This window comes from Corvus hawaiiensis, chromosome 12, assembly GCF_020740725.1.
Source record: "Corvus hawaiiensis isolate bCorHaw1 chromosome 12, bCorHaw1.pri.cur, whole genome shotgun sequence".
Classification (NCBI taxonomy): domain Eukaryota; kingdom Metazoa; phylum Chordata; class Aves; order Passeriformes; family Corvidae; genus Corvus; species Corvus hawaiiensis.
The window spans coordinates 13,703,468-13,847,646 of NC_063224.1; the positions used below are offsets into that span (position 1 = coordinate 13,703,468).

The 144,179-nt window shown below is 39.2% G+C and overlaps 3 protein-coding genes across 6 annotated transcripts in view; 2 read left to right on the forward strand and 1 right to left on the reverse strand.

Moving 5' to 3' along the window:
- Positions 1-2,028, forward strand: part of N4BP1 (NEDD4 binding protein 1) — a 23,816-nt gene extending 21,788 nt beyond the window's left edge. For both annotated transcript variants that reach the window (XM_048316603.1, XM_048316602.1), the window contains one exon: positions 1-2,028. This exon is cut by the window's left edge and continues 7,126 nt beyond it. The gene's annotated coding sequence lies outside the window, so the exon portion shown is untranslated.
- A 41,420-nt stretch (positions 2,029-43,448) lies between these two features.
- On the forward strand, positions 43,449-64,937 carry SIAH1 (siah E3 ubiquitin protein ligase 1). Of its 3 annotated transcripts, none has more exons than XM_048316280.1 (2): positions 43,449-43,544; positions 61,268-64,937. In XM_048316280.1, the coding sequence occupies exon 2, from the start codon at positions 61,270-61,272 to the stop codon at positions 62,116-62,118; it is 849 nt and encodes a 282-aa protein (XP_048172237.1). In that variant the 5' UTR covers positions 43,449-43,544; positions 61,268-61,269; the 3' UTR covers positions 62,119-64,937. The 3 variants fall into 3 exon arrangements, with proteins under 3 accessions (XP_048172237.1, XP_048172239.1, XP_048172238.1); XM_048316282.1 differs by lacking the exon at positions 43,449-43,544 and adding an exon at positions 43,751-43,940; XM_048316281.1 differs by lacking the exon at positions 43,449-43,544 and adding an exon at positions 57,942-58,205.
- A 953-nt stretch (positions 64,938-65,890) lies between these two features.
- LONP2 (lon peptidase 2, peroxisomal) lies at positions 65,891-104,320 on the reverse strand. Its single transcript, XM_048316278.1, has 15 exons — positions 104,017-104,320; positions 102,906-103,140; positions 102,093-102,224; positions 100,697-100,819; positions 99,721-99,881; positions 99,417-99,511; positions 97,888-98,146; positions 92,078-92,219; positions 86,100-86,250; positions 85,295-85,421; positions 84,105-84,238; positions 75,501-75,643; positions 70,435-70,642; positions 69,118-69,308; positions 65,891-67,360 (listed from the first exon to the last, which is right to left on the reverse strand). The coding sequence occupies exons 1-15, from the start codon at positions 104,247-104,249 to the stop codon at positions 67,139-67,141; spliced, it is 2,556 nt and encodes an 851-aa protein (XP_048172235.1). The 5' UTR covers positions 104,250-104,320; the 3' UTR covers positions 65,891-67,138.
- Between the last annotated feature and the right edge of the window lie 39,859 nt (positions 104,321-144,179).

Below are 144,179 nucleotides of genomic sequence, written 5' to 3' on the forward strand. Positions count from 1 at the left end.
GCAAATCCAGAGTGAAAGAGAGTCATGTTTTGGGCTTTTTTCTTGGTTTAACAGGGCAGGTTTTGTTCAAGAAGATACTCAGAGCTTTACAAGGCACTTAGGGGCCTAAAGATACAGAAAGGAGCTCTGTGGCATTTTCAGAAATGCATAGGTACATAAATACTTCTGAAAGACCACAGTGCTTCAGGTAAAGTGTGGCTTCAGCACTTAAGCACTTACATTTTTGAAAAGCCCATATTTTGTCTTCATAGAATATCACTAAAATGTGATACCGCCAGAAAGGAAATCAGATGTAGATTTGCAGTGGGAGGTAAAGGTATTTTAGGTCCCATGCCATTAGCACCATCTGGAGCAGTGTGTCATATGCCACAGGAAATGCACAACTGCAGCCACGTGCTGTGCAGCATTTCCACGTAAACTGCCCCAAAGGTGGCTACAGTTTGTTCCAAGATCTATGGAACTCTGAGAGTGGAGAAAACCGTGAAACTGTGGACTTGCTAAGCTGGGTGCAGTTCCAGTTCTGATCACTGTTAAACTGCTTCCATGAAGATGGAAAAGGTCTCAGGAGAGAAGCTCAAAGCTGGAGGTATAAACATGAAGCTGTTGCACTGAAGCAGCTGCATGGGAACGAGCACTCAGAATTTTGGAGTATGTGGGGAAGGCTGCACTGGTCTCATTACAATTGTTGGTGCGGGCAGAGATTGTGTTTAGAGGGTTCATCATGTGTTTGGTGCTTAAATAAATGAGCCCCTAAGAAAGTTGTGAGTCCTGAGATACCGAGCATCAGGACCAGTAGTTGTCACTTGCTGGCATTAAAGGTGGTGGGTTCAGGATCTTGTTACAGAGGCCGACCTTGAAATGCTTTCATAGGAACTTCAGTGTGCATCTAAGTGTCTGTTTTTGTCCAAACCTGGCACAGGATGATACTTTTCCAAAGCAGAAAGAGCATTTCCATCTGAAGTATGCCAGAGCCATTCCGAATGTCTTTGGCACATTAAATGTATTGATGCTTTGATCACACATTAATGTGAAGTCAGAATCCTCTTGGCCTGAAAGGGAGCTCATCAAGAAGCTCTATCTCCCTCTCCCTCATGAGCTTTTCTTTTGCTGGTGGTTTCCAGGCTCATAGTTCATCCTCCACCATAACTCTTGCACCTGCTGTTCAATACAAAAGTTAGCATAATAAATGTTTATGTTGCTTACTTGAAACATTTGTATGCAAGCAGGTTTTTTGGTGAGGGGTTTTGTTGTTGGGGGTTTTTTTGATGAGGCTTTTTTTTTTTTTTTTTTTTGGTTTTTTTTTGTAAATATATCATAGAAGGGTTAGGGTTGGAAGGGCCACAAAGATCATCCACCTCCAGCCCCCTGCCATGGATGGGAACTCCTTCCACTAGAATAAGCCGTTGTGGGTTTAAAATACAGAAGTAGCAAGCAACAGAATGCTTGCATAAAAGTGAGGGAACAGTCATGGTGATTTGGTGTGACTGACAGTGCTGTTAATCTGCTTGGCCTGTCAATTGGGAGGTAAGCTCCTTTCAAGTGTTTGTCTCCTTAGGAATTCCCCTCTGCTTAACCAGTGATAAAGAGATGATGGTCCATTTAACCATAAAGGCTTCTCTACCAGCTGCCTCTATATTTATTAGCACAGATTCTATAACATGAGAATAATTTATAGTACAATGCCATATCTGATTACAGAAGTGTTTTGTGATATTTTCTGTTTCTTGTGAGTTGTTTAATATGAGGTAGCCATACAGAAATGTTTGGGTGTGTGAAGTTAGTGAGGCATTTAATTAAAGTTGCAAGAGCCAATGCACTCACAAATGGAATATTGAACATACCACTTATTTCATTCATGGAACAAAATTGCTTGTGGATCTGAAGATGAAAAGACTTGCAGATGGGCATCATAACTGGTTTCTTGAGGCATCATAACTGGTCTACAGTTTGGGTTTAATTTGTAAATGTCCTAATCTGGGGGTCTATGTTTTAGCTAGTCTAATAAAGCAAATCCTTCTAGAAAATCCACTCTTGACTCTGCTTCACCTGGACAAAAAAAAAAGTAAATGTCTTACCTTCTCTTTGCAATGAAAGTATGTTATACTTTAAAAAAAAATAAAAGTTTTGTGTGAGGTTACTTTTTGGGTAGGTATGTCTTATTTTTTGGTGGCAGGTGCATTTTGGAGCGGGTAGGTTTGGGGGTTTTGGGGGGGGGTTTTTTGTTATCATGGGGGGTTTTTTTCTTTGAGAGAGAAGGGGACTCTTTGTTATTCCTATTGCCTACAAAGGTGCCATGTGTGGGGTTTGAATTCCCACAAACTGGGTTAATCTGGGACTGTCATAAAGGGCATATGGTCTTGCAAGGAGCATATGGTCTGGAAGAAGTCATTCATTGTAGTGCCCCAGAACCTTCCCAGGTGCTTTGTCTATGGGGTAAAGTGAAGGGTTCATTGGGGAAAACTGCACGTTACCTGGGGAGTTAGTATCAAATTTCATTATTTGAGCCATGATGCTCAGTTCCCATTGCATTCTATTTACTGGAACTGTTTTCCCTCAAAAAATAGCTCAGGAATTAAAGAAAAATGCTGGCACAAAGAAAGTCTTTGGAAATAATACATATGACCGTGAAATTGCTGTTTAGGAAGCTTATAGACTTATGAATTTCATTAACAATGTCTATTAAATACTCTAAAATTATACTTGAATAACATAGACCATCTTTCCAGTTCCACAGATGTTATTCAGCTGACCTTAATAGGAGTACATGTTTGTTTGGTTTTTTAAAGTTGGGAGAAAATTGTCTCTATGGCTGAACTTTTTCCACTAAATGTATTATTGAAGAGGCTGATGATGTTTGCTGTGATTCTGTACATTAGTTCTGTTTGTCTCACTGTTTGCCTACTCAATGGCAAATATAAGGTTTTGAATTAGAAAATAGAATAGAATTTCATTTGTAGAACCAAGGCAGCTATCTAAAGATCCATGGGTTTGCAGTGCTTGTAAAGTTCTAAGCATAAAAGAAAAATTACTCAGATATTTCTTGTCCCCATCTACTGTAACTTACATTTCTTAACTTCAAATGCTTATGCAGAGTCCTTGAATAGTGATGTATCTATGTAAATAAAATGCAGCGTGGCCTTAGAGATCCTTCTATATTGGTAGATTTTGTAGCTGTAGATGTGAAAATTAAGATTCAGGATTCCCCATAGACACAGTAACTGTGAAAATCTACTGTTATTGAAGCAAAAATAGGACTCCAAGCTTGTCTTGCAACCCCAAGATAATTTTCCAGAATATTCTTTTGATAAGAGGGATAGGAGAAAAGTAATTCCTCATGTATAGACACAAGAATTCTGATATGAAAATTCTTGTTTCCATGAGTATCATAGTATCATGTCTAAATGCTCCTCTTTTCAAAGTAGCAAAGTCAGCACCTACTATGCTCATTCCTCCTTTAAAAAAAAAAAAAGAAATATTCGTGGGGGTTTTTTTCATTTGCTTTGGCTTTATCAGTACTCGTGTTCCTTACATGCTCTGTAGCAAATCCTTTTGTGAATTCTAAGCATGTTTAATGAAAGATCTTAAATTTCTTTTATTGTCCCTGCTGTTGCATTTGGTTAACAATTAGTGCAAGATAGGGCCCAATTTTGCTTACTAAGGCAATATAATCCCAGATTAATTTGAGTCAGAAAGTACCTCAAGACATCACCTAGTCCAGGCTCTTATTGAAAGCAGGGTCAGCTAAGTGATGAGCCTGCTCAGAGCCTTACCCTGCCAGCTCTTGAAAACCTCCAAGAACTGAGATGAGGTCCCTTGTTCCACTGCCTGGCTGTGCTCATGACCCAAAGATTTCTGTCCTTGAATCAATCTGCCTCTCTCTTGATTCAATTTGTCTTTTATCTCTCATCCTTGCGCCACACATTGCTGTGAGGAGCCTGTTCCTGTCTCCTCAATAAGCTCCCTGTATGTGCTGGGGAATTGCTACTCAGTCTTCCCAAAGGCCTTGCTTCTCCCACCTGTGTCAGGGCTCTTTCCTCTGGTTTAATTAGTGCCAGGTTCAGGGAGGACAATCCCCTCCCCAGATCTACAGGCCTGTTCCTGTCAGCACAGCTAAGGGTGCTGGGGCCATCCTGGCTGCTGGAGCACACTGTGGGTTTGTGTTTGGCTTGTTGGGGACCAGGATCCAGCTCCTTCCCAGCACAGCTGCTCACAGCTCCTCACTTTGTGTTCTTCCACAGGGTTGTTCCATCCCACATGCAGGACCCTGCTCTCGTCCTTGTTGAATTTCAGAAGTTTCCTGCTGACTCAAGCCACCAGCCTGTCTTAAGTCCCTCTGGATGAATGTAAGTCTCTTGACTGGTTACCCCCAGTTTAGACACACAACTAAGCTGCAAATGTGGGGGGGGGGGGGAAGTCAAGTTAAAATCTTTAAGCTAAGCTTCTAATAAATTTGAAAATACTGAAGAGCTTTCTCATTATGATTTTAGTCTATGGAACTGCATGTTTGGATGTGATCGTGGAAATGCTTTCTGAAACTCTTTAAGGAAGTTAAAGTTAGTGGAGCAAAACTTGGGTTGAGAAGTGTGACATGTTTCTGTGAAGGAACAATTAAACCACAGCAGGTTTTGGTAGGATCGTCTTTGCATGTTGTTTTTCTGTGGGTACATTAGTTGGTACACACAGTTGCAGACACAAAGCGTCTCTCAAACATTTTGTGGAAAGGAAATAATCTTCCTCTGCAGCATTTCAATTTCATTTGGCATTTTCAGAACAGCCAGGATGTGTAAAACGGGGAGATCACACACACAGAAAACCTGAGTGTCAGTGTAAAAGCCTCAGCATTCCAGTCTTTTGGCAACAGAAAATCCTGCCAAGGAAAACTAGCTAGATACCTAAGCAGAACAAGTCAACAGGAAATAGCCCATGAAAAGGCTTCCAACAGAAAGCCATTGGGGTTTTTTAGCACAGTGAGTATAAATTTCACAGATTATAGGCTTGTTTAGTCATCAAGGTAAATCTGGGGAAGACAAGATCTGCTTAACACTAACAGAATTAGCAAATGGTGTGGAATTGATCAATGTTCCATGTATTACCATTTTGCTTTTAACTCTGACTTTTTTAGACATTCTTTGCCTGTCGAAGTGCACTACATTTGTTAATTAACTCCATCTGCTGAAAGTCTGGTCTGGCAGTTTAATAATATAATGAGTTGCTTTATTAAAAAATTGTGCTTGAATGTGCTACTGTTGGTCTAAACAAAGAGAATTTAAGACAAATACATCTTGGAAATATCCTTATTTTGCAGGTGATGTCAACAAATCTTAACCTATTATATCTATAGTTCTCCACATTTGGGATTTATAGGAAATGGTATGCCATGCATTTCCTTATGCAAAATATTAAATTTAACAGATCAATCTTGATCACACTAGCCTTTCTATGTAGATCATGTTAAGAAATGTAAATAAACCCACTGAAAGCATGAATGGGCTTGAATTTTGCAGCTTTGAAACTGCAAGTGAAACAAGAACTGCAAATAAGTAGTTTCATAACTTCTTGGTGAATTCTGTCTGAACCTGGTAGAGATATTGGTATTCATTTATTAGACCTTATTCAGTGTGTATTCTTTACCATTAAATACAGAAGATTTTCTTGGCAAAGTCATGGACATAGTACTACATGCCTAATGAATATGGAGAAGGAAAGGATGTAATATTTATATTCATTGGGTCCATATGTTGTAAGTTGGTTTAGGGTGTATATTGCTATTGTGTGTATAAGTACTATTATTTCATATATATCCTGAGGCAAAATAATGCCTTGATATAACAAGTTAATTGTTATTACTGAATACCAAGCAAATTTCTGACTTCTTTTTTTGACTCTGGCTTCTTCATTATGTGCACTTAATTGTAAATAAGTAATACCTTTTTAAATACTTAATGTTTGCTATTCAAGGAACCTCTGCGTCTGCTTCTGCAGAAGCCACGAGCATTCTGCTGTGTTCATAATTAGTCTCATGCTGTTGTGTAGTGAATAAATAGAATTATATTGCACTTTCATAGAGCTTATAGCCAAGCAGCCAGTAGATCGTACAGCCTGACATGTGGATGGCAGGCAATTGTAGTTCACCTAATGATGTGGTTGGTTGTCCTGGGGTTCAGCTTTTTGCGTGATGGGAGATTAAATGCTACAGATAGAGAATTAGGAGAGAGAATGCCATGATGACCCATCTAATGATGAGTAAGTGGCTAGGTGAGGGACCCTTCTGCCACCATGCTGATAAAAATGTTATCAAAACCAGTGGAACCTCACTGGCAGGAAATACTGATTTCTTCTTGCATCTGTTTCTGTTTTTCAGCAGAACTGAAAAGCACTTTTTCTAATGTGTAAATACCTATGCCTAGAAATTGTCACCTATCAACATTTTATTTGACGAAACTGAGGTTTGTTAACCTTCTTCCTGCCGTGTCACTGTTGTGCCGTAAGCTTTCCAAAATATTTTTGTAGTTGAGAGTAGCTGTCTTTCCAAACATTTGCAGATATCGAGTGTTATGTTTCTACTTGATATTCTTGTTTACAAATATGCAAAAATCCATTGTAAAGAACTGCTGAAGTAATAAAATTATTAATGTGGGTACTGCAGACCCTTTGTATTACAAGGCTGCACAAAGAGCTGAACTGTGTTAATTGCAATGACCCTCAGGTCTTCCTGTGAATTGCTGCTTTTCAGGATGGCTTCCATTTTAACCGTACATTTTTGTGTCCTTCCTTCTTCTTTCCTATATATCTTGTAATGCAGTCAGTGTTATGAATATTCAATATGATCATGGAACCTTGTGTTTAACATCATTATTGTAACTTGCCATCCCACGAAGTCACTGACAGTACAGATTTTGCACAACCGTTTTGATTGCCTACACAAGTATAAATGGCATGATCCAAGAATGGATCACCTGGTAACCTGCAGGTGTTGGGAGTTATGTTTAAAAATCTATTGTTGGCCTGCTTTCAGTCCTTTTATTAGTATTTAACAGTAGTGCCCTTATTCCAAACAGAGTATGTTATATATATAGACTGTATATATGACATATGTATTTGTATATATAATAAATGAAATGCTCTTGTACACGTGGGGTAAAATACAGTTGCCTTAACCACTGCTATTGTCCCCTATAAATTACACAAACTTATTTCTCATGGTCTAATCTTTATACCTGAATGGAAAACTGACACTGTCAGGGTTTTGTGAAGACTAGCAGCACTGGCATCAAAATAAGTAGTAGCTGGTGACAAGCACACAATGTTCTCTCACAAATTTTCCCTGCTATCTACTCTTAGGAGCTTGTAACTATGATTAATCTATCTAATTCAAACAGCTCCTTAATCACTGCCAGAGTTCATTAAAAACATATTTAAGCTTAAAAAAACCCTATATTTGCAATCATTCATTAATATCTATTTAATAATAAATAACTAAATCTTGAGGAGTTGACTTGGGCTGTAACCATTAAGCAAATCCTGTCTGTAAGTAGATGCAGCTGTAACTTATTTTGTTTCACTGGAAGTTCCTGGATGGAAAATAAACTCATCTGATGTAGTTGAGCTTGTGGAGATAATTCGGTTGAAAGTCATATCTCAGATTAAAAATAAGATCCACAGGTTCCTTATTTATGGTGTAGCCTGACTGTGCTCTATCTGTATATATATGTGCCCTGATGTCTTCTTTTTCCTGGGAATACAATGTTTTTTATCAAAAACATGAGTAATTTATATGTTACACTAAGACAATCTCTACTGACTTTTAAAAAAGTCATACAGAGAATACATCTGGGTATCCTTTGCTTCAGAAGATGCATGTCTCTTCCTAAAAGTGTAATCCACAGCATTAGCTACTACAGTGGATTGTAAATATGCAATTTATCCAGACCACTCAAGTTCATTGAAAATTCTGGCTATAAATACATTTCTGGTAACTGAATATTCAGATACATACCTAATGGAATTTTCAGAAGTGCCTAATTGGCTCCTTCCTATTGATGTCAAAGGAAAACAAGTGCTTGTGGACCACCACCCCTCTGCCAGAAGTTTTTGTTATTAATTGAAAACAGTTCATGTTGTATATTATGAGCACATTTCAGTGTGGTTACCCAAAGTGTCTCCATAATGTCAAGGCAGTATTTATTTGGCTTGAGAGAGTTAAAAGGGATTGCACAACTTGACTAATTTACTGCTTTAACGGATGCTTAGCTAAGGGTGTGTTGTTTGGCACAGGTTCAAACAGTCACTAATTAGAAAACAATGTGAGGGCCAAGGTGATGGCTAAATTGGCCTTACTTTGCTAAGGTCCACCATGCATTACTTAATTTTGTCAGTGTTTAAATAGGCTTTGTGAATGCTATTGGAACATGTATGGTCAAAATGGTCTTTCAGGGGGAATTTTAACATCTCAAAACAAAGCACCTGGATTTTAAGCAACTGGGAAGAAATGAGAAATTTCCAGATTTAACAAAATTGCGAAGTAAAGGGAGGTCTGTGTGTGCCCAAGGTAAGATCATGATGCTCTGACTAATGTTTATTAATTTAATAGGAAAATTAATTGTGAAGGGGAAAAAGTTCTGAGTTTATTTGCATTGTAGATACTCAGACATGACAGTTCTTGTAGTTGGCTTGTGCCTTGTGTACCACGTGTAATACTGCTTCTTTTAATTCATCATTAATCTCATATTTTTTATCTTTGTATTTGGTTATCTTGTTGTTTATAATAAAGTATACATTGACCCATGACCAGCGTAATTGAAGGAATCTTAAAGGTGTCTAGGACAGGTTGCTCGATAATTTGTGTTGTGCAATCCGATTGAAGGGAGAAAGGGGAATTTGTGCTGATTGTGAACTTCATCAGTTTTAATGTTATGAATATAGGGAATCCTAGAAACCAAAAACATAAAGGCCCTTTTTTGAGCTTTTCCTGTTAGAGCAAAGGTCTTTGATTTCTGAGTTCTATACTACAAACTGCAACATTGCTTTGCATTTCGCAGTTAATTGCTTACAGAGACTTGGAAGTATTTGGGTAGGGTCTTTTGCATGGTGGCTGATTTTGTCATGTCAAATGTGACACGTAATGGTGTGAGAATGGTGAGTAAATCTTTCTTTTGGATGACTGCAGCTGCTTTCTTCAGACATGGGTATGAGTTTTCCTATACCTTAGTGTTTTTGTAAAGGAAGTGTAACTCGTGTCTTTTTTCAGGTGTTTCAGCTCTGCTGAATGATTTGCAGGAAAATTATTGACAAAACTGTATTTCTTAAGAATAACCACAGCCTGAGGTCTGAGTGAAACCTCCAGTCATCCTTCCAAGCTGAATGATACTAAAAGGACAAATGAAAAAGAAATAAGGAAGAAGGGGAAGTGTTTAGAAACTACAATATTCATACGTGTCCTTTGTGTGGTTTTGGCTATGGGAAATGTAATCCCTTGACCAGACTTGCCCAATGGGCTCTCAAGACTTAGACTTTGGATCTTTCTTTCTCCTTTTGCCTTTTACTATAAGGAAAAGCAACAGTGAAGCATCCTGCATGTTAAAGCAGTGCACAGACCAGTAAAGATGAGAACAGTACATGTGCAGAAGGCTCTGGGAGTGCAGTACTGACAAATGAGGAAGAAAAATAAAATACCCAAGACAGAGCAGGTTTATGCAGGAAATGGAAGTTGTGCTGTTTTTTCAGCTCTATTACTCTGTATAAACCTGGCAAAAGTATGGCATGCCTGCTAACAGGGCTGAGAGCTACAATCTAAGGAGAATACCATAGTACAGCAGAAACATGGTAACTGAATGTGTGAGGTGTCCCTTGATCTGTAGGGGAGCACGACATTTTTTCATGTCTACATAGATCAGCCCCAGTGGGGGTTTTTTTGTAGTGGCTTCAGTTGCTAAGAGTGAGATCAGTTGGTTTTGTCCCACATTTGAGGAATTTAAATATTGGTTGGAATATTTGGTTTTCTTTAGTGCATTCCATTGCAGAGCATCTTGTTTTGCTTTTGCCTCTCCCACTTCCTTTCAGAATTGTACCAGCAGCCTACAGGCTTGTTCAGCATTTCAAAGGGGCAATATGATTCCCAGATCAGAATGGTGTCAACAGGAGACAGTCTGCCCAGTGTCAGGTTTTTTGTGAGTTGTTTCTTTGTTTACGCTGTGAAATGAGAAGGGGGAAAAAAATCAAATTGTGCACAACTGGTTCCAGTAAATGCCAAGAGACAGTAAATGCCTTGTTTATTGCCTGTGGAAGGCTGGTAACTTGCTGAATTTCCATCGAAGCTCCTCCGTAAAGATCTCCCTTGGAGCTGGTTATGCAATTAATGGGGCAGGGTTTTGGCTTCTGGAGCAGCAGGCTTGCATAACATGGCTTGTAATCCAGCACTCCCTTCCCAGCCTGAAAAGACTTTTTTTATAAGGCATTTTCTACAACAAAAAACTGCTTCCAGATTTCTACACAACTGCTGAAATAATGGTACCCTGACTCTTAAAAAAAAAAAACAAAAAAAAACAAAAAAAACCCCAACATTCTACAAGAGATTTTTTTGGACCTGACCTTTCTGTATATAGGCACTCTGAGAAAAATAATGAATCACTTATAAGTTCCCTTTTTTTAATACCATGAAGGCTACTTTGTATTTTATTAGCAGAATTCTTGTTGATACAACACTGAAGAAATTTAATTATGCCAACTAAGCATTTCTTGGAGGTCTGAACACAAATAGGCTGGTTTCTGAGAGCTTCATTTTTCTTACATGACCTCTATATGAAATCATAGGTGACCAAACCTGCAGCTAGAAGGTTTAGCCTGTGTAGCTGGGAGAGGGAGGTCTGCGTAGCATGACATTAATGCCACAAAGATGTTGTCTGTGGAGATGGCTGCAGTGGTTACTTAAGGACAATGGGAATTGGGATGTCTTGTCCTTTATTGCAGCCTAGGGGCACACATTCTTCTTGCTCTAACAAGAAACTTCCATCTATTATTCTTCTCCTCCCTTCATTACATATGCTACCCGTATCCAGATGCTTGATTGCTGTGTGCATGTTTCTGTCCTCACAGAAATGTATGGATCTCCCTGTTAGCCTGGTGAGAATTCCGGGGCAGCTGATGGGTGGTATTTGTGTGTTGCAATCCAGGTCCTCCCCTGCTTTGTGGCCTGTCTGGGGAAATTTATATGTAGGGTCCTCAGGGTCAGGATGAGGACTCATGCAGCATAAGCTGACATAAATGTCTATATTACTACCTTATCTTGCAGTTTCTAGGACAAAAATCAGAAATTTAGGAAAAAAATGTGTAAATGAAGTCTTTGGGAACTGGAAGTGGGCAATCTAATACTCTTTCCCTCCTGTCACTGAAGTGCCCCACTGAATCCTCATGCCCAGCAAGAAAAATGTTCTCAGCTTGTTACAAACGTGGAGGTTCTCTGGGTACTCATCAGTTATGAACTGGTGACTTGGAAAGAGCTGAAGTTACATATGCATCTCACATCATTGTCAGTTGTAATTGCAGATGATTGGTCTTTCTGAAAATAACTTTGGGGATGAAGATGTGATACTACTATTTCAGACAACAGCAATCAGAATGACTTAGGTAAAATCACATGAAATCTGCTACTAAGACGTCTGTAGCAGTCATTACTTGCTTTCCTTCTAAGAAATCAGATATGAAAGGTAAAACTAAGAAAGGTGTTTATTTAAATACTGCTAGTTTAAGTTTTTGGAGTAAATTACTAAGAATTCTAAATCTGATTGCTGAAGTTCATTCACAAAAGGAGCAGTATGGACAGCAGAACTGAAAGCTTCGTAACTGTTTCACAAATATGAGCTGCCATATATTTATGCATTTTTAACCCACTGTCCTCAGGAACTGGACTCTGCCAGCAATATTAACAGGGAGAGGCTTTTATTGGAAAGTGTTCATGGCAGGAAAACTCTTTTTCAAGTCTTATTCTCTCCATTGTTTCTCTGCTGCCACTACCGTTGTCACAATTATTCTGCTGTTTTATTACACAAACCATGGAACATTTTTTTACTCCTTTCCCAATATCTGGATTGTGCCCAATGAGGTGGTAATCAGACAGGCTGCTGTTTTTGCCTAGTGGATTCTCTGACACCCAAAGAGATGATTATTGGATCAATCACAGTACTAGAATATTTTAATTTACGTCTCTTGGATTCACTAAGTATGTTCAGTTTGGATGTGAATGGCAGGAAAACTATCTTTCAGAATCCACTTCTCTCAACTCCCTAAGGGGCTGACAAAAATAACATTAAACCTCCAGCAGGAATTGTTCACGTTCATATTTTGAAAGTCAGTTTCATTGTAGCAAAAAAACCCCTGAGATGTGGGATAGGCAAATTGAAGTAAATTCTCAGATTATTTTTAATTTTGTTATTGAAATGCATTCATAATATCAGCTGAATATAAATCAGGAAGTATGTTTCGAGATTATTAATAACAATTAAATGTTTTATGAGGAACTGCACATTTATAATTTGGGGCCACCTAAAAGGCAAAATATGAGTCTCTGCACACAATCTGGCTGGTCTCCACTAAGCAGCCCTGGAGTTTCATCTGTGAGAAACTGGAACCAATCAAACATTCTGTTTATGCAATCTATGTTATTTAATGAACTACTAACTCTGGAGTTATTTGATCTTTGACAGTTTAGGGGTGGGGATGGGAGGTAAAGTTGCATTCTCACTGGCAAAATCCACATTAATTTCAGAGTTTTTAACTGAGAGAAGTGTGGGGTCAAGTCTGTTGTATAGCAACACATTCACTAAATTGTGTATGATTGCTAGTCCAGTTCTTATAGTAAAAATAAGTAAAGTTATATGAATTCAATTTTAAATTCAGCCTTTCATGTTCTGAAAGACTCTGGAAAGGCTAATGATGAAACCAAAACCTATATTTGAAATTGTGAAATGTCAAATAAGTTTCCATGGACAAGACTTACTGAACAAGAGAACTTTCAGTTTTACTCCTTTAAAAGCCTTCATTTCTGTTTGTCTGGCTCTTTAAGCATAAACCAAAAAAATTTCCGTTCATCTCTCCATGAAACTGTTCCATTGAGCTCAGGAGCAAGGCCAGAAGGGAACAGAATGTGTGTAGCTCTAGAATTATCTTACAGCTGTGAATTAAGCTAGAAACACATTATTTATATTAGAATATTTATATGCTGTACTAGCATTTTTTTATGGACACCGATATTGATGACTACGAAATTGGAATTTTTTTTTCCTTAGCTATGGGGTAAAAGTCTTTCTGTAGACTGAGTAAATATATCTGTAAAAGTAATATTAATCTAGAACAGCTACAGCCGTACAATGAGCTCGCATGAACATGTCCCTGAGCGTTCAGCTGCCCAGCTGCCAGCATGCCCTGGCTGTAGATTTGTGTTAGTGCAGCCCCCTGCACATACACACCTACTCCTTTGATACCTAAGATGTATTACTGCTGTATAAATCAGTCAAAAGTATAAAGTATGTTTATTAAAAAATCACTTTACATTCATCGTGGTATGTATTGGATGCTTTGAATGAAGATTATGTGAAACAAACAAAATTTGTCTGATCAGGTTATCTACTTATGTAGCAATCTGGGATAATTCATTGCAAGCAGAAAAGCAACATAATGGGGAAAATTTTCTGTTTATTGGAAAAAAATCAAATTAGCAGCTTCAGAAATAGCCCTGAGTCAGACAGCTAGCTCTATTATTATGTTACTTAGAAGCTAATGTATTATGAACAAGTGCCAAATATTTCTGTGTAATGCAGAGGAGATTAAATGGAAGCTTCTATTTTTGAGATCCACTTTGTAGCGTACATGTAATCAACAGAAAGTCCTAGATAACAAGTAGTACACAGATAGCCCTGCTAATTATGAATAATTATGTAAATGGTTATAATCTGAGAACAGTATTTATCTGAGGGATTAATACATACAAATCAACAGAAAAGTTTTGAAAACCAGTTTACCAGAAGTCAGTTATAAGTTTATTTTTAAATGGTGATGCGGGAGCACAACTCAGCTATGTAGTTTTGTTTAAAGTCACATTCCTAGCCTGAGGAAGGAGAAAACTCCCTGAGAGGGCTGGACTGCACAAGTCCACTAGGTTTTGAATCTGCTCAGCTAACTTGCACAGTACTTGGTTGTCAGAGATGACAAAAGCTGTGAGTTTCTGAAAACACTTCTGTGCAATTCTTGGCCAGCTCAGTCTGGTTTTATACTTTCTGTATTATTTCTTTGCTGGAAAGGTCAGTGTGTAGGGTTGCAGAGTTGGATATGGTAAGAGTAGTTTCTCCAGTTAATACATTGCAGTGGCAGCTCCAAAATGATTGTTCGTGCAAATATTCTCATTTCTGAGACAAATGCCAAAAGTGATTTCAAAGATCTCTCTGTTCTAGGAAAGTTCAGATCTAGTTAACACTGTGCACAGCATTGTCAGTACAGGGCTGATCTGATTTATTTTGAAACAGGATTTGGTATGCAGTTCTTACTGCTTAGAAATGTTAGGACTTAACAGAAGTGTCTAGAGTAAGTTGCACAGGAGTGGGCTTATTTAAAAAATTTTCATCCAGCGCAAGTAGATGGCCTAGTTTTGAGTGAGAAAAAGCTGCGTTGACTCACTCAAAACTGACCTCCGGTCTTTCTAATTCTGGGCTTGTGGAGCCAGGGCAGAGAAGACATCAGGGAATTTACAGTTCTAGCATGGATTTACAGCCTTTGTGTTCTCTGAATAGTTACTCATAGTTTAGCTTTGGATGTGTAAAACCGTTGCTGAATTTACAGGTGATTAAGCTTTTGTGGGCAGCAGCAGTCGCTATCTCGCCGTTTCAAGCGCCCACTGTAGGCTCCAAAGACCTCTCCCAACACAGTGTTGGCACTTCAGCTGCACAGGGCACTGTGTGTGGAAGAGGATCCCACCCTGTAACGCTCTCTAATGGAAATCAGAATGGGCTGTGGCCACCAGAGGAAGCAATAATTAAGGGCCTGGAAGAAGGAAGGATACACTTCACAGCTTCCCAGCAGAGCAGCAAGCGTGTTAGCATATTGCTGATTTGAAGAGAACCCCGAAGGCAATTACTGCTGCCTCATTAAAAGGATTAAAAACACCTTCTCTAAGACTTAGAACCTTTTCTATGTGGGCTCTGCAGGCTTTCTGAAAGTGGTTGAACAAGAAATCAAGTTGTGTTTTGGTTTGCTTTTGTAAGAGTACTATTTTAAAAGGCGCTACTTCTAAATCAGAAACAAAACTGTCTTTTCAATAGGTATTGTTGCTGATGCTGAAGAAGTAAAATGTACAGAGACACCTTGTTCCTATTGGCTTTCAAATGTTTGCATGCCATTAAAAAAAAAATACTTGTGAGCCAAAGCAAATTCAATTAGGAAGCCTTCGAAAGAATTTTTCCAAAATGTATTAAATTTACTGGGAATTTTTTTCCCCTTATGCTACCAAGCAAGTAAGTCTTCACAGAATTTTCATACATAAAGATGATTCTTCGTGGGTTAAATTCTAAAACTTTGACTTGGGTAAATTCAGTTTTGGTTTTAATGCTTCAGTTTAGCTCTAAATTTTGAAAATCAAAATACAACATATTAAATGATGTGGTAGTAGGAAATACAAGATGTTAATTATGGTATTTCTAAATATTTTGATTTTGATAGATGAAAGTTCTGGAGATTTTCTTTCTACCACACAATCTTGGTATTAGAAACTACTTTTCCCTCAATATGCGTTTACACCATTTCCTCATTTGAGTAATCACTACCTCATTAGAATGAAACTTTAAAATTGCATAATTCCGTCTCCATGAAATTCTGTAAAAGCCAATATTCATTTGAATTTTACTCTCAGATTCTTATCAAATGGTTGGATAAAGTTTATAACAGTCTGTTCATGTTTAGGAAATCCTCATGTGATCACTATGGGAATCAGATTTTGGGGTGTTTCAGGAGTGTGCCAACGTTTATCCATAGCAGCCTACTGGGAGCTAAACAGTGTATGATAGGAACAGCACATGCCTTAAAGGAGCCTGTGAGTTAACACAAAATCAATGCTGTGAGAAGTGGTAACAGGCAGAAGAGGAGGTTTTGAGCAAAGTCAGAGGTCTTTCCTCACTAAAAAATGATGCATAGAAACTTTTAATAGCCATTTCAAGTGCTTAGCTTAGGGAAATAGTGTGTAAATTATTGGCCTGAGTTTAGGGGGATTTTTTGCTTCCTCTCTGAACGGAGTGGATGTAGAGTGTATTTTCCTTGAGCTATTCTCACACTGAATGAGTCTCTGTTTCTGTTCATGAGGCTTTATATAAAGGACCACTAATAAATATGCATATTCTGAAAATTCTTTTTCTATAACTACCTGCTTCTCCTTTGTTTGGGGTTCTGGGAGGACTTCCATTTCCTGTGTCTCCCAGGAAGCCCCTACGCCCATCCCAGCACATCTGTAAGAGGGTGCGCTGGCCCCTTTTGTACACTGATAGTATCTGACGTTTAACTGGCTCACGGAAATCCTGCAGGGAATTCCCAACCGGTGACATGCTCCCTTAGCTGCCCAGTTATCTTAACACAGTGACTGAGCCTTATCGCTCCTGTCACTGAGGCAGCTACTGGGCTGCCAAGCCCATCTCCCATCTGGGAGAACTTTGAAGATAAGTTCCAGTGATTTGATTAGAGACTTGTAGGGACCTTAAAGCAGTGTTCTTTGTTAAGGCCGTGAAGCACTCACTGAGTAGGGGTATTTGCATCTGAACTTGTTTCCTCTTCTTTTTAACACACTTTGTTATTTTAAATTCAAACTGACTGTGACATTGATTCCTCCCTTGTGGCATCTCTGCTCTTTACCAACAGGAAGTTTGCCTCTTGTGTGGTTGTTATTCACCAGCATGAGTTCCTTCTCAAGAGGACTGTACACACTAAACATATTCTCTAGATGTGTTTTCTGTCATCAGTCCTGTGCTTGAATTGTTCTTTATCGTGTCTTATATAACTGATGGGGTTGCTCGGATTGTTTCTGAGCCAAGTTCAGAACTCCATATATTGTGGCAGCCACACTTAGTGAAATATGGATTTCTCCAGTGGTAATGCTTGGCTAAATAGTGTTGCTCTTACATGGATTAAATTTACATAACATACTGTCTTCCAAGGTTTTTTCATTAATTTGGTGACAAGGCACAGTAGTTAATAGATCAAACCACAGCTACACTGAGGATGGAATTTCAGTCTCTGAAATGCTAAGACAACAGCTGCAATCCCATGGGACAATGTAGATCACAAAGTCCTGGATAAAATGTTTTCATTTAACTGGTTCTGGCTTAGAAACATGCTTCCAGGGCAGATTAAACCCAGGCACTGAACATCTTTGGGAACTTCTGCAAATTATCTTCATGGAAAAACTCCTCTTACTGTTGTAATTACATCTGGATACCAGCTTCAGCCCAAGAAAACCCAGACAGCACCAAATAATTATTTGGAGGGGGAAAAAAATTATATTTTTAAAGTAAAGGTGTCTCAAACATTTGGTTTCTCAAGACAGAGACATGGCAAAGATTTGTATGGGATAGGCTTTGGTCTTTACTAATTCTAACATAGAAAAGATTCAGACACTTTCATGGTAGATAAACGCAGAGCAAATATGCTCAGAGGTCCTAAGAAAATCACAGCTGTTCGGCTGTTTCAGGATCTGACCCTGCAAAGATTGCAAACCATTCTGGAAATCAGAACTTTGGGTTTTACAGCCAAATCAATCTGATATTCTTAAATTTTATCTAAGCCTAAGGGTCCTAGTGGTAAAGCTGATTTTCTGGTGGTATCAGCATTTTCATATTTAATTTGCATGCGAGTGTGTGCCCAAATCTGCAATCTTCATTTTTTTTTTTTAATAAATTCTTTGCTTTTTCTCCCTAGTTTCAGTGTGGTAATGATAACACTGCTAGCTGGTCTAACCTCTAGATATTTTTTCCTTAGTGACAGCTGGAAAATATGCTCTCCAAGAAGTACTAGGCATAACAATAACCCCAAAAGAGCTCCAGCTAAAAGGAATGCAGAAGTTTACAGCTACAAGAATGTTTTCAAGTAAAATCTAAGGAGGAGGCTACCAACTGTTGCTTTTTTTGTGAAGTAAATTTCCATGGCAGGAAGAGGATGTCTGAGCTGACTGAAAATGTCCTAAAATATGTAAAAGAAAATATAGGCTATAGGGGGAAAGAAAATAGACTGGGTTTTGGTCCATCCAAGCAAACTAAGGCAGACCAGGCCACAGATTCAGGGACTGGCCCTTGGTCATCCTTGCTGGTTAATTGTTGTGGCCTGAGCCCACAGTGAAGGGATGGCTGGGAATTCCTCTTTTCCTACTTGGACAGACCAAGAACCTCTGAAGTTATCAGGAATTTTGTTTAATGTCTGTTCCTTAAAGATTACTTTTAAATTATTGGATCATTTACTGTTCTTGTTTTGTTTACAGGCTGCAAGTGCTTATCTATACTGAAAAGCTAAATTAAGCTCTCTTTTCTTGTCTCCCTCAGGATTAAAGGTATCAAGAATTAATGGTCAGGATAAGATATTTTGGTCTAAAAAGATTAAGCTCTTTTTCCTACTAAAGCACCTGCATAGATATAGACAAATCCAGAATAAACAGAAAATATAAGTGTTATATGATGTGAATCAGCAAAAGCACAGATGTCAGATCGTAGGTGAATACTTTAATTCCAACTACTTTTTGTCTGTCATATAGAGGAATGTCATTACTAGCAAAGTCAGAAGTTGTCTGCTTTTCCCTTTTTACAATTTATTACATATTTTCAGTTCAGTTGTGAGTAGCTGTAAAAATTTTTCACGTGTAGAAGTGCAGGTATGTGTGTGCTACAATCCTGTTACTTTTATTCTGTAGCACTTGCAGACCCTAAGTATAGTCAGTACCTTATTCCTTTGCAACTGTCCATTATCTAAGTCCCAAAGTGAAACACTTCAAAGATGCTATAAACTAGTCTCTGGAACTAAATATGAATGAAAATTAATTAAACACCAAGGTTTGGCATGGATGCCTCATGCTTTAAGCACCCTTCCTGTGATTGCTTCACAATGTGAAACTATTGGGGAAAAAAATGATAGGACAGTTACTTTATTTAAAAGATATGGCATTTGAAACCAGATTAGATAATTTGGAAGCAAGCAATAGCTGCAATTTAAAAGGAGTGGTACTATCTCTCTCTGACTACAGTTTTGCAACAGGTCTAAAATAACTAGAAGCTTCCATGGAAATACATTGGGAACCTGAGTGCATAACCCCCTTAAACTAATGGGCTAGGATCCTCAAGGGAGGTGAGGGGCCTGGAAGGAGTGAACTGTAATCCAGTTTTTATAGATTTGTGTACTGCAGGTCTCTCTGTAGTGCCAGAATACCTTCCTGCTGCTTTTCCGTCAGCCAGTAAGAGTCACAAGTCTGGCTTCAAAATAAAATGTAGGCCTACATCTTGTCTCCAAATGGTATAAACGTGGAATACTTTGGGTGACACCACCCGTCAGCGTAGAGGAGGGAAGAATCCTCTCTGCGACATCTCTTCCATATGTTAGTATAACACTGGACATTTTTGTGTTGACATGCTCAGTATCTCATTTCAGTAACTGATATGAAATTCAAGTTAGAAGAGGAGGGAGCACAGCCATGTGTGTGTCTGTGGGCCAGCAGGTTTGTCAGCCTCTTACCCTGGGAGGGTTCTGAGGGAAGTCCTTGCTAGCAAACCCAAAAGTGAGACTAGAAAGTCTGCCTCTTTCATCATTGTCTGTTTTAGTGTGCTTAAATGCTGTTGCAGAGGAGATCGGGGAATTTGGATTCCTCACGTACTTTTAGGTTGCAAAATTAATTTGATACCTTCTCCTGCCTTTGACACCAGATAGGGTCTGAAAAGGGCTTCACCATCTGTGTTTGTGTTGGCTTGCTCGTCGCATGTCTGGTGGGTTAGTCTCACAAGTATTTCTCTCTAGATAGTTTTTAAGAGCCTTAGCTGGGGCATTTTTGTATGTTCCATTGTCTCTTCACATAACAACTGCACTGAAAGCCTTTAACAAGTCCCAGATATTTCCATCTCTTGTTTTAGGGAAGTATAAAACAGGATGGTAAAACTCTCCAGTCTATCTGATGTCATTGAGCATTCTTTGAACATAGCTCCTCACAGCATTTTTGGACAAAGATGCTCCAGAAATGTCTGTGCCTTACGTAGAATTTCAGCTTTTCTATCTATATGTTGCATTTTAACAGACATGTAATGTAAACAGTTTTCCTGGTTACAAAACTACTTTCTCTTGAAGTCTCTGGGATATGCTTCTACTCTAAGATAAAGCCACATTTCATCACTTTTATGTGGTAAATATGCCTGGTAAACTGGGAGGCAGGAGATTCCTTGCATGCAAAATGGTTGCAAAGGCTGAGACGGAGAAGGGGGATGAGCTTTGTCAGAAAGAAGTTTTGAGGAAGAAAGAAATTCGTGCATAGAATCTTAGTAATAAAGGAGTTTTCCTGACTAAACACCCAGTGGCACTTCAGGATAGACTTCTGCATAGGAGAGGAATGGGCATTCTCAGCCTTCAAGGACAGGAACCTGGCCTGTATTTGGACCAGGGTAGATACAAGTTGGTAAGTGCATTTAAGAAATGGAAATACAAATAAAACCTGTAAGAATATTTAACATACATTTTTAATCATCAAAATACTTTCTAGTACCAAAATGAACGATAAGTTTACTTCCTGCATGCTGCAAGTTCCTAAGAAAGTAAATCAAGAAGGAAGCTGAAATCCAAGTGGGAATCTCACACTACATTGCTGTATGTTTGAATATATTGAAAATTAATATTAGTTTCTTGACCCGCTGTTGAGTTCTCACAGGTGAACTTCACACTGACTTCTATGAAATCTAGAATTTAGATTTGTATGTGTATGAGCTGCAGACACAAGCAAACTCTGTTTAGACAGTGTCAAGTAATTTTCCCAAGAAATGTAAAGATGAAATGTCTTTCCAGGAATTTCCTGTTAAATAGTAGCCTCTCTATGAATTTAAACTTCAAGAGCTGATACCCTGTTGAATAGGGCTATATTGTTATGGGAACAAAATGGTGGGCAACTGAAGCTGTTTTAAAATGTAAACACAGCTTTTCTTTTATGTCTAGATCTCTCTCTCAAAGATATCAGATTTATGTGTTGCAAAAGTAAAACTACAACAACCAAGTTACGTTTATGGGGAGAAAGGAAAAACAAAATTGGAACCATACGTTTAGAACTAAATTATTACTGCTTTCACAAATGGTTTGTTGTACAGCTTTCTCAGAATTATCCCAGATAAGTATTTTGTTGATGACAAGTTGGAATTAAATTAGGGTAATACACCCTGCATTATTTTAAAAAAATTTTAAAAAAATTTTAAAAAAGTAAAATAAACAAAAGTATCTTTCTGGCTAAAGGTTAGTTGTCACCTTAAAGAATTTTTGGTTTAGGTTATTAAAGCACTCAATAATGATTGGCTGCCCCTGGGAGACATTTGTAATATTTTATTCCACGTAAACATATGGATTCAATTTAGTCAAAGAACCCTGTGAGTGAAAGCTGGCCTCTCTCCAATGCACTGCAATAGGTGTCTGGAGGTTTGAATACTTCGTTTGCATTACTCTTATGAGATAAAAATTACCATCAATCCAACTAATTGAGACCCAGTAAGTGCCCTTTAATGCTAAGAATCATAAAAAAAAATCGAAAATTAAATTCAAGTTCACGTGCAGAATGCTGCTGCAGTGTAATAATCATAGGATTTGCAAGAGAGGTGTACAAAACCTTTTCAGGAATCACTTTGCAAAGATATGGCAGTAAAATAATTTCTAATTCAGAGTAGTGGAAGTTTTCACTCTGAATTGATTTTTGGGTTTTGCCATTTGATATAATAACAGAAATATGTTAAGCTGCTTTGCTAGCCTTTCAAAAATGTCTGATTTATTTTCTTCAAGAGTAAATTAATTTGGACCTTTACAACCAAACCAAAGAAGTACCAAGCATCTCCTTTTGAGGTACCAAATTCTACATCAAACAGCAACACAGTCATGAATCCATGAAAAAAAAAAATCCCTTGATAATTAAAATATTTATGGTTCTGTCTATAAGCATTAGTAACCCTGAAGGACATCAATATTGTTGATAAGTTAGTGAACAAATTTAATTCCTGAGATATAGGTGTAACTTCAAAGTGATGGGCCTTCTTGATTGAATTTAAGTTACATGGTCAAGTCAGATTTATTTTGCAATTTATAAACAACATGGGAAACTGTTCCCATGTGTAATAAAAGCCTTTGGGGGAGCAAGGAGGTGGGTGGGGAGAGCTCTAACTGAGCACATGCACTCCAGCCTGCATTCACCTTCTCTGGCTTTGAGCATAAATTTTCTATCCTGATTCCTTGCAATTTTGCATTTCAATTTGTAAAATTACCACATGCCAATATCTTACAGGTTATAAAGATTAACTCTGTAAATTTTCCAGTTGCAGAAAGGGTTACTGCAGGTTTGATTAAGCACAGTTACATCCTTGGAAGGTGCGCAGTTCGTACAGTGCAGCTGCTTAGGCTTGGGGCTCAAATCCTGCATGCTCTCACCTACTTCCCCTGGGGTTTGGAACTGCATGTTTGGCATTAGTCAGTTGTCAAAACATAAATGCCCGTTGTCATTGTGATGATTTAAGATATTTCACTTCTACTCTGGCTTCCCATTCATCAGGAACAGATACTCCGTGTTCTCTGTTAAATCTACATAAAATTTATAATAATCTGAAGCAGTATATGTTTCAAAATCTTTCTAAATACTAAATGCTATAGGTGTGGTCCTAAGACCCTATGCCTGAACTATCTCAGAAGGCAAGAGGGATCCTTCAGAGCCAGCTGGTAGATCAGGCCAACCTCTAACACTCTTGCTCAGGTGTGCTGTCTCACTTTCACTTCAAAAGTTCCAGCATTAGGGGGAATTGGAGAACATTTTCTAACTGGCAAGAAAGAGAAAATATAAAAATGCTCAGAAATCAAACACTAAATATTAATCCAAAGAGCTTCATATTGGGTTTTTTTACAATATCTTTAAAGATTTTATGGTACAGCAATATGGGTGTGCAGAACATGGATACGATACCCATTCCATGTGCACCAACTGTATGAATGTCCCTTGCCATGGATCTTATGAGGGGTTTTCCTTGAGATTTTGTTTACAAAAATAATCAGTCCAGATTTTTGAAGCATAGAAATACATTCACTTTTTGACTTTTCCTCTGCAATTTTCCATGGCTTGATAGAAAAAACAGCTATCAAAGCAAGCAAGAAAGGTTGTTCTTGGCCTCCTTCCCAGTTTGTAGTAGGTGAAGGTCCATGAAACTTTGGTATCCCGGTCCTGGGGGGGCATGTGGGTGCATACATGCCCTATATAAACCATAATAAATCACTTATTTTAAACATAGTTGGTCCTTTTTCTTGGCATCTAAATGACTGAGATTGTGCTGTATTTATTTTGTCTCTTCCTAAATGTTGTATTGAAAAGGAACAGATTCTTCCCTGCCCATTTCCTCCTATGAATTCATTTCAATATTTTTACTTCTAAGCCTTTTTCAGGTTATTCAGAGGTATAATGGGCTAAGTTTCCAAAGTAGTGTACCCCTTTTTTCACTAATTTTTCCATTATATGGTATAGAAGCTCCACCAATCATATTGATCAGCATAGCAAAAGTCTGGAATACTACATATGCTACTAACATATTATTTCCCAAAAGTTAAGGGTAGAAAAAGAAAATGCAAACAAGAACTAAATATAAGCTAAAAAAACCAACACCAACTGCTACAATAGTGAGATTTGAATGTGACAGCTGCCTGGCAATACCATGGCAGAAAACTCTACAACATTATTGGTAACAAAGAAAATCAGGAGAGCTGGTTGTTTTTGAACCACTGCACAAAATGGTGTAAATTACAGCCTTTCTGATTGTTTCCTTAAGTACAAATGGAAAAAGAACCAACGGCCAGAGATTCTTTGCAAGTCAAGTCATTTCCAGCTATAGTCTTGCTTCCCTGTATTTTGCAAAGGTACTTGAATTCCTCAGTTCAGGGGATTGCCCGAGTCATGCAAGTACTTGTTATGGAAAGACAACACTTCTGTTTACATTGCTTTGACTTTCAACAAAGGTCAGATGCTTCTACCCAAGCTGTAGCTTTTTCATACAAGGAGTTTGCTGGAGTTCTGTGAGTCTTGTCACTGTAAACTTGTAGCCTTGGTGCTCTGCCAGGGGCTGGGAATCTTACATGTGAGCTCAAACTCTGAGCAGAATCTTGCAAAAAACCAAACATAAAGAATTTTGTTGCCCATAGACAAACTGAGGAGCTCACTGGATTAGTTCTCGCTTCCTTCTCACTACACAAGCCACTGTCATTTTCAGGTCTTATGGAACTTCCTGATTCCAGCACTCCCTCCCTGACAGTGAATAAAACAGTATTTAGTACATGATGTCTGAGTAGCTCAGTGTCTAATTTTAAATACGTTTTTCACTGCCATTTTTGTGTCTCTGCTTTTTCAGTAGCTTAAATGAGGTCAAAGACTGTGTGGCTTGTGTACAATGCAGGCTAATACATCTGAGGAATCTAGTCATCAATTTGATAAGGGATTTAGGAGAGGTCTTCAGTCCCCAAGTTGCCTCCAGGTATCCATTGGTTTTAAAAAAACCAAAACAAAGAAACCCACAAAACTGTTTGAAAGCTCTATTTCTGGCTGAGTGCACATTTTAGCAGACTCCTGATTTACTTACTGTGTGTGACCTGGCTGGCTGCTGGAGCTATGGAGATACTCTGAGTGCTGCAGGAAATCAGCTGGAGAAAATGTCAGGCCTTCTGCTAGTTTCAGGCAGATGCAGGACTACACAGGGATCTGTGCAGTGTTTTCTTGGGATGAAGCAGTGTTTGCTCCAGCCACTGGCTCACGTGAGGCTGGTGAAGCCTCTCTCCCTCTGTTGGCAGGTGCCCCTTTGGAATTGTGCTTTGCCAGGTTTGCTGGGAGCAGGAGAAAGTTTGTTCATTTGGCTTTTGTCAATATTAACCCAGAGAAGGCCGATCTTTGCACCAACTTTCTTTTTGAAGCACAGAATCCTTGATTATCCTCTATCCTCTTAAGAATTTTTGAGGTGATGTAATCCCTAATGCTGTTGTTTTTCTATATAAGAGCAGCACTTTGAAAAAAATCGTTTCTAAAAGTGGGTTAAGGTATCACTTTAAGATCTTTGCAAGATCTCGCTGTTTGGAGGTTTAAATTTAGAAACCTGTGCTGTCATTAAAAAAAAAAAAAAAAGTTGCTTTTCATCTGCTTTCCCTCTGGCTCCTAGGAGTCAGTCTCGATGTAGCAGACACTGCATTGCTATTTCCTTTTCAAATCTAGGACAGTGAAGCTGTGACACTCTTCAAAGTCCCAATGTCCTTGTTAACATTTCTTTGTGCTCCGAGTGAAGGTAAAGCTTACGCAGGAAGTGTCCTAGTTTCCAATTCCTAATTCCAGCAGAAAAACTTTAGAAAACAGAAGTTTGACAGCTTCTGGTATTGATATATATTAAATCATGTATATTGTAGTGTGTAAAAGCTTTGTGCAGTATGGAGGAGATGAAATGCAAAAGAATGACAGTTTATGATCCACTTGTAAAACATTTTATGGTTACTTTTGAAAGAGTTTCAAACCTTTACAATCGTTTAACTGAGATGCATCTGTCTGGTACATGAGCAATTCTTAGTGGCTCTCTAGCACCAGAAAGACATTTTCATATTGGAGTTAATTCAGCAAAAGACCACTAAGATAACCAGGGGATTGAAGTACACAGTACACAAGGAGAGGCTGAGAGAACTTGGTTATTTGAGCCTGGGGAAGGGGAAGCCTTATTGCTCTCTTCATCTGTTTAATAGGAAAGTATAGTTACATAGGAAATGTTTTCACTGCGAGGGTGCTCAAACACTGGAACAGATTACTTGAGAAGTCATGGGGTCTTTGTCCTTGGAGAACTGGACCGGGTAAAGACCAGTTCCACCAGATCAAACTGAGCAGGGGATTGGACCCAAGTTCTTCTGTTCCTGTGACTCAGCAAAGCTGCTGCATTTGGTGCTGGTTTTATCACAGGAATAAGGCAGCATGTCTTTCATACAAAAGCTTAAATATTTTTAGAGTTTCTGTGAAAATGGGGGGCTCCAGATGCACCAGCTCTGGTCACACTTCCTTGTCCTCTCCCTTCTCTGTACTCATGCAGCATTAACAGAAATTGGACAAATAATACAGGAACAATTGACAGACTAATACCATAATGCTTTTGCAAAGGGTTTGACCTGGCCAGCAGAGCGTGTTAAAACCCTATTTGTGTGTGACTTTTGGTCCATGGTGAGGAACAGTGGGGTCATCAGTGACAGTGTTTTGAATTCAGCAGAGGAAAGCCCCAATGAGATTTGGGTTTTTAACCACCAATGATAGGAATGTGTGCCTCACACAGAAATTCCCACTTTCAGCTGTTTTATATTACCCCATGAAAATTGCTCAGAAATATAAATATGCACATACACACTTCTCTTCCTAAATTTAATCTCAACCAAGTTTTTAACTGTTGCTGCAGCAGAGACTTAATTCAAAAAATTCAAGTGAATGCAGAGGAAATTAAATTCTACATTCTGATCCTCGTGCTCTTAGTTTTATCACTCACCAGTCAAAATCAGTTATTTCCTCTATTGCTGTGACAGCAAAGCTGGGATACTGATGGTCCTTCCCCACTGACTGCTTTATGTTTACAATTCATGCTAGTGGGGAAAAATTTTTGCAAGTCTATACCATTATATCTTTTGCTTTCTGAAATGAAACATTAATGGCTCCTCCTTCCTTCCTATAAAGCACTCCTTTTAATTCTTCTCTGATATAAGAATTTTCTTTACCTTTTCTACCACTTGGCAGTAGGGAAAGTTTTGTACAGTACCTGTAAGTCTTCTGGAGAACCAGTAAATCCTACTAAAGTTTATTTGAAGAAAGCTGAGTGGCTCTTGGAAGAATGTTTGATTATGCATCGTGGGGACATTTCTGCTATGGGACAAATGCTGTTTTCCTACATGTTCACTGACTTTGGCAGGTCTGCAAGTGTGCTACTGAATTCCTCAGGAGATGATATTACTGAATATTGATGTTATCCATTAGTGCGGTATATATAAAAGGCTAGATTGTAACACCTGTACTGTAATTGTATTCTGTCCTTATCTATGTAACTTAGGAAGTCAGTTTGAGGTAAAATCAGGAGGAGGAGGAAAGGGTTATCATTTCAGAGTAAAGCAGGTATTTAGAAGATGGCAGTAGTATTACAAATGAGAGTTTAAGAAACATATCCCTTTGAAGGGGTAGTATCTACATGACATGCTGCATGTTTTTGTTTTTAAATCTAACATCTCTCAGAGTACTGGCAGTGGGGGAAAAAGACATGGAACTAATCAGACAGTCTTTGGGGTGTTGTCTTTCTTCAATCCACTTTCAAAATAGAGATTAAAACATCACTGAGTTCCATAAACCAAATACCCTTCTACGCAATCCCAGTAAATCAGCAGAACTGCATCATGATCTAGTTACCTCTGCAATTTGGACTACATGACATTGAGTTCAAGGTGCTCATATATCAGGGGAATAGATATGTCACCCTTGGAAGATACTGTCATGTCAACTGGTTTGCTTCAGGGTCATAAGTTGACATGGAACACTATTTGAAAGGCCTTCTTTTGGGAAACTCCCTCCTGAGTATGTGAGTTCAAAAGGAAATATTAATAAATGCATATACTAGAGAGGGCAGGACCTATTCTGCAGTTCTTCAAAATGAGAAATAAAGGGAGATCTATCAGTTCCTGAGAAGGAATGTATTGGGAAGAACCCTAATGTTATATACCATTTATTAGGCACCATATAAATAACCCTTCTTTTAAGCAAACAGTACTGATGTTCCCTGGACCAAATGCCGAGGAGAAGGAATGTGGCTGAAATAAATTTTAAACTTCTGAAGGTAAAATGTATAGAGTAGGATGTACATATAGAGTAGGATCTACTCAGACAAGATGGTGAGTGGGATGGACAGAGCTTTGCTGTGATTTGGGATGGAATTTAGCTTAAAGCAAAATGCAGCATGGTGTGTGTGGCCATGCTGACAGGTGATCCCAATGCCCAGGTTGTCTCTGTTCCTACACCATGTTGCTCTTGAAAGCAAAGTGGAGGAAGAAAGTAGGTGTGGTTCTACCATCTTTTAACCAATCTATCCCTTAGGGTCAACCAAACCAATGGTAGGGACTTCTGCTGTGTGTGACCTTTCCCTGATACATAAACTGGAATTGCAACTTCCTGTGCAAACTCCCATCCCTGTGCACCTGCATAACATTTCTGTCTGTGTCAGTGGGCTTTGACCCACCCATACTCTGCATACTGACCTTTTACACAAGCTGAGCATAAAGAAATTAAAGTAGCCTGTGTATTCAGCTTTTCTGGCCCATGCCATGGGTCAAAATAAGTTTAATGGCTGCAGCATGCTAAGCTCAGGTTCTCTGAGGGGAGTGCAATGCCAGCAGGGGAAGAATGGTGGAAACCATAACGCAGCAACGGACGCACAGTTGGCATACATATTTCAAGAGAAATTAAAGGTGCTCTGGCAACATCTGGAAATCCTAAAATCTCTGAAAAATAAATCTAATTAAACTCTAGGTTTTAAGCTTCCTCTGCAGTAGCCTGTAGAAGCAGAGGGTGTTAAAGATAGCAGGCATTCTCATCGTTCTCATTTTTATCCTGTGTGTATCCCATTATACAGCTGTCTGCAGTTGGTGATACAAGCAGAATGTATTGAATATATTTACTTATGAAGCATTTTATGTTAACATGTTCAATCTCATCAACTTTTAGCTTCTATTGTTTTCATACTTGCTAGAAAGTATTTAATATCCAGGTTGATAAATATCATTGCTCTTCTTAAATCCTGATTCACAATACACTATCTTGATGGTGTAATAACCTACATTAGGACTTGGTATTTACTCTGCTTCTCTTTCCAGTTAAATGAGTTTTATAAGATTCTGCCCTCTTTCACCTGCTGCTCAAGTTGTCAGCTTTCTCACACTGTCCAGTTTCTAGTGAAGTGGTGAAGGTAGGATTTTTTCTTATTGTATTTGTGACAGTAAGTGATCAGATGGCACAAATGCTTAAATTCCAATCCAGTCCAGAGGCTGGACTTGATTGGTTTCATTGCTCATAGAGTGCATGTTTGTTGGTAATCAATTTTCTTGTCATACCACTGAAATATCCAATCTTATTTGTACTAAGTGTAGAAGTATAGCTAATATAACTTGCAAGTTACTACACAGTGTAACAGCTCAGCCCTTCTTTCTTAATGGACCTAGCCTTTCCAGGGCTAAATCTTCACTAATGATGTAATCTTTGCTAATGAGGCTTCAAAAATACCTAGCTGAATAGTGCAAGATCTTACAAAAATAATAGCGAATAATCCAAGGTAGCTAGTAGTTCATTATGGTGTGGCAGGAGCTTGATGGAGTGCTGACAAATGCGTTGCAAAAATGACAGACAATGTTTCCAGAAAATGTGAAGTGGTGACATTGTTTTCCATTGTGGATTTGACTCAGAAGATTGGAACTTGACTTCTGACCTTCATATCCAATACTTGTTGGCAGCGTATCGCTGTGTAAATAAACCTATTTAGTTCTTTTATTATGGTTAATTTCCCAGATCGTGTCAAAGTACATGAAATACATTTTAAAATTCAATTACCTTTTACCTTGAACATTTTTATTGTTATTATTTTGATATTCTTCAGTCTAACATGTAAAGCATAGAAAAAAGCTTCTGATATTTTAATATTTGGGTTAAACAAACACTTTTACTTTCTGTGGGAAACAATGGGAAAGGTTATCTGTATCGTAACACAGCTGAATATTTCTGCTTTGTACGATGATGTGAGATTAGGTGTTCCTGCATGGCAGACTTGGATCTATCCTGGCTTACAGTTTGAACCCTTGACACTCCCTGCCCCTTGAGAAAAGAATGCTGGAAAAATACAGGAGACGTACAAGTTGTATTTTGGGGGAAAATCAGAACTATGAGAAGTGATTCAGAGATTTTGATGAGAAGTGGGCAGAGCAAGTTGACTTGTAGGCATTTTTTGTACTCTGGATTGTAATAAAAACGTTGGCAATCTTACAAATTTCTACTATAGAGTGATATATTAATCACAGGATATGAGATGTTCACATATCACTTGACTACTGAGAGAGAGAGAAGGATGTTGATTATAACAAATCGATGCGGACAAAAAGGATAGCAAGGAATATAATGCTCACAAAGTCTTTGTCAGGATAGATGCTGCCCCCATGCTCCCTTGAAGGCTTAAGAGAGGATGTCTTTTGTTCCTGTATGGGAAATCTCTGACTTATATTTGAAGATTTATGTTATGGCTGTAGTGTACAGGACGAATTTGTTGGTATGACAGACATGTTCTTTGAAACATCACTGAGTTGTTATCCAAGAAGTTACTCATTTGTATTGTGAGCTGTCCCATTGTTCCACAGTGGAATCAGAAAGCCCTGGATCAGTTAAAATGGAGAATCTGTTCACTAGAGTGGGAAGTGATTACATTTACCATAATCTCATCTTCCTGTGTGAGCTATATAAAACATTCCCTCCGTCCCCCATGATTAATTTGCAGATGTGCAATGTAATTTACGTCTCTAATAATGACATTATTTCAGATCTTATTGTGGATGAAATTAGATTGGGGTCACTGGAAAGGAGACCACATTCAGGTTATATGAAGTCCAAAACCTTATTATTTAATCATTTGTAAGTTCTTCAATTGTGTTTTTAAAGGTATTACTTTCCCATTTAAGTTATGCTCTAGGCAAGAGGTGCAGATGCTCTCACTGCTCTCCGTTCCTCAAGAGATGAACCTAATGCAGATTTGCATCACCTTGAACAGAGGTCTTAGACCAGGCACTCTCTCCATTCTGTCCTGTAGCATGTCCTGCTTCAGTTTAGAAAGTCCCTTCTGACTGTGTAGATTCTCATTCACAAGTCTCCAAACTGGAACTTGCCATATAAGATTAGTCAGGTAAAGTGAATGCCTGGATGTTCTTGATGATGTTCAGTTCCTGTTGTGATATCCAGCTATATGTGTCAATTGTCCTTTCTATTTCTTCACAAGTTCTCCTTGTTTCACTTTTATTTAGTCAGGCTCGTCAGTAAAATGCTGAGGAAGAGAAGAAAAATATGATGGATTATGCAGTAACTGAGCAAATTAATTCATAGCCACTTAAATGTATGGCTTTAAATTATATTATTCCATTTCTTATCATTTATTTCATTCCTGTAGAGAATTAAGGGTATGTGCACAGTTAATCAATTAAATTACAGGTAGCAATCTCTTTCCAGTTGAGAAATTCAAAGGCTTGAGCAATTAGTCTGCCAGTTAGGCTCAAATCACTAAAGCTATGGAGATTCTAACACAGGCTTTGTTAGAAATTTTTCAGAAAATGGAAAAGGTTTGAAGCAGTCACCTTGCCCATGTTTCACTAAAGGAATATAATACAATACAGTTTTTCCTGAGAACTGTCAACAAGTACCAGGGGAGTTCCTTGAAGATCTGATGCCTGACAAATTGCACCTGTGTTGATGGAGGACAAACAGGGTCAATGCCCAAAACTACTGAGAAAAATTGTAAAATAGCTTAACACTTTCAGCCCTCCTCTACCAACTATTGAAACCTATGGGAGATTTTTCATGAATTATAGCTCAGAATGCTGGAAGATACGTACAAAAGAATTATGGCAATAGTTTCCACTCCCTCCATGAAATTGTAAATTCATGCAGAGTATCCATGCAGCTTTTTCTCTACCAAGGCACTCCTATCAGAGAGACATAACCATTAATTTTAAATGCATTGAATGAATTAGCCTGGGAGATCCAGCTGGCTATAGCTCAGCTCTTCATGTTCAATCCCCAAATCTTTCTGCTTGTCTGGTGTGTAGACAGTAAAGGGCTGTCTTGTGCTCCCACAGCACAAACAGTGCAAATCTTTCCTGCCATTCACATAATTCTAATAGCATGGGAATTTGGGGGCCTATTACAAGTTTTACAAGCTTTTATAAGTTACATACATTCTTCGTGTATGTAATTCTGTTTATACAGAAGCATGAGGCATATGAAGGTCTGCTTCCTGAAAGACAAAACTCGGGCTAAGACTTTCAGGAAATGGGCAAGGTCTCACAGTTTCTTCATGAGGCCAGAGATACACCAGAAGAAATATCCTAATCTTTTCCCAAAACAGAGAGAGATCTTCCTGCTAAAATGGGTCTCTCTTAAGGAAGGTCTTTCATGCACCAAGCATGAAATTTACTCCTTCCAGCCAGCCCAGGAATGCAATGAAGGCAGCAGATATTCTTCTGTGTCTCTGAATAGAAAGTAACGAAGAGGAAATGGTAGAACCCAGAGGAAACAGAAGCCTTATCTTAGTGAAAAACAGTGGAGAAGACCCAGTAAGGTTTCTCTGTAACTGATGTTATGTGGCTGATGTGGGTACCTCATGAAAAATGGAGAGTGTGTAAGCCAGTGGTGATGCCAGGGGATTCCTCTGTTTGAACTTGTAGCTGTCAAATGTGAAATGTTTTCCAAAACTGCACTGAGGATTGATTCTTAGTACTGTAATTCAGGACTTCTCAACAAATACAGTAGGTCAGGAAGAAAAAAAACCCGCTGTATTTCTAAGATTCTATATCTGTGCTTCATAGTAAATTAACATGAATGAACATAGTAAATGTTTATATATGAACATTCTGATACTTCTCTCTGCTGACGCCTGTCTTGCTAAAGTTGGGATTTTCTTCCCAGACAGTGACTTTGAGAACATAGTCCCTTTCTGAGATCATATGCTTCTGTTCTGCATATTGCACCAAGCAAACAAACCATGCTCCTTCTTAGATCCATTCACAGCCCCTCCGTTAATGTCTGTCAACTCTCAGTGGTACTGAATGGTTAAATCCTTTTTCCAATAACCTCAACACAGTAGGATCGATGCCTTTTTAGTTACTCAATTCAAATGTTTATGTTTTTCTTATGCACCTCCTCATGCTTCGAATGAGGGTTTGTAGACCTGCAAAACTGTTGGTTTCATTCAAATCCCAGCAAACCTTTTGTCCTTTTTTGTTTGGTTTGGTTTTTTTTTTGTCATGCCTAGAAAACAAAAGATAAATATCAGGATGTCATATACTGTACCACTTCCTATATTGCTTGCTTTTTTGGTCCTGCCACTTTCTTCTGTATTCTCTTTTCACTCTCCCATCTTATATGAAAGTATATGTAGGACATGAAGCGTCCTCCTAACTTTATATTCATTGAACAACTGGCACACTGAAGCCTGGGCACATGATTAGGATCCATAGGCGTGGTGCATTTAATAAACAAAGCATTGCCTATCTAATTTAGGCTGGTGCAAAACTGGAATTGATACAGTTAATGCTACCTAAAGGTGTCTATGATCAAAGGCATCTGAAAATCCAACCACATATTTTTACCTAACACATTTTAGGGTTTTGTAATTTGAAGAAGTATCCAGTAGCAGTCTGTATAGTAGAAAGAACTAAATTCAGTCTTCCATCACAAAAGCTGAGGGCTGTGTGGGCTGAGTATGTACATCTTAGTCAGGGGGGTTTTTTGTAGGTAACTTCTGTGACATCAGAAGGATAAGTGTCCATCAATATTCTAATGTCCCGGCTGTTCAGAAGGGTTATTCCATGAATTATGGCCATGAAGAGTTAGATTTTTCATAGTCCTTTTGTAGGTACTGCAAGGAGAGCAAATCAAACATATCAGTCTTTATTTTAACACACACACGGAGACAAAAATTACAATTGGGAACTGCAGTGGCTATTCCAACTTCCTCCAGGCCACACAGAATCTGCTAATGGAAATAGAGACATAGGATCTCAGGCCCTATTTTGCTTTTCTTGTTAATTGTCTGAATTTGGGGTATCCTAGAATATGGAAGACAGGTAATGTTTTATTAAATATGTGCAAAAGGAGGTGTATCAGAGCATTCCCAGGTTACACTTGTCTAGTTGAAACTTGGTAGACTGCTAAAAGAGTGTAATGCATACATAACTCATAGTTTGCTGTAGATAACATAATCTTTTTGATCTAGGAAATAACATGTCAGATCTCCAAAACAGCAAATGATATTTTTTTTAGATTAGCCTTGTAACTTGTCTATACGAGTAATAATATGTATTACAGCACTTGGTCTAAGCTAGTGTCTGCGGGTGAACCAAAAAAACCCCATCATACAGCAACTAATTTGAAAGACAGAGAAACCAGAATTTCTTTGCCTACTGGCTGAAATTAGTTAGTTGCTTAGTGTTTTAAGTGTGTTAAGTCAGATCACATCTTTACATCTTGACATCACTGCAACTGCAGTTCAAAACTCAAAGTAAAAATGTGAAAAATTGGGAATGGCTTAGAAAAGGGTCTCACACCAAGAATTGGTTGCTTTTTCCTCCATCAGCACAAGAGATGTGATTGATAACCTCCCTGCTTAATTTGTATTGGTAATGTGTAGAGATTTATCTCCTTCCTAGGATACAGTCCTGTCACCACCCTCTTTGGGGTAAGTGGGTTTTGGGGACAGTATTTTAAACATGGTTATGGGCTTGACAGATACAAGCTTAGGCTGCTGGGACCATGTATTTAGTGGTACTGACATAAACAGGTACCTCCCCACCACCCTGTTCCTACTTGTCTTGGTTTTAGTTTATACTCTAATAAAATCATGTTGAAAGAGGTTTTGCATAGTAAGAAGGGTTATGGTTTCATTAAGCACCACGTTATAACAAAGTTATAGAACTAGAAAGCTCCAAAGATAAATGAAATTTAAAATAGTTCGTGAGGATTTATGATAAGCATATACACAGTTCAGAGGGCCTCTGGCACTAATAAGCCCCAGTGTCTATCCTCTAACCAGATTAAATTCATTTCCATTAGAATTCAGCAGATGCAGCAGCCAGGGGTTGTTTTTCATTCCCAGGGGGTACCTTCTCCTTGATGGAAACTCCAGACACCCTTTTGCTTTTCAATGTCTAATTGGTAGACAGCAATCAGGAAGGTGACAATAAAACTGAGAGCTTATGGTAAACACCGGTTAAAAAAGGAGAAAAAAGGTGAAGAGTGGACATGGCTTAAAGTAGTTTCTTAATGGACTTCACAACTAAAAAGAAAAAGGAAGATTTGCAACTGTGAAAAGCACAATGCCCAATTCAAAAATCTGAACCTGAATAGTGGAATAAAACAGTTGAAAAGAGAGCAGCCATTGTTGTCAAAATGAAATTGGAAAGGAGGAGAGGTGGCAGATTTAGTAATAGGAATCAAGAAGTTAATTCCTGTTTTCCAGGAATATGCTAAAATTTATCTCTGCCTCAAAAAAAAACCCTCCACAACAAAACCCCAAAATTTTGGATGCAGCCCTGTAGGAACTGTACAGTCAACAATGAGGAGAAAATTGATAGGGTCATAGTTGTATTTTCTGAATTAGCTCTAATTCCTTGCTAAAAGCAGTTTTACAGCTGCTTCGATGTGCAGCTGGGGAAGATTCTGCTTTGGTTAGTTACCAGGATAGTCACATTCCAGACCTCCCCATTGTAATACTCTTCTAAGGACCATTTATTGGAAGCTCATGGATGAAATTTATTGATTGTGAAAATTATTATCTATGATGTGATGACTAAAGGGACGTGTTTGTTGAAACTATTGGAGTCACTTTGTTTGAGAATTGTCCCTGAATAGTGTAGTTTAGAATACATACAGAGAGGATTGATTTTATTGCCATGGCAGTAGATTTCCCTGCCACCCATTCAAACTTTCTGAATGTGTAAGATGGCCAACAGCAAGAATAGCTCTGCAGCAAGAAATTCCCATGTCCTGGAGCTTAAGCTCTTCTAAACAAACCAGGGATTTTTGCATTAGCACTCTTTTCAGAATTTTTAAGGAAGCATGTGTTAAAACAATATATTAAGAAATAGGAAGATTGAGACTGCAGATCTCCACTTGATATGATAGCTTCAGTGGCACATTAGTCAAAGAAAGAAGATGGCATTACTGCAGGTTTCCCTGGCACTGTATATAAGGCCAAACAGGCAGACAGGGCTGTAGTATTTTATCATGTCTTAAAGTGCCTCCCTGGGGTGTGCCTGTTGGAATCCAATCCTGTCTGCAGGATCCCTGCGGTAACAAATGCACTGTGCAGTGCTTCACCTTATCCCTGCTGGGCCAGCCAGGACAGAATCTGCTCCATAATTATGAAAAAGGATGTGTGTTTCACTGTGCAGATGTTCAAATGATGTACTTGCTTTCTTCCATTTAGAGAGAAATAAACTTTTTAGCAGTATCACAGTGAACACAGGCACAGCTTGCAAAGGATTTCTGTTTAATATCTTATTGAATGTTGTTACCATGTCACCCAAAAATACTTTGGAAGATGATATCTTTATGCAGCTGACAAGCTATAAATTTTCTCTCAGGCAGCTCTGCAAATGTGTGATCTTCCCAAGAGCTTTTCATTTTAAGCAAATGTGCAAAATAATCAAAAGAAGTATGGATTTATTTATAACTACCTCAGAGATTTTACATTCAGTTTTGGGCTTACTTTGGTGTAAATGACTAATCTTTAATGAATCAAGTCTAATAATGTTACAAAAGCCTTTCACCTTGGCCAGGGAGCTGTCCTCTCCAGACAACTGAGAGAAAAAAAACCCATCCCTAAAACCCAAACCAACAAGAAATAACAGGAGTTAAAACCCCAGTATTTTCAGTAGGGAAAACTATGGTGACATTATTGATGGTTAGTGTCACCATTCTAATTAGGACGGTGAACCTTTTCTTGTCATATTACATTTTTTTAAATCATGCTGTTGCAAACCAGACTGTTTTAATTAATTTTTCCCTTTTTCTTACAACACTGTTAAAACATCCTTACTGAATAAAAAGAAGCCTGTACCTCAAAAGCTTTCCTGTGTAGCACCAGCAATCTATAGGGAGGCTGGAAACAGAGGTGCCACAATGGTAGATGATATGACAGTAGGAAGGAAAAAATATGCGTGCAGAATGAATTAGGCATTTATATCAAAGAACATTATAATGCCTCGAGCTTTCTCTGTACTCAGGTGTGAAAACCAGAATGTTATCTCTTGTAATTTTCCCCCTTCTCTGGTAAATCAGAAGTGTCAGGGATAATGCATGTAATCAGATTTCTTTGAGGCTGACAGCTTCTTCAGTGCTTCACCCACTCTGATTTTATAATCCTCATTATGCTCTGTGGTGTCTGCTGGGACTATCTCCCAGTAAAATTAACAGGAATGTTGAATGGCAAAGGATACCTGACAATAAATATCCTTATTTTGCACTGTTCCCAAAACACCTAATGTAAGGTGTTATATTTATCCAGTACATAATTTGCTGATATATTTCTGGTGACAAGTCTTTGACATTGATAATGCTTTTAAGACCTATTTTAAACAGAAATAGGAATGGGAATAAAGTTGACCCTTACTGTACTGTATGATCTTGCTGCATTTGTATCTTGGTGACCATGAGAACTTTGCTGAAAAATTACTAACAGGAAAATTCAAAACTCTCCAATCACCCTTCAATGAAAGCTGAATGCAAACCTTTCTTCTTTGTCCAGGCCTCCCCATGGTAGTGCTCCCATTCTTACTGATTCATGCAGAAAATGAAAACCAGGAGACTTTTTGTCCCTGTTTGTAGGGAGAGAGGAAGAAAAGAGGAGAAAGAGTGGAAGCATGACCATTTTCTTTGGAGGTGTTCTCAAAATGCTCCTTTTCTGGCAAATGTTTGTGCCTGTGCTCAGTCACGGGCCTGAGTACAGTCAGTAAGTAAAGGCTGAACAGGAGAACAATGAAACATTTATGTGTACTGAGAGAACTAGAACCAGTAGGAGCTGGTAGACGTGGCAGGATCTGAGCAAGGTGTTAATCATGTGCCTTGGGAGATTCGTTGCAAGTACAGAAAAGGGGGATTAGTGCATGTTTTCTCATCAGAAAACTTGAAGAGGAGCCATTGGCCTCTGTCAGAGGTATTTCACAAAAGCAAAAATGGGATTTGTAAGCAAGGAAAGCCATGACACTTCCTTTTTCTCTCCAGTATGTTCATGGCATATTTCATAAATAGGCTTATGACAAAGACATACCTAAATCCTATATGGGTCTCTCATTTTAGGAAGGCTCAAAATGTTGGCTCTTTGCCTGAACAATGAGTAACAGTATAATGAAACAACGTGTAAGAATTTAGAAAAAAACTACCTTTAATGTGCTTGGTATAGGACTATACCTCAGCAAACTAACTTATTTGTGCCAGCTACAGGTGTTTCCATACAGTTTGCTGTTTGTTTCTGTATTAAATGAAAGATGTACTGAGTCTGGTACAGGACTTTTTATATAATGTTTAGGCTTTAGCTGGCACCTGATTATTTGTATATAGAGATCATCTGTCAAAGTAATTCACATCTGATAACAGTCCCAGACTTAAAACAACAACAAAAAAAATCCACCAAAAAACCAACCTGTTTAATGGATGACTTACTACTTTCTATTGTTTCTAATTACATATGACTTGCCAGTATTGTTCTTCATGGCATGGTGCAAGACTAATTTCTTCCACCCAGCCATGACCTCCCAAGAAGCTTACCAAAAGAAAATCCTCAAAAACCCTTGTTCAACCTTACAGACATTAAAATTTCAAAACTGGGAAAGTTATTATACATGTTTCACACTATTTTAAAATCAGTTTTCCATCCCGTAGTTGGCTTAATGAATTGACATGTAGTTATGAACCAATTTCTACACATTATCATGTGCTACGTGACCACAGAATTTCTCCAACGCTATATAATGCTATGTAATTACACATCTCATTTTTCACTCAGAAGAATTTACATGAAGACTGAATATTTACATAGTAAGACCCAGATGATTTGGGAGATTTCAATTGGTTTTAAAGGCTTTTAAATTTAGTTATCTGGAATCTAAAAAATAGATCAGGGCTGATTGAAATTTTATTTTGTCTAGTGACTAGTTATAGATTTTTTGCAAAATAACTTGATGGTCCTAAGCCTCTCCTTGGATTCATACTGATCCTCAGGAGGACAATACTGTGGCTGGCTCTTTCTGTGGCTAAGAGCGTACTCCTGCTGCCTTGAAAAATCAGAGCGTGTTTTAAAACAGAATTTATATTAATTATGTCACCCATACTGGCACACAGTCACTTGCTTCCCTCCTAAAACTCCAAGGTAATAATTGCCTAGAAATAAGTTGATCACAAATATTTCGGTGGAGCTCAATAACCTCAGCTGATACATCAGGACCATCAAACCCAACCAGTCTAACAAAACATGAGCTTCAAAATGAAACATTTATTATTTAAAATACTAAGACTGGGATTCTATTTGCCTTCTGAAACTTTAGCTCTTACCTTTGAAAGTTTTGCTTGTTCACTGATTTTAGTGGAAACCAAATTTGAGGGAATTGCTTGAATACTGCAGATGTTAGAGGCAGCATTGCAGGAAAAAATCCTCAAGACTTTTGTCACGTGAAGTATTTATCAATAAAATCAATGGAGACAACAATCCTGTGAGAGTGGGATATCGCACATGTTTCATAGAAGTTCATTACATTACCTTCTTACAAACTAGGTTTAGTTCAACAGTTTATACAAGAATGTATTCAGAATATCCAAAATTGCTTTTTTGTGGAGTTCTTGTTAGCTCAGAATTTTATTACTATGCAAAATATGCAGTTCAAGCACACATATGAAAGAGCTATCAATGTTTTTCTGAAAAAATAAGTTTCTTTTTTAATGAATTCCTTTAGGTAGTCATGCTATTCTTTCACTTTCTTGCTGTCAGAAGGTCCCTAAATAAACTGTTTGGGAATAGTGATGCTTTGCAGCCAGGGCAGTGAATAATATAAATTAAAAACCCCAAAGTCATCCCACTGCAGAATGAAGAGATCAGTAGAGATCTTAGATGTCCTTTTGTAATATGTGTAATAACTAATTTTTAATTAGTGTACTGTTACCTTTGGGTACTTCAATTAGGCAAGTCTCAAAAATAAGTGTGTTTTGTTGGATACACTGTACTCAGTTTTCTTAATGGCTTCAATGTTCTCATTTTGATATATAATAAAAAAGTAGTTAGAATAGGATACTGGGTAAAAATGAGTTCATTACTCTAAGAGACTTTGAAAAGCTGTAGTAGAAAAATCACTTAAGCATGTGTATTTTTCCTCACTTCAGTGTTACAGACAAGCTTAGAAATGAGTTTGTTTGGGTGCTTTGCTTAGGGCATAGGCATTTAGCTCCCAGGATTGAGTGTTACTCTGACTGATCAGAAGCAGTGTTTCTGTCTAAGAAATCAAATCCAGATACAAAATTTGAGCAGCCAATTTATTCACTGATAATCATTTTTCATCTCAAGAGAATGCTGCTATGTGTTGCTCATACTTTCTTCATTCATGAAACAAAAATGGGTTTTACAGAAGCATAAAATAATCACCAATGACTTTTCACATAAAAATTAATGTATACTATAATAATGTATGAACTTAGTAAAATGCTACAGTAACTTGTATAAGTAGTGTGAACCAGTTTATCCCTTTTACTAAATGAATGTGAAATAATAGGACTTTTAAGAATGAGGATACTGTCTAAAATTTAAAGGAGAAAAATAGAATTTTATTACATAAAATGAAACTAAAGGCTTACAGATGTTATTGTCAAGCAAGGAAACATACCATTAAACTAAAGGCCTTCATACCCATATAACTTCAAGGACAGGAGGTATCATACATTTCCACACTGACAGTAGGTACTTTTTCTAGTAAAAAATGCATACAAAAGTAATGTCAATTAATAAATAATTAGTAAAACTTGATGTTAAAACTACTGAATTCCGTTTGAAATTATTATATTAACAGATACTGCTAAATTAATGGTTTTCCATAGAATCCGCCTTTATTACTCAACATTTAAAAGGGCCTCAGATGGAGTGTTGTGCCCAGTTGCCAGAGCTATAGTCAAAAACAATGAAAGAAGCAGTTACAGAGTATGCAGACAGCAAAACCAAGAATAATCAGAGGCCTTGCAGTGTTGATCTATAGATGGAAAGGAATTTACGCAATGTACTGAAGAGGAAAGCATTCAAAACCAGGAGAGTGAAAAAAAAATATTTCAGTGTTCACAGAAGTGTTTTAAGAATGAGCTGGAATTATAATGGGAGATTTAGATTAAATAAATATCATGTGGAGAACCAATGTAATGGTAAGGACAGGCAAACATCAAAAGAGGTTTAAACATTTCTGCCGTAGGAGGACTTTTATGAGCTGTTTAAACAAACATCTGGTAGGAACAACAAAGGCATAGCTGATCCTACCTTGGAGCAGGAGCATGGAGTAGATGATGCATCTTTGAGCCCTTTTAGCCCTCATTTCCTACAGTGATGAAGCCTGTGCCACACTGCCATGGGGTCTGTTCTAGCCAGCCCTCACTACTAACTCTTCACCCTGTGGGCTAGTGACACCCCAGTTTGAGGGAGGAACAAGACTCAAAGACTCTGAAGTTCCTGTGACTCCTTGCAAATTATACTGATGAACAGTGGAGGAAAACTGAGCTAAGTGGTGGTGCTGATGGTGACTGGCGTGTTGGAAGAGCAGGAAGGTGGGAGCTGCGTGAGGGAGCAGTGGTATAAGCACAGCAGCTGCGTGGGATGTTCCACCTGGAGCACCTCCAGTCACAGGCATGAGTGAGCTGTGATGCCACTGGGGTTAAGGCAGGTGGGCAAGCTGGAGGCATTGCAGGGGGTAGCAGGACCATGGGAATGAATTGGGAGGTTCCTGTGCCAAGGTCAGAGAAGAAAAGCCCGTAGGTTAATTACTTTCACTACTCAAAAAACTAGTTTCACTCAGGGAAAAGCAAGGGCTTGTTTACACTCAGTTGTTTGATACTGACCACCCAGCAATGCATCGATCTGGTACAGGACTGTGAGACTGTCAACTTGCCTTTTTTTAGCAAAAGCGTGTGTTTCCAGGATCAAAGTGTTAACCACAGAGATACTTTGTACAAAACCACACAGATTACCGGAACTGATAAGCACTGCGGTTCTCATCTCTAAAAATACTAACTGCTACTATTACAGCTGCTTTTTTCCTTGTTCTCTATAGGATAGCACCTTTTTCGGAAGTTACCACTGCTGAATAGACCTCCACGTGTTTAAAAATACATCAAATGATTAGCCCTACTCTGAACTAAAATCGAAGGTAGGGAAAAAAATGTATTATTGGAAATATGTTGTTTCAGGATCGTGTCATTTCTATCCAGGATAAAAATAATACTTTATCATATCTCTTTAAGTATGCAGTAAGTCAGCCCAACTATGAGTTGGCAGTCGCTGCCATGTGTATCACTCCTCATGAATACTTAAAGCAAAAGGCTTAATAACCACTGCATAGCTACACGGTGCAGGGAGAAATTATGTGCAAAGAAGTTAAACTCCTGTAGCTGGTCATCCTTTGACAACAAATAATTGATATTATCTATACTTGGGAGGATTCTTAAAGAGTGCATTTTGTACATATTGCACTGCATCACTACAGTGATGTATTTCTGAGAATCTGCCTTAAAATTAATCACAAAGTTCTCTGAATAGGAGCAGACTTGGCAGATTCAACATAGGAATGTTATACAAAAAGAAGCGCTTTACTGGTCATCAAAAAGAATGAGGAGGATATTGAGAACCATCTGGATAATCAATTAAACTGGCCAAGAAAATGCTTTAGTCATTCAAAAAATGGAAATAAGATCACAAATACATATTTTTAAATATTTTACTGAAAATAAAATAAACAGTATCTCTCCTCTGGCAAACCTCTGAATAACTTCAGTAGATGAGCATGGTCCTAATCCAACAAAGCATATGTAAGCACAATGGTAATTACATTTATTTCATCCAGTTTATGTGCTGAAAGTTACATTTGTATTTAGGGCATTGCTGGATGGGGACCTAACCTGAATTATGCAAAGTCTTTGAGCAGAGACTGGAGGAGGGGTTTGTTTTTAGCAGTCCATTAAAACCACCAGAATGCCCCCGTGCTGGACGTTCCCGGCCTCTCTGCGAGAGGCCACTTTGCAGGCTCTTTCATTTTTTAAAACACAATTCCGAGCCCTTGTGACAGCCCCCGCGTGGCCCCGCCGGCGCGGAGCCTGCGGATGCCGCGGTGCCCGATCCTCGCTGCCAGCGCAGGGGCGCTCCCGCCGCCCGGGCACGGAGGGGCCGCCACGACCGCGGGGCCGCGGCAGCGCCCGGGGCTCTCCAGCTCAGAGGGGCCCGTGCGGCCCTGCGGCGGCTCAGGTGAGAGGCGGCTCTGCCGGGCCGGGGCACGGGAGCGGGGCCGGGGCACGGGAGCGATCCCGGGGGAGCCGCGGAAGGGAAGCGCGGCCTTTGTTCCCGGCCGGGCGCGGGGCAGAGCGCGGCCCGCGGGTGCGCGTGCGCGGGAGGGGGGCGCTGGCGGGAGCGCGCCCGTGGAGCGCGCGCGCGCGGAGGCGGCGGCAGGATCGCTCGGGAGCAGCCGGCGCGTGCCCGCGGCTCAGGGAGCGAGCGAGCGAGCGAGGGAGGGAGCGCGCGGTGGGCTCGGGCCGCGCACGGAGCGTCTCGGCCGGAGCGGTGCAGCGCAGTCGGCCCGCACGGAGCCGCCATCGGGGGAGCCAAGGCCGCCTCAGCGGGTCCCGCCCTGCCCGGCGCCCACAGGTGAGCGCCGTGGGGAGCGCGAAGGGCAGCGGGAGCGGCTCGTCCGGCGCGGCCCTCAGCCCCCGCCCGGGCCCCGCCGCCGCCCGCGGGAGGCCCCGGCGCGGCCGCGGGGCGGCCTCGGGACAAGGCCCCGGCGCGGCCGCGGGGCGGCCTCGGGACAAGGCCTCGGCGCGGCCTAAGCGCGGCCCGGGCAGGCGGTGTTGTGTGGCGGCCGCGGCTCGGGGGAGCGGGGCGCGGCGGGGCCTGCGGGGAGCGGCGGCCCCGAGCCCTTCCGCCGGGCTATTGTGTGCAGGCGGAGGCGGTGGCCCGGCCCGGGTCTGCGCCGCCCGGCCCGGGGCTGCCCCTTTGTGGGCTCGGCCTCGGCCCCGCCGCGCTTTGTGCTCGGGGAGCGCCGCGGGCTCGGCGCGGCCCGAGGAGGCGGCCTGGCCCCTGCGAGATCCCGGTGGGCCCGGCCGCTGCAGGAACGGGCTGCCGGGGTAAATGGGCCGCTGGGTGCCCCTCGCTGACGTTCCCGGGAGGGCTGCTGTCTCTTACCTAATCCCGTGAGAGCAAAGAGGGAGGGAGATTCTTGCTCCTGCTACGGCTTCCCCGTAAAAATTGAAAGGCTGAAGACCATCATGCTTTCCCCTTCTCCACGGTTTAAAAGGACGGGAGACAACAGCGTTTGTAGTGAAAGGCAAAGCATCCTAAGTATTTCTTCAGGAGAAGAACCAAGTTTCTTTTCCGGTGGCGAGCTGGTGGCACTTTTATGCTCATATTATGCTCATATTAATACAATATTTCTCCAATATTCTCTTTGCACCCTCTTTTTCAACCAGCGTGGGTGAATATTGCCTTGTCTCTGTAATGAGCAGTCTACTCATAGTGCAAATAAATAGATAAAGTGATTTAATTTGTTTAACGTGGCAGACGAGTGTCTTTTAGGAAGCTCATAGCTAATTGGACTAGGTCATGAAGGACGTGGGATATTCCACGCTCGGGACATAGTTTCAGTTGTCTGTTTATCTCCCTTCTAAACTGAGACTAGCACGGTGCATTCCAGAGGGGGAGGGAAAATGGAAGGGACTCTTCTCAACCCTCGTTTAATCAAGCTGGTCTGCATGATGACTTGAGGTATTGGAGTATAGGTACACTAATACAGAGGGTTTTAGGATAAAGCATGGCTCTCTGGACTAGTAATTAGTTGCAGAAAATAACTTTGGGGAGTATACCTAAAGTAAAAATTGAGTGCTAAAAATTATGGTAATTTCGGTGGAAACTGATGTTCTTAAATAGCCTTAGCCCTTTTCACTGCAGTGAAAAATCATAGAGAAAAGCACAATGATAAGACCTCTCCATCAGTGATACAGTTTTAGAAATCTGTTGTGACCCAAGAATTCTGAACCTGATGGAACAAAGGGCATTTTTGACCTGAAAATGCATGTCCAGATGAAGTAGCTTAACTGTTACTATGTCATTTCTATTGATAAGGTTTTAATGCTGTAGTATAATTAGACTGTAGTAGAGGAGCTAGCTCAGAAATTCAGTGGCTCCAGCTAAGTAGGTGTGAACTAAGGAAAGTAAATACTTTAAATAACATGAGTACTTTTCATAGTTAGGTTTGAGTAGAGTTGCTGCTCTTTGCTTAGTGTGAATTGAGAAAGAAATCCTACTTAAGTGTCAGACACCTGCCTCTAATGTGAAAAAGGGGAGCATGAGCATGTTCATGTGAAAAGCAACTCTTTGGTCTGAAAATTCAAAGAAATCAAGTAGGACAGGTTTATGAACGATGGTCTTCAGAGGAAACGTTCTGGAAGACTATGTGTGCAAGTGCTATTAGAAATATGATGTTCTTAACTTTAAGTTAGAATCACTTTGCTTTATTTTTCTTCTGTAATAGTGCTTGTAGTCTTGCAATTGTCATCTTTAAAAGCTGGACTGAGTTTTGCCAAATGGATTATTAGTGTCTTTTTTGCTTTAGCGATTATCTTATTTTTAGGAGCTAAACTAAAGCAGAGTAGTCAAGGTAAATCAATTATATTTTGAACTCTTGACGTATCAAGAACTCAGTTCTGCAGTTGTAGCGCATGTAGCCAGTCTGCAGAAAGCCAAAGTGTGCACTGTGTTTGCAGCTGCTGACTGGTTACCTGAAGTCCTGGTCAGTGCTGTTGGTGCTACCTACTGCAGAAAGCAGCAGCAGTGAAATGAGGATGCTGCCAGGCTCTAGTTCATCTCCACCATCACGTGGTGTCTGAAGCTTAGGATCTCAGCTCCAAAGTTTACAGTCTTAAACGTCATGAACATTGTAGATGCAGATTTTTTTTTTCTGGATTTTTTTGCTTTTCTGTTGCTTTGATTTTTGAAGGGAAATCAGCTTTAAGAGTGAAAACTAATTGTGATTGAAAAAATAGTAAGAGGTTTTTGTTTGGTTGGTTTTTTTTTTACTTTGACAAAATACACAACAGAGACGTATTGTTGCCTTAATAAAATGTTTTCAGTAACAAGAACGTTTCATTAATAAGAAAAATTTGTTGTAAGTGGATTACTCTTTTTCAAAGTGTACGTACTGTTCCCTTCCTAAACGTTCCATGTCATGATAAAAATGCAATTTTGATGTGTGTTTTCTGTGTACAGTATCACATTGTGGACTAGAAATTGGGAGATACACGTAGATACTGTGTTGTTACCATGAGCTGTTACTTCAGGTTTACCTGAGATTTCGCTGTTAGCACTTAAATGCATGTAAGCAAAGATCTTCCTAAGTTAGTGACTTGGGGTTGTTTGATATCATGCCAGGGTATGTTCAGCTGTTAATTGTACAAGGGAGTAAAGGAAGACAAACCCCAGCATTAATGCCCCATTTAATAGTCTTTAAGTTTTATGGCACTAGAGAGAGAGATTCTAATTCTGATCCAAACTGCATTCCATGTTTCTGTAATGCCCAGGACAACTATTAAAAATATATGCCTGAGTGACTGTATAAAATGGTGATTCTTTGTGTTATCATAGGAATAATGAGAGATTTGGTTACTAATTCCACAGTACTTTAATCAGATAAAGTGCTAGATAATTACAGCTAACCAAATGGTCCATTTCTGATTTTGACTTGTTTTTCTTTATAGAAGCTGAATATGAAAAGTGAGGTTGGCTGTGTTTTCAGGAGGGAAGTAAAATGTTACCTAAATGATAAAATCTGTATTTGTTCTCTTGCACCTGGAAACGAATTATAAAATTACAATGGATATATTCTAGGGCAGTTGATATAAGAAGAGCAGTAAATTGCTCTACAGACAGTTGCTGACCTTTTCCTTTTTGGTTTGCCTTATCCAGAAACACATTTTGATCTTTTTTTGTAACAATTGATGACTTTGCTGGACATGAAGAAAAACAAGGAGAGCGTAATGATAACTTTGGCTGCTTAAAAAATTACTCATCCACTCCTTAAAAGTGAAAGAGAAGTTCTTTGAAGTGTGGTTTGTGTGGCTGGGGCTGTTTAAGCCCAGCTGGCAGCTCAGTACCATGCAGCATCTCTCTCACTTCCCCACCTGCGGGATCAAGGATAGAATTGCAAGAGTAAAAGTGAAAAAAACTTGTGGATTGAGATAAAGACAGTGTAATAGGTAAACGAAGAGCTGGACGCACAAGCAAAGCAAACCAAGGAATTCTTTCACCACTTCCCATGGGTGTTCAGCCATCCCCAGCAAAGCAGGCCTCCATCCTGCTTGGTGGTTACTTGGGGAGACAAATGCCATCACTCCAAACATCCCCCCAGCTTTACATGCTGAGCATGATGCCAGATGGTTTAGAATATCCCTTTGGTCAGCTGGGGGCACCTGTCCCGGCTGTGTCCCCTCCCAGTGTGTTATTTACCCCCAGCCTCCCCACTGCTGGCGTGGTGTGAGAAGCAGGAAAGGCCATGACTCTGTGCAAGTGCTGCTCAGCAATAGCAAAACCATCTGTATTTATCAACACTGCTTCCAGCACAAGCCCAAAACACAGCCCTGTCCCAGCCACTGCAAAGAAAATGAACTCTACCCAAAGCAAAACCAGCACAGTGGCATGAAGTCTTTAAGTATTTTAAGGTTCTTTTCTAGAATTCTTGCACAGGGTACTGAACAGAGCAAAAAGTAATTTAGTCTTTAAAGAAAGACCACGGTCACTTTTCAAGGTTTTTTTTTTTAGTCAAGGAGGAGCATTTAAAATGCCACACTTTTAAGAGTTACTTTCAAATACATGTTCAGATGAAGTATGTCAAAGTAAAATTGTTTGTTAAAGTTGGCTGATATGTGGATTGTCCAAAGGTTTTAACTGGAGTAGGAGTATTTTAAAACAATTTGGTGTTAAACAGCAGGAAGGAAAGCTTGAAAATAAATTGCTTAAAAATGTCTAGACGTGGTGTCTAGCTTAGAAATGTACATGAGTTGAAAGGTTTATCCTTGTTGTTTCTGTTTGCTCTGTGTTACAGATCTTTCATAAGGGAAAGTTACATGTCTTCTATATTTTACAAGGGGGGGACAACTGCAATACAAGGTTCCTAAGTTGTTTTGTAAATCTTAGTACAAGTTGCTTCATGCTGAAATGTGATGTAGGTATTAATTTGAAGTGGGGTTTAAAAGTTATTTTTTTCCTATGATTCTTTTAAAAGTCAGCGTTATTCTGAAAATATGTGGTTAGTTGTTGTTAACACGTCAGTGTTAGGAAAGGAGAAATAATAGAAGATGTAGCACTGCACAGGCTGTGGCACATCCAAGGTACAGTGTCTGTTGGGCTGCCAGTGTTGCAGTGTTGTTGCCACCAGCGTGAATGTGAAACGGAGCAGTTTCAGTCCCACGTTCAGTTGAAAACTCCCCACCTGTGAGGAGAGGGTAACTTCCCCGGTTCCCTTCCCAGGGCGGCTTGCAGCATGGAACCGGGAGGTTCAGCACTGCTGCAGGAGGTGTCACCTCCATCACTGTGGGTGATGTTAGGGCAGGCTTAGAGCTAAAAAAGGATGGCCAAGGCCCTCCATTGCCTCTTGGGTTTGGTGGCTTCCTGGGGTGCCAGGGGAAGTGCTAGGTACTTGTGCAAGACTGGTCTTGTTGAATACATTACCTGAAAGAGAAAGAAAACCAGTGGGTAAAAAGCAGACAGCACAACCACTCATTTTGGTGGCAGCCTGCTTTTATTTGTTGCAGAAATGGTGGAATCACACTCCAGCATCCTCTGTGTGTGTGCCTGGTGTCATGGAGCCTGTATCTGGTGGGTCATTCTTCGTGCTATAGATAAACCATTTTCTTGTAGTGGTATGTGAAAGCTCTTAAGAAATACTGTAACTGAGCAGTTTTCTTAGAAATGCTATTAAAATATTTAAGAACCTTTAAAACACGGCATGTTAGTATTTTTAAAGGTAATGACCTTAACTCGTTTCTGTAAAAATGGACTCTTGATTTTTTTTTTTTTTTGAAACCTCATTACCTTCTGTCTTTTTTTTTTTTTTTTAAATCAACATGGGTCTGCTACAGTTTTATATTTTAATCTTCCTAAATTACCTAATGTTGTTTTGGGAATCATGTGTTAAACATGCTTTGATATGCATTTTTGTGTTGATACGTATATGACTCCACTTTAAGGTATAAAACAGAAACTTCTCGTGTTTAACTAAAGCTAGTTTATAAATTCCTCTAAAGTGGATCTTGGCCTATATTTGAGCCTTAAGTGTTGCTCCTTTCTGTTTCACAAGGTGCATGTGCAGTTGTCTTGTAAAAGTTGTGAAAATGCTCTGCTCAACGAATATTTTTGTTTCTGAATGTTTATTTTTAAATGTATATGCACATGTATTTATATAAAAGTCTTTAGAGTCACAAAATGACTTTCATTCACAGGAATTTTCCCCCTTTTTGTCATGGAGGCATCAACACAGTTGGGAGTTAGTGTAGGGTTCATCTCTCTGTGGCTGATATCTGTGTGATTGCACAAGTGCATTAAGGATGTAATTTGGAGACTAGTTGCACAGGTGTGACTGGGGAATCATTTGGCTGGCAGATGTTGATGGTGTACTGTGGAATTTTAGTGTGGCTTTGTGCGGGGTCACGTCTAATTATTAGAAAGGAAATTTTACAGATAAAAAATAAGCATTCCATAATAGAAGCTGAGATGGACATTCTTCCAAAACAGCACCTGTAAAGCAGTAATTTTAAGAGCGCTTTTGTGTCTATTAAAACCAGCTGCTAACCTATAACAGTTTTGTTTTAAAATAAGGTGTTCTGTTTAAGCAAAAGTTGTTCTTCCTTCTACAATAATAATTCTTCCATGGACGTACACGTGCTCATCTACTAATGGAGTTGAGTGTAGGGAAAAAGATGATGTCATTGGAGGCTGTTCTTTAATGTGCATATGAAGAAGTAGGCTTAAGGTTGCCTATGAAACATTAAATTTTTTATTTCCTGTTTTTTGAATGCTTGATTCTCCAACCTATTCTATTTTTGTAATACTCATGTAAAAGAAAAAGGTTAAAAAGTACTGAATTTTACAACTGTGCTTTAGACAGTGATTCATGGCTAAGATTTGATGTTTGAGATTCAGCACTGCAAGAGACTCAAGTTTTGATTTTGAATACATAACAGAAGAGAGGACAATATTTTGCAGAGAAAGTGATAGGTCTTGAATTTAGAAAGTGCGGATAAAGAGACCATGAAGTAGCAGAAAGATATGTCTACTCCTGTCATTTCCAAACCATTTATAGTATCTTGTGTTTTAATTTCTGCTGCAGACTCAGGTCTGTCTTCAGAGTGATTATGATAGAATTTTAATTTTGTATGCCATGAAGCAATTCCCAAGCAATACAAATAAGTGAAATAGTGCGTGCATTTTACTTGGCATTTGAGATGTACCTGATCAGAATTTAATGGCAATAAAAGAACATGTAGTCCTCTTGCCCAAGAGCTTTCTTTTTCTGCTGAACTTAAATCACTTGCTTGAAAAGCTGGGTACTTGGAGCTTCACAAAGAAGGCTGAGGGATTTTTTTTTGGTAATACAAGGATCCCTCTAAAGAAAGGTGACTTGACTTTTCATAAAGTTGGGAGGACCTTCAGATTAGATACAATAGAAGTAGTGAGAAGGTTGTTGCCAATGTCTCCATAATTTGTCTCCTGTGTACAAAATACTGGGACGAGTAAAGGGCAGTTATCCATATGTGAGCAGGAGTTTTAATGTAAACAGTGATTGAAGTCTGATGATTGCTGACTATAAAAACTGAGATGTTAAATAATTTAACAGTGTCTTTTAGTGTTTAATGATACTTAGTTATTACTAACCTGAAGTAAATTTGAATAGGGCCTAACAGGGTTAACTTCGTATCCTTATCAAGTCATTTCATTCCATTTTGCATTAATGTGTGAGACTCACAGCTACTTGTGGTAGTTTAAAACCTGTAAAAGGCAGGGAAGTACTTGCCTTTTATGACTCAGAAGCTCATGACAAAACAGGAACTAACCCCAGGTCTCCCCTGCCCCAGACTTTTGCTCTAGCACCACTAATCGTGGGTTTGGGTGGCTTTTTTTTTTTTTTAAGGTTTCAAGGAATGCTCAGTCTTTTCATGCAACATGGTGGTCTGTGATGTCAGCAGCTCCACCCATTTCTGGTGTCTGCTCAGGTTGAACACTTTCTTGGAGACTGCTCTTGTTTGTGAGCTAAAGCTACATTTTAAACCTGAGGGTTTGATGAGAAGCTGTGGAACTGTTGCTCTCTGCAGCAGTGTAACCAGGCTTGGCTGCAGAGTTTTCAGTAGCCGCATTTGAGAATTTGATTAACATTTTAATAATGATTTAAAAATATTTATTATTGTGGCAATTGAATCCTCATGCAACAGTATTACAGAAGTAGTTGATTCAGAATTGATGAGTGGAGAAAAGTTAAGTCACTGAAATAAAACAGAATAGGTTTTAATGAAGGCACACGGGCTTCAAAGAATAGGTTCTAGAAACAAAAGGTATGCAGAAAATGTGAGTTTAAAGAATTGAAGTACTGAAAAGTGTGAAACCATCAGAAATGCAAATCCCATTGTAATTTTGTACTTCTTTTACTAAGGTCTTACACTGCTTAGAGTCTAAGTTTAGTGCTTTCTGATTTCTATCTGTGGTATATCAACAAAATACAAAAACCTGTGGCCCACCTTAGATTTCCACAGCTTTCCTTTTGAATTAGTATGCATAGTAGGAAAAATTTACTTCCAAAATGCAGAAATTTCCATTTTAAAAATGCAGACTCGATCTTTTACTTTTAAATGTTGTGTGTTTTATTCTCCTTGTGGTGTGTGTCTGTGATAAAGACATTCTCTTTACCAGACATTCTTCTAAATGTTCTTGTTTTCGAAGATTAAAATAATTTTTAAAAAACCTCCGGATTTGTAAAAACTCACTCAGATTGATTAGAGATTCTGTGTAGTTTAGTACTAGAAGTTCTGAAAAATTAATAATTTCTGAGGAGTTAAGAGTTAGGCTTCCAGTGCCACTAACATGTGTTATGTGATGCTGGAGGTATTTATGTGTAGGATCTATACCTGACATACCTTGTGGCACCAAGGTCTGTACTCTGGAATAAGTATCTTGATTCTCCAAGCCCTCCCCTACATATTTGCTCTCCTGAGTTTAGATTGCCATACTTTACAGAGGCTCTACTGTCATCAAGACTGCGTACAGGAATACAGAACAAATGAAGAATCCCAAGAACAAATGATTATTTAAAATGGAAATACATATGAACCTAAGCAATGAACAAGATGCAAATATCTTTATAAAAGTAGTCAATGGATGTCATCCTGTCCTGACTTCCTACAGAGGGGCTTTCTGTGTCCCAGTCGTCTCCTGTAGGGCAGTCTTTATTTGTAGGTCTCCTTGATTAGGTCTGGTTATTTTGATGGTCTGCTCCCTACTACTGTTAAGTTATGCAGGAAAATATTTAACATAAAATAGGTCTTGAATTTGAATTGGAATAGGTATCACAGAAAGAGTTTGTAAGTGAAGACACAGCAAAGTACAGGTACTTCTTTTGGTTAAGCCTGACTGAATTAAGGTAGGTGCTTCCATGCCACACCCTCCTCCCCGTGTCTGCCACAGACACAGGAATGGTGATGCAATATTGCGTGGCAATTACAGCATGCACTGAAGAGTATAGGGTTTGCAAAATCAGACTGAGGAAAGACACAGCCCCCAAATTGTCTCACGTGGTAGGATTTGCTGTTAATGTTTACAGAGGGGGTTGGTTATTTTTTTTCCTTTTTCCTTTTTTTTTTAAATACTAATGGAGTGTAACTGTATACAGAGCCCATCTATGATGCCTTGCAGAACAATTGAGTGTTTCCTGTTTAGATACTTCTGAATGGCAGTATGTGTTAGAACATGAAAAATAACTTGCTTTTCTCTTTGCTGCTGCTGCTGTTACTAATTCACTCTGTAGCTGATCCTTCTGTATGCCTGCTTTACTTTTTGTTGCAGCTTTGTATGTCTAGAACTTTAAAAAACGTAGTTGTCTCCCTGTGTCTGTAGATATTACTGGGTTGAATTGTTGGAGGATGATTCTGATGCAGCTCAGTTCAGTGTGCACTGTGCGCAGTGTACAGAAACTAGCTATTTCTAAAAATAAAAATATTTTCCCTGTTACTTAGTTTGCATAGAGTTATCTGTATTTTCATATGAAGGTTTTTTTTATTTTCTTAGATTCTGTGGTTTCTGCCATTGTAATTTCGAGACCTGTGCCCAGACCACAGCAGGCTGCAGACAGGCACGCTCCATTTGGTACCTCAGAAGGCTCCTGGGGTATAGGTGCTGGTTTGGGTCCATCCCATGGTTTATGGTGCTGCAGGGTCAGGGCAGGTCTGGGTGTCCTGTGGTAAGGAGGGCTCTGGCAATTGGCTGCCTGCTGATCCTGCCACTGGGGATACAGAGCTGGGGAACGAAGGGAAGAGAAGGCTCTTGTCAGACAGCACCACCAGGTGCAGTGCAGGAGTGTGAAGGATACAACCTGGAGCAGTGTTTCTCTGTCACCATCTTCACACCTTTCTGCTAGGTGGGATTTGGCAGTGTCACAGCAAGATAAGTTACTTGCTTGTTTTTAAAAAGGAAAAAAATGGTCACGTCCAATTTGGAAGTGGTCCATGATCTTTTTAATGCAAGTGTTTGGTTTTGATTTGTATTTAAAGAGTGATTTTTCTCTGTATTTTTGTTTAGCTGTGTATAGTTTCACTAGCTAGTTTGTGGCTTTATTCCCTTTTATTACATTAGATTACCAAATACCAATAATTTTTATTTTGTTGCTTATACCAATTTATTTAATGTATTACTACATTTTCTTTTTTCACAGTGGCATTTGATTAGTTGGTTTTAATATAGCTTACATTTTCAGGAATTTCCTTGATAGTTCCTGTAGCTTTTGCTTTCTGTCCTCCTTCCTTTTCCTTCCAAGCTCAAAAGACAGGGAGAGATAAATGTCCTGTTTTGGTTTATAATTTGTATGTGGTCTAAATTTACAAGGAAACCTGCTTTCTAATTTAATTCTGCATATAAGATGTGAAAGCTGGCATGTTCTCCAACTGTAGAGTACAGAGTAAGTGGTCCAAACTCATGTTTTGGCTATTGATCAGACATTTTTAGTTTTCCTTTGGAACAGAATTTGGGGGTTTATCAGGTATTTTCTTAGAGCTTTGCTCCTCAGTGTGTCTTTCTTCGCAAGGTTGGCGTACCGTAGCACATGGTCTCCAGTATTCTGTGCAAAGCTGGATGTTGAATCACTGACTGGAGTACAGGTTATTCACTTGTTGGAATTGATGAAGTTCTTTGTTGCATTTAAAATTGAACGCTTCAGTCACAGTAGTTGGTTACTAATGTGATTTTGATGTGGTCATTGTATGTCTTCTATAGGACACTGTTCCTTCTTAATTTTACATCATAAAGTTGTTGGAAAGAAAATCTTGAATAGCTAGGAAACAAACCTCTCCTGGGTTGATGTTGAGTATTCCAGCATATCTTGACAGGAGAAATGGTGAGTGGTAGTGATGAGGCAGAAGTCAAACAGCACTGGCCAGACTCAAGGTTTTGCGATCAGTTAGAAATAGGTCACTCTAGTTTGGTGGGTGTAACAGTATTGATGGTGTTTACATGGTTGTGTTTGTGCGTGCATGTGCCACACATTGTGTGCTGAACTCGGAGAAGGTCTGGATGGGCACTGCCATGGCTCCATTGGTGATTGTGTGGGGTATGAGGGAACCACATGTGAGACGCATCAGAAACATGGGGCATCAAGGACTGGGGTCTCACTGCAGTGGTGGCCACAAAGACAATTCTATGGTTATATAAGTACATTGAGATTTCACTCATGATTGGGAAGTGGGGTCGGTAGGGAATGTCTTGAGGTGCAAGAAAAAAGTTACCTGCAGTTTCAGGAAGAGTGGGTCACTGCAAGGTAGTGGGAAATGCTCTAATTGTGTATGAAAAAGAGATGAACTGGACAGATCACATTTTGGCAAAGGAAATCATCATGTGTCTTGCCTCAATTTTGTGTATTTATTTTGGTCTCATAATATTTTATTACATTGGATTGATCTAGCTTTTGCTGGTTATGCAGGAAAAGAGAAGCCTTGAGGTGTCTGAAATAACATAGCATAGTTAAGGGCACCAAAGAAAACAGTGTCTGGAAGGGTTGGAAAAAATCGTAATTCATTAGTCAAAAACAGAGTGTATAGAGACTAAGTTGTATTATATAGTTGATTAATAATTTATGTCATGAACTGTCTTCTAAAACTTCTGAAGTAGGCCAACAGGTCCAGAGGCTGTGTCTGAGCAGGGGTGCTCATGTCTGTCCAGGCCTGCATTTGATCCTAACCATGCCAGGCCCTTGGGATGCAACATCTCCCAAGAACTGGGAAAGAGGAACTGAAAGACTGCAAAAGGCAAAACCTTGGGCCCTAAAATGCCTTTTAAATGAAATAGAAATAAAAAATACTAGTTTCTTTAAAAATATGGGTAATTTTTTCTGATATATTTTATGTTTAATGAGTATTTTCAACCTTTCATTTAGCTTTTGGGTTTTGACATTCTTTGGCTTGCATCACATCTTGAAAAAAGTTAACTTGTCAGTGTTTTTCACAACTTCATCCTGTTCTCATTTCCAGTGTTCTCTAACAGTCCTGTGTGTAAAAAAGCCTTATTCTCAAATACGATTGTACAGTTGAAAAAAATTGAAAGATTTTCTATTCTTTGTTGGTGTCTGTTATACATCAAGAGTGCATTTTGAATGGAAGTCCCTGAACTCAGTTAGTTTTGAAATGTTATAGAAAAAACACTTTATTGCATCACATACAGACAATGGGGATAAATAAATTTTTTTCTGTCCTTTTCTTGCTCTCTTATGAGACTTTTTCCCTTCCAGCCATTAAGATGACTGTACGGAACTTTTATGTGGGTTTTTTCCCCCAAACTAATATTCAGTTACCCTTTCAAAAGCTAACTAAAATGTTAAACTCAAGTCTAATCTATTTGATATAGGTGAAGATGTGAGAGAAGATGTGATATTTGATACGAGAAAAGTGGATGGTGCTAGGTTGAATTTGTCAAAGGTGCCCTGTATTCCAGTGAAGCGCAAATGTGATTTCTAGAATGTGTCTGGAGCTAACACCTCGGTAAGGTGAGAAGCTGAAACAGTATCAGTCTAGTCCTACTTACTGTTGTTAATTCTCTGGCACATGAGGTACACCATCTTTTTCAACTTCTGGAAACTGCTTTCCATATGCCTGTGCCTCAGCAGAGCTTTTTAAACAGTGGATTGGTTGTGCCTTCCCATTCTCACAGTATTTTGGTTCTGTGTCCGGGTCCCAAAGGCTTTGTCCCTGAGGTCTCCTCAGCGCAGCAAAGCACACGTGCAGTAGTAGCGGTAACCTGTCCATGGGCCCGTGGGTGTGCTTTGGGGACACTGCCACGGGAGGGGCAGCCTAGGGCATGTTTCACACACCTCAGAACACACTCTTAGTTTCTCAGAAGCTGTTTCTGTGCAGTTTTTCTTCAGCTTTTCTGTTCTGCTTGAAAGTTTTCTTGACTCTTACCTGGTGGGATGCTGTATATTTGCACGTTTGGGGGTGAGACTGAAGGAAGCCTTGCATTGAATGGGCAGTTTTTGTTCATAGTGATCGGGCATTATTTGCACGTGTTACAGTGCTGATACAAGTCTTCCTTGAAAAGGACTTGGGTTTCAAATAGTAGGAAAGCATTTTTTTTAAATAATTTTCTTTACAGATGCTGTGGCCTTACTTTTTATGTTACCACAACAGTTTATCTCAGTGTGTTGTTCTTTTGCCTCCACTGAAACTTGTACTTACTTCCATGATCGTCATTACATCAGCGTTCCTTAATGTCTAAGCTTTTCTGAGCTAAATGTGTTGACTTGGTTTCCAACTGCTTTATCTTTTAACTGTCCTAATTCTTTTTTAATAGTCCAAGTAGGTAATCAAATATGCCACATTGTTCTAGTTCTGTTGTTCATTTCTTTTCCTTGAGATTATGCTTTTGCTTAATTGAATAATGTTTATACAAATGGAGAAAATTCCCGTTGAATAGGACTTTATAGATCCACAGTGAAAAATGCTCATCTGAGGAATATCCTTGAAATAGGAGGAAGTGATTTTCATGTATCAGGAGAGTTTTGAATGGAATCTATAGCTTTTTAAAAGCAGTTATTTCGGGGGAAGCGGGGCGCTTTCCCCGTGCGCACGTGTGAGGCACGGCCGGCTGCTCCTCCGGATTGCGGGCATGCGGCGGGAGCTGCGTGTGCGGGGGCCGGCCGTGCCGGGCCGGGGCGCTGCCGGGCGGGAGGGGCCGGATCCCGGTTCCATGGTGGGGCGGGGCCGCATCCCGGTTCCGCGGGAAGGGCAGGGCCGGTTCCCGGTTCCACGGGCGGGGCCGGGCCGGCCCCTCCCCCGGAGGCGGGCGGGGCGGGGCCGTCCCGGACCGGCAGTGGCGGGGGAAGCTCGGGGAACCATTTTGGGGCGCGGGGCCGGAGCGCGGCCGCAGATGGGGGCGGTGGGCCCCGCCCGAGGCGGTGACATCCGGGCGCGGCGCGGGGCCCGCCGTGGGTCGCGGGGGCTTCCAGCGCGGTCACTGCCCGGCCTGCGCCCCTCGCACCCAGAGCCCGTCTGTGCTGCGCGGACACGCCATGAGCTCCTCCGCGCCCCATGACGGGCAGATCTGCCTCCAGCGGGCCGTATTCCTGGAAGGGCGTCTGGTCTGCGTGCTTGCCGGGGAGTAAAACCTGCAAGGGGAAAGGTAGCGCCGTTTAAATTGCTTTATGCACAGTAGTTAAAGCTGGGCTTGTAGGAGCTGTTAAGTCGTGTCCCGCGAGAGGTCTCGGTAGCCTGTGCGTGTCACCTTCCCCAGAACAGTGTCGAGAATGCTTTTAGCAACAGGTCGCTGCGTTCTGATGTTACCAAGAACAGTTTTCCTTGATTTAGAACTAGGAAGTCTTAAGATGCGTTTTCCTCTTTTCACTGTTCCTGTTGGTTAAATTTTTTCAAGTACGTAGTCTTTTTGATAATTGGAGTTAAAGGAACTTGAAAATGACACCTTACTGTTCCTTAGTTTGTCGCTGTTGCTTAGAGACTTGTTCCTAGTGTGTGCAAATAAAGACAATGTAATAGCAAATATTGCATATAGGGGGTTTTACCTGTAGTAAGGGGTTTGTAACTAAAAATATCTTTAAACTTTATTTCCAGTTCTGTAGTTGGTTTTCCTTGGTTTGTAATTGTATAGTTTTTATAGTTTGGTGGTTTACATGTATTCCACTGTTAAAACCTTTACTTGTGATTAACTTGTAACTTTTGTGATAGCCACGAAAGATGTATTATTCATCTTTGTGTTAACAAGAGTGATGAAAATGTAGGCTTTGGGCAAGTTTAGGCTTGGTAAATTACAGTTTGTAGCCTTATCCAGTTTCTTTCTTGCATGCTGATCTCAGTGGTCTGGTTCAGAGATTCCTGCTCGTTTTCATTCCCTGCTCCTGTGAGTGTTGTGGAAGGTGTGTGTGAAGGCTGCTCACACAGGAGTGCTGGTAACACAGTTCTGTTCTCCAGTGCTTCCATAGCTTAGAAAGCTCAAGTGGGAAGTGGCATCTGTGTGCAAGGTCTTTCACAGAGTTTGTAGGTTGCTTCATTTAACTGTTGCACGGGCTCAGTGAGGTGTAATTAAAGACAGCAGAGCTCACCCAGCTCGTCAGGCTGCCCAGGGAACTGGTCTGACGCAGTGGTTTTCACCAGCGTTATCTGCAGGTTACAGGGGATCCCTGGATCAGGATGCATAGGGTCAGGCAAGAGGAAGCACACACAGACTTTTTTGAAACGTGTGTGTTTGCAATATTTAAAGGGAAACACTTTCAGAATTTTACATATGAATATACTTGTGATTGCCAAGCTTTTCCCAAGTGAACAGTGTGATCAGCATTGGTTCTCCTGTCCGATGGTTTGTTCTGGAGCACAGAACTGGAGGGTGCCCCCCCATGTGCAGGTGCTGGGGACACAGAGCAGTGCAGTTGGCAGAGGCCTTGCTGCTCGAATCCCCTCAGTGGTGCAGCATCACTTCCCCAGGACACATGCTTGATTTGTCACAGACACCCTAAACTTCTCATCTAAGCTGGAATGCCTCACAGTGGGAAGATGCAGCCAAAAGACACACACATTCTTGTCATATCTCTACGGTATCAGTTATGGCCCAGCACTGAAAACCACTGCGTGGGGCTTTTTCCCAAGGATGGGAATTGGGTATTTCTAGACCACCAAGCCTGTGATGGAGTAAGACCGTTTGGTGGGCTGAGAAAATGCTGTCAGTGGGCTTGTGAGATTCATAAAATCAGTGACTGAATATCGAATCTTAGACACTCATGCTTTTCTAGCTCTGGGGAGAGGTACTTCTGTAGAGGAATTTGGACGTGTCTGTCATTACTTTTTGAATGTCAAGGACTAAGTAATTTTGGAAGTTGGAATCTCGTAGTTCCTCTGCTTTGTGCCCTGAACAGTGCATGTCTTGCAAAAGCATGCACAGTATGCTGCTCTGAGCTGTCTGGTCCAAGTATGAGTAAGTTTGTGGGTGAAATGATGCTAAATATGGGAAGCTTGCCTATTGCCTAATATTCCCATGTCAAATAGCAAGGAGATTAAAGATGAGGTTTATTTTGAGAGCTTTATACGTACGTGACAGTTCCAGAGCTGGTTGTACTTGCAGAGAGGCACTTAGGGTGGCTGAGAATTGTACTGTGTAACAGAAGCCAATTTTGGATAGCATTTTAGTTAACTGCCCTTTACCTACAAAGGTATGGTTTATTTTTTCAAAACTGTGTTTATTTTTTCAGATAGTGCTCGTAATTCCTTCTGCACAAGAAGGAGGACAGTTAGGAGTGCAGGAAAACATAACATGTTAAGAAATATGGTACTTGTTCCACATCTGTGGAATGCTTTGAGTAAGCTGTTTGGTCGGACAGCTGTCACCTTTGTCTGGGGACATTGGAAAGGACAGAACTTCAGTGGGAGCTCCACTGAACATAGAACTTCATCAAGAGAGCCTTTCCAAGAGACTGTAAATGCCTCAGTATTTCCGTGGTAAAATGAATTCTCAAATTCAACAAGTGAAGTTTGAATTTTTAGTCTTATTTGGGAAATTAAATAAAATAATTGCTTTGGGGTTTTTTTCTGGTAACCTCACAAACGGTTTTGGTTCAGAAAGCTGAAGTAGTGGATGTGCTTTACAAGCTGTGGGCCTCAGTAGCAGAGTAATGAAAATGAAGAGTCACTGTCCTATCCTGGGAAAAAAGCAGGGTATAGTAATTGTCTGTGTTTTTCAGCTTTTAAAAAAAAAAAATTATACTGTAAACATGATTACTGAGAAGGTCATTATCCAGAAGATAGTTTTTTTCATCAAAAATGCCTCGTTTCTCATACACAGCAGCTTAGAATTGTTCTATACACAGAGTTGATACACAGAAGTGATCTGCATGAAGCATTTCACAACTGCAATTTCAAAAAAACAAACCAGCAATAAAAAACTTACTATTTTTAGTCTTTCTTTACTCCTCTCCCTTGCAGCTTCCAGTAGGTAAATTCCACTTCAGAACAATGAGTAGAACTTCTTTACTTGTTCAGTTTCCATGTCGTGCAAGTGTACCATATGCATACAGCTGATCTACTCATAAGATATATGCAGTTTGTATTACATGGGGGGTTTTTTTGCTTTCATTTGTATCTTATTTTCTCTTGAAGCTTCTTTGTAAGTCAAGAAATCCTGCGTGCAGAGGCAATGAAACATGGTTAGATCTGAATTGTTTTTCCTCTGTTCTGTTGCAGAAATGAGCCGTCAGACCGCTACAGCACTACCCACGGGTACTTCCAAGTGCACGCCATCACAGAGGGTGCCTGCGCTGACGGGCACCACAGCTTCCAACAATGACTTGGCCAGTCTCTTTGAGTGTCCTGTGTGCTTTGACTATGTGCTGCCACCGATTCTGCAATGTCAGAGTGGCCATCTGGTCTGTAGCAACTGTCGCCCCAAACTCACGTGCTGCCCCACTTGCCGAGGCCCGCTGGGCTCCATCCGTAACCTGGCTATGGAGAAAGTTGCCAATTCCGTACTCTTCCCATGTAAATATGCCTCTTCTGGCTGCGAGATAACTTTGCCACACACAGAAAAAGCAGACCATGAGGAGCTGTGTGAGTTTAGGCCTTACTCCTGTCCCTGTCCCGGTGCTTCATGTAAATGGCAAGGCTCTCTGGATGCTGTAATGCCACACCTGATGCATCAGCATAAGTCAATTACAACGCTGCAGGGAGAAGATATAGTGTTCCTGGCCACGGACATTAATCTTCCTGGTGCTGTTGACTGGGTTATGATGCAGTCTTGTTTTGGCTTTCATTTCATGCTAGTGTTGGAGAAACAGGAAAAATATGATGGTCACCAGCAGTTCTTTGCAATTGTACAGCTGATAGGAACACGCAAGCAAGCAGAAAACTTTGCTTATCGACTCGAGCTAAATGGGCATAGGCGGCGATTGACTTGGGAAGCAACTCCTCGATCCATTCATGAGGGAATTGCAACAGCCATTATGAATAGTGACTGTCTAGTCTTTGACACCAGCATTGCACAGCTCTTTGCAGAAAATGGCAATTTAGGCATCAACGTAACTATATCCATGTGTTGAAATGGCAATCAAACCTCTTCAGGCCAGTGTTTAAAACCGTTGCATTTAATTTAGCAGAAATAGGGTAACCATCTTTGACTGTCAGACAAATTATTTGGTAGATGGAGGGTAGACATAAATGAAGGTAAATAAAAGGAAAGGCTGTTAAATTACAGGAAGCAGTTGCATGTAGTAACTAATATATTTAAAATAAGTCAACAGTAAACCACTGAATATATATATACACCCAAAATGGGCATCTTTTGTATTAAGAATTGATTCTACAGGAAATGTTGTAAAATAATTCTAAAAACTTGTTTGTAGATTGATTGTACTGTTGAAAAGGATACTGTTTCGTGTTTTTGTTTGTGTTTTTTTCCTCCCCTTTTGACTGACAAGCCATGTTGAGCGGTCTGGTCTCTGGCCGCTGCTTCCCTTCCTCCTCCCCACCCCCCCTTTGTAAGTCACTACATAGTATTGCTGCTGTTTGTGTATATTTTTTGTGTATTTGCTAATTTTTATTAACTTCTAGTTTTTCATTAAATAAATATGACTTTCTTTTCTGTAATTCAGGTTTTTCTCTTTTTTGTATCTTTTTAAAATTAATTACAGGTGTCATCTTTTGATATGCATAATTGCTATGGTAAAACTTATATTTCTGTATGTTTGGTAAATTTTGTCTCTTTCCAGTAGTCAATTCATTGGTGATACTGTTCTTAATTGAGCTATTTGTGAATGTACTGAACTCGAAAGGAGTGCTTATGTTCAAAGATGTCAGGAAAGACAGCTCCTTTAAAAACAGGTCTAGATGTTGTTGTACTTTGAGTTATCTTCTAACAAAAGTGAACAATTATTAAGAACTTTCCGAATTAAAAAAAAAATTCACATTTCAAATTTAGAGATGCTTAGAAATTTGATTGCATCCTTGTATTTGTTGGTTTGCAGTACAAAGAAAGTCTTGTATTACACAGTATTTGTAATTATAAAAGCAGACCATTTGTTTAAAAAAAAAAAGGCAGTCAGAGTGAGATGTTTTCAGTCTTTTTATATTTGTCATTAAAAGATTACCTGGCAAATGAAAAAAAACAGCCAACTTCTGCTTTTTGCTTTAGCTCAAAGTTTGACACATTGATGCTCTTGCTCAGTTTCTTGTCTTCATGTCTTTTGGTTGTTACTAAAGTAACTGTCTGGAACTGACTTTTGTATATCATTTTGGTGACATGATCCACATGACAATGCAGATAAATAAATCTCTTCCAGGTGTGACTGACCAGCCCTAAAGGCTTTGGAAGGATACTGGGCTGTATGTGCAAACCTGAACCACGAATGTAAACGGGATTTGTGTTACAAAACAGACACAGACGAGCAGGGGCAAAGCTGTTCCATCTTGAGCTGTTGGAAGGAAATCTTTGTCAAACTGAGTGGTAGCGGATGTGTTGGGGAGTTGGTCTGGCTATTAACTACTTTTGTAACACATTAAAATACAGTTTATTTCCTGTGCACTGTCTTAACCTTCTTATCAGAAGTTGATCTGTTAAGACAACTCTAGTTCTTATTTTTGATGCATGATGAGGTAAGTAGTTCTACAGGTAAGGAACATAAAATCCATTGGGCTGGATTATTATACTACAGAAATAGCTTCATGTAATAAAAGTTTCACTCTTAAAATTTGATACTTAGGCTGTTTGAACTGTGCACAGATGTAATTTAAAAGATGTACTGGTACCTTGTGGCAGTAGATAAATGCTTCCGAAACTCGTTGCAATCTAGCATTTTCTTCCTTTTGAATATACAGCCAACTGTTTGCAGTTTTCTAAATTCAGTAATTATTCTCACCTAATTAAGCTTGTCTGCATTTACCTCTAGTTTGTCTTTAACAGAAAGTTGGCTAAATACCCTTTTTAGAGGAGCCCACATCTCCCTTGCTCGCTGGTGCCTGGCTGGCTGGGCTATTCCAGCTCTGGTTTTGTTTAGGGAACATAGTGGAGAAGCTGTGTGGAGCCTCTGACCCTGCCCTGAGAGGCTGGGGCTGTGTGGGGCTGGTCACTGCTGCTGCTTCTGTTTGGGAGGGTTCAGCTTGGGCCATGTCCCCAGGAGCACTGTCTCCCTTGAACCCTTGTGCTGAGCCGCAGTGATTCGATTGAGGTACAGTGGGCTGAAGGTCAGGGCTGTGCTCTGGAAGGGGCCTTCAGGAAGGGCCTTTGCAGTGAGCTGTAGAAAGCTGCCTGGTGTGCTCAGACAGGTTGGTTCATGTTTCACAGAGGACAAGATCTGTAGCATAACTACTGTATGCTGACTTACTGTAATGTAAATTAGTATTGCTCCATTTGGTGTTAAATAACTGTATAAAACCTTTGCTATCCATCATCAGATGGAATGATGAAATTACCCTTCGGCCCAGATCCTCAAAAGTATTAGAAGCCTAATTCAGTGGATCTCCTCTAAAGAGTGTGAGGATCTGGTAAGTCAACTACACTGTTATATGTGAAAAAAGAAACCATGCTAGAAATCTGTACAGTTTACTACCTTACCTAAAATAAACGCTGTATTAAAGCCTGGTATTGTCTTAACATTAGCTATTTATTTTAGAAAGTGTTGTTTTACTTTGCTGTATTGGGAAAGGAGTATTCAATTTGTCTCGAAAAGATGAAAAGCAGTAGATTTTGCATTTGTCTGCTAGCACTACCTCTGTGGTTTTTCATTGCCCTTTAAAAAAAAAAAAAAAAGCCTTAAAATGTTTGACAAACGTGGATGTAAATATTTTGGTTCTGTTGTGACAGTTCCTGCTAGCTCTTGTTTGCAGTAGTGCTTTAAAATTAAAGCAGGTGAATGGTTTTGTATTGCTGCCTGTCCTGTTGTTTTATCCAGTCTTTTCCAAGCTGCTGTGATTAAAGCAGGAATTGCACACGTGGGATAGTTACTCTCTGTAGCAGTTTAGAGTGTTGATGGAAAGGAGCTACCACTGCTTTACCTTTGATAAGCTTTGGCTATCTTGGGGTATTTTTCTGAGGGACACAGTTTAACCTCAGGTCCATGTAACTGTTCGAATGTTCCTAAGCAGATGATCCCCAGTGTATTGCCATCCCTTCAGAAGTTCTGTACTGCTCTGGCTCACTGCTGCACAGGATTAGTCTGCTCAGTGAAAGCAAAACAAAAGGCACCAACATGTGGCTGTAGTGTCTGCTGTAATGGATAATGCTTATGTTTTCTTCAAAAAAAATCTCAACACAGTAACAGAACATCTTCAGCTCTGGCAGCAGGGACAGGAAAGGCTGGCAGTAAATGCCTCGTATTATCTTCAGAATGGCATTACACCCCCTCACTTTCAGGTGGAGACCATGGAGACAAGGCTTAGGAATTGGAGTGATGTGTCAGACAGAAAGTCATCCTTTAACTTTTCTGGGGAGCAGCTCCCTCTTTTGCTGTGGTGGAAACTTTTTTTTAGTTGTCTTCATTCTCTTTAAAAAAAACGCAGATTTGTTTTGTCCATGTGTAAACAGCCGGTGCTGGAATTCTGAGCATATCAGTGCTCTCACAGTGCAGGGCAGTGCAGGATTGTTTCTCCAGCTGTTTGGAAAACAATTTTTCCCTCCTGGTTTGATCAAAAGCAAAGCAGCAGCACAGAGTTACCAGGCTGGGGTTTTACCCAGGGGGAAGTTTCTTTGCACTTCTTCCCTGCATGTTTCTCGTGAAGCAGAACATGTTTGGAGACTGGGGGTGTTGTCCATAGTCTCAGAACTTGGCTTGTGAGTGACTAAGAGTAGAGCTCTTACAATACTGACACAGAGGCGAGTTTTATTTTTATCATTTTATTAGATTAAGTCTTTTGTCAAAGTTGTAAAATCTTTCATAAAACAGGTGTTGAAATTCCCACTGAATTGATTACCAGCAGTGCTGTTATGTTCCAGGTAAATCAGCGTTGTTATCAATGGAAACGAAAGCAAAGCAAACTCTTACTTTGATTTATAGGCAGCTTCTAGAACAGGCTGTTGTCACTGGTACAGTTTGTTTTTCATAAGCACTTTGGAAATGTTGAACAAGAGAAGGATGTAACAACAACCCTAGAATAAACAATGCCAAAAGCCCAGATCACACACTGAAGTGCAGTTCCCACTGAGGTTCAAGGGGAGATAAGAGACAAGGCTATCAAAGGACAGGGAGGCTGCCAGACTTCCTGAACCTTATTCACAGCGAATAATGATTCAGAAGTTTCTTGGCATTGTTTAAATGGATTTAATTTCCATAGGTGAACCTCCAAGCATAGGCATCCAAGCATAGGAATCAAGTCAGTTTGTAGTGGGTAAGAATGAAGGACATGTACTCTGTCCCTCCAAATATTACTGGGTTTTTTCATTAAGGCTTCAACCATGCTCCATCCCCCCCTGCTGCTGCAGGGACAGCTGTGCAGGTGTGAACTGATGTGTTCTTGCCCTTCATACACAACACTTCTTACATTTCAGTTCTTCTGGCATTGCTTCCTGGGTTTGAAAAATGGTGCCTGCAGTGGCCTTGCTACAAACTAGAACCAAGTGCTGAAAGAACTTAGTAACTTCATTTAGACCACAGTGCTTCTCTTCAGATCCCTTAAGAGTATTTTTTTAGATTTCAAAAACCTTATTTTCCCTGATACTGCTGTTCCTTAGCACATTGTTATTATTATTACAGATATTTTGTAAATAAGTAAACTTGCACTAAATCAATTTGCTTTTTATAACAACCCCACCTATGAGCCTCTACTGCTGCATGTTATTCCCTCTTTAAGGCTGTGACCAGCTGCTGCCATGTACATACATTGATAACAGGCTAAGGAATTCTTTCTCATGCTTGACTTGAGATTCAAGATTCTTTACTGATAAAAAGCAGCAAAGGCCCGTAAAATGCAGTTTCAGGTTGGTAACTGCTGCAGCAACACCTTCCTTTTGATGGCACTAACACCCCATTTAACAATCCTATTTAGCTCATAGTGGTACCTGATACCTAACTGTAGCTGAAAGAGATCAAGAACTACAGGATTTGAGAGAGGTAACCTTGGCCTGTCTGCCTAAAGTTTGCTATTCAGATGCTCAAGCCTGGCCTTAACTGCAAAGCCGCCGTCGAAGGCTGCATTCAGCACCTCTTCCAGGCACCCGGCCAGCACGAAGGTCAGGTCCTGCCGCACGTGCACTGCAATCTCTTCAAGATCTTTCTCATTTCTTTGAGGAATGATAATTCTCTTCAGTCCAGCTCGGTGTGCTGCCAGCACTTTGTCTTTAATTCCCCCAACCTAAGAAGGAGAAGAAATACTTATATAAAAACAATGAACTAATTGAATAAAGTAATTATTGTAACATCACATCAGGAGTTAAATTCTGATGAAAGGTTCTGCCTCCCTCAGTCATTTAGGAAAGCAATTAAAAATGCAGTCAGCTGTAGCTCATTATGTGCTGAATGAGGGAAATATGTTCATATACTACAGTATTCTTTCTGTAACAGCTAATAAGAGAAAAATAAATCTAGGAGTGCAGGTACAAGAGAATCAATAGTGGAAAAGTCATTGCTTTTCCGGAATTTTTTTAACAAAAGTGGCCTTCACTGCATTTTTTTTTATATGATGTGCTGAAATCCTGCACCTGCACTAGAACAGAAGATTTTTCAGATAAAGGCAGTGTTAGATTTTGGGGGAGAAGAGTCCTAAGGAAGCAATGTCCCATAAAAACTTGAGCTGTACTACAGAAAATGTACAGCAAAGCAAACCTGTGTTCCAGCAGTGGAGAGATGCTTTGTGCTACACCAGCCACTGCTCCACTGAGCCTCCTGGTGGAGTTGCTAATGAGATGTAAACAGGGGGGTTAAGTTTTTCTTACAGCTGTAGCTTCTTCCCCCAAACTCCTTTCTATTCCTAAGGACTATCTCAGAGCAGAAACTTTTAATTTTACACTGCTTTAGAGGAGAGGAAGGCCCTGTATTACAGCACAAAGGGCAAACCTCAGGCTGCTGTGACACACGGCAGGAGTGCACTTTGATCCTCAGGGTGACCCCATGGGTCTGGGCAGTGCTGTGCACTCAGCTGCAGGGCCAGCCCCTGGCATGCTCCTGGGAATTCAGTGACTGGTAACAGCACGATTCCAGACTACCTTGGGGAAGGAGGAGAATGTGGTTTAATATTTATAGGTACCTTATCTCTGCATGCACCTTCAGCAGCAGGCACAGTGTGGTCACTGCCTGGGGCAGTAAGGACAGCCTAGCTGCAGGGCTAAGCTGGCTTGCACCAGAGTTACTGCAGGGTGCTCTACAACCCTGGACAATGGCCTGTCGTGTCAGGCTCACTGGCCCCAGAGCCTCTTAGGCCACTCCTTACCATGGCACCTCTGGTTCTGTCTCCTCTGCAGGAAACAAAATCCTGTCCCTGATTTCCATCTTCATCTTCCTTCTGTCATCGTTTGGTATGAGATGGTAACTCCCATATCAGCTTCAGCACCTGGGCCAGGCTCCACTGACACTTTAAATTAAACTGCTTGAAAACCTTCTTTGCCCTCATGCTTTGACAAAGCTTTATGGAAACCCCATTTGGCTGAGCTATATACAAAGAACATTTAAGAGAAACCTAACAGTAGATCCATGGATTCAGGAATAACCTGTGTGCAGTTACTGGAGAGCTTTAACACACAACTTTTCAAAGACACCAGAGGGTAGTTCTGTACCAACAGTCTGAGGAAACACATTTAGAAATTGCAGTACAGACTTTAGAGCCATCTTGCATTTTAAGACTTTGAGCTTTCCTTTCCAACTAGACATTTTCATGTATTTTCCCAAAAAGCCACATCAAGGCTGGCTTTAGCTTGAAAACCAAAGCAGAGCAGTGGGGCAGTCCTGCAGCAGCCTGGCCTCCACTGGCCTCTTCCAACTGCAGCAGCAGCAGACTGCATTCCTACTAAGGAATGATCCAGCAAGACTCTGGTTTTCTAAGTGGCTATTAACAGATATTATATCCAAAATAGGGAGAATTAATACAATTTAGCTTTCTTCTCAAACGATGCTTACTGGAAGAACAAGGCCTCTTAGTGTAATTTCTCCTGTCATGGCTACATCTGAGCACACCAGCCGCCCACTGAAGAGTGAAGCAAGACAGGTTACTATGGTAACACCAGCAGATGGTCCATCTTTTGTGACAGCTCCAGCTGGGAAGTGCAGATGGATGTCAGTGTTGTCAAGGAGATCAAAACTTCCAGAAGCTTAAGGAAAAAAAAGAATGGTTTGAATGTTAAAAATCTAAACCCATTTTGTTCCCTGTCTTTATTCTAAAAGCCCACCAAGAACTAAAAGCCTTGGCACTATTTATTAACAGTAGACTGAAAAAAACAACACAATATTCCAGAGGCCCAAGGAAAAAACAACAAAAAACACCCAACGAGCTTTCCTACATATATATTCCTAGAAAAAAATGGTAACATGATAACCAATAAGCTTGGCATTTGCATGTGTTGGGAAATTCAGAGCAGGGATTAATGTAGAAACCAAGGAATTTCTACATAGAATTTTTATATCCCAAACCACCAGTGTCAATGCTCAGAGAACACTCCACAGAAACCCACAATTATAATAAAATGAAACTTCCATTTATGTCCTTTCACCTGTAATGGAGTACATGGAGTGTAAACCGGAGAGGTAAAGATGCACACAGGTAATGCCTGCAGCATTTCATACATTAATTCCATTGTGGTTTTAAACCTATCTAAACTTCCAGAAACAGTGACAGATACTGGTCAGTTGTTCGCCTGATCAGCAGATGATCAATCTAGAAAGCACATTTCCTCAAGTCCTGGGAGGTTCAAACAAAAGAGTTAAAATGTTCTTGTCCAGAGTCCTATTGCACTGCAGTTCCACAGCTGCCATACAAACCCAACATCCTCAAAATACTAAGCATTATTACAAAAACCTTTTAACAGAACCTGTTAGGAAAAACTACAGACTTCCCTATCTGTCTCCATCACAAAAGTACTGCTGGAAAGCTTGAGTGTAACAATGAGTCAGAGGCAGTGTCTGCCACAACCAAGGAGAAGCACCTTGGCACTGAAGCTGTCCACAACCTTCCAGGCTACGGCAGGGAGACACAACTCGTGTTCTGCCAGGCCACAACCACCTTGGCTTGGCATCAACTGGGAAAGAACTACACAAAGGCACTCTGGAGCTGATCTCATCCTCACTGTAGCACTGATGGCTGAAACCCTTTCTCTGTTAATGCGATACTTAATTCCACAGCGAGTAACTCACAGCGTTACTCAGCAGTGTTACAATGTGCTGAACTGCTCCCACCCTGCTGCAGGGCTGTAGCTGCCCTGCAGCGGCCCTACTGCCCACCGTTGGTGAGCTGGTATCTCTTGGCATTGCTGCGCAGCCAGCTGATGGCCAGGTGAGCCGACTCCTTCATGACGTCCCCCAGCTGCCCCGTCAGGGTGAGCTGGCCCTCCCCGTCCATCCGGCTCGCTTCCACAAACATGATCTCGCCTCCCAGGGGGGTCCAGGCCAGGCCTATGGCCACTCCTGGCTGATTGAGGCGCTCAGACACCTGAAGGGAAACAGGACTCAGTTTAGGAAACCGCCATAAAAAAGACATCGCAAAAACAATTCAATAGTTGGCTTTAAAACAACTGTACCCATTAAAACACCACAAAAGTTAAGCCAAGTGTCTAATCTCTTATTTTTTAATTTATTATTTAACGCAGCAGTAGTTCTGGATATGTGTAAACACTAATTACACAACAGGAGCTGTCTGTGGCAGCTTAGCTTAAGGCCATGGCAAACACCTGGGCATGTCATTCTTGAAATCTTCCCTGCCCCCAAACGCACTGTAAGAATCTTTTTCCTCAAAGGACCAAGTATTCACTCATTTCTGACTGAATGTTTATGTGACTTAACCCATCTGCTGCAGTGTGTTTGCCCTGACCATAGCTCTGGTGACAAAGCCAGTTCTGCTCCCCAGTGTTCCCTAAAAGCCTTTTTAAAGGTGGTGGCACTGCCTGAGCTGTGGCCAGACAAGCCCCCAATGTTGTTCCCTGCAGACATTTACAAACACTTTGGAATAGCAGAAACACAAATGTGTTCCCAGGCCAGGCAGAGGGGATACTGGCAGCTGAAGCCAAGGCAGCCACACAGCCCTTTCTCCTGGTTCTCTTGGGGCTCTCCCTTACCTGTGCACTGGCATCAACATCCTGCCATTTGCTTTCATTAGCAGGATTTAACAAAAAAGGCTCTTTCTTTCTCTAGCATTTAAGAAAATTGCACAGAATAGTGTGTTTCACTTTTAAGGTATCAAAATACTTCATCAAGCATTTTCAGTTTTGCTAACATCAGTTTCTATATTCATTCCCTGTGTGTTATTAGTTACAGTGATTTACTCTGATTATTTTAGTAACTGCTTAGTGACTCAGGTCAACAAAGTCAGCTCATCCTGGTCACACTGAAATCCAACAACACTAGAACATTCCCCTTTGCACTGGAGACAATGGTGTTTTGGCAAACCACCATGGTTTCAAACACTTCAGGTATAATGAACAAAATTAACTGCCCACACCCTCTCTCAGCCCTAAGCAGCCATCAACAAGGTTTGTTGGTTTGGGGGTTTTGTTTCAGTTTTTGTGGACTGGACTCTGAATCAGTTGAAAACAGTTTAGAGACTGTTTGAGAGCTCACGGGCAGAAAACAGCAAATGGGACAACAAATCAAAACCCAAATGGTTCTAAAGACACATCACTTAGCACAAGCTCCCTCCTCTATGCTCAGACTAAGCAGGTACCTCCTCCTCCCTTCACAAGTCAGTTGAGACCTGGTAAGAGAACCTGGATGTGCAGTAGATGTTGATCACCTTTGGACCATTGTTCCCTGCATTAACTGGTACCTCCAAAGCCAAGCAACCTCTCCTGCTGTCCTGGAGAGAGACTGGATCACCCCTGCTGCAACCTCCTCAGCTGAGCCTGTACTGAGGCCTGGTGACAGTCAAACATGGCAAATGCCCTGGCAGCTTTGAGATCTGGCTACAGAAAATCCCCTTGAAAATCCCTAAACACACCCAGAGCCACACAACCCCCAACACTCAGAGGAAAGCACATTGTATTACATTTTGGACACCCACAAAGTGTTACAGGGAACTCCACAAGACTGAATCGCTCCTGACACCTCTGAATAATTTCTTCTAACCAAAACTCTGATGAATTTAAATTAGAAAAAAATCCTTTCTTGCATTTTCTAAACAACTTCAATTAAAAATGACCATTCGAATCAGGTGATGACTGGTCATGTCTGTTAGATGATGAAGGTGTCACTGACCTACATGGTGTCTTGGGGTTTGAAAATTTTTGTAGATGAGACCGACCCAGCTGGGATTTAGCTGTACCCTGAGTACATGAACATCCTGTCAGATGCATTTTAGCTGTCTGGACGCTGCAAAATTGAAGTCTTTACATTCAGCACAGTCACTTATTTTAAAATATTTCAGGTTATCATCTGCAGTTTTGGAGCTACACTAAACCAGTGTGATGGACAAAGAGCTGTTAAGTCCCTGGTTGACAATGGGAAGATGAGAACCAGTTCAATCACTTGCTGGCCTTTAGCATGCTTGTTTTCCTTCCACAGGTACTCCCAGCCTGACTGTACAAACCTTTTTTTCTACTCTTCTGATTCATTCCCTGGCAAATCACTGCTGACAAAGCACACTAACAGTGGCTTCCCTCTGAGGGCGGAGGATTTCCCAGAAATATCACCACAAGACTGACAGTTCTTAGATAAAAATGCCAATCTAAACCTGTGCTTTGGAAAGGTTTTGCTTCCAAAAGACACCCTAATTTTTTCCCCTAATTAGACTTGTGCATGTCCCATGAAACAGAGCCATTCTTTTATGGCATCTGCACTTTTATTTCCTAGAATAGGCAATTTCACTGACCTACAGCTTCTGTCCCTTCAACTTCACTCAAGCTATGAGGATATAAACTAATCCTGATGGGCCTTCTTGTGGTGCCAATAATGTTTTGTTACTTGAGCAGAACTAAGGGTTGACAGAAAAAAAAAAGCTAAAAACCCCCCAAAACCCAAACTAAAATACAAATAGTTCATTATAAACCCACCGGATATGATAGAAACCCTTTTCCCTAAAAGTGTGCTGGGCTGAAATATTTCATTAAATCTTTTACACTTTAAACTGTCGAGATTATTCTTTCAAAGCCTCACTATGTGATTTATTCCAACATGTTCTGTAGGGAGACACATAAGATTATTTATTTGTGATAAATGAATTAATCCAGCAAGTAGGAGCTGATTATTCTGTCATGTCTTCCTGCTGGGAGACCTGTGGAGACAATAGCCAAGCAATGCACTGGAAAGGTGAAAGACGAATCCCTGTGTAAGGAATTCCCTGAAGGACAACAGATCAATTAAGTCATGTCATGTTTTCAGTTCCATTTGCTCAGCCTCATGCAGGTACTGACACAGTGGCTGCCTCTTCTGTGTCTTTTTTTCAGCTGCTGATAAATGGCAAAATGCAGGCCCAGGCTGAAGCTCTCAGGCCAGACACAGAGAGGAGACACATCCTGTGACTACGGACCAGCAACCCACAGCAGCCAGGCTCAGACACCTGCCAGGCACAGGAACTGTACTGCTTGAAAGAATCTTGGGGGGACTTGAGAAAATTCTAAGGAATAACAAGTTAGTTGGGAAAATTCCTTAAAACAGGAGTTATGTTGTTATCTGAGCAATTTGCATGGAAAAAAACAAAGTGTGTACTGAAAAATATTCACTTATTAATAGTAATAATATAGTACAAGAAATAGTACATGAAGTAGTACATGAAAATAGTACATGAAAATAAATCCTGGGCTGCTTGGGGAATTGATCTGTGTGGATTCATCTCTACTTCTATTTATGCACTAAATTTGCCTTCTAAACACAGAAATGTTAAGAAAACCTTTTGATGCAGAAGTCACAAGCTTCAATCAGTCTTACTGCTGTTTACACAGGCCAGCAGATCCAGGAAATGCTTACCTGCAAATTTATGGCATCTATTGTGGACCCCACAAATGAAAATCCCCACCCCAGCACTCCTGTATTTTTATACTTGAAATTAAGAATCACACTTTAAAAATCTGACTTGTACTACTTAATCTGTAGAAAAAAGACAAAATAGCAGAAATTATTTTCCAACGCAGCCACATTACCAAATTTAAATGAATAATCAACTCCAGAAACAAAATCGAAACCAGGCAGAACACCTAAGAAAAGTCCCATATTAGCACTGAACTTTTAAATTTGTGTGATCTTACTGTTGGGTATAGTGGCTTCTAAGAGCTGGAAAAAGTTGCTGACAATTAAGTCATTTGCCTAAAGAGAAAACTCTTCGAACTTCTGAAAGTAAAAAGAAATAAATCACCAAAGAACCCATGTGAATAAATTCAGCCCAGTCACCAGGCACTGGCCTGTTGGTCATTTATCTTCCTTGCTTCCCATTCCCCCACCCACTGTTCCCATCACCATCCTCTGTCACAATCAATGACACTGTCTCCTTTCAGTTTGTTTCCTCATTTCTGTCTCTTCTTTAAGAATCTCTTCCATGATAAAATCTTCATATCCAAATGCCTCAGTTCAGGTCTAGAAACTGACTCATTCCTTAACAATCATCCATTTTCTCCTGCTTCCCCCATACATCTTGTCCCCTTTTTGTTCTCCAAATCCCACTGGAAGGCTGGTCCTCTGATTTAGGAGAAAAGAACTGTAAGAGGAAAGTTCTCAGAAACAGAGCACAGCTGCAATGTCACTGGTGAAATGAGAATCCCAAACTAACAAACTACTTTAACTGATGGCATTTCCATAGAATGGAGCAAAATACAGATGGGGGAAAGCAAAAAATCTGAAATATGCCTACTTGAGGAACAGAGCTGGAGGTGCCTGACTGATCATAAAGCATTTTAATAGCTAAGAGTCACATTAACCTAAAGAATGTCTGAGAACTTCTGGTGCAAACTGAAGTGATTTTAATACCCAAAAATGCTGCCTGGCTTTAAGGAGGTATGTGGGACAGTCCCTAGCACAGCTGCTGCAGAAACAGGATTCCTGGGTTCTACTTTTGGCTACTTTCCCAAGACCACCAAACATCCCCCAAACAAAAGCAAAGTTGTTTCAAACTGAAAAACCACCACATTCTTAAGCACTGCTGCAGGAACCTTTCCTAACAGAAAAGTCAGGGCACTTTGTTATTTATGTACCCTGAATTAAAAGGAAATAAAAACTTCTTTAGGTGAAAACACACTTTGTGGAACACGAAGGAACACAGTGCTGTTATTAATATTTTTTAAAGTTGTTAACATAGTACAGACTCAGTCAATAGCAATAATCATGGCAGCCAGAAACAGCGGTCAAGCAGAAACAAATGAGGGTGTTACCTCCATGTCATACATGGGTGGCCCCAGGATGTCTTTCAGAGCATGGAAATCAATTAAAATCGGCATTTCAGGTGGCAGAGCCAGGTCAGCTGTGTCACTGATGGATTCTGGTTTGGCATCTTCTGTGACGTGTTCTTTGCAATCTAAGGGAAGAAAATCTAATTTAGGATTTGTAACAGTCTTTCCTAGACAGAGGAATTTTTAAAAAATCGTGACAGAGAAAAATAAAATATGCAAAGAAATGCTCAGAAAGTTCAGGAAAATGTGCTCAAACCATCTTTCACAAAAATCTTGTCAAATTAAAGATAATATGGCATGAAATTTAATTATTAAGCCTAAATATGTTCTAACTGTTCATCAAAGATAAAATTAAATCTAGAGCACTGACAGAGATGCAACTTATCAGCTTAAGTGCATTTTAAACTAATTCAAATAGCAAAACACATTAGGCTCATTTAAGACTTTGCATTTTTCACCAGATTTGTGCAGAAAACCAGTATTTCATAGAATCAGAATGGTTTGAGCTGTAAAGGACCTTAAAACTGATCTTGCTTCAAGGTCTTGCAGGGACACCTTCCCAGGTTGCTCCAGGCCCCATCCAACCTGGTCTTGAACACTCTTAAGGGACGGGGCAGCTTCTCTGGGAACCTGTGCCAGGGCCTCCCCATCCTCACAGGGAAAGATTTATTCCTGCAGGAGGAATCCTGTGCAATGTAGTGTTAATAGAGAACGTGGAGCTGAACAGAGCAATTCTGACAGTGCAGTAACTCCTGTTCTTTTTATGTGTGTTTACAACTGTGCCCCAGCACAGAGACCACCTCCAGTGCAGGCCCTGCAGCACAGACTCTGATGTGACACTTTTCATGTTGCTTTTTGTCTCCTATGACTTTTATGGCTTTACTCAGTCATAGAAGGGTTTGGACTGCAAGGGACCCTTAAAAATCATCTAGTCCAACCCCCATCACAGGCAGGGACACCTTCCACCTGCTCAGGCTGCTTAACTCACAAAACTGACATCTCCTGTCTGTCGAACAGCAGCTCAGAACACAACACCTACAGGCCTTGTTCAGTGGAAAAACCTCAAACAATTTCAGTGTAACGATCTGTGGCTTTTGTCTTTAAATACCACACACACACAGAGGGCTCTGTTCTTTGTTGAGTGAGATATTGCTAAGGTGTCACACTCAATAGCCAGTAGCAGAAAAAATTCCTCCAAGGTCCAATTATCAGGCATTTTCAGAGATACCTACAGGCATGATACTCTCTTCAGGAAGGGCTATAAACCCCCAGCAGCCTGACACTTTTGAATGCAATATACTCAAGCGTCACCTAGGAGGGACCACACAATTAAAGCAATAGTTATGGGTTCAGAAGTGGGCTCTTCCCTTCCTTCACTTACAGCATGATTGGATTTTTTACCTGTTCAATGGCTTCCTTAGCAGAATTGCCTTCAAATTTCTGTTTTCTCTTTCTGTACAAAACTGAACTATAATGGGAATCGTGTCAATGTCGAACTCTCAAACCCAGCCTGCTGTTTGCATGACTGAGCTCAAGAACCTGCACATCACTTGCAGGGGCCAAAACCGTGCCTTTACCAAGGGACTGGGATCAGAGGGACAATTCAAACAGGGAATCATTTCCCCACAGAATGTGACCCAGGTGCAAGAGGCTTATTAGCATTTCTCAAGAGCGCTAAGCAGTGTTTCAGCGAAACATGTATCAGAAATGAAGACTACTTCGACAAGCCAGCTGTTTCTACGGCTCTGTGGCAGTTTCAGGGCAGTGCCTCCTTGCCCTGGGGCTGCCCCTCAGGCACACACAGAGTGAAGACATTTCTTCCCACCCCAAACAGCAGCCTAACACACATCTGAAGTCTGTATTATACAGGAATGTACACTGAGCTTCAAGACTCCTGCACTGTGCTTTGGACTCAAATATGGGTTGCTTACTTTCCTTGAATTCTTTCCAACTGCAGTTTACAAAGAAACTTCTGGATCTTCCTTTGCACATCAATGCATGCACAGTAACTGAAAATCCAAGAGTTTAAACAGAAAAACACAAATCACTGATCTAATCTATTTACTATAATGTGAAGAGGTGGTCAGTGGTGCAATAGCAATTCTCAGAATGGATGAATGAGGAAGTCTCCTATTATTAATAGGAGGAACTATCCTATTATTAATCCTGATACATAAAGGCCTTTTTACAGATGATTTTGTGACAGTGCAATTCTCACTAATGCCTTAATAGAGTACCAAGGAAAACATTCTACATCACTATTAAAATGACAACAGCAACTCAGCTTTTATTCAGGACTCCAGTCTAACAGTTCTTATCCAACAGCCACTAATCTTTCCATTGTACAACTCACTGCTCCATGGCTAAATCCCATTCCCTTACTGTAAACACTGCCTTAGTCAGATGCCTCCTGTTGTTCCAGCATGTCCCTCTGTTTTTGTTAAACTACTATTTTTGTACATAATAAATTCAAAGACATAAACACTGGCAAGTCTAGGAAACATAAGGCTGCAATGCATGCTATTCTTGCAATTCAGACTGCAATTTCAACACTACTTGATAATCTGAGATACAATTCATATTTCAAAACAATATTGAGTTTAAAACCAGTTGCTTTTGTTCTATTACAAGATTTTACTGCCTAACAAACACAAACATATTTATTTTACCTAACTGTATACAGCTGAAGAGACAAACTCCTCATATACAAATCCGGGAATTTGTGGACACCTGCCCTATTAAAAAAATCAGAAACTCTTGAGTTTATCTAAGCTAATGAGTAGATGCCATTTTATAATCTGTAACAGTAACAAACTCCAGACTTTTTCTAAAAATGTTAACCTAAATTCTGGCATTATCTAATTTTCTATAAAAGCATAAAGTGATGTCCCAAAATGCAATTACAAACACTAACTTTTCCTTTGAAGGAAAAAGCCATCTTTGTTTATCATCTTTAAACAAGTGCTGACCATGAAGAATCTATAAAGATTCATAAGTAATTAAGATTTCCACTAACAATGACAAATGCATGTTCTCTACCCAGACTAATAGCCATAAACCACAGTTCAAGCTAAATGACACATTTATCTAAAACAAGACAGGTAAATTCAAGTTTCCAGAAACAGAACTTCTGGTTAGGACAGCAGCTTAAGCAGTTTGAGATAAGTTGGCAAAATAAACTAAAAGGTCAAAAAGTGCCCTTAGCAGAGCTCCAAACAGCCCTCGAGGAACCACCTGCTGCTCCTCTATCACACGTCTGCTGACACAAAAGCAGCACGGTATTGAGTTGTTTTAACATTTAAAAATTGTAATACTAAAAATAAACGACAACACATAGCCCTCCCCAAGTAACCAAAAATAAGTTCAAAAAACAACCAACCAAAAAAAGATTATGTTTGTAAAATTTTCCAAGCAGAATCTGCAGCTACTCAAAGATCTCAATGTTCCTCAGGAATCTGCCTTTGCAAGTTCCCAAAATAAAACAAAGTCTCACATGTAAATACTGGATTTTTAAGAAAATTGACTCCTAAGTAAACATACCGACAATGAACTATTAAATATCATTAAAGATTTAATCTTAATAGACATTCCATGGCACAAAGATTTAAAAAATTAAGAGTGCTACTTTCTTCTAGAGATGTAATGGAAATGAGAGAATACAAAAGCCTAAAACTTCCTCAACATGTAGCAATTTCTCATCTCCTCATAAAACAGATTTAAATTAACCACTAGCAACACAAGTCTTAAACCCAAAGATTTCTAGCCATACTTACTGACCAAGACAGAAAAATAAAAGCCTAACATTTTAAAGCAGTTTTTAACATAACACATTGTTATTTGCTGAATTGCTATGAAGAAGTATGAAAAAGGGCATCACAGCATGACAGGAAAGGTTTCAGGTTTGTGGGCAATTAAAGGGAAAAGAACATGTCCTTTCTTTCTCATCTGACTTAGCAGCAGATCCTTCAGCAGGCAACAGACTCTGAATTCTTTTAGCCGCTCCAAACTAAAAAACCTCCCAAAACTGCATTTAGATAGAAAAGGATGGGATTGCTCTTGCTGACAACAGTTCACATTCAAAGCCAGTCATAACATGAAACTGCACCCTAAAAACAACATTCCACTGTCAAATCTTATGCACCAAATTTTTAGGAAGTGTTACTTCCACAAGATTTTCTTTAGGAAGGAAACAATTTCCTGGGACCCTAATCCTGTTAACGCTTACTTATATGCTTAAATTTAATGCTCTGTGCATTTCTCCCCACAGCATCAGAAGGTTCTCTTTCCACTAAATTATTACATTCCATCATGTAAACAAAAACAATGTGTACTTGAAGCACTTGAATTTGAGGTGTTCTTGCAGGAATATTTAGATAAATTAACATGGAAAAAAAAATAACACTTTAAAATTAATTTGTATATTAACCCAACCTCTCTGAACATTTATGCCTTTTTGACCTCCTACAGAGAAGTCATTCCAAGCAATTTTCAGACAGAGCCCACACTGCAGCCTGGAGAGCTGGGAAGCTCTCTAAGGTCAGCAGAGCTGAGCTCAGAGCTGAGTACCTGCAGTCACACCACCCTGAGACTGATGGTCATCACATTTCATGTGTCAGCTCACATTGACAACTGCAGTCAAACTTGCATTTCATTTAAAACCAAGTGTTTCTTCCACAATTCATGCACTGTGTTGCTGGGTATGGAAATATTTAAGTATGTTCAAAGCCTTGGTTTCAACATAAATCCAATCCTCATTTCATCACTTTTAGTTATGAAATATTACCTGTCCTAAATCTTCCTTCGGGCCTGAGTTAGAGAAACTGTTTTTCACTCTGGGTTTCAACTGTTGTACCATGATACGATGCCTTAGTGCACAGTTGTTGCATTGTATTCTCAAGGCAGTTGCACTAAAATAGGAAGGAGAGTTTCACATATTTTTGTGACTCCTAGAATTTCTTCTAATTGTCAAAAGACTTGAGGAGTGTCTCATAAATCTTAGATAGTGTTTCAGTGAAATATCAGATAGCATTACTGTACACAAGGATGACTCCCCAGAGAGCTCTGAAAAATGACTGCATTTGCTTCTGCTGAAGGTCCCTGTGCGAAGTGAAAAACTGACACAAACTAACACTCCTGCACTCACCAACTTCTCCAGAAAGCTCAGGAGGCAGAGGAGCAAGGAAGGCACCACAAAGCTGCCAGTGCATTTCAGTGGTGCATTTCTGGGAAGTGCTAAACCCAGGCTGAGAGAGAATCTCCAGCTCTGCTAAGGCAGTACCCTCCCTTCCTAGAGCCCACTGCCAAACAGTGTCAGAAGCCTGATCTTTACAAAGCCTTGAAAACAGGTGCTCGCCTTGGAGTTAATAATCTGATTTAATCAATGTAATGGTGGAAATTCTGTGATTCTACCACCTAGCGTCCTTAAATTTTACTACAACCCACCAGCCAGAAAGCATTCAGCTGAATAAACACAACAGACACCAAGGTACTGTTTGGCTATACTATGAATCAGGTATAAATTGTGTTTTAGCAAGCAAGGCAAGCCTGCAGTCTGCCCCCTCCTACACAACACAAGGCATACCAATGCACTAACTGTAGAGTCTCAACCTCACATCAGCACCACAAATGTAGAAAGCAAAAATGAATTCCAGGTATTTTTGATAGATAAAGAAAAATAAATTCAAGAAATAATACTAAGTGAAACTATTAAGGGATGACAACTTGATTAACTAATCTTCCAGAGTCATTCATTATATGAAATAAAAATTCATCATCATGATGCACAACTGCACAAACATCCACTAATGAACAGGAAGAAAAAATGCCGAAGAAATCAATTTAGGCTACAAATCCCATTATTTGCATCAACTTGCAAGTGTCTGGAGATACTTATAAGCTTTGTTTTGAACACTTAGTTGTTTTCAACAGACAGAATGAAAATAAAAATGTCTTTTAAAAGGCTCCGACTTCTCATACACTCCCAGCAAATGACACACTCTGCTAAAAACACACCAGGGTGCAAGCACAGTATTAGTACAAAATAAAACATACTTTGCAGACTGCACCATTCTGTACCAAGTCTTCATAACAGCAAAATTTAACTGTAGAGACACCTGTCCCTCAGACTCCCTTTTATTAATACAGCTTTTTCTTATGGACAGTTTTCACTCCAGAAGTACAAAGGCAACTCTTTACAGCACGTCTTTCTTACTGCAAACAGGTTAATGCCAGCATTTTCCCCCTTTTGAAGCACTTGGCTATTTTCACTTAGCTTTGGTAAGTTGCAAGTCCAGTACTAATTTTAACAGTGTATAATTTTAACAGCGTAAATACCTAAGTTGCAAGCACAGCGCTAATTTTAACATGGTAAATAACTCTCTCAGTGGACTGAGATGTCTAATACAGTTCCTTTTTGTTACTTGCCTTAATAATAGTGTTTCTTCTTACAGTGCCATGAGTTGTGCTCTGAACCCACCTCTCGTTTGTCAATGCTTGAAGAGCAGAATGACATCTCTTTTTATTCAGCAATTGCATTAGACATCTTAAACATTTTAGACACAGCTACCTACTTTGAAAATATGACTTGTCAAAATTACTAGCCAAAAGGTGCAGTAGCCAGGACACCCGATACTGCCTGGTGCTGGTGAGCTGGGCCAGCACAGCCCAAAGGCTCAGCGGTTGCATTCACAAAGAGACCACAGAAGCATCAACAAGTCAGTGTTTGACTTCACAAAGTCCATCAGAGCAGAGAAGGTAGAGAACACACACATGATGTAAAAGGAAAGCATTGGTAAATAAATCTTAAAACCTCTGCCTTTTAATGTAAATGGGATGATTTAAATTGCAGGACCGTTCACGGATTCAGTCACTGCTACTGTGAGAGCTCACTGCCTTTACGCCAAACATTCAGAGAAAACCAAGCTGAGCCTGCTTAAGCAAACACAGCCAAATTCAACCTTCTGATATTGCAGTTTCCACAGACATTATGGTGATCTTAGAAAACTCAACAAGGTAAAAGAAGATTTAATTTTCAGAAAGGAAATACTGAGCTAGGGAAAAAAGGCAAGGTAAAGCTGAAAGACTGTCAAGAAACAGATTCTCAGAGACAAATTATGTAAGCTTTTACTGTGAGTAAAACTCTTCTTCAAACACCCTTCTAATCATTGCCACTACTTGTAAAAATATCCCTTATATTTCCTCCCCTGGGATTTACTCTCTGAAAGGGGCAGGCACTGTTCAGACCTGTTTGCTGCCTTGTTTTAAAGGAACAGATAATGAGTCTCCTCATTTGTCCTCCTCCAATCCAGACCAGACCTATTCCAGATGTACAGATGTTAGAACCTAAAGGATTTTTCCACATCAACTCAATTGGGGAATATTTCAGAACATCAAACCAACAGGGCCCTGTTCAGTATTTTAAGTCTGCGAGTATCCTGCAGCAAAAGCAAGCAGCCATTCTGCAGTTTTCAGTTTCCAGGATCCTCTGACACCCAGTTGTTCTCTGACAGACTGACAGAATTTCTTGTTACCTGAACTCATTTCAGTCTTTAAAAAACAAACTAATGAAACACCCAACACCCTGCTTTCTAGATTTTATTAGATTAAGGGCTATCTACATTCCAGAAGTTCAACCTGAGGTTTGGGGTTTGTCCTTTCACATTTCTAACCTACCTTACACTGAGGGCTCCTGCAGACATCCAGTGCTGCAATGAGCACTGTGGAGCTCCAACAGGAAATTGCTGTGTACAGGAACAACCTCCATCAGCATCTGGCTGGAACAAAAGCACAGCCATCTACACCCTCCATCATATCTTTCAGCAAACACAGTGGGGATGTTCATTTTTATTAGAGAGAACACTCATGGGGGGATGAAAAAGGGAGCAGTCACCTGCTGTATGATGCACATGACCTGGATATAGGCCTGACTTCATCCTTCCCTCTTCTATTTCAAGACTAGAAAGAGACCTACCTTACTGGTGAAGCAGTTACCTGAGTAGTTTTGCTGTTTGAGAATTTTGTGTTTAGCTTTCTTTCAGTCTGTTGGATGACTGGGAATGATAAAATATTGTCTGTGCACATGGTAAACAAGACCGGACTGAGGCTGAGAAGTCACCAAAGCTCTGAGAGACTTTGAATAAGTATAGTCTTAAAAGGCACATAAAAATAATTCTAATTTCAGAGCTCTTCAAGCAGACAATTTTTTAGTGTACAACAAAATAACCAGATTGCGTTCTGAGCTCACAGGAACTACAGCCATGCTTAGTTTTTTATTAAAGACAAGAAGTGAAAGATTTGCATTAAATAGCCTAGGAAGACATACACAAATCATAACTGCATCCCTAAGATATGAAACAGATGCACTGAACGTCTCAATAACCAAGTCAGCAGGCTGAAACTACTCAACTTATGTCCTAAGTCATAATTCAGCACTAAAACTGCACATAAGAATAATGTCACGCTATCTGCCATGCTTTTGAAAACAGAGCCCTTAATGAAGAATAAAACAGGAGAAAAAGTTGCTAAATTAGCTTCCTAGTGACTACATTAGAAGTTCCCTTTTTAACAAAACATGCCAAAGATACACACCTTCTCCTTCCCCCACTTCAGCACGATCTGGCTTTGCTTCTTTGTGCTGCCCTTCTGCCACTTTCACAGCCACTGCTCTGCAAATGGCTCCCAGCTTCCGATCCAGGGCACGGACTCCTGCCTCCCTCGTGTACCTGTGAGAGACAATGGCTATGCTGGGCTGTCCTTTTCAACAGGGAGTTCTTTTCAACAGAAACACACTTTCCTACTAAACACACAGCCAAATAAAATGGGATGGGAAAGGCATTGAAACCTTGGACTACTCTAATAAATAGGAATACAATAATTTGTTTTCATCAAAATAATTGTGGTTGCTGATAAAATTGTAGACAGACTACTGAGTGGGAAGACATGACTAACACCTGGTGCCAAACTTTCATGAAATGCTAAACAATGTCCAATAGCTCTGAGCTCTTCTTGGATGCATAAAAATTAGAAGGAAGAACTATTTTAAAACTTAAAATATATAGTTCACCGGAAGTTGAGGAACTGTCTGTAAAAGAATTTTTTGTTTTAGTCTATGAACTAAAAAGAAGCACCAGGCAGTTAACACTATACAAAATAGCCAAAACACTGGTCATAAAATACTTCAATTCATTGAATCACAATATACTTTTTCCACTGGAAATGAGCTAGTTTAAAGTTCAAATGATGTTCTGATCAATATTTTTGCTGTCATGTTGAACAAAAACCCTAGTTCTAATGAAGAGAAGCTATTAAAAAACCCCATATTTTAATTTTTTAAACCTAATTCCAAATTTTAGACAAATGCACCCATCAAGTCACAAAAAAAAAAAAAGGAAAGGTAATTTCCATTTTTTGTATGAAAATGATTGAAATATAACTCGGTTCTTTAAACTAAATGTTGTCTGCTGCCAAGGCCACGGCTTCACACACTGCAGCCACAGGAGCCTCAGGTGTTCCTGTTTATTCACAGGGCCTTGGCAATTGTGTCAGCACAACTGAGTAGGAGCCACACCTGGAGTGCAGGAGCAAGGAATTCTCTACAGAAAGGATATTCTGTAGAGAAGACAAGAGCTAAGGAAAGAGCAATTCTATAAACTACCAATGGTTGAACTGCTGAAGCTATTAAGGACAATACTAAGACATGTTTGTGCTATCACATTATAAACTGATTTACTAGTTGCAAAAAAGAAGTTATTTAAACTGAAAGCACTGAACAGATTTACCTGGTAATTATGCCCAAAGTGGTTACTTGGGGAATCTGTATTTGCTGTGGAGTCAGACCATGTTGTTCAAGCTGTTTGGGAATCAAGTGTCTATGTGCAATTTCAATTTTTTCTTCTTGTGTGTATCCTTCCAAAAAAAAAAAAAAAAAACACCAAACATGTATTTATTAACAATCTTTTTGCTTTGACACTACAATATAATCAGATTTCTTACCTTTTACAATTCTACCTGATTGAATTTAACAAAAACCCTCCCCCAGCTATAATTTACAAGGCTGTTGGTATGATCCTTTGTGATTATTCACAACTTCACGCAAACAAGAACAGAATTTTAGTGTTTCAAAGATCCCTTTCTCCATTGAAATCTTAAAAGGATGCATCAGCCAACAGACAGTTAGAATACAAAAAAATCAGTGAAGGAAAATATCATTACAGAATGTATCCACGTATCACCACAGACCTGAAACTAAATTTTCCTGAGAGCAAGGCTAAATATACGGAATATTTAAATATTATTATATAATTTATTATACTATTCAAATATTATATAATTTATTATTCTTATATAATTTATAATATTCTATATATAATTAAATATAAATATTTAATATTTACATATATAAATACTATTCACGACAGAGGCACAACAGAGGCGTCCTGCCTTGTCCCTTTTAATGATTCTGGCCACGCACTCCAGATTCCTGGCAGGCTTTCCTTAAGGAGCTGCCTTTCATTTCAGCAAAAACACCCCAAACTTGTTTAAGGACCAGCAACAGCCACTGTAATGAAAGTACTGCAGTGTTACCTGGCACCTGGATAACTTCCATTCTGTCCAGCAGAGCGGGTGGGATTGTAGCTGTAGTGTTGGCTGTAGCTATGAAAAGCACTTGGGACAGGTCAAAGGCTACGTTTAGGTAGTGATCGGTGAAACTGTGATTTTGTTCTGGATCCAACACCTTAACAAAAGTAAACACAAAAGTCATGCAGTTGTTCAACCACAAGTAAGTAAAATATGCACATCTTTATTATATTCCATTTGGATCTGTCAAATCCAACTTTACAGTGATAAAATACATTAAGGATATCACTAAATCCTGGCCTTGGCTGGATGATTCTGTGACTACATTTCACACCACATGTACAGTTCAAAAAGTCATTTCCCCATGAGCTGTTCCTGACCTTTTCTAGAGGTGGCTGCAGCATTTCTCCAGCCATCAAGTACCTCCCCTAAGCTGTATCCCCATGACCTTTTACAGATGCTAGAATGACCCTTCAAGGACTCAGAGCAACCTTGGAAAAGCAGCCCATGTGGTCCCATGGAACAAGGAGAATTCTCCCAAGTAATCCCTGACTCCAATCCTCACCTGTTGCTGGCCACTCTTCTTACTCTAAGCTTACTTCTTACTCTCACAACAACATGTGAGATCTCTCTGTGAGACCAAGGGGAAGAACACAATCCCAGCCTTATCTGCTGTCACTAAATCACATGCTCCACTTACTCTGCTTTGTCCAGCTGTTACTACTGATGAAGGAGTAAAAGTTCTTATTGCCCATGACACCCCAGGCAAGCTCCGACCCTTGGTGAGCCCTGGCTTTCCCAACACAATCATTTTTTTTTTTGTCCCAAAACAACAGAGATGAAATTGAACAAGCACTGTAGAACAAAAACACACAGTCTGACCAACCTCAAAAATGTACTGAACAAGTAGAACTAGGGCTTAAATATTTGTGTTGTCTTCCTAATGCTTTTAGTACTACTTATGTGTGCTAATGCAACACTTGTCTGTATTTAAGATAAGGTGATAAATATTCAATATACATGTGGAACATGAGGGTATTGAGATACTGTCTTGTAGATTTTTTAACACTGCCACAAATGGGAAGTTCATGGTCTATAGCAATGTACTCTTGGCTTCCATATCACCTGTGAACCACCTCTGCTTCACATCCCATTAAAGTAACGCCACACTTTTCCCTCCCAAATGATGAATGATCAATGCTACACCAACATGAATAATTCTCATGTCACAAATAATGGGACCCACGCATCTCCTGAGAAACAGCGCACCACTGTCAAAATAATTTATCTGCCTACACCCAAATGAATGCACACAACCTGAACTATAGCCAAGAACAGTGTTGATAAATAAAAAAAAAAGGAATTTGAGAACTTCTTAGAAAGTTATAAAAGAAACAATTTTGAATTTTCATTACTCTTAAATTCTCTTCAGGCTTTGAAAAGTGAAAAAATCTTTAGGACAAAATTATGATCAGAACAAACTAGGAAAATTTTTTTTTTTTTTACAGAATGCCAGAAACACAGCAGATTTCCCCAAAAACCAGAATAAATTCTAATTTTATTTTGAAGTACTGCACAGATTTAAGAGCAATATTTAGAAATGTATTGCAGCTGCAATAAAATACCAGTTACACATTCCCCTTAACAGTGAAACCTTAAAACATACTGAAGCATATGCTTCAATTCTGAACCTAGACCTGGAACTCCGTGAATGCCATTGTGCACTGGCTCTAAGCTATTCAAAAGCTTTCTTACCCTTTTCAGCAAGCAGCTGCTGTCATTTACTCCCTTCCTTACCAATGAAGGCAAAGGCCTTGAAGTACCCTGACAAGCCAAGTCCACAGATGAATAATTCAAACAGTTAGAGATGTGCCTTACCTCAGCCAGCCCCACAGTCTAGCCCTAAACTATAGGGAGACACAACAACAGTCAGGGAAAGCAAGCACAGCATCTACAAACTGTCTTCAAAACAAGTAGGTTTATACCAAATATTAGTCTCCCATTCAAGGCCTACTCTGGTAAATTTTTCAAAAGTTATTTAAACAGCTAATCCTAATTCAACTTACTCCCCCCCCCCCTTTTTTTATACTGATAACAATATTTCCACAGAATTCCAGTCTATAAGCTGAAGTGTTTGCAACTAATTCCAAAGCTGCTGAAAAACAATGTATTCTGATAGACCAAATTGGCATTTTGTCACATTTATTTACATGCATGTTTCTTTCTCCTTCTAGTCTGCAACTAGAAATCCTTCTGAATCCTACTCAGTGCCAAGCTGGTGATTAGAATATGATTTACAAAGGTACACAAAATATTGATGCTGTACTCATATGCAAAAAATATTAGCCAATAAAGATAATGGAAACTGTAAGCCAAACCAACTCAGATTATATCTAAATGTGAATTATCTGAGATTTTTTACAAGGGCTGGAGTTCCTCCGGACTTAAAATTCTTTGTCACGGTAACTATTTTTTAGAGTAAGGTACAAACCAGTGTCCTGCCTATGTATTTCAAATAGACTTTCCAAAGCAAATAGAACTGTTCTTCAGTTAGGTATCTGTGCTGAAGTTCAAGTTCAAAAGTTTTCCAAGATATTCAACTAACATAAAAATATGAAGTACAAAAAGAACATTCAGTGCACAAAGTATCTTGGCTAATTTATGACAGATAGCTCACATGCATACAAAGGCTTCTCTGTAACAGCTTTTTATTACCACAAAATCCAGAATAAAGTCCATGAACATTTCATTGCCTGGCTATGCTCCTGGTCTAATTTCCCTGCATACAAATAGTCACTATCAGGCACTTGGATCCATTTCTGTTTTCTTCTGGTTTTAACAGAGGTCATCTAAATTTAGACTAAAATATTCCTTTGTTAATGAACAGTAACTGGAAATAGGAAGACATTCTGTCTTGCTGAAGCAACAGCTCTGCAGAAGCATTAGAACTAAACACGTATCCAGCAATTATAAAGCACCAAGCTTTGCTCCCAAGCTCACAGGGATGGCCATTTTCTTCCTGAATATGCCCTGCTGTAGACAGCAAGAATTTAACACACCTACACATTAAGGAAAAAAAGGATGTGCCTTTCATACTTAATGATGGCACCTACCAGACAAGCAGCAGTGTGAACAGCAAATGTACCAGTTAGGTGACCACTGACTATTGTTTGCTCTCCAACATAACAGCCACTTTTGCTCATTCCAGATGGACTTTCCAACAATGTAAACCACGAGAAGCAGATGAAAATTAAGGTATTATGTCCAGACATGAGCTGTCCATTAGAAGAGGTAAAGCACCTGCTTCAGGATGTTTAGCCAGCAGTAAAGGGATATAGAGATCTCGCAGGGGAGCAGCCCAGCCATGGTTAATAGAGCAATTACTTCTCCAGATGCAACTAATGGTCAATTAGCAGGGCTTACATAAAGCCTGCAGCCCAGGCAGGCAGTGGGAAGTGAACCTTATGAGCCTCAGCTGGAAAAATCCATGGCAGGAGCAGAGCTGAGTATCACTGAGAATGTGGCTTTAAAAGACGGAAAACAGAAACATCTCAAAGCAGCAACAAAGTATCCAGAATTCAAACACAACTAATTAAACAAGTATTAATTAAATTTGTTTGCCCTTGCAAACTTGATGTGATAGAAGAATACTGTTGTTCTGTACTGCAGGACAGTATACAAAAAAATTATAAAAACCAGCAAAGGTTGAATAACATTACCAGTATTAATATATAGATCTAGATTCATGATCAGAACGCTCTTTCCAAGAAATGCGAAATCATTGACTCTGCGTAGCAAACAACAGACAGCTAAGTAGAAAATTTTGATTTTCAGGTATTTTTACCCATGCATTGACTAGAATTAGAACAGCTTAATTCAAATATCTAAAAGACAAATGACAGGAGAGGTATCAGAAAACTCAGAAACAGAGCATTACATTTTCACCAAAGTGTAATTAAAACCCCACAGGTGAATAGTACAAGGAAAATGCTTGTATTTATTACACACCCTGCTTGTTTTCTTTACACTTTGAGGCTTTTCATGCACTCTAGAAAAGTGTCCTATACACTTGAGAAATGCACAGGTAGAGGACCATAACTGTCACTTTTAAAAGCTAAAGAAGTGAAGCCATGCTATTTTCTAGCACATTTAAATTACTACTAGTTCATGTTAACATGCAAAGATCAAAACAGAGCTCTCAAACCACAGCCTGTTCATACAGTGATTTTAAAAGAACTCGTTGCCCTTGTCAAAACAGTAATTTTCCACTATCTAGCAGGAAGAAAATAATGACGTTTGTAGAAAGTCAATTGATGCTTTATTTGCAGAATGTCATACAGCATCCAGATGAGCTCATGACACCTTAATTTAAGTAGCATTTTTCATATTTAAATCACTGCATTAAGCACTGTCAGTCAAGAGAGTCATTAGAATGACTCTGTATGCAAATACTATCAGAACCACTTTCACCCCCACCTATCAAAGTTACCAGACCTCAAGTCTGATAACTGCGATGCTTCCAGGATTATGCCCTAAGTCACTTCTGTGACAGTGAGCCAGGCTAGCTCAAAAAATGTGAGTATTTTTTACTAATGCCCCTTCTTTTGACTGGAACAGGTACAGAACCATGACAGAAGAAGTGCAGCTTCAACAGCGGGAGCATGGCAGTCCCTACTGCCAGATACAACACAAAAGAGAAGGCAGAGTGTAAAACTACAGCTTTACAAGGAATACTAAAACCATTAAGTGCATTAGCGCTATATCTGCCCTGGCCGCCTCAACACTTCAGCCTGGCCCAGCCGTGCCAGCACCTCCCTCATTCTCTCCTTTGCCATCTGTGCTGGCACAGGAAGATGGACACAGCCTTCTACCCAGGGCAGGGCAATGCTCTGTCTCTTCCCCACACCTCAGGAGGTGCTCCTTCCTCTCTCCACGAAACTGCTAGAATAAAAGCACTGAATATGCACAAGCCAGTGGAAGAAGGAATTGTTCTGGGATATCATGTCACACTCCAGAAAACAGAAGCGGGGAAGAAGGTTCTGACAACTCATCACTGCTGTCTTCTACATGATACAAAGAAGCTTGCAAGGCCCAGGTCATCTTCTTCATGATCACTTCAGTTTTAGCCTCCTAAAAGCCCAACTAGCCTAGTTAATAACATCTCAACACCTCCTGAGATTTATAAAATACTCCAAGAGTATCTCATTCACCAGTCCTCAATTGTATCTCCTGAATTTTACTTGTGTCTTTAAGCAAATCAACTTTGACAACTCTAAAACCTTTGTGATAAAGTAACTGTAATATGTGTTTCAAAATTAGATTCATTTATATCTTAGTCTGAGTGCCAGAATTTCAGAAAAAAAGCACTCATGGAAAACCTGACTCTCATGGAAAGCTAACACTCATCACACCATAATCAGCCAAACACTCATCATACCATAATCAGTCAAGGAGTGGGGATCTGTGACTTACATGAAAAATCTAAGTTCAGAAAGTTACTTGCAACACTAATTAAAGAAATGCTCCTAAAAGAACATGCAGCTAGTCCATATTATGCACTAGGTAAAAGGCTTAGCTCCAATGCAAGTTGGTACCATCAAGAGCTTCAAAAATACACTAAAGTTGTTCCAAGAAAAAAAGGGAAAACTTGAAGAAGTCGAGTTACTGTTTAGATCCTCTACAGTTCTTTCTTAGCTAACAACATATGATCATTAAAAATCAACGTCTTGAAGTCCCCCAAATAAGTTACGTTTAGGGCTTGAACAGTATTTAAATACAGAAAACAGCCCAAAATCTATCCTTGTGTTCAAATACAGCTCCCTGAGACTTATATGTTATTTAGCACAATATGTGACAGCATCTGCATTGTGCCCAAGCAATTGACAGAAACCCACCCAAAGCCAGCACTGTCAGGTTTTCTTTTGTCCAGTGAATCTTCCGAGTCCAGTTTAATTATTTTAAAATACAAATGAAACACCTCTTACCTCAAGCAAGGCTGCTGCAGGATCCCCCTGCAAGCTCTTTGCCAGTTTATCCACCTCATCCAAGAGGAAAACGGGATTGTTCACCCCGACAGTCTTAAGCCCATTGATGATCCTGCCAGGCATGCTGCCCACGTAAGTACGCCTGGAAAGGAATGGGTACGGGGAAAGAGGGTGGTGACTCGGTGAACAGGGAGAGGAACATCCAAAATATCACAAATAAAACTCCAGGCAAAACACAAGAACAAGGAGCATTGCAACAGTCCTTGCTTTTTTTACAAAAATTTGTGGAACTAGCTGATAGAAATATGGAATATACAGCTGAGCTAATACAAGCAATTATAGCAGCAGATGAAAATTTGAGTTCCATGGTGAACTAGTTGGTCGTCAAAGATAAGAATTTGCATTAAAGTGTATCCAAACGTTACAGCTTGTGGACGTCTTACATGTGCCAGTACCAGCATCTTTGTACTGTATGAACAAGCAGAAGCAGATTTGGGAACCTCATTAATAAAAACATTTTCATAATTACAATGCTGGGATTTTGTCATCACAACAGAGTTCACACAGCATGTTACAAAAGAGACCAAAATTCCAATTATGCTGAACTGTCAATGTCCCCAGGACAGCATGCTTTAATAAACACCCACCAAAAATAATTGTATTTACTATGTCGTTTCAACATAAAATGAAAAATTGAACACTGCAACAAAAGAAAAAATGACGAGTTTGAATTTATCCAGGAAAATCAGTAAAATCTTTTTTCCACAACACACACAGAGCACAACTACATTTCACAGGTGTATATAACCCTTGTTTACTGCATTTATCACAGTCTTTTCTGCTTGTGCCATAAGAGCATGAAATTCCAAGAAGAAAGAGATACATTAAGTGCTGAATTACAGTACCTAGCTCATGACCCTTACAAAGCAGATAAGCAGAACAGGCCTGCTTTGCCATATGATCTGGTTTCCTACTGTCCAAAATAAACAGGATGACATTTACAAAGATGCAACCAAAAATACCACGGGACTAATTTCCAAAGATACTAGAGATGACTTTAAATATATTTAAAAAACCCAGAAAACAACAAAAGCAGAACCCGAACCACACAGCAGTGATGTCAGTTCCATGTAACATTTAACCACTGAGGAAACAAATTGCAGTAACTGTATTTAATTCTAGATCTGAGAAAAACTAAAAGGTTTTAAGATCTTCTAAACAGCCAACAATGCAAGAGAAATTCAGTTTGCCTGTTACCACCTTCCTCAGGCAGCTGCTAAAGACTGAAGCAGCCAGCAGGCAATAGTTTCTCACTTCACTGCTTTTGTATAGTCTTAATCTGCAGCAAGGGAGCGGATTGCCCTCACTGAGGGCTGTGCTGTGTAACATTCATTACAGATCAGGACTCTGCATGGCGAGGTATTACACAGCCAGCTTGCCTCCTCCTTCTCCATCTGCACACCCACGGCCTTGCCAAGAGAGGCAAAGCATTCTATAAAATGCAATCAGAGAATTAGGAGACTGAATCAGAGATGAAGTTCACAGAAGTGAATAATTTACCAGTGCAACCAAATTTATCAGTGTAGCAACTTGGGCATTTCTTTGTTTTTTGGGGCGATTTGGGCTTTTTTCAGGTATGGGTTTGGGTTTTTTTCTTTTTGTGGTTTTGGGTTTTGTTTTATGGTGGTAGTTTTGTTCTCCTCTGGGTTGTTTTTACCACAAGGTGCCCACTGCACTAGAGAATAAGTTTATATGCGTCAGAGACAATGCAGCCCAACTGTTTCAATATTCAGTTTATGCCAGTAATAGGATAACATAATTAGGTAAACATTAAACATTCTTTGTTCTTGCTTGGCACATTATTCTCAAGTGCATGCTTAAAGACATTATACTTTTTAAATGCCTGTTTGTGTTTTTAGATACACAAAGTTTTACTTGATCCTTTCAAATCCTATAAAAATTTGAGCTATCCACATTCCATCTAGTTTTAAGAAAGAGGCTGGTTTATAAACTAAATGAAGGCAAACAGATGCAACAGTCTAAATCCGTGATACCTCTTCATTTATTACAGATGGACCAATACCTATTTTATTATACTATTAATCAAATACTCGAGATCTCCAAAGTTATTACAGATCACATCTCAACAAAAGAATCCTTGGTAAGACAGGCCCTGCAGGTATTTAAATATAAAACCAACTAGAATATATTAAAATTACAAGCAGATATGGCCATTTATCTGTCTGGCTGTTAATCTTTGCCTTGTAACTAGTGAAACTAAATACTACTGTTTGAGAACACTATCACTGAATGTGATGTTTATTTCATTATTTTTGCTAGAGTTGAAAGGAGGTAAAACAATATCCCACATTGCTTTGTTCATTTTCTGATGCAGTTTCTTTCCCTGCATTAAAACCAGAGGACAGACAGCTGTTCCCCACTCAAAACAGGAAGTACAGAGCAAGTTTCCTGGTTATCTCACTTGTGTAGCAACACTTAAAAAACCCTAAACCCTTGAGAGCACCAGAGAGAGAAGGTCTGCAACTTAGTAATCTTTGTATCTAGTTTTAGATCAGTAAAAAAGTACCTTTAAACAAAACGCTAGAGTTGTACAGTATGTCATCAGGCACTATGTATCCTCGAAAATGCAAGAAAACCAGCTGGGAAATCTAACCTTCTTGCTTCTCCCAAGGTAAACTGGGAAAGCATAGGAACTGGAACCCTTAAAGCAGTGCTAGTATTACTGAAAGAAAGAAACAGGACTCACTTCCTTCATAGTGATCTCAAGACAAATAGTTTTAAATCATTTTTAACTGCAGGGGTAGAAAAGGATAACAAAGTTAAGGCCACTGTCTCTGAACTTGCTTGCATAAGGTCACAGTTTTGGTTTTTTTGGTTTTTTTTTGTTTTGTTTTTGTTTTGTTTTGTTTTTTGGTTTTTTGGGTTTTTTTTGCAAGGCCAGAGGTTGCATCCACTCAAGGGCTTTACAAATCTATCTCTGCTTTGTACTTGCGTAACAAAGCTCATTCCTCTCATGGGTAAAGCTGCCTGCAGTTTGTTTTTTTCTGGTGCAACAAGGCCAGTGCAGGGAGGGTCTGCCAGCACAGCTGTCCTGGCGAGGAATCTCACCTCTCCTCAAACAGGTGCACCTAAACAAGTCTTCAGGAAAGGCTGAAGCCAGAAGTGAACTGTCCCAGCTTTTGAAACTGCAAAGCAATGGTAACAGAGAAGGGAGTGCTTCACATGAAGGTGAGAAAGAAGAGCTTCACACTTACCTCACCAGCACCACTATAAATAAATGGCACAATTACATCTTTCCCTTTCAGAAATGGAAAAACACACAACATAGAAGATCATGTAGTTCCTGTGTGACACAAAATATCAATACTGACAAGATTTTAAATGCAATGAGCTTCTTGGAAAAAAGTTTTAAGTCATCCTTCAGAATGGTTTGTGAGAGCTTTTTTTTTTGTTTTTTTGGTTTTTTTAATTCAAGTAAACAACAAATGTAAACCAGCATACTTTAACATATGGTATATGCAGACAACATATGAGCGGTAAATGCAGACAACAGCTGAAGGATGTCTGATAAAGGAGTTCTGATTTTGTACCAAGAGGATGATTTTGTTTTGGGAATGCAGAACAGTATTTGCTACTCTTCACCCAATTAATAAAAGATTCCCAAACCCCAGGTGCAGATCCCCAGTGAAACGGCCAAACCTGGGCGTTTCCAATTGCCCCATTTGCACGTCAGGTGGGACAACACAATTACTGAAACGCCACACCCCACCCTGCTGCTCTCCAAGAGATTTGTCTGCTTAATCTCTCAGTCTGCATCCTTCACTGAAGTGGCCCAAGAGAATGCTATTTCAGGCACTGTTTGCTTGCAAGTCAAACTGAAACAGTTCCTTTTGAACGTTCTAGTACATTTAGTACATTTTTCTACATGTTCAGTACATCAGTAGGTACATATAGTACTGTTCTTCTGCAATGTTAATGGCATGCTTAACTTAAGCCCCAAAGCCTAATAAGGAGCTTTTAGGAGAAAAAGAATGTCTTCTAAGGTGTAATATTAGAAAATCAGCCTACTCAACAGTGAAACTCAGAAAACAACGGTCTGTGTCTCCTCCACTTCTAGACCACCGCCCTCTGACTGCCACCAGATGCACAACATCCCACCTGACTGGGAATAACTTGAAGGAGCTATTCACACAAAAGGACAATACAGAGTTCTACAGAAAAGCTGTAGTTCTAATCTGATTAAATCTTATTCTGAGAAGCAGGAAAACAAACCAAAGTAGAATTTAAAATCCAGTAGGCAACAGGTGGGTTTGATTTTAGCTACAAAAAACTTGAAAAAGCAGTTGGTTACAAGGGACTCCTGGTACCAACTGCTCTAAGTTAATTTTTAAACTATACACTTGCTTGCTAAAGAGTAACCACACAATATTCTTGCTAATTCTAGATTACATTTTCCTTTGCTAGTGAAAAATAAACTCTCTTATCAAATATTTCTCATCATTTAATTTCAAATACATTTTAGTATATAATTTGTAATGGTTAGCCTCTAAGATGAATCACTAACTAAATAATGCCCTCAAAAATGTGTGACAGCCACAAACACCCAAATTTAAAAGCTTTTTAGAGGCTCTCTCACATGACTCTACCTGTCTGTACTCTTTATGAGGTCGAAGCACACGATGGAAAGTTTGACTTTTGTTTATAATGTCAAGTTCAAGACGTGATTTCCCTGTTACAAAGGCTCGAATCCTGCTCTGCTCTGAAGAAGTTACTCGCGTCCACAACGCTGAGTATTCCACAGCCTCTAGTGGCTTCACTTCGAATAGCACCTGTTGAGTCACATTTTAAGTTGTTTTTAGGACATTCTATTTCAGGTGTATTCTATTGAGAGTAGTTGCATAGCCACTGGGCAAAATTAACTGCTAGATGGCATCAAAAAAATAACTGATAGCTTTAATTCACAATATCCACCTACTGTTGTAAGGAGAAATTTTATTCAATAATATGACTTAAAAAAAAACCTGACTAAAATTCATTATTCCAAATTTCCTACACTGCACGCAATAAGCATAAAATACATTTAACGAAGCAAAAATGCTGCACTGATGCTTGGCAGTTACTTATCTTTACTACCCATTCATTATACTTCCAGTTGCAAGGATTGAGGAATGGATTAATACAAACCAATGGTTTAAAAGAAGTAGATATAGAAAGGGACACAACATTAAAAACAGTCCTAAGGAATGTCATACAAAACTCTCTTTTTAAACCTGCAACCTTAGGTATTCTTGCATAAAGCTCCTTTTGAAATGGGAAAACAGTGCACAAACAAGTCTACTGCCATCCTCCAGCAACTTTCATACATCATTCCAAGTTTCTCCTCCTGTTTCAGCAGCAAATATGGTTATGAAGGAATGTATTGCTACCACAGGTTATATTCTATAACTAAATCTTTACACCCCTCTTAAAAAGCAGAAAAATCAGGAGTTTGCATTAGACTTTCTACTGAATTTTACTTCAAAGTGCTAAAATGACTGATGATGAAATCCATTCCCTATGACAATAAAGGGCAGCAGCAGAAGGAAAGAATAAAGGCTGTACCTCAACACTAAACATCCATTCCCATTAAAATTCTCTCCCAAGTAACACCACTGAATGCCAAGGAAAAATCAGTAAATACCTAACATTGTTTCAAAGAAGCAAAATTTGCCTGTGTTGCCTGAACAGTGAAAATAATCAATACATTCTGCAGATTAAGAACTGCAATTAAGAAAGGAAGAAGTAATTACCTGTGGCCTCGAATATCAGACTGATCACAGACTCCTCCTAAAGCAATTCTGTGGAATTCTCGACCCAAGGTCTTTGCAATTGATCTTCCAACACTGGTTTTACCAACTCCTGGGGGCCCCACAAAACAAAGAATGGGTCCCTTGAGGTTGTTTTTAAGCTGTCGCACAGCCAAGTACTCTAAAACTCTCTTCTTCAACTTCTCCATAGCATAATGGTCATTATCCAAAACAATCCGAGCTGCACGGATTTCCAGGCGATCTGCCATCGACAACAGCAAAGAGATCAGCACATTTACCTTAAAAATGGCAACAATTCCACAGTACAAACAAACACCTTCATCAGGGCAATCCCCCAACACACACACATTTCAGACAATGCTTTTCTAAAACAAAGGTATTACAATTCTTCTGCAGTAAGGAAATTAGACATAAGATAGATTATAGTATGGATAATGACACAGTACTGATAATGACTTCCAAGGCTAAAATAATTATCATGATTTTCTATTTCTATATTCATGTGTGTTTTTATTCACTGTAGCTAGAGTTCAAAATAGCAATCACATGAATCACACTCACAAACTTTGCTTAAAGTAAAAATATCAAACTTCCCATGACATGGAATAATTTTAAAAGATCAAAGAGCAACTTCCACCAAAAAAACCATTCTGCTAGGACATGATTGGCAAGCAACACTTTACTCATTTTGGGATTCTCTGAATAATACTGCACAGTATCTGTAGGCAGATTTTTTTACAATTTAATGATTAAAGAAAATATTTACAACATTTGTAAACAGCCAGGGCTCTATTTCAAACCACCAACAATTTTCATCACTACAGATATCAGCAGAAGGGTAGAGACAGACATGCAGGTGTGCTAAGTCCACCTTGTGGAAAGGCATTCTGCCCACTTAACCTACTTGTGTCGGTCAGTAGGAGATGTCTGTTGGTCTTGTTTTGTTTCCTACTCTTCCCTCGCTCTCCATTTTTGCACATTGTATCTGTATTAACAGTATCACCCTCTACTCACAACTCCAAAAACTATAGTACAAAATGGACATGAGACTCAGTTTTTCTACTGCACTTCAAGTTATAATTATTAAAATTAATTGCAATTGTGCTTTTGTTCCTTACAAAAATTGATTAACTTAAGATAAACCAGAACCTTCTTCAGGAAGATTAATGTTACAGAAATGTCCAAAAGTTTTTTTATCTGACATATAAAAAATAATTAGATTCTCATTTCTTTATTATTTTTGATACATATTGGCACAAATTATAATTAGTAACACTTTCATTTTTTAATGAAACTATTCTTACATGTTTTAAATTCACATTCTCAGATGTACAACTGAATTACACAGGTTATTCAGTGTACAGCTCTCACTGAAATCTAATGGTTTACCTGGCTTTCAGTAACATACCAACGATTTTTTTACAAGACAGCACTAAGTAACAGTGTTTACATGATAGTTACTTGTCCTAAAATGCCTGTGCAAGAGAATCACCAGTAATAGAAGGGTTTACCTTTCGTACTCTTGTTCCATGGCAATTCTACCATCAGTTCCAAGTAATTTCTTGTCAAAGCATATTCTGGCATTGACTGAGGCATCTTCTTTAATCTGGAAATATAAGTATGGAATTCAAAAGGCCAATCAGAAATTAAATGCGAAGAAAGACTCTACTACACCACAAAACAGCAACTGAACAAAACAGAGATTTAAAATCATTTCAAAAACACAATCAACACAAACATATACCAAACAGGAAAAGGTCTGCAAGACTTGTTTTAAATTTTAAAGGAAGAAACCACCATTTAAAAGCCTCCTACCTTTTTATTTCTTTAAGACAAACTTTAAGAGCTTGTTCTGACATACTGGATGTTCTAATCTTTTTTTCTAGCATGACAACATCATCGTGATCTTCTTCTTCCTCCTCATCTTCTGTAATGCTTCCATGACTAATTCTTCTATTAGGACGAATAGCTACAACCTGTGCAATGGAAAGAGCCAGAGAGTTGCACCAGGTCTTGGTTTTTTTAAATAAGGTGTGTACTGTGGCTTAGAATGAAAATCATTACAAAAATACCTTTAACTCCAGAAATTAACTTCAAAAACTGTTATTGGTGCTACTTTAAATAGTTACAGTTCTTTATGTATGTCCTAAGTAAATTCATCATATACTCTAAACTAGCAACCAACACAAAACAAGAACAAAATTGCAAGTAGCTATTTGTGGTATTTCAAGCACTGCAGCCCATCACACTAGGCAGAATAAACTTAATCTTTACAAAATAGGTAAATCACTCTTATCTTTTTTCATTTCTCAATGACTTCCCATTTACTAAACTATGTAAGTGCAGTTAGATGTAGCAAAGGTGAACAAGCTCCATTTTCCAACACACATTTTTATAGGTATTTCAAAAGCTGCCATTCTTCTGCAATGCCATCACTAAAAAATACACTTTCACAGCACAGGCCAAAACTCACTGTGTGCATACCACTGACTCTTCAGACGAATCTGAGCATTCATTCAATGTCACAAAGTGCTCAGATTAACATAAAAAATAAATTTTAAAAAAATTAAAATAAAGCCTAAGTAGTTTTAAACAAATATTTTGTCTTTTGTGTATCTACATGGCCAAAGTTGCCAGCTGGGTGTTCTCTGCAGCTCCAGACTATGATCACACACTATGGCTATACATTAAAAATGCACAGATTAAAATCATGCATTCATTATTCTGTTTAAAAAGTGCATCTTAGTACTTATTTAGAATGTTTAAGTATCCCAAATTTAAAGCTCCATACCCTTTTATCATCATCCTGTTTGGACTTTCTTGTTTTTTGAAGCAGCTTCAGGCCTTCAATCTGTCTAACAAGCAATGGTATGGTCATCTTGAACCGTTCTTCCAGCCTAACAGCATCTAAAATCTAAGAGCAAGGAGTTGTAAGCAGCCAACAAGTTCACACTGATGAATCCTCACTTTGGGGGAAAGCAACATGGAGGTACTGCTACTGTGTTTTGACCAGAGGCATAGAATAGGTGGATTAGGAAAAGAGGTAGCAAGAAAAGCAAGGAGAATACAGTACACAAAATCTAGCCTCAAGGATCTGGATGCCTGAACTACACTTCAAACTAGAGAAAGTCTCTTATCCTGTCTAGTTTTAAAGCATCTTAGTATTTCAGTTGCATTTTCTGTGGCAACCACCTATCAACATTCTATTTTTCAACTACTGGGCCTCAGGAATGAGATGGCCCTGTTAAGAAAGTTACAGCATCATCTCCTTGGATAACCCAGGAAAAAAAAAATCACCTTGTGCCTTAACATTTTTGTTTAGCTTTTTTTTTATTTTGTCTTTTTAAAATTTTACACACAACTCCATTTTCATATTAAACGAAGTTAATATGTGGAAATAGGTAGAATTCTGCTCCTCTGTAATTCCACAACTTCCACCAGTTGCTCTTTTCTTTAAACTTCTAATAAAACAAAAAGTGACACACTAATAAGTAAGGTACCTTCCTCCAGCAGGATATTCAGCTACAGTACACACCTCCCCTTCAAATTACTGCATTAATTTCTACTTGTGGTGCTTTGAAAGAACCTAACATGCTTTCAATTCCAGGTGCAGCATAAGCAGCAAAACTTCCAAACACAGTAAGCAAATACAGAAATCAGACTAATAAGCACCAAGCCATAAAGATCATTTTTACATAGATTTGCCATGACATACGACAGAAATATAATCATTGTCTCAGTATTTAAAGAAACCCAGACTTCAAGATGTTTTTAGAAGCATTTTAAAAAAATTATTCTGAAGTTATTAGTATTAAGATATGTAAAATGATCAGTCAGCTGTGATAAGTAAGCAAAGTTTCAACACAGTCTGAAGAAAGATTTATTGTCTTTACTATGGGAAGTCCATGCTCTACTTACTTTTTAATAAAATGAACCATTTCCAAGATTTCCCAACTAGATCTATTTACCTAAGGTGAGTTCTGACATATGCATCTATAAACACTTTAAACAACACTGTAAAACTATTTTACAAGCATTTATGCTCAGTTGTAACACAAATCCCTGCTGGCATAATGTTACCACTGTACAGTCACAAGTGTAAGCAATCCCAAAATTACTGAAAAGTGCTTTACTCTTAAAAGATAGCAACACCTAACTACCACTGAAAAAGCTGAAGAACATGATACCTGCAGCTTCTCTTGGTTGGTTGTTCTGATGATAGAGGTCAGTATATCTGGCAGAGCTTCTCTTGGCAGATTGTCCAGGAGACGCCGGAGCTTTGCGACTGCAGGCACTGACATATCCAGCATCTCAACCAGCTACAACACACAAGGAACAACATTAATGGCTGCTGGTTTTCTTTTGGAATTATCTCAGTGGCTCTCTGACCTAAACAGGATTGTATCTTTCAGTGTGAAACATGTCTAGGTAGTTTGCCATAAAGCCACTGAAATAAGTTCACAAAAAGTTCACAGATGAGACAATAACTCAGCATAGAGCACCAAGACTTTGAGCTTCCTGCTTGTTTGAGAAGTTCAAAAATATTATTATTATTTGCAGCATTTTTTTCAACACATACATCTCTTATTTCCCTCACAGGCCCAGATTAAAAACTTCCCCATGACTCTTTTCTATACATCCTTTAAATTCCAATTCATTATACTTCCAATGTATGCATTTTCTTACACAGCTATAAAATTCCAGAAAAATTAATCAATTATTTTACTAGAATGTATTTACAGTATTACTATATATGAAACACCAACTTATCATAGCACTAACACAAGCAGTTAGACTCGGCCACAATGAGCTGTATAGACACCCTGGAACTTGGCACAGAAACCTTAAGCTGTAACAATAACATTTATTTTGTAACAGAAATACTGAAACTCTACTAGTTGCTGAAAAATACAGGACCTGGAGAAAGAGCAGACAGGAAACAAATAAAGAGCCTAACTGTACACACAGGTTATATGACACACAGGAATAAAACAAATTACCTGTACTGCGTACTTGTAGAATTGTTCTGACAGCTCTCCAAGCTCCTCCTCAGATTTATGGCCATTAGTGAACTGCTCAAGTCGATCTAACTGCTGCACCTCAGCAACGGGATACGGCTTCTCCTTCAGCAGCTGCAGGATCTGGAATCGGCAGAGGCCTGTCACCAGCAACGTGTAATGGGGCTTGGGCCAGTTGCTACCAACCACCTGAACTGCCAAGGCAGCAGTGCCAATCCTAAAAACAGATCAAATCCCTGTATTATTTATCACCTTCCACAGAACATTTTGTGTGCTCCTTATCAGAAGCAATGAAGGTATAGGTTGCAAGACCCTGCTGGGTCATAGTTCCTATCGTGAAATGAAATCAAATTACCCAATTTCCTTTGTAACACATATTACAAAGCCAAACCCTAAAACCTGAACACGAATGAGTTAACTGAAAAATCAACCAAGATACTGTAATACAATCATTCAATTTAGAAACACATGTAATTTCTTCATAATAATGGATCTCGCTGTGGACAGGCACACTGACATTTCTGCTTAAACAATATGGCCTGGGAAATGGGAGTGTTTATAAATTACGGTCCTTCACTGAAATTCCCAGTCTTGTGCTGAACCAACGTTTTAGATTACTGTACCTATTTAAGCAGATTTACAACAGAAGTTATTTTCTTGCAACATCTTACTAAGTCCACTGATATGATAAAGTTCGGAGAGTAAGGGTTACAGCATATTAGTTTCACCACACAGAAGTACAATTTGTTTTATGTGAACTAAGCCAATATCCGTGCTATCTATTAGGTGGAAAATGCTATGGTTAACAGCTAACGCAGCCCTAGAGCTGCGTTCTTTCGTCTTATCTTGCTCGTCCACCTTGGTCTCTTCTCAAACTTCCCCTCCGGCCGCCGGCCAGCCCGTCCCCGGCACCTCGCCCGCTGGGCCGGTGGTGCAATCAGGGTTCTCGGAGGGCAGAGGCGTTTCCCGAGGGCAGCGGAGCCGGACGGCCCCGCGTCTGACCCCACGGGAAGCCCCGGCCGGGGAGGCCGGGCCGGGTTCCGGGGGGCCAGCAGGCCGCGAGAGCGGCAGGGAGAGCCGGACCGGGCCGCACCTGTGCAGGTTGGGCAGGTCGTCGCAGTCGGAGGTGGGGTCGCTGGTATTGGGGATGACGCCGATGATGGTGCTCCGCAGCGAGGTGCCCTTCAGCAGCCGGCTGCGCACCAGCTGCATGTTGCGCGGAGAGTCCACGCTGGTGCGCATGGTGGAGCCGGGCAGCAGCACGCTCTCGTGTGTGAGCAGCAGCGGCAGCCGGCTGGGGATCTGGATAGCGCTGCCCGCCGCCATGGCTGCCCGTGACCCTCGCACTGCCCCGCGCCCCTCACGACGGCCCCGCCGCCACGGCAGCCCGGCCCTCACGCGCGACGGCCCCGCCCCCTACGGGCGCCCGACAGGGACCGGCCACGCGCGCCCCGCCGCGCCCCCTGGCGGCGGCCGCAGCGCTGCCCCCGACCCGGGCCGGGGCCCGCCCCCGGGCAGGAATCGCCGCCGCCGCCGCTCCCGAATCGCCACCGCCGCTCCCGAATCGCCACCGCCGCCGCTCCCGAATCGCCACCGCCGCTCCCGAATCGCCGCCGCCGCTCCCGAATCGCCGCCACCGCTCCCGAATCGCTACCGCCACCGCTCCCGGGGCCTCTCGGGTCCGGTCTCCTTGCAAACACCGAGCCCGGGCCGGTTCCTCTTCAGTCCCCCGGAGGCCGCTCGGCCGCCGGCAGGTGTCAGGCTGGCACTGGCAATGGGTGCGTGCTATGAGCTGTTGAACGAGTGCTCCGACATTGGAGAGAGAGAGCGTAACAAATCTTATCGTTTGTTAAATGGGACGGTTACGAAATGAAATCAAATTTTTTGTCGGTTTTTACACAAATCTGCTCTCCTGCATCCGTGCTCCGGGTCAAAGGGCTCAGCATCCTGTTTCACAGAGTCACAGAATCGTTCGGGTTGGAAGGAGCTCTGGAGATCACCCAGTCCCACCCGCTGCCAAGGCAGGGACGGACACCTGGCGCAGGTGACACAAGCACGCGCCCAGGTGGGTTTGGGATGTCTCCAGAGAGGGAGACTCCGCGGCCTCCCTGGGCAGCTGCTCCAGGGCTCTGCCACCCACCATGGGAAGCAGTTGTTCCTCCTGTTGAGGAAGCGCAGGTGAGCACAGGTGTCCTTCCACGTGCTCCTGGCAGCCCCAAAGCGGAGGGAGGAGATGGAGAACCAGACATCTCTCTGCGTGGCCCCGAAAGGCAGGGAGGAGAAAAGCCCGGCTGGTGCTCCCCATTCCCAGTCCATTCCCAGCCTGGCTGCCTGGGGAGGCCTCGCTCACAGCATGGGAATTCCACTTCCATAGTGATGTTCATCAGCCCTAGAGGCACCAGCCAGGGCACAGCTCACTAGGGCAATGAGCCAAAACAGCCTGCCCAGGTGAAAGGGCTCCAAGCACCAAGGCCCTATGGAGAGTTCAGATGAAAAAGTGGAGAGCTCAGATGAAAAAGTGGCTTTTAGAAACTTTCGGTTTTATTTCTTTTTTTCCCATTGGTGAAATTAGTGCAATATCAAAATTGCATAATGCAGTGAACTGTGTTAGCCAATCTCGTTAATCACTGACTTGCATGATTCCTGTTGAACAAAGGTAATCCTTTGTACAGAGGGGAAATCACAGTAGCAACAAACTGACAATTTGAAATGCAAAAGGATAGCTGCAGTAAAAACCTTGCTTAATCATCTGGTTTATGAAAACCCTAATCTGTTGGTTTACTGGAAAATGCTAGGTAATAGGATATATGGAAATGCCAACAATATATTTAAATGCAAGAAGTTATTACACCTGAGAAAAGTATCTCTTAAAGCTACCACTTCAGGTACCTTAGAAAGAAGCTGGAATTTAATATACTATTCAACATGACATTTAGAAAACATTAATATAAAAGGGCACATAATACATGTAGAAAGTGTTTTGTGAATTTCCCAATGTTAAATATAATTACTTTGTAAACATATGTTCAACACTTAAAAATGCGTAGGCATCTCCAACTATATTTGTTTGGAATGTGAACACAAACCAAACCTAAAGGTTAAATATTTGCTCATCATGTCTATTGATTAATTTTCTCAGTTTGAGTATTTTGATTAAAAAGAATCTATGAATGGTATAATGTTTATTTTGCAGACTACTATTTTCTACTTCCTTCAGGCGTGACTAGTACCTGCGGTCATTAACAATACTTTCTTAATTAATTCTGGAGCTGTATGAAAAAATCTCAATGATTGCTTTAAAATTCCTTTCAGTTCCTCCTGAACAACTCTTAAAACCACAGTATTTAACTGTGTGCACTAAGCCATACAACAGGATCACATCCTGATTATGATGGCTAGATAGTAGGTGATCCCCCAAATTGTATTTTGCTTAAATACAAACAGATCACATTTGAGCAACAGCCTTTCAGAATGTTTTTCTAGAGTAGCTGAATATTTCTTGACACCCAGAGAAGCTGTCTAGCAGTTAGTATTAAGATGTGCCTCCAGCACACAGAATTTAAGATGAAAAGGGACAATTGCCACATGGTCTGACCTCCTCTACCTCTCACCAGCAACTTCTGCATCAAGTCCGCAGTTTTTGACTTACACTGTATCTCAAAGGCATTCAACCTTGGTTTGAAGTGACTGCAAGAGAGCATCTACCATCTCTATGGGTGTGCTGTTCAGTAGTTGATTACATGGTTAAAATTTACACCTTGCTTACTTGTACTCTCAGCTTCCAGAGACTGGCTTCCGTTGTATCCAACAGACTGAAGAGTTGCCTACTAGAATAAAAATTATTCCTCAGTGAACATGACCAGTGCTCCATGATTGAGTCACAGCTTAACTTTGAGCTTCTCTGTTAGCCATCTTTCTAATTTTTAAAATAAAATCTCATCCTTCTTAAATGTGGGTAGCCTATAACTCCAGTACTCGTCTTCCAAATGTCATATAAAGAGACTAATACCCTCTTTGTGTTTCCACCTTCCTATGAAATCGAGTGTGAAGTTTGTTTGGGTACAGCATCACTTCACACAGCTCAGGTACTCCTGCTTTGGTCTGGGTGTAGCACAAGCCTGGCTGAAGGAGATGGGTGTCAGCACAATGTGGTAAAGACAGGGAACATTCTACCAGATGCTGTAGTGCACCTGTGCTCCCCATTTGATAAATCTGTGCCCTGCAGAGTCCCCTGCTTCCACTCTCTGAAGCTGGACCAACACAACAACTGGACCTCACAGAATTTTCATTGATAGAATGTTTTAGGTCCCAGTTAAGCATGTAATGAATGCTATTCATTTCATGTGCTTCAGAGACTGACAGGATAGCCAGGCTCTTTCTGAGCTCCTTGGAAGATCGTACTAATGATTTTGCAGTAATGATCTTCTCAAGACCTATTTCTTTAAAAAGTATTGCAATTCACAGATATCTGTATTTTATTCCTGTAAAACTCGTAACTTTTTCCTCTCCCCTCACCTTTGCACTATTTCTTCTGTTTACACAAACGTGAGAGAGTTCAGTATTTCCAAAAACCAAGACCAGCTACATCACAATGAAGACTTGAGGTTAATATGTTTGAGATTAAAGCTCAGTAATTTTCCCCTAAGATGTGCACCTACTTCTCTTCTGCACCCTCACTGGCACTCTCTAAAGCTCTCAAGCCCTCTGCAGCTATTTTATAAAACAAGACTCTCAATCAGACTTTCTCATACTGATCCTGTTTTGTACTTACAGATTGTTTGATGCAGTGATGTTCTTTAGGAACTGTTTCTCTCCAGTCTCAATTGCTATGTCGGTAAATGAAAGAGAAAAAAGTTCTGCCATTTTCTTTTCAAATTCTCTCTCTACTGTGTGAAAATTTAAGAGCTTCTCTTAACAATTACATAATCTGGCTCCAAATCCAAAAAATCACTTATTCTTAAAGATGCTTTGAAAAGATGCTTTGAATTGACTCTGTTTCTACACATCAGTTAATATGAGACATCCAATAAGGAATATACAAGCCTGGTGCAATATAAAGAATGAACTGTCAGGATTTTGCAATGCATGTGATGATAAAACATACATTTTGTGTCTTCTGAGGTGAGAGATTATATGTATGCATGGTCTGTGCACAGATGGACTTCATAACTTGTCTGTTCATTCGATTATTTTCCTCAATAATACTTCCTCCAACCCAGATGCTCCCTACCATCTTGGCATGCATCACAAATACCTCAAAAATCTTTAAAATACCACCATTTGGAAGAAGGTTTATGTAAAGCTATTGAAAGGATGTCATAATATAACTGAACTGCATTTTAAAGTGCATTTATTTTAATGTCCACTTTTTCTACTCACTGTAAGGTTGAAGTGGAAATTTAAAAATCTGGTTTTTAGTGTAGTTTTGTTATCATTTGTATCCTCAGTCATTCTTTCTTCACACAAAGAATTTGGTTTTTATCAGATCCTGATTGATTAAAAAGCTCCCAGTTGGTTATGTAAGAACAGCACATGGAACACATGCCAGGAGCTGCTGGCAGCACATTACTGACTAACAGAGTGAGAGACCTTTCAGACATTTCTGAAGCTCTGTGTAGGATTCTTTATGGGAACTGTAAAATGCATTTTAGGAGTAAGTGCTAACAGACTTCACCAGAGCAGCTGAATTTAAAGGCTTAATCTTTTATTCAAAAGTGTGAGTGAACTCCAAGGAAGGGACAGGAAGAGGTACACAGGAAAAGAAATTCAAATTTACTGTTAAAATTTGAAATTTGAGCTAGAATAGCATGGACCAGAGAGAGTTCTCACCTGCCTTGCCTAACCAGACAGGACTTTCACACCAGATGCATCCATACACAAAAAAAATAACGATTCAGAGGAACTTCTGCAGGACAGGAAATATCCAGGGGAAATTAAAGAAATGCCATCAGTCAAGCTTTGCTGCTGAAGGAATTGAAAGAGAATTTCACTCAAACTTAGTTTTGCTGCACCCAATACCTGTGTGCAGCATCCTATCTGGAATAATTTTTTTCTCTTTTTTTTCTTTAATCTACATAGTGCCAAATCAGCCTTTTTAGAGAACTGCTTGTAAGAGATAAAAATATGTTTCCTTAGTATAAGGCAACTGAATGAAAGAGCTGAAAAGGCTGCATTTGAGGTTAATATATTTTTGGTAAAGTTTTGTAAGCTTAACCTATTTTTTTTTAACCTCATAAAGTGGAATAAATTTGGATTGTAACTAAGGGAAGTAGATTTTCTCCTGAAAACAAGAACATTGCCACCAAAGAAGAGAGATGTGGAAAATAGCGGAGTTATTGCCACAGCTTACTGAAATAAATACTCTTTCAAGTCAAACTCAGTCATATTTGTAGTCAATATTTTAGTGAAGCAACAGTTTGAAGGAGTTTCAGAATCACATTTTTATGTTCCTTTACCCAAGTAAGCATTTTCTTTCCCATTGTTCAAATGAAATTTGCTGACTGCCACCTAAAAATTGCATGCAAATGTTCTGGAGTAATTTTAGGGTTTGACCTTACAGAAAGTCCACACAGACCATGGGACAGAGCCCAGAATTATTACACAGACATAAGTGCAGTAAAATTTGGGAATGAACAGGGGTTTTGCTTTTTATTCTTACCAGCTGGATAGACTGCCTGGTCTGCATTTAGTCACTCTTCTCTGTTTTCAGCAGTTTGAGAGGATATTAACTGCACACTGTAGGTCAATCAACTCAAGAATGTTTTTCTACCTGATCCCTTTCAAATCTGCAGGATAATGATTCCTTATATGAAGCATGACCTATTCTGCTTTCAGTTATTCAACCAAATTTTATCAACTTTATTCAATTGTTCAGAAGCAAATCCCTTAAAAATTAAAGTTAATAGAAGCAGTTACCTATCTCTGAATTAGCAAAATAATCCTTCTCATTCTTTGCTGTTGTATCTGCACTTTGCCATTTGGCTGTGCTACACAGACACCCAACCCTTCAGTGCCAGTTTTGACCACAATATAAACTGAATGGAGTCATTGGCCAAAATGCTGTCCATAATTTAATCTTTGAAAATATTTTTAAGTTGCCAAATATTGTTCTTGCCACTGCATTGATCTAAAGCCATGGAGTAATCGTAACTGTGTACTCCCTGAGGATGTTCCAGGAAATTATATACTAGAACCAATTTCCTCTCTAATATTGTTGTGGAAATTCAGGTCATGTAGCCACTCACCTCATTGTCTGAAATTCTGAAATCTCCACAGCAGAAACATATCATGTGTACATGGCAACAACACTGCTACTTCATGCTGATTCCTCTAATGTACATGAGTTAAACCCACCTTATTTTTCATAGAAATTATTGTATTAGCTAAGCACAACAGCATCCACAATTTTACATCTTTTCCCCGTTGGCCTTGTGGTAGAATATTGTGATAGAGAAAATACAAAACATGGCAGATATAGGTACACTTATTTTTACCTATTGACTCTTTGTAAAACTTTCATGTGTACAAACTTATTTTCAGTATGCTTTATAAAAACAAAAATGAATATCAGTTTCAAAAAATCCTGGGAGTCTTGCCAAAAATCTGCTGTGAATAGAAACACACAGAAAAGAAAGACAGGACTCTTAGACATTATAAAGTAGATATTAAATAGCTGAGAATGTTTTGTGATTTATAAAATATGAGATTTACTAAGTCACTGTCGTGCATAATCTTCTTAAGATGGACAGACATTGCAGCTTCATGATGAAGCATGAAGAGTACAGGACACTTCAGAACTCGGCTTGGTAAAGAGCCTTCCATTTAATTAGCAGTTTCTCTGGTACCATCCAAGACAACAAGACATGTTACCAAAATTACTGCTGTCTATCATTCAATCACTCATTTTGGGATTATTTCTCCAGGATATGAAGAAAAAAACACAATCCTGAATGCATGTCAAAATGGACTACAAATTAAGAGATGAAGAAACAACCTTCATTTCCCCACACCTCTGCATAAATCTTAACATTTTACTCCACTTCGTTCTCACAGTCATTTACTTTCATGGCCTCTTTCACCAGAGAGAAACAATCTCTACTGATTTAGGTAGTCACCTCTGGAAAACATTAATACTGAGAGTGTGAAAACATGTCAAGCATTCCTTTTCACATAAGGAATTTTTCCCTAAATTATGGAAATGCAGAACAGGAGAAATAAAAATGCTGGGTTTTTCATGTTTGTTTATGTGCTATTTAGGAAGGCAGGAGCACATTTTCTGTCAGTTGCATTCTAGAAAGCCCAGAGCAGGTTAAATGGCTGTGCCATGCACATTCCAGAGGAATCTGTGCCACAGCTGCAAGAGGCAGAGCAGTCAAAACTCTCACCCAGCACTGCCTGCTCTGCAGCTGCCACACACTGACTGGCTACTGATAACCAAGACTCCATTGCTAAATAAAAATGTCTAATAATGGACTTCTGGTTATCTTTCTTTTAACTTAGACACAGATTAATATCTCTTTTTGCTACCTAACTCTTGTTTGTTGGTTGGGGGTTTTTTTACAAAATGTTTAGAATTTATATTTGAATATTTTAGAAGTAGTTTCCACATAGAAACAGATGGAAAGCCTGACTGCTTTACTGCAAATGCAGGGAGTATTCTCTTTAGCCTCATCTGTTTCAACATAAATATTTATAAATAATACCTATACTAGATTAATAAATATAGTTCTAATATGAATCAAAATGTCCAACAGTAGGTGGCACATGTATTACGTGCAGTGTGAGTATTTCACCATCTTTCTTTCTCATTTAATCCCACAGTGGGTTTAAAAACATTTACAGCACAATTGGTGAAAAGCAAATACTTGACATAATTTAAGGGGATAATTATTTTTAGTTCTAAATTGCCACATTTAAGAAGAACAGAAGAAACAGCAAGCAAGCTTTTCAGGAAATACTAGGTTATATACAATTATCTGGCAAAACATGGTGACAGTAGATACATTACAAATGCATAATTTAAAAATTAACAGAACCTACATGTTTTGATTCTTTCTAGCCTCATTTTTTGTTAGATCAGCTATTTCAAATAGGTAGCTGTGCTAGGCTGATGATTATAATCTCAGCCTCCATGATTTCAAGTGGAATAGAATCTTCACATGGCAACAAAAATGAGGCCAGAAATAAAAACTAATAAAACCAGGGCCTATGAACACGAACAGGAAAAAAAAAAAAAAAAAAAAAAAGAAAAAGAAAAAGAAAAAAAGAAAGAAAAAGAAAAAGAAACCAGACTTTTCCTGTTTTATTTGGGAAATTGAGGTCTTAGGATATTCAAATATCTTTTGGCATCAGAACCTGTCTCACCAATAAAGAGCTCACATTTATTTATTGCATACTCAGTATTCCACCTGTTGCATCAAGGGCTTTGCTCAAATGTGCTTCTGATGTCCCATGAAAAATAAATGGTTTCAGAAATGCTGGATTTCTAGGTTTCAGGTGCACTTTATCACATAAAACTTGGAAGAAAAAGGTAAGAGGCAGAATTTCTTGTCTGACGTTATGTTTCTAATGCTAGAACTGTGAGAGTTCTTTACACTTTTCTTTGGAATGGTGATATAGTGACAATAATCTAAGACAGGTTTCTTGAATATTTGAAAATCTGTTAATTATGTGAAAATTATAACACTTCAAAATAAACAGCATAAATAGAGAAAAAGTAAACAGTACAGGCATTAATAACCTTTTTCCTATCCTACCATCTTTTACATGTTCTAATGTAAATTAAAGTCAATTTTGCAATAAAAATACCAACTCCAGTGCCATAGGTGGTATGAAACATATAACCACAGAATAGCTGAGTTTGGAAGGGCTTCCTGGAACCATCTAGTCCAAACCTCCAGCTCAAAGCAGGGTCAGCTAGAGGAGGATGCAGCATCCATTTGGGGTTTGAGTATCTCCAAGGATGGAGACTCTGCAACCTCTCTGTACAAACTAGTCCAGTGTTTGATCAACCCACAGTTGGTTTTTTCTTTTTTCCTTCTGCTTAAAAAGAATGTCTGCTTTTTTCAGTTTTGCCTGCTGCCTCTCCTCCTTTCACATATCTTCTTCCTTGTATTGTCGTATAAAGTGTTATACATATTAATAACATCTCCCCAAGCCTTCTCTTTTCCAGTGCCTCTCCTCTTGTGTGAGGTGCTCCAAACCCTTTAACAACCTTGAGTCCATTTGCCAGACTCAGTCCATATGTCCATGCCTGCCTTGTACCACTGACTCCAGAACTAGGACACAGAACTCCAGATGTGCTCCCACCAGTGCCGAGTAGAGGGGAAGGGTCACTTCCCTTGAGCCAATAGGAGCTCTCCTATCAGAGCCAATCTTCCTAATAAAACCTTCCTGTGACATGAAATCAAGGTGAGCAAGATAAAAATCTGTGGAGTATTGAATGCTCTCCCATCTCCCAGTTAGCAGCTATTTTTCCTCCCTGAAATGATGAACAAAATATCCCTGCAGAAAAAACAGACTCACAGTTATGAGAGGGTGGAAGGCTGGAAGTCAGAAACGACTTGGAAACCGGAATTTCTTCTGTCCCTGCTTGTTTACAGCTCAAATTCCCCCAGCACTCAGCATTTCACAGAAAAGAGACAGAAAATACTGTTACAGAAAACACACAGCAAATGCAAGGAATGCTGCTAGCTGTAGCATTTCACTGATTTTTTTTTTTAAGTTGTGAAGTTGTATTTTAAATTCATGTTAATCCATGCTACAAGTTTAGCTTTAATGATTTAATAAGAAAACAGAACTGTGAGGATACTGGCAATTTAACTGAACATACAAGGCCAGGTGATACTCCTTCAGGATTTTTTCAGTAGGAAACAAAGACCATCAGTCCTTTTTACAACACTAAATGCGGTTTAGAGTAAGAGTTGTAAAGCTCAGAAAATATCCACTAGTCGAGTAAAATGATGAATGTCCAGCACAAATTGTCTCTTCCATTGTGAGAATTCCAAGAGTAGAAAGTATAATCAGGTAGGGGTTTTTTCCCTTCCCAGTGATGATAAGGTTTAAAGTATAACATTCCTTCAATATGCTCTAAACTACTCAAGGACCAAGTTCCAGGGCCAGCAGCCTTTGCACTGGGCAGTAAGCTGAGCTTTGAGCAGAATAATTCTCAGGTCTTGTGCTATAATCGCCATCTCCAAACCAGAAATTTGCTGCAGAAATGTTATCAGTGGTTTCAATATAGCTCAACAAATCTCTTTCAAGGAGAAAGAATGATGTGACTTGAACATGAATACAGCAGTCTGAGACACACAATTGGCTGCTAGACCATTACCATAACAATTATAAATGGCACAACATTAACTAGGAGGTAATGTCTGGATATGTGCTCTGAGTCACCAACACTAGATCTCCTTCAATAAATATTTAATATTTTAATTTTAGTTATGATTTACTATTTGATTTAATATTTAATTAACATAATTAATATTTATGAAGACTGGAAAGAGTTGTATTGTGCCTTGATCAAATATGCAGGTGATCTAAAACTCTGTGGAGGAAAAGGATATGGCACTTGATGCAACAGAATTATGGTGACAGGGAAGCACCAGGAACCAGCTATGGAACAGTGGGATTTCTGCAGTGTTTGTAAATCTAGGTGTGTGTACATGTAGATCATTATGAACTCCCTGTTTGTATACATATACACACACCTACATACCTATATGCATACTCAATTTAACTGCTGAAATACAGCTGTGGCACAAGCTGGCCCTAATTACAGTTTAGAGACTCTTGAGCAGAGAATTCTGCCTTATTAAATGAGGTAATATAAGCCAAATAAAAAGACTGGGGGCTTAATTCCAAAGCACTACTGGGAAAAAAATCTCACTGATTCCAGTTAGAATCTACACAATCCAGATACTGAAGGGATGCTTTTAGGCATGGTATGGGTGGTGCAAAACACAGAAAGGTAAGAGAGACAAGAAATAAGGACATCCTAACTGAGCAGTAAGACAAAAAAGGATGTAAATTTTTTTTTTTTGCCCATTAAGTATCAAATAACAAAATGTAAAGATTGACTAAACATGGAAGGAACAAAACCCAGACTTCTCAGAATTTTCAGACTTCAGGCAGAGGCCTGATGAGTGCCTAGAACAAAACCAGACTAAAATATAAGTAATACTTGTTTGTTCTCAACCTAGACCTCAGAAAACTAAAACAACCTAACCACTGGGAGTGAATAAGGATCTTGTAACACAGTAACAATAGGAATAACAATACCAAGCAAGCAACCATTTATGTAACACAGCTAATATACATATATATACATACATATATATGTATGTAAGTATGTACACATGTACTGCAAAATGGGCATATAGAGATTTATGGTACAACTGCACAAATGGTGTAGAGGAAAACATCTGTAAGCAGTAAAATCTGCACAAAAGACAAAGCATGTAGAGCAGGCAGGAAAGATGTCCAGGGAAACCAAATTTATCCTGCAGAAAAAGCAGAGAGTGTCTCATAAAACCGAAGCGATCCTGCAGAATAAGCAAGAAATATGCCTGGCAAAAACCAGAATTCCAAGACAACAAAGTAAAAAGAACTATGACAAGATGGTGTGGGAAGCATAAAGCACTAAGGAAAGAGGAACAGTAGGGGGGGAAAACAGCAGCCTTCAGTTCCAGCTTTTCTTGCTGAAGAGCTCTCACCTCTGAGCACCCTGATTTCTGCAAGTGAGAGCATTGAGGACTATCAGTGCTGACCATATGGGATCGGGCCATGGGCTTTCTTACACTGGTATTTTATAGGAAACTTAAGGAGTCATACTTTGAACATGTGTTGATAACGACTGACAGCAATTAAGGACTAACCACTGGCCCTGTGTATTGTATTGTTACTGGATATCAATGTAATAAAATGTTGCTTTGAAATTAGTCTTATTTATTGGCTCTCTATAAACATTCCCATTACTGTGGCTTCTAATTGCCTAATACATGCAAAGATGCAACGTATACACACACACATGTATATATTATGTTGGAACATTTTACATATTTATCTCCAAAGATAACATTTTGTCATGACTGGAAAAAATCCCAGGGAGTTTGTCACCAGGTTTAAATAGTTACTTTAAAGTTTTTAAAGCTAATTATAAAGTTTTTTCAATTTTTGCTCCAAAGAATAATCTGAACAAGGACAAGAAACTCTGAAAATGGAATATTGACAAAATGACTAATTCAGCACCATGTAAGGCAGATGGACAAGTAAGTAAGAGCTCTGTTCATCAGAAATATGATCCTAGTTTTAAAATTATGATTTCCATCCCCACCATAGCAAACTAAGTTGCATATGTAACTGAAGAATCAAATGCAGAAACACACAGAACAGATGAAATGTCATTAGCTACAATATTATGAAATAGTGTCTTACTTCAGTTTGCTTTTTTTCTAAGTGGATCAGTGTGTTTCCAAGATAATGTTTAGTCCCAACCTGAGCTGAGTTAAACTCACAGAATATGGCATTTCTGCCTTGTTGAAAGGTAACAGGAGCAGATGTCATAATGCCCCGCCCATGTTCGGCAGCAGTATGAGGAGGACACAGGTTATGTGTAGCAAATGCCAGTTTTCTTCAAAAAGGGGAGTTTCTGTTGGCTCAGAAACAGAGCAGGCAGCATCCACTGGAAGGAAGGGCTTTGTTCATAGCCCCTGAGTGTGACCTTACCTTACCATTAATTAGTCAGTGGTGTATTCAGGCTGTTTGTCATGCTCCTAAAAAATGCATATTAATCCCTGTCTGGACGTGTCAAAATATCTTTATATGCTTCAGAACACACACATTTCTACAGTTAACATTTTTAAGGTCAGTCTGACAACCATAAAAGGAACTTGGTGAATGCTGAATAATATCTTCTGTTTTCCCTTGAGTTAGCTGTTAATCCAATGGATTAATCTCATCTGCTACATATTATTGGCTTTCACCTTTAGTGATGAAAGGATATAGTCATAGCTGTTAGCTGCAAGAGTTTTGTGTTGGTCCCATTATCTAACTTATTCTTAGAAAATAAAAAAGAGATGGGAAGAACATAATGTATTTAACACATAAAGGATAAGTAGAAGTTGTGTATAATATTGTACAGAAAAAGAGAAACAAACATAAAAGTAAAAAAGGTTTGCTTCAATCCTCCTCAAATACTATACAATAAGATCTAGTCTATACCTATAATGAAAAAGGCTCTGAAAAATTCCACTCCACACTCATCAATTTGCATGTCTCACCAGCCAAATAGCATATGGTCCTAACTAAAATCCATCAGAAGCTGCAAATGTTTTTTGTGCAACCTGAATCTGATCCAAAAGTCCTGCTCATGATTGGCATGAATACTTAGGAATACTGTAATATTTATTTATAACCTTAAATTCATGTTCGTAGCACTGCAGGGTCAGATGCTCAGAATTTTATAGTATCAAGTCCAAAGCTGTTTCTAGCGCTAGAAGCAGACATTCATTTCAGTATTAGCACTCTGTGACTTCACTCTCAGGCTTGGGGAAAAAAAATAAATTATTTCACCTACCGTCTTGGGTTAAGACAATTTAAGAGGCAGACACTCCAAAATAGGCTAGATCCCCTTTTAGTCTTATCCACTCCCTTTTCACCAATACGGAGAGATGAATGTGAGTAGATATAAGTGAAAAATAACTGTTAACTAAAAAAAAAAAAAAAAAAAAAACGAAACAGAACAGCAACAGGCAAAAAATAACTCATAATAAGTAGTTATAAAGTTTCTGAAATCTGCTGGACTCCCCAGAATCAAGGAGGAACAAAAATGGCGGGAAAAGTCCTCCCCAAGATGGCGCCCATGTGTGGGGAGAGAGAGGGAAAATGGCGGACAAACCCCACTGGGCTCTACTTTGCCCTGGAACACAAAACCGGGAAGGCAGGCGCTTGTGAAGCAGCTCTGGCAGCAGATGGGAATTGCTGGTATTGCCTGGGAGCTGCGGCCCCTCGGTGTGAGCCTCCCTGCATCCCCTCAGTGCCCATGGTGGAGTCAGAGTGCGTGGGGTCAGAGCTGACACTTGCTGCCTCCTTCTGCCATGCACTGACTCCACTGCTGTTGGTGCGGACGTTCCTGAGCCACTGGGGTGTTGAGGGGGGAAGAAATGGTCTCCCCTAGCACTGAAAACAGCCCCAGCTGGTTATGGCCCCACACTGGCTACAGGCCTTGTGAAATTCCCCCTGAAACAGCTTGGATTGGGAAATGCAGCTTCTCGGGTTGCTGCTGTTGCCACTCAAAACCTGTCCAAACCAAGCCCCTCTGAGAGAGAAGCAGGAGAAGTGTGTGCCTTGTGCTGCCCCAGCTCTGCCGGCACAACAAGGGAAAAGTGGGAGAGCGCAGCCTCAGGGCCTTAAAGAGCATAATAAATTCATTTTGTGATATGTGGCTCTGTGAAAATCTGCTCTGTATGTTACTTCTAAAGATGTCTTCAAATAAACTGGTTGACAGTACAAGAAATGAATTTTATTTCTTAATTTGTTTCCTACAGAAGTGGAGGAAATAAATACCATTTGGGTATTGGAAAAAAAATCCATCACGTATTTCACTTTTGAAACAAGGGAAATGTATTTATTTACAGATTCTAACATATTTGAAAAGTACAGCTTGCAAACACTGAACCAAAACAAAGGTTTAATTGAGCAAAGTAGTATGGACATTACAAAGAACAAGACTTTTAGTGGATTTCATAGCACATTTAGTTAGCATTACTTCTGCTACTTTAACAGCTCTACTTTCTATTTATGAACAATTTTACTAACATTCTTATATTCTATACTTAAAATGAAAAATTCCTTAACATCTGAAATACAATCTGGTTTTGGAAAGGTAAAATATACAGTCTAAGAATGAATACTACTCTATTCCCTAGATGCAGCCCTGTGTATATTTAGTTAGCATTACATTTGTTGCTTTAATAGCTCTACTTCCTATTTATGAAAAATTGTATAAATATTATTATACTCTATACTTAAAATGAAAAATTCTTAAATATCTAAAATACAATCAACTTTTAGGAAGGTAAAAACATACAGTCTAAGAACGAATACTAATGTATTCCCTGGATGCAGCTCTGTCCAGAAGTTTTTTGTGGGAAGGGCTTGGCAGATGCATTGATCATGCCTTTCATCCCGTCCTCCTCTAAATTCTGCATGTCCTTCCACTCATGACGTTGATCCAGAGGCTTGATTTGATCCAGCTTGTCACAGTAGTCTGCTATGCCACGCATCCTCTTCCTCCTCCTCCTCCTCCTCCTCTTCCTACTAGGCTCTGCTGGAGTTTCTCCACAGGCTGAGCTGTCATAGCTGGAGCTGCCCTGCCTGGGCAGCCAGTAGAAGCCAAAGCACACAAGCAGCATCTCTGCAAAGGCCCAGAACCACCAGTGCTGGCAGGCCGAGAGCAACAGGCTCCCCTGGGTGATTCCAGGCAACTCCTGGCTCCTCTGCTCCATCTCCAGCAGCAAGGCCATCTCCTGGCTGTGCTGCTCCTTGTGCTGGTGCAGGAGCTCCTCGGGGACCTCTGCGGTCTGGTCATCTGCCCGCAGTGCGAACTGGAGAACACCCAGCACCACCAGGATTTGGGTGAAAGTTCCACCCATGGTCTGGAAGAGGAGAGACAGAAGGGGCTCAGCAGGGCTGGGTGGGAGATGGCTCCTGGGGTAGTGGGGCAGGACATGCAGGGCCCTGGGAACGGGTGGGAGAGGGAGCTCAAGGCGCAGGTCAGTGAGCACTGCAGGAATGAGGCCACATGCCTGCAGCCCTGGGGTGGCACCTGCTCTGCCCTAGGTGGGCCCACAGCCCCTGCACCCTCACCCCAGCCCCAACCCCCCACAGCAGCCGGTCCTTCTGCCCCAGCCCTTGTCCAGCAGAGCCTTCCTCCCACCTGCTGCACTCACTGCTGCCTCGAGACGCACTGAGGTGTCAACCCTACCGGCCCTGTGCTCCTGGGGTGCCCGGTGACAGCGTTCCATGGCTTGCCCTCCGTGATGTCACTGGCCATGGAGCCCAACGGCAGAGCCCTGGCCATGGCCGTTGTACCTGACTCTGCACCCCCACAGCAGGCAAGGCACAGAGCACATGAAATCAGCCATCCACCTACCGTGAGAGTCTTGGAAGCACCTTTTAGTGCTCCTATTACTGCTGTCTCTAACAACTCCTAAGATGCAGGATAAAATCCCAAGAAAATTCCAGAACATACAGCAGAACTTATTGTGAAAAAAATCACTTCATATTGCAGTAGTTCTACTTCTGTAGGTTTTAGAAGCATATATATATATGTATATGCACACATATCTCTTAGGAATATGTAATATATTTTATAAATATATAAATATATATGCATATTCCCAATCAAGCAGTTATTAGCATGCAGCTCTTAAAATAAACAAGCCTTTTTTATTTTTAAAGCTTTTTCCTCACGTACCTTCACTTGCATACAGCAATGATTATAAAAAGGGAAGCTCGACTGTTTCTTAGTGAGCAACAGTGTAATGTAAGAAAGTAAAATGTAATAGAAGTCACAGGAACAAATGAATATTCAGGGATTAAACTGGGAGTGTATATTCTTGGAAAAATAAGCATAAAAAGAGGTATCACAAATACCACTTTTAAAAGTGTGGCACGCGGTTTGTAACATTTCTACTTTGTAACACTCATGTTCAATTATCTTTGTTTATGTTCATTATTTGTCAGATATTTTAGTATTAAGGAAATATTTTAACAAGACTTTTACAGCTTGATTACAGATGAAGATGGCTAAATTCACAACTGAATTTCAATGAGCAGGAATTTCATTAACTGATAAGTGTACCCAAATAAAGAATGAGATTTTAACATACATTAAATTGATTACAATGTACTATTGGGAAACAGCTTTTGAAACAACCACCTAAGACATAGAATTGTGATTCAAATAGTGAACACAATTGTAATTTTGGGGTTTTTTCCAATATCAGTTCACAGAAACAAGATGAATTAATGTATTTTCTGAAACATTTTATAAAGAAGGATCTTTATACATTCTTCTTCTGAGGTCTCTCTCATGATAAAAGGCAAAGAGAACAAAACATCAGAAATTATCTCAAGAGAGTAGTATTTTTTGCTCCATCCCAGTGGAACAAAAGTCCTCTGTAATAGATCTGGAGATTCAGGCACTACAGATTTCTTTTCACAGTTCCATTCCTCTGAATTTTGTTTTCCTAAATCACTGGGTGCTTTTTACAATCGTGTTACAGTTTTGTTCCTAACAAAAATGAAACCAAACAAAACCTAAAAAGAAAATCAAGCCAAAACATCGATCTCAGTTTTGCTAATGCTTTTTCATGTTTTTCCCTGTTATCTAGTACTTGATTTACATCCAGTTCAAATGTTCCAAACTCATCATACTCATAGTTCCAACCATTTTAAAATCCAGACTCTGTTTTAACAACCATGACAGACAATGAAATGATAAACAGTCTCAAGATCACGTGATTCTTCAGAGACTTTTAATTTTGTAACTCTGATCTTGGAGCATGCTAAATGTCACACGTGCTGGCCAAACATTTAAATTTTTGTACCATTATTTTCTCTCTGATTTTCAGATACTTGCAAAAACCCCAGACCTGCTTCTTTTCCTTATTCTAGTCAAGTGACTGACAGTCCCTTACTAATTCTACTCACAACCTCTTTGCTGTTAAAGATATCTAGACCTTTAGGAAAAACTCAAGTGTTTCTTTAAGTCACACATATTTAACTCAATCTTTTCTCATAAATTAGTCCCTTACTCTCCAAGTAACTTTTCATGCAGTTTTCTAAACTCACTCCAATTTCCCTAATAACCATCAATCTTGAAATGCTGATAGATAAGGAGAAACAGTCTTACTGGAAATGTAGAACTGGCTACCATGCCCAGGTTGGCTTAAGATAACTTGCAAGGGTAACAGTGTTTGAAAATGGGATGAAAAGGGCAAATAATTCACTTGATAAATCTGTAACCCCATTGTCAAGGTAAACTGGCCTATTACAGGAATCAAATCCTGTGCATTGTATATACTAAGCAAAAGCTAATGTCAAGTCAATAACTTGTTGGTTTTTAAGTGCTCAAAATTTCAAAGAGTGCTTCTTGTCTAAAATGTAAGCTAGAAAGTGTAACAATTTATTTCTTCTCATACAAATCTATAATTTTAAAACTATAGAGAATACCACAGGTCTCACAGTAGGAAACAGCTGCAATTTTACAAAGAACACATAAAAGCAAGATGCAGGACTGAATTTTAGTCATGTATCTGTATGGTTCAGAGCACACATACTACAATTAACAAAAATTCATGAAATTTTACAGATGGTGAAAAATAAGAAATACTGAACTCTTACTTTCAGATACAATTATGTGGTCTATATGCAGCCTGGAGTTAAGTACGGAAATTCTTCCTCATGGAGCTACAACTGAAATAAGTATTACAATTCATACCAAAATGCAAGCAATTATAGTGGCATTAAGAAAAAGGGAGAAAGAATAAAAAAGACTAGGTTTTAAATTGCTTATAACTTTTTAAGTGAAGAGAACCCAAAATTGTATTGTAGGAGCAATCTTATTGTAGCAAATTTATTAATAAAATTAACCCTAAGAAGAAAAGGCTTTAAATACAGCCACCTACTTTGTGTCTCAGGATTTCTTTTATACACTTAAAGTTTCTTTAAAAATTCTGCAGAGCAGCACATATTCAGTTGCACCCAAGTCTGTTTTGGACATGATGGTCTGTAGCCTGTCAGAGTCCTTTCATGGCAGGAGGCCTAAAGACTCAACATGCCCTTTGTTGTACCCATGTGCTCTCCTAAGCACGATCACCTTTGGGATATACTTTCCTTATAGTGGTGGATTTGCCTCTAATAACCTCAAATAAACTATGCAGCATCTACACCTTTTCGAGGTATTACTGCTTTTAAAGACCTCTATGTTTTACTTTACTCTTTTATTATTTTTCTTCTACTCCTGCTAATAAAGTTACATCACATCCTGTCAGATTAGGAAATCAAGCTGGTAAAACAATGAAATAGAGAGAGGTTCACTGAGGATTTTCATAAAGAAAACTCTCGTTAACAGGCTCAGGAGAATGATTGTATTCCCTTCTGCCATTTCAGTGTGGTGACTGCCTGAGAGTCATTTATAGTCCATTAACAAGGGCCAGTGTCTCAGCTGGGGTGGACTGAAGTGAATGAAGCAATATTATATTATAGCTGCTAAGCATCTGTTACTGAATGTTACAGTCAGTTATTTCCAAATGGTGAATTAAGTACAGAATATTGCCTTTTTTTCTCTCATCATGCATTTAAGAGCAAACATTCCCAAATGTTTTGAAATTAGGCATAATTTTTTTTAAAGTGACTAATCCCTGATCTGCATTACGGGATTCAAAATGCAAATGACAAATTATACTATGACTGATTAAACTAATCCAGATACTCTAGAGGCATGCATTGCAAATTATATAGTTGTTCCTAATAATCAGAGCAAATGCTAATGTGATCAGTCACAAAAGTGATACCATCAGAGCACCCTGGTACACAGCTACTTTGTTCCCCTTAAGATATCATCCTTCTCTTGCAAAAAACTTGGAATGAGAATGACCCACTTCCAAACTGCACAAGAGGAGACATCTATATGCCAGTTTATAATAGATCAGTTATTCTCTGACCTGACCTGTGCTGAGAAAGGTCTTATCTCTTCCTTGGCTGGAAATGTAGCTGCCAGGAGGATACGCTGGCCCTTTTCCATAGGAAACAAAACTCAGCCCCCCAGTTTCCTGACGTCAGTTTGGAGGTGGCGTTTGGCACTCCAAGGGCCCCCCATTCCTGGCCACATGTTGGAAAGCTTATTTTGGAACAAGGCATAAAAGCAGCCCTTAAATAAAAATTAAAATTAAATAAAAATAATACAATTGGCAATGCATCAACTACAGGAGGTAAATAGAGGTCTTTTTCTTTTCACTTATGAATGCTGTGGTATAAAATATGGATATTTTTACAAAATAGTAACAATTCCTCAAACAATATATGCCACTAAGTATAGGAGGGACACCACTTTTCTTTTAGAAATAGAGCAGAAAAGAAACAATACATACAGATTGTTGTAGTGAAGAAGAGGGAGTAGCAGGTAAATACAAAGAATTTAAGTTTTCAAGGGAAGAGAGATTTTTGTGACAAATCCACTATATGAAGATCAGTAACAAGGTAATATTAACATGAAAACCTCATTTTAACTTCACATTTAGTACCTGTTGAAACGAACAGAGCTTATGAGTTCTGTCAGTCTCATCTCAAGAAAAGACCAACCTACATGGCTTCACATTTGTTTGTTTTGATTTTGAGTATTTTTCATGGCCTTTGTTTGTTTGCAAAGAGCAAGCGCCTTTCAGAAATAAAAGAATTGTCCATAAAAAACAATTAGCTGATGTACAAATGTCCAAGTGCCCAACTGTTTTGAGAGGTAAATCATTAAATAAAAAGAACATTTCTTTTAGTGCCCAACTGTTTTGAGAGGTAAATCATTAAATAAAAAGAACATTTCTTTTTTTTTTTTTTTTGGCAAGCTAACTAATTATCTTGGATCAGCAAGGTAACATAAGGACTCTAAACAAGAGCAAATATTTAGCAGCTACATCACCTGTGTGTGTTCTGCCCACAGATCATTCCAGAACAGTTTAAACAAAAGCTTAATCTGTCTGTCTCCACTGACAACTGATTTCTTTGAACTTGTACGCTAGCTTGACCTGACTCCTGTTTTTGCCCCAACACAATCCTGGATTCTGATATTCCTACAGTTTCAATAAACAGGCAGAAGCATACTTCCACTTCATCTCCTCCCATGGCAAAAAAATCCTTACAGGTCTTTATGAGATCAAAATAATTTTAATATTCAATTAATGACGCAGGCTGTGGGATTCAGTTTAGCTATTTAAAGGCCATATTATGCAATTCCTTGACTAATTGTAGTTTATGGAGTATTTAGTAATCCATGAAATCTCTAGATTTCTTCCTCCTGAACTTGTCCAATCTGCCTTTGCAACTATGTAGAGCACAGACAGTAAATTCTAGAGATTTACTGCCTATGCTATAAAGAACCCATCACCTTTGGCTCAGAACGCTTTCTTTTGGGCATCCCAATTATCACTGATCATCTAATTCCTACCCATCTTCTTGAGTTTGCTCTCATCTTTTCAGATCTCAATTATATCATCCCATAGCAATTTTCTTTATAGCTTGAAGGTTCATTTCAAGATGACAAATCACTTTTTAATCTATAAAAATTCTGTCCTGCCAGTTCAATTCAGAAAAATAGAAAAGGGGGAGGCATAGGGGGAAATGGATTTATAACTACTTTTCCATGGAACAAAATTTGGCTTTTGCATTTCTTCCTATTGACATTTTGTTTTGTCAAGGATGAGAAGGGGGAAAATGGAATATCAATGCAGTTCTGTATGCAGACCTCCTCATCATTCTAAGGAAGTACATATAATTTATTATAATTTGTTAGTCAGTCAATGACTGCTACCAAATGGAAGGAGTACTTACCATACAGCAGCATTTAGCAAAGACTCTCTGTATGAGTAAGTACATTTGACAAAAAGTTCCTGTGTAATAACTAATACAAAGGCACTTTTACGTGGTTATTGTGCTAAAATACGTTTAATATTGGCTGACATTAGCACAAAAACAACCACATCTAGTTCTACAAGGATTTTGTATTGCAGCTCCTGTAAACCCCCTGGAGCACTTCATCCAGCTCCTGGCTCCTTAGCACAAGGGAGTCATGGGCCTGTTGGAACTGGTCCAGAACAGGGTCAAAAAAAGTTCTGAGGGATGGAACACCTCTCCTATGGGGAAGAATTGAGAAAACTAGGGCCTGGAGAAGAGAAGGCTCCAGGGAGACTTTACCCTGGTCTTGCAGGACTTGAAGGGGGCCTATAAGAAAGATGGGAACAGACATTTTAGCATTACCGGTTGCCACAGGACATGGGGCAATGGTATCAAACTAAAGGAGAATAAATGTAAGGAAGATTTTTTTTTTATAATGAGGATTGTAGAACACTGGCACAGGTTGTCCAGGGAGGTGGTAGATGCCTCATCCCTTGAAACATTCAAGGTCAAGTTGGGTGGAGCTCTGAGCAATCTGACCTAGTTGAAGATGTCCCTACTCATTCCAGAAGGGCTGGACTAGATGAGCTTTAAAGATCCCTTCCAACCCTAAACTATTCCACGATTCTATGTAACTTGACAAATGCATAGGGGGCACATGAAACTAAAGATATTATTTCTAGAGGAAGAGGTGTAGCAACAAGACATACATCACAGCTGTCTGAACCTGGTTGCAATAACATAGAACTGAAATATACCTTTAAAAACTCAAGAGAAATATCCTCTGTAACTTAAATGTATGTGGCGTGTGAAAAAACTTCACCCTGTTTAGGGGAGGAAACGCTAGAAATTTCAAAGCTATCCAGAAACCTAAACTAAAAGTCTGAAGAAAAAATAACAGTTACATCAAATGAAAAGTTAGATATTTAAAGAAAAGAGTGTGATTTGGGTCAAAATGCAGGTTTTATATGGTGAAACTAAGCACTATCAAAATTATTATAAATGTCTCATAACTCAGTGCAATAAAAATATGGTATCTGTGTGACATGAGAGACTTGTATAAAACCTATAGATCCAATGCATTTACAACATAGAGTAGAAGGATTTACTATGAAAGATGTCCTAAAATTGCTTTATATACCAGTCTTCCTCAGACCCATCTTCCAATTTAAAGAAAATAAAAGCAATGTAAAAAAGGTGTCTTCTATTTCAGCCCCCCCAATCTATGTCCACTATTGTCTATTATTGTGTCAGTGAAGACTGAAATCATGTTCTGTTTCTGTGTTCTTTAAAGGAAAACTACAGCATTTTGGATAACAAAAACTGTTGTGCTGGGAAGTACTTTTTTCTCCTAGTCTATGGAAGGAGTATGGTGATACTTAGTATGATCATACTAAGTATCATTAAAGGGTCATTATATGTACTTACTTAGTATGATCATACTAAGTATCATTAAAGGGTTTATTTTTTCTAAAGGCAACATTAAAGATTCCTTTTATGTTACTCGATAATTTATTTTAGGAGGTAAAGCAGCTACGTTGTTCTTTACAGTTAGTAGAAAATATCTATTTAATGTTTATCCAGACTTCCTTAACAATTGAAGGAGAAAACCAGCAACCTGAGATTTGTCCCACCCTGAGACGAAATGCCTGAAACATGGAACTACTGACTGTAAAGACAGCTTAGAGAACAGGCTTGGCTGCAGACATCTGCATTATAGATACCTGAAGCAGTTATAAGAATTTCAGCCTTTTACATCAGGTTTTCTATTATAATACAAAAAGTACTACCTATAAAAGCTCTTACTCAGTTACTCATTTTATGAAGCTAATCTTCATAAAATGTCTAAAAGTCTCTAACAAGGTATCTCAGTGAAGCTATCACTCTGTGTAACCTAAGTCTGTAACAGCCTCTCTAATCTGCTTTCCCTTATGTTGCTGCTATTTGTGTACAAGGCATAGAGCTAAGTGGAGTAGTAGATTTTGCTATGAAATCATCAAATCCTTGATATCCTGACTCATGCTTTTCTTTTTTTTTTCCTTACTTATGAAAACAACAGGAAGACTTTCAGACTTGAAGAAATTTATTTTCCTTTCAAAAGCATTACTTACATATGGTGCTTTATAAATGCTGATATTGTAAAAGCTATAATAAAATTGTTTGCTTCTCCTGTAATTTTTCAAACTCTACCATCTGATTCTGTTCTTTCCCATTATCCACAGATTTTACAGAATCCAATGAGTTTCTCTGATACAATTCCCACTGGCAGCCTAATGAACCATTTCTGCTAATAATACACATGAATTGGATGTGAGCCTTCCATCTCAATCTGAGATTTTTTTGCAGCACTGTGAAATCTTTTTTATTCTAGTCAAAATAGCTCTTGTTTTTCTTTTTCTGCTAATTGCAGTTGCTATCACAGACACTGGTTTGGGGTTTTTTTTATTCTGTTTAAGTAAGTTGATGTACTATTCCTTCAAGATATTTTTAGGGGTTTGAATTGTCCTTTTTCTTTGACCTTCAGAAATTTACTGTGCATGCTTTTGATTTTTAGCCTGAATCTTCAATTCTTTTGTAAAGGCTTATCAGAAGCTGAGAACTGTAGAATCATCTTATATAGTGAGCACATTCAGCCTGGCAAGCTGTCAATTATTCTCTGCTTTTTGTATAAAGGGCTCTGGTTAAACCATTTTTTTCTGAAGGTAGTTAAGTCTCTTCATGTGTGCAGAATGTGATTACAGAGGTTGGTGTCCAGCACTGCTGCCTGTTCACCTGGAGTCCTGCAGCCATCCACAAAGATCCAGAAATAGGCCGGATTAGAAGAGGTGGCAGACTGAAGTGGCTGGAAATTCACTGCTGTGGCAAATGGTAGAGAGCACCCAGCAATGCAAGAATTTAGAAAATTCAAAGATATTTTCTCCCATTCCATCATCACTCCAGAGAACACAGGTGTCCTGTTTTGAAGAGTGTATTCTTGATTAGGTGTGCTGCTATTCTTCAAGTGTCTCTCCCCTTCTGACAATACCTATTAAAGCATTTTCATTGTTTTTCTTGTATGTTTTACCACACTTCAATATTCTCAAAACAGCACTAATGAAAAGACACAAAATAATCTAAGAGAGATTTTGCAAGGGTAAAAATCTTGCATTATTTTGGTATTAGTGCATTATGAGTATTGAAACATGACAGGAGATTATGAGTACAAAAAAGGCATTAGTAACATTTTTCTATGCTAAAAGCTTCAGGGGGATGTGGGGACAAAGGAGACACAGAAGTAGCAAGTGCAGACAGAGTTTTCAACTGACCTGAGATAACCTGAAGGGAACCAATTCAAGTGCTAGTAGCTACTCCCTCAAACAGGTTTTTGAAGGCATCCTAAGATAGATGTGTTAAAACTGTAAGTCGTAAGGCTGTCCTAACTCTCTACATGCCAAACCTACACAAAATTGTCACTCTGCTCAGGAAATACAGGGACGAACTTCTTGTAGGTTTCTGAGGGTACAGGGTATTTTAAAACTTAAATTTTCTCTAAATTGAAAGCAGAACTCATCTGATAAGGAAAATCAAAGCAGAAGCCAAAACATACAGAGTTCTGCATTCTTGCGACATTCAGACAAAATTATACAGCACAAATAAGCAGAGAGCTGTCACTGTGCACACATCACATTTCAGTTCAAATCACCTGCATGAGACAGTGTCATTAACAAATTATCAGCTGTGGTTTACAGCCAGGGGTTTTACTGGCAGATAGTTAGTACATTGCCTTTCTATTGTTTCAGGTTTTTTTCTGAAAGCTATCCAAGAGCTAAGGAGAATGAAAACCAGCAGATCTCCACTGCTGTCTCATGCAGACTCCTCTGTGCAAGGTGTCACTGTAATTCATGCTTATGAAAAAAAGACAACTCTATCAATCAGCAAGACAAATACAGTTGAACATTCTTTATTTCATTTTTGCCCTAATTTTGATAAGCAATGCTGCCTTAAAATTTTGCTGATTGCAGATACTCTAGGCTGATAACCCACTCAACACAGTGATAAAACAGTTTTTCCATCAGTGTTACCATGCTACACAAGCTGCAACAATCCTGGGGCTTTTTATATTTAGTCACAGGAATGCTACTGATTTCCACCACAGACCTTCAAAAGAATTTAACACCATGAAATTCAATCTCATTTTGCCAATTTTTAAACATAGCATATATCAAATCTGATTACTTTCTTTGTGTGCTGGTAAAAAATTCAACAAAAATTAAGAAAAACAAACTCTGGGTGGTTAGGATGCATAACCATAACAATTTTTTGGAATGCATGAGAAAAAATGAATCTCAGTGTGCTTCATTTCATAAAAGGAATTAGAATGGTTTTCTTCATAATAAGTAGAAGTGTGTTACTATTGTCTTATCATCATTGTACAATCTCAGGTTAGTGCCTCAGCTGGGGGTGTGTGTGTTCAGTTTTGGGGGATTTTTGTTCTTAAATACTGTTTCAGACTGCAAAAAATTCAAATCATAGTAAGACCCTAACATGTAATAATCATTTTTTCCATCTTAGCCTTCTTCAACTCAGTCTTACTTCTATTCATGTTTAAAATTCAAATATCTACTAAAAATGAAATCAGAGAAACAAATTCACTTTAGTAGCATCACTATTTGATTGTTAGTGTTGCTACTATATATATTTAGTTTTTAAATTCACGCTAAATGCACTGTTTATTGCCTTTTAATAACTACATGGTATGTCCTTAAAGCAAGAAGGGAGGCCAGGAAAACACAAGACTTCACATCAAACTGTGAAAAATGTTTTTCTAGCTACTGCAGCTCAGTAGTCTCCACAGGCAGTTCTAATAGCCTGGAAAATGCCCTGGGGTCTATTGTTAAATTCTGTTGTTGATAAGCTTTTGTATTGCTTCATCTTAAGCAGCCTTTTACTTAGATTAGTCACTTTTCTTTCCTCAACAGAGCTATTACAGTTAAAATGAACAAAAGGTGATTTTCCAATAATTATATCAGAGGTTTTTTCTCTTTAAATTATAGCTGAGTTGTCTTCTCCAGGTGTGTGAGAAAACAGGAACTGAAACAAACAAAATTTACTTCACTTGAAGAGATAATGGGTTATGCCTTGTTAAGACCCACCTGTAAATATGGCAGCAAGACTCCAGTTTATACAGACACTTCAAATTCTATTAAAAAGTGATAGTAGTATTAAAGGCACTGTGCACGCATTACTTTTCCCTATAACAGACTTTTCCCCACGATTTCTGAGACATATTCCTGACACCCCAAAACACTGAGTCACTGAACTCTCCTAAAGGCTGTCCAAGTCAAGTAGAAAATATATTTAAAGAACATCAAATGAAATACAGAGAAAACAGTTCTAGGATTCTTCTAGTATACATATAAAAATAAAGGCTTTTCTTTAGAATTGTAATGATTCCCAAAATGTTAATACTTAGACACTGGAAGAGCAGGTCCTTTTTTCCCCCAGTAGGTTCTGTAAGTATTTGGGTGCAGAAAAGTAGGAAAATGTTAATGAAAATACTGTATTACAGAAGTTAAAGTGCATGGTTATGGTTATTTAAAAATAATTGGTACTAATCTGACTTTACTACCTTGCATTTTCGCCTTTTTAAAGGTTACCTCTTTGTCTCTCAGCTACAATTTATATCCTTTCAGCAGCTGTAGAGACAATCAGATCTGGCAAGCACTTGAAACAACTTTAATGAAAGACACAGGATGTACTTTGAGGTTTCAGTTTGTTTTCTGATAAAAGTACTAAAATGAATTATGGCATGTAATTATTCATGAAGGCTATCACAGCAATACTAAATGACTACTCTCACTAGTGCCAGTGTGCTATAACTAAAACGTGCCTGCCTCCTCTCATTTTTGTGTGTGGTACAATACAGCTGGAGATACCTGACACAACTGTAAAATCAAATGCACAGTGGAGCAAAATCAGTATAAAGAAAAAAAGAAAAGTATTGCTTTTTAGCTTTTTAACCACCCTCCATATGTTAAAACTGCCAGAAAACCTATATGAAGCTAGTGAAAATGGAGTGGCACAGCAACTACTCTGCATGGCAAGAGCACTGCCTCAAAATTCAGAACTAATTGAAATTAATGTAGTTGAGTAAGAAATTTGACCACTGTAATTATCTGAAACTTCAAATCAAATTCCAAATCAATGTTGCATATAATTCCACAGTTTAATGACACTAAGAGGTGTGAAGTGTGTTACATTACTGGTCATACCTCATGTATAGTATTTTTCTTAAACTGCATTAATTAAGTAGGATCAAAATTATACAGCACAAGCTACTTAAATACAGAAATTATTTAATCAAAGTGAAAGTCACTGCTGATAGCTCAAAATTCAATTATTGCTTCCAGATGCCAATATTTGCCCACTTTCCTTTATGGTAGGAATCCATGGATTATCAGCCAAGCCCCATCAGCTGCACAGACAGTGATAGTTATGCTCTGAGCAGCTACCAAGAGAGTTCACAGGAGGACCAAGTTTAGCAAAGGCTCTCTAGGGTTTCTCATTTATTCGCAGGACATTTGTTTAACCAAACTGGCACACACAGATCAGCAAAGCCTCCAACTACCCTCCCTTTGTGCAGCTGTGCAGCCTTTAAACTCCGTGCAAACAGAACCATTATTACACTTCTTCTCCTGACTTTTGCTTATCCTCCCTCAGGCCTACTCAGACCCTTTTCAAGTTTTGAGCCTGAGCAGACAGCTGAAAGAGGATCAGGGAGGCGTCTTCCACTGAAAAGCTGAAATCTTCTGATATTTAATACTTCAGCCCAAAACAGTGGGGTCGGTTGGCAAACACTGCTCGGTGCAGCCAGCTCCAGGAAACAGCCAGTGGCTCCGTTTGCTCACTTAGCAGCACCATTTCCAGCCTGGTACAGACACCCTCAGAGCAAGTTTGTGTTTCTGGATACTGAGCAGCAGGTGGTGTGCAAGGAACAGAGATTTTTATTTTATTTTTTATTTAAGATTTAGTATTTTCTAATTTTGTCTCTGAACTATAGTAAGGCCGTGGAGGCAATCCTTTTAGGTGTCCAATGTACCTTCTAAATCTCAAAAGCCAGAAGTATTGTTTTAATGCAGATATGAAAGAGAAGTCCAACTTCAACAAAATGAATATTCCTCAATTAAAAATCAAAGCTCCAAAAATGTGAACATAAATTCTCCTGCTGCCTGTATATAGACTGAAGAGACCAGACTGCACACAGATAATCTGTAAAATATTACTGACAGGACTTGCCATTCATGGGCTTGAGTCCCACTCACACAGAGATGGATTTCTCTAGCAATTTATGTAACAACAGCTGGACCAGTTCTCTGCCTTCGTTTACGTATGTCTAGAATTTGACAAATAGCACAGGCCAAACTTATTTGACTCCAACTTCAAATATCCAGAATGCGAAGTCCTTTGCTTTCCCATGGATGATGAGTCTCCACATTTCAGATTCTAAGCAATTCCTGTGGGCAGAGATTCTGAACAGGCAATGTCTCACAACAAAACACTGACATAGCCACTCTGAACATCCAAGCCTCTCCCACCGTTCAGTGTTCTTTTGTTTTCCTCAGCTTACAGTCAAAGTGGACAACTTCACCTGTTCCATATTCCCAGTAATACAAAGCTGGCTAGCCACAAGCCATTAAAAAACCTGCTCCAATTAATTTTTAAGGCAGGTTTGTTGCCTTATGCCCGATTCCCCCAAGATCCCAGATATGTAAAAGTCAACTACTGTTTGAGCTCTGTGTTTGTAATCAGTATTGTATTACAAATACAAAGGGGCTGGAACTGTGTGAAGCTTTTTCTTTTACAAATAAACAAACACCCATTCCTTTATGAGTTACAGTCTTTCATTCACTAACCTCACTTGACCAGAATAATTGGCACAAAAATTACACATCTCTGTGTTAACTCCATTTGAATAAGTGTGAGCAATGTCAGTGTTAATTAAGTGTAGATCGAGAGCTATCGTTCCACTATTCAAAATGTAAATTCCCTCCAAAAGAGCTGTAAACAAGCAGTTACTGCTTTACACTGCACAAAACTGTAATTGGGGAAACCTTGAGAACCACAGAGCCAATGTCAAAGAGCCTTTGACAAATCAGTTGGGCTGAAGATGGAAATAGATTTGTAGATTCAGATATGGACATTTTTTCCTTATCAATAGTCCTTCCTTAGAAAATTAATTTCAGAGAGGCATCTAATGCAGCCCCCAAATCCTGTCTTGATTCTAGTTTTTCAGAAGTGTCCAGATTTTCAAAATTGCTTACACCTATGTTCATGCATAACAGCTGGAAAGGACTGAGAGGAAAATCCCTCAGTTCCAGCTTTAACATTTAAATGAAGCTAAACTTTCACAACTCATCACTGCCATTGTGATAGTCAATGTCAGTTTTTAAGAATTCAGAATATGATTTTTTGAGGGGGATTTTTTTGGAAAAAAAAAGAAAAAGTCTATTCTTAGCCCTGTATCCTGCTGAAGTTCTAGAAGCTTCCAAACAGACTACAGTGGCCTTGTTTTTTGCTTTTACAAGTTGTTACACTAAAATCTACAGGGCTCTCTACAACCTTAAGCAGTGTAAAAGCTCTGTCATATAAGATAAAAGTAGGAAACAGAGGAATAGGATAAAAATGGCATTTTCTAGCTCTTCCCCCAGTATAACTATCTAAATTCATCCCAAGTTTGGGGGAGATACACAGTGACTGAATCCCAGTGCAGAAATTACGTGCAACAGCTCACAAAATGGTTCTCTTCAATGCAAAGAAGGATAATATCCATACAGTCAGACAAACCCTGCATTTTAATGTCATTGTAACTGAATGAGAGGAGGAAATTACTCCAGGCTTGAAGTGAATTCTGGTTTCTAACTAGAAACATAGCTGTTGTATAAATAATATTTAATATTTAAATATCAAATCCCCCTTTTTTCCTACACGAAAAAATTATAAATCTTAAACTGTGTTAAGCATCCTGCTGAGCATCTGCAACTTTTTAAAAATTTTTTAGTTTCACTGACTTCAAAGTGCTTCCCAGCTGCATCAGGTCTGTTCCCACTTGGTTTGAGATTTTGAGCTGAAGATTCCATGAGACTTATTTTGGTGTTTGCAATCAAATTGCATTTAAGGTACTTCAGCAGAAAATATTATGTAAATTACTGTAGCATTTAACTGAGTCATAGTAATTGTGCAGTCATTGCTATGGAATTACGCCATGTATGATCAGAAAGTCTTTCTCTCCTGCTCACCAAACACCCAGACCCTGTTCCTTTTCCAGAGGTGGATATTTTTCAGCCACTGGGTGCTGCTCTCGTTAGAGGAAACAGAACAGAACCATGAAAAAGAAAACTCAGTGATCATTTCATGATGTTAATGTGTAGTTCCACTACTCTCTATCTAATCAGCTTTCTCCTTTGTAAAACAGCTTTTTAAAAAACTTTACCCCAGGTTTGGCCCAGAGGTTGTTTCCACTGGTTTCTTTTAGTCCAGGCTGTGACAGATCTTCCTTGAGATGCTAAGAATAATGACAGGAAACCTGACTGTGCTCTAACATTTTCTTGCTTTCTTACATTGCAACATGCAAAACTAGGCTGAAAATCTTTATCTTTATACTGAATTTACACATCTTAAAGGATTCAGCAACTTTTCATTTTTACCCCGAAAATTTTGCTTCATCAGCATTTTCATAGATGATATAACTTTATTTTTTTTTTAAAAAAAAAGTAAGTAGTGTAAAGAAGCTTCTTATCTCCTACCAGTTTCAATTTTTATGTAAATTCAATGGAAGTCTTGTAATGTCATTCCAGCTTTTTCATTTTCTCATCACAAAATCTTCCCTGCTAGAATTCAGTGTATGTAGAAAGAATTGTTTCCTTGCTAAATTAAAAGACTTAGGGAATGTACAGAAAAATGACACATTTAATAATTGGCAGAGAGCATAGGTAATACAGCATCTGGTTCTGGGATAAAACCACTAGATAATGAAAAAAGAAACAGATAAATGTCTCTTATTGTCTTCCTGATATGGTCAAATAAAATGAATTCTCTCATGGGAAGAAGAATCTTCACACACTTGTCCCACACAAAAAGTACATAATAAAAAGTACACATAAAGCTAGATAAGCTTTTTTCCCCATATGAAATTGTCAGCATTCATATCTCAAAAATCAAACTCCAAGCTTGTCATCGAGAAGAAAATCACCCATCCCAATAAATATTTCAGAGCAAGCATTTGTATCTCCATTAGCAAAAAATAAATATATTTTAATAGAGTAAAGCATGTAAAATAAGCCTGAGACTCTGTCCTGGACCCAAAACACACTATTTCTGATTTTTATAAACACAAATAATATTATACCTCTGTGGGATTTTCAAGACTTCTCCTGTTTATAGACAAAATTAAGTTCTACTATTACAGTTTTAAATTACTGGTCATAACAAATCTGAGACCCAAATGGGGCTGCATCAGTACAAATATATATGTATAGATATGCAGATATATATCTGCATAGATCTCTATAATAATGTGTAGATCACATGTAGCAAAAGAGACACATCAGGTATATGAACTAAGAAGTGAATTTGAATTTCACAGCCTCTGCATTGGAAGTAAGTGTTCCTTGGGGCTCAGACTGCATCTTGCTATGTAGACATTTTGTGTGGAAAAACAAACCAAAAATACACCATAAAAAGAGGAAATTCCTATCAATATTTGGTTAATAGCACTCTGAACCCAGACCATAACCCAGAATTATCTGCAGCTTGTTCTACCTCCTCTAAATCTACTCCTCATTTGAACAAAATGGAAGAACTTGTTTCTAGGCTGAGGTGACACTGTATGGCAGGACTTGGCGATAGCAAGGAGACTGTTCCTGCCCAAAGAACTACAGAAAAGAATTAGATGAAATAAAACACAGAGTTAAAGTAACCAGCCCAAAACCACCTTACAGCTTAGCAACCAAACTCTTTTTGCAATTTATTATTTCAGTGTTTTTCTACCGCCTATTGCCTCACCTCAGAATTTCCCAGGAGTTAAAAATCCAGATTTTTTTTTCTTATTATGTAGATATACCCACACTGTAATATTCTAGGATAATAGAGTTGGAAATACTTTTTCCACTGCCACTCAGTGTAAAACTGTACTATGGTTTGTTGCCTCCAGAAGAGTTTGTGCATGTCACCAGGGAAAGCCTGATTTTGAGTTTAGGAGTAGAAAATGTCAGATTGCAGCCAGCCAAGCATCAGCAGTAAGTAGAAATAACAGTAACAGGAGGAGCAGTAAATGAGGACACAGTGTAATTCATTGTGCATGGAAACCACATTCAGCCTGTCCTTGTTACTCCACAGAAACAAAGGGAGGACACGGGACACAAAGCCAGGACACAGCAAAGAGTTTTCAGATACACTGTTTCCAGATTTTTGTCTCATTTCAAGTTGCTAAAATGAATTAGCATTTGGTAACGCCTGAGCAGCTCTTTGATATACAACAGAAGTAAAACATGTCTCTCTAATTCACTTTTGATTGATGTTGCTGAGCCTATGGCAACAGGAACCATACAGCTGTGGTTGCAGACAGCTTTATTACTTTATTTATCCCTGTTCATTACATTGAAGTGACAGAGAGAAAACAGGAAAGAGCTGTTTGGGATTCCTTTAAGTGTTTCCTTTCCTAACCTCTACCTCCCCCCTGCAAAGGACTCCTCAGAGGGGTCTGTCCTGATCTCATATCCATACAGTAATAAACCTGTTTAAGAGCATGGTACTAAAATAAATGAGCATGTCAAAGCTCTGTTGGGAAAAAGCCTCATTCTTCTCCTGGATGCTTCACCAAATACCGAACAATGTGGACTTTGAGATTTAATCCCATCACCTCCTTGGGGCTTTTGTTTGCTTGCTTTAAATATACCAGAACTCAAGATGCATGGCCTCCTTAACATCTCTTATACTCTACCCTCAAGCCCCTGAACCCATCTTATTTGAAGGAAGTTCATTCTACACTGAATCTTTGAAAGAACCATTTGCTGCTTCCAGGATCCTCTATGTAAAATAAGAAAAAATCACAGCTGAAAACCAGAGCTTTTGTCATGACTAGACTCATGCATTTTACTGACTTCACTAGTGCCCACAATCGAAATGGTCTGTATTTCCCAGTCACCAGTTACTGTCACCTGAGCTTTATGAGCTGTATTGGAATACATCGTCTAATTTGATTTTAGGGATTTTTGTTGTTGTTGCTTTTGAGTGCAAGAACATGATGAAAAAAATTGAAGCAACAATGAACTGACTTAGTAACTAATCATGGGTTCTTCAAAGGCTCATTAACAAATGAGAAGGCCTAAAAACATCACTGGAAGTGATCTGTAACTACTGATGTCAACTTGTAACTCAAGATTTTCACCTCACCTATCCACATTTTTCAACTTGTTCCGATGATGAGCACACACAAAAAAGCCTGGAAGATCACAGGCAGCAGAGACAAAAGACTTTTTTTTTATAACAGTGATAGCATTCACAGACATGAGTAAAGTCATTTTATCCAAATCTAGGTGGCTCAGATTATCAAATTAAATGTTACAAGCTATTATAAAGCCTTCCTAAACAGTAATCTAACAAATTAATACTTGTACATCGAAGATCCGTAAATCCTACAATTTCAGAATTTTCTTTACTTTCTGGTCTTTTGTGCAAATTACAAGAACTAGGAAACATTTAGAGCATTAAGCATTCATTTTGTATTCAGTAACTGTAGTATTAGTTCTTCAGTCACACTGTGTCTGTAACAGTCCATGAAACATAAAAAGGTGGTTTTCTTGTGCTTCACTAGAGAAAGAAAAGGTCAGGCAAAGAGGAAGAAAGGTATTTTACACTTCTTTCTTGCAGAGCAGACAAGCACACCAACAGAACACAGTCTCATCATTATTACCCACAGGTAAAAGCATATATATACAAGATGCAGATTGTCAGCAGCTGAGTTTTGTTTAAGCAGCTGGTACCTCTACAAATGCCTTACTTGGGGTGGTGAGGTGGGAGGTATGGACATGAGAATCTCTGTGCCCTGCACATTGATACCAGATGACTTTATTATGACCATGTAATGTCAGTGAAAACAGTGCATTCCAAATGAATTTCTGTTGCCATGGGATAACTCAAAATGTCCTGTCAGCCCCAGCGCTGTTAATTTCAGATGGGAAGGACCAACACTTCTGCACTCCAGAACACTGTTTTTAATTCAAGTTAAATTATGTACTCAGACTTTCTTGTTAAAATGATTTCTTCCTTTTAAACTACTTTGACCTCCATAAAGTCCATGCACATCTCAGGAAGCTGACTAGCTGGAGGCAGTAGTAAGAGCATCGTTTGGAAAATGTAAAAAGGCAAGCAATTTAAGGAAGCTGTTTCGCCTAATCTTCCATTCTCTGTTGAAAAGATCCAGTAAGTTCCAGACTGAGATTAGTTTCAAGTGAAGTGTACCACATCACTGTTGCCAGTGGAATTGCTTGGTTACTTTTCTTAATCACACAAAGAAAATTCAAATCCCCCGAGACTTTTCTCACAGTCATCCTGAACCACAGAAAAATCATTTACCCAACACATAGCTCATTACACTTTCAGAGATAACTTAAAAATCTCCTTTTAAAATTCTACATAATGTTGAAAACATCACATTAAAACACTACTGGAGAATTCTATTTCAAAAACCAATTTGCTTTGATGTTAGGAATAGTTAAGCTAAATCGTGAGCTTTCTGTTCCCAAATCTCTTGTCCTTACTGTGTTTGCAGGCCATATTGAATTGGAAGTCTGTGTGTGTGAGTATTTGGAAGGTAAAGCTCTGCTTAGTGGTAGGATTTATAGCAGAGTCCAGTTTGGGGTAAATCAAACCACACAGTGCTTCATTTTTAAACCAGCCATGCAAAGTAACAAGACATCACAATCCATTCCATCCCCTGAGACAGGCAAAGAGTAAACAGAGAATCACAGAATCATTAAGGTTGGAAAAAGACCTCCAAGATCACTGAATCCAACTGTTAACCCAGCACCACAGCGTTCACCACTAAACCAAATCCCCAAATGCCACATCCACACATCTTTTGGGCATTTCCAAAGATAGTGACTCAACCACTCCCCTGGGCAGCCTGCTCTATTCTACAAACAAGTAGAGAGAGCTGCTATGTGATATGTCCAAAGTATCAGGCAGAAGCATGCTCCAAGATAAATAAATCTTTGACTATTTGTATTTTTTTTTTCTTGATGTTCCATTATAGCTTAGAAATATAGTACCACTGAAAAAATATTCAAAACACTTTACTGAGCATGTATGTATGTGTTTCCTGCTGGATTTAACACCACAATACGCTAAGTATTATAGTAAAGGAATAAAGAACGATTTTCCAGGATTATTCATGCCAAATGTCCCAGCCCAGCACAAGGGAATTCACACTCAGTGTAATGGTACAAGTAACAATTCCCTTAAAAGCCCCCTACAAGTGCAGCTGGACTAACCTGCAGCTATAGAAATTTCTGATACCTGCATCAGCCAGCTGAAATCACTATCTACTACACAAAATCTGCGTGCTTCAGTAGCTGGAATGGTAGGTGGTACCAGAATTCAGGATTTGCAGAACAAAAAAAGGTAAAAAAAAAAATGGCCTAGCTCTTTCTTCAATGCAGGTCCCAAATTAGACTCATAAAAGCAATTACCTGACAGAAATAGTCTCCTAAAATACATCATAAATACTCACTGGCTTTAATTTGCATCAGGCTGCCATTTACATATTTCATACACTACTTGAACAGCTTTCTTTGGTCTTCTGGGAACACAAACCCAAGAGGTAAAAACAACACAGCCCACAACAGAGCCATTCATTGGCAACATTCCTGAAACACATCAGAGAAGTGAGAAAAATGTAACTAGTCCAGATTTTGCCTTGAAGTGTGTGCACGAACTTCCTATAAAGCCATTAAAAGTTAGATGCAAGAAAGCAGAAACAACCAAGAGAAATTATAATTAAGAATTCATATTCCATTTTATATCACTGAAGCATCACATTAATTGGCAGAATCCCAGAGCTCCTACCCAAGGAACGCCAATCACTCTGTCACTGGTGCAGTGTCCTCTCATCTAGAGTCACTACACAGATTAGAGCAAATTAAAAAAGCCAAAACAACAACCAGTCTTTTCACATGTCCACAGGCATTCTGGAGAGTAAAAGAAAACATCTGGGATTGAGTTCCTTGTATTTAGATATATTGTATTACCAGGAGGGGACTTCTGTGGCTCTAAAAATAGAGACTGTACTCATTTCATCTCCACCACCTTATCTGCCAATTCCTGTGCCAGAAATTTTTATCTTCCTCCTCTATCCCTGTCTTGTCTCCCAGCAAGGAGCCCTATATCCCCAGTGTAGCAACACAAAAATACAAGGCACAGGAAAGTCAATGGTCTGTGCTCTGAAAACTGTAGTCTTTTCAGGTCATAGAAAAAGGCTGGATAGTTTAAGGAATGTGAAGAACTTGTCAGATGAAGAACAATTTGGTGGAGAAAGGATTCTAAATATATATATGGTTTAAAACATAGCCCTTTGCCATTTGTTTTTACTTTTAAATGTCCTGGGGGGTAGGTGGGAGAGAAACGAAGGACAACACACAAGCTATGACTTGTGTGAACCTGAAAGCTGTAAAGGACAAAATGGAATCCAAGTTCGTTTGCTAAACAAATGCCTGATCAGATTTTGTGGTTATTTGCAGAAAAAATTTGACACATCTGCATTTCACCACATTGGCTGATAAATAACAATTTCTTCAGTTCTGTGTTCAAAAAGAAGAATGACAGAGATACTCTGAAAATAAGATGTGGTCCCCACATGAAGAAAAAGGAGGGAAAGGATGAATCACAATCATGAAATAGGATCCTACAGTGACAGTCAAAGAGTTTTTACCTGTGTTCTTGAAAAGGAGAGGCATGAAAGCAATGAAACCATTAACAATTACTTATACATACCCACTGCAAAGCCAGTATAAATGAAAAGTTAACAGGGAGGCACATGTAACTCGATTTAAAATGCAGTTCCAGGAAATAGACTTTTGTAAAAAAAAAAAGCTTTTTAGAAATACTGAATATAATAGTAGCTGTAGGTGGATTCACGATATTATGTTCAATCATACTTCTGAAAAGCTTAAGATGAATTATAAAAAGTTATCTTAAACACCAAAGCCCTTTCAAAGCAAAAAGAAGGAAAAAGTTAATTTTCAGGGAACTTCTCAAAGTAGATCACTAACAATGGATGAGAGTGTTAACAACTGAAGAATTCGTTCACGATCTGGATTTTTCCATTTTTCATTAGAATTATTAAAAAGTCATTGATAAAGAAGTTAATTTCTTTAACATCATTCCCAACTCCTGTATTTCAAAATCCCCTCTTGCTGGACACCACTTGGCAATAAATTGAATATTCAACAGTATGTTGTACATGAGGAGGACTGGAGTTCATCATCTAGATCTTAATAAACAATGGAAATATCCCATAATTTACATTTAACACCCACCAGTCAGTCGCTTCTGGAAAATACATGACAAGCTTTACTGATTGTATCAATAAAAACAGCCATTCCCAGGTTTCAATCATGCAAAACTGACATCTCTAAGTTTCATGTAAGAATTAAGGTAGCAAGGTCAGAATTGGAAAACACATTTTACTTATGGAAACAATATGTTCCGCTCTAAAATACAAGAGTGAGCTAAAATTCAAAAGAATCATTACAGAGTTCTTTTTCCTAAATTACTTAACAGCAGCAAAAAAACTGCATAAAATTTCTTATCTTCTTATTGACATATTTGACATCAAACATCAACTCAATGATTAAGAGATCTCAACTCAAAATTCATTTCATCCTTTGTATTTTTGCCTACATCGCTCTTTATTTCTCATTTTTCTTTCCTTTCTTTGCATCTCCTGGTGTTTTTAAGCATCTACTGTTTATTCTCTGTACTCTCCACCCATTACTCATGTTATCTCCTTCATCTTGTTTCAGTTTATCTCCCCCTCGCCTCCCACCATGATAGATACACCTCCTGTGTGGTACCCAGTGTGGCAACACTACTGCTGACCACAACAGAAATTATATTTTGGCCCAAATGTATGGTGCACTTACCTCTTGTGGCAGAAAAAGAAAAAATGTAGAGCATATGTCTTAATACAGGCAGTCAAAATTTAAAATAAAAATCCATATGGTTCTTTTACAGTAGAAAGGAGAATGTTTTCTATACCTTAAACAATGTAAGTTGAGGATAATGTAATCCCTTTTAGACTTTAACAACTTCAATTTCTAAAAGTCCTAAGTATATTCATGCATCTTTTGAAGAGGAGGATTTTACTGTAAAGCATCTGGGTTTGACTATTAGACATATTTAAAACTAGAATTCTCCAAGATTTTTACCATCTCTTTAGATTTCTCCCTTTGAAAGCTACATGCTTTCCCTTTATGAAGAACAGTGCATCAGAAAAAAATTGCAAATGCAGAAGCTCTTGCTCTCAAGCATTGTTTCACATGTACATTTATTTCAATTTTATATAGTCTTAAAAATGAGTATTATTAGAACCTTTGATACTTTTCTGTCCTTCATGATGGGACTGATCTTGTCCTTGTCCACAGCAGGGGGGCTGGAATTAGGTGATTTTTAAAAATCCCTTCCAACCCAAAGCATCCTATGATTAAATAAACCAAACAAGAATACTTGATTTAATATGACATGACAGGACAGATCTAATACTTTTTTCAAGTGCAAAATTAATATTAAGTGTGGTAATAGAAATCCTAAGTAAGATATCATGATAAATAAGATGCTAAGAAATTATCTTACTGTTTCACTTGACTAAGTGAAATTTCAATTCCTAATGAAATCCCACTACCTGGTAAAATCCTTCTGCAGCTGTTCTCAAGCTGGACAAAACGTTACTGAACAACAGATGAACACACAAAATGCTGAAGTCTCAAAACCTTTGATTTTCGCATAGGAGTAGCTGAGGTCAAATAAAAATTCTGAGCGTGCATTAATTACTTTGAAGTAAAGCAAATACTACTCAGAGAAAATTGTACACTTCAAAAGCAACAAAAAAATGCAAAACTAGCAAATACATTATCAGCCACTGGCAATATTTTTAATGTAGCCAACAATGGAAATTTACTGAACATCTATTGCACTTGATTTTATCTTACAGACTACACAATTTGCATCAATTTAGACTGCAGATAAATTCTGAGGATGAGATTTTTCAAAATGTGATGTGCCATTTTAAGAACCAACCATAAATAACACCTATTTGAATAAAACACTGCAATTATATGACAATATTCTGCCAGTTTTCCAGTCACTGTAGTTTTAAATGCAAAGAACAAGTTAGAAATTTTTTTTAAAAAAAGCAATAAACAAACAAAAAAGCCTTCACCCAATTCATGCTTCTGTTCATGCTCAGGGGACAAGAGCCCCGTGAAAGTCAAGTCAATCACATATAAATCAGAACAAAATTGAAAGCAAATAATGAAATTTTATATGGCAGTT

Excerpts from the sequence above, each read along its gene's own strand:
- LONP2 (XM_048316278.1), bottom strand. The coding sequence starts at position 104,249 with ATGGCGGCGGGCAGCGCTATCCAGATCCCCAGCCGGCTGCCGCTGCTG. Across the intron at positions 98,147-99,416 it reads ATGGAACAAGAGTACGAAAG|ATCGCCTGGAAATCCGTGCA; the intron begins GTAAACCCTTCT and ends TGTCGATGGCAG. Across the intron at positions 75,644-84,104 it reads TGAAGTGGGGGAAGGAGAAG|ATTGCAAAGAACACGTCACA; the intron begins GTGTGTATCTTT and ends TTCTTCCCTTAG.
- SIAH1 (XM_048316281.1), top strand. The coding sequence starts at position 58,115 with ATGACGGGCAGATCTGCCTCCAGCGGGCCGTATTCCTGGAAGGGCGTC. Across the intron at positions 58,206-61,267 it reads TAAAACCTGCAAGGGGAAAG|AAATGAGCCGTCAGACCGCT; the intron begins GTAGCGCCGTTT and ends GTTCTGTTGCAG.